At 37.7% G+C, this 144,179-nt stretch overlaps 6 protein-coding genes across 22 annotated transcripts in view; 3 read left to right on the top strand and 3 right to left on the bottom strand.

The window, feature by feature from the left end:
* Nucleotides 1-27,208, top strand: part of lrrc8aa (leucine rich repeat containing 8 VRAC subunit Aa) — a 27,832-nt gene extending 624 nt beyond the window's left edge. Inside the window, exons 2-8 of one of the 3 annotated variants that reach the window (XM_079586354.1) lie at nucleotides 2,076-2,227; nucleotides 9,932-10,631; nucleotides 12,548-13,156; nucleotides 15,928-16,260; nucleotides 17,246-17,416; nucleotides 18,508-18,813; nucleotides 25,640-27,208. In XM_079586354.1, coding sequence (XP_079442480.1) covers nucleotides 9,942-10,631; nucleotides 12,548-13,156; nucleotides 15,928-16,260; nucleotides 17,246-17,416; nucleotides 18,508-18,813; nucleotides 25,640-25,915 — 2,385 coding nt within the window. In that variant the 5' untranslated portion in view covers nucleotides 2,076-2,227; nucleotides 9,932-9,941 and the 3' untranslated portion in view covers nucleotides 25,916-27,208. Of the gene's footprint in view, nucleotides 1-2,075; nucleotides 2,228-6,683; nucleotides 6,751-9,931; nucleotides 10,632-12,547; nucleotides 13,157-15,927; nucleotides 16,261-17,245; nucleotides 17,417-18,507; nucleotides 18,814-25,639 lie in introns of all 3 variants that reach the window. The other 2 variants (XM_079586355.1, XM_079586353.1) reach the window with 2 other exon arrangements.
* A 5,650-nt stretch (nucleotides 27,209-32,858) lies between these two features.
* Nucleotides 32,859-38,283, top strand: phyhd1 (phytanoyl-CoA dioxygenase domain containing 1). The gene is made up of 11 exons (XM_079587199.1): nucleotides 32,859-33,008; nucleotides 34,157-34,315; nucleotides 34,584-34,659; nucleotides 34,731-34,778; nucleotides 34,883-34,938; nucleotides 35,258-35,320; nucleotides 35,418-35,439; nucleotides 35,517-35,645; nucleotides 35,769-35,885; nucleotides 37,844-37,970; nucleotides 38,053-38,283. The coding sequence occupies exons 1-11, from the start codon at nucleotides 32,976-32,978 to the stop codon at nucleotides 38,096-38,098; spliced, it is 876 nt and encodes a 291-aa protein (XP_079443325.1). The 5' UTR covers nucleotides 32,859-32,975; the 3' UTR covers nucleotides 38,099-38,283.
* A 2,821-nt stretch (nucleotides 38,284-41,104) lies between these two features.
* dolk (dolichol kinase) lies at nucleotides 41,105-45,976 on the bottom strand. The gene is made up of 2 exons (XM_079586158.1): nucleotides 45,842-45,976; nucleotides 41,105-43,836 (listed from the first exon to the last, which is right to left on the bottom strand). Exon 2 carries the CDS (start codon nucleotides 43,707-43,709, stop codon nucleotides 42,135-42,137), a length of 1,575 nt encoding a protein of 524 aa, XP_079442284.1. The 5' UTR covers nucleotides 43,710-43,836; nucleotides 45,842-45,976; the 3' UTR covers nucleotides 41,105-42,134.
* A 174-nt stretch (nucleotides 45,977-46,150) lies between these two features.
* On the top strand, nucleotides 46,151-70,437 carry nup188 (nucleoporin 188). The gene is made up of 44 exons (XM_079586352.1): nucleotides 46,151-46,204; nucleotides 47,017-47,071; nucleotides 47,302-47,375; nucleotides 48,016-48,100; nucleotides 48,333-48,413; nucleotides 48,503-48,547; nucleotides 49,124-49,216; nucleotides 49,307-49,426; nucleotides 49,523-49,734; nucleotides 49,816-49,930; nucleotides 50,549-50,749; nucleotides 51,239-51,328; nucleotides 51,431-51,496; nucleotides 52,134-52,253; nucleotides 52,835-52,961; nucleotides 53,070-53,243; nucleotides 53,340-53,466; nucleotides 53,547-53,634; nucleotides 53,721-53,797; nucleotides 53,903-54,017; nucleotides 54,561-54,681; nucleotides 54,773-54,839; nucleotides 54,932-55,057; nucleotides 55,860-55,993; nucleotides 56,114-56,220; nucleotides 56,471-56,677; nucleotides 56,766-56,935; nucleotides 58,339-58,408; nucleotides 58,826-58,893; nucleotides 59,082-59,277; nucleotides 59,386-59,463; nucleotides 59,869-59,954; nucleotides 60,493-60,638; nucleotides 61,189-61,358; nucleotides 62,365-62,565; nucleotides 62,908-63,000; nucleotides 63,102-63,254; nucleotides 63,810-63,947; nucleotides 66,536-66,610; nucleotides 67,600-67,806; nucleotides 68,021-68,152; nucleotides 68,234-68,286; nucleotides 68,376-68,505; nucleotides 69,253-70,437. The coding sequence occupies exons 1-44, from the start codon at nucleotides 46,179-46,181 to the stop codon at nucleotides 69,430-69,432; spliced, it is 5,199 nt and encodes a 1,732-aa protein (XP_079442478.1). The 5' UTR covers nucleotides 46,151-46,178; the 3' UTR covers nucleotides 69,433-70,437.
* Nucleotides 70,438-70,453: 16 nt separating this feature from the next.
* cdk5rap2 (CDK5 regulatory subunit associated protein 2) lies at nucleotides 70,454-111,241 on the bottom strand. Of its 11 annotated transcripts, none has more exons than XM_079586348.1 (50): nucleotides 110,988-111,241; nucleotides 107,551-107,609; nucleotides 106,433-106,482; nucleotides 104,328-104,438; nucleotides 102,890-102,966; nucleotides 101,969-102,086; nucleotides 101,698-101,879; nucleotides 101,462-101,603; nucleotides 101,288-101,341; nucleotides 98,209-98,343; nucleotides 97,872-97,991; nucleotides 97,614-97,706; nucleotides 97,245-97,463; nucleotides 96,913-97,083; nucleotides 96,707-96,817; nucleotides 96,352-96,489; nucleotides 95,844-96,023; nucleotides 95,547-95,741; nucleotides 95,237-95,428; nucleotides 94,948-95,080; nucleotides 94,653-94,792; nucleotides 94,450-94,566; nucleotides 94,084-94,230; nucleotides 93,869-93,981; nucleotides 93,640-93,779; nucleotides 90,895-91,026; nucleotides 90,664-90,773; nucleotides 90,456-90,578; nucleotides 89,868-89,933; nucleotides 89,546-89,721; nucleotides 89,027-89,465; nucleotides 87,027-88,617; nucleotides 86,033-86,137; nucleotides 84,749-85,145; nucleotides 83,333-83,553; nucleotides 82,732-82,792; nucleotides 81,460-81,650; nucleotides 78,971-79,255; nucleotides 77,819-77,944; nucleotides 77,601-77,717; nucleotides 76,808-76,934; nucleotides 74,611-74,732; nucleotides 74,340-74,540; nucleotides 74,063-74,122; nucleotides 73,348-73,538; nucleotides 73,124-73,255; nucleotides 72,092-72,230; nucleotides 71,950-71,996; nucleotides 71,135-71,180; nucleotides 70,454-70,873 (listed from the first exon to the last, which is right to left on the bottom strand). In XM_079586348.1, exons 1-50 carry the CDS (start codon nucleotides 111,038-111,040, stop codon nucleotides 70,758-70,760), a joined length of 8,511 nt encoding a protein of 2,836 aa, XP_079442474.1. In that variant the 5' UTR covers nucleotides 111,041-111,241; the 3' UTR covers nucleotides 70,454-70,757. The 11 variants fall into 11 exon arrangements, with proteins under 11 accessions (XP_079442474.1, XP_079442475.1, XP_079442468.1 ...); XM_079586349.1 differs by having other exon boundaries at nucleotides 77,601-77,714; XM_079586342.1 differs by lacking the exon at nucleotides 110,988-111,241 and adding an exon at nucleotides 109,805-109,937.
* A 6,056-nt stretch (nucleotides 111,242-117,297) lies between these two features.
* On the bottom strand, nucleotides 117,298-143,945 carry camsap1a (calmodulin regulated spectrin-associated protein 1a). Of its 5 annotated transcripts, none has more exons than XM_079585225.1 (19): nucleotides 143,574-143,909; nucleotides 141,474-141,631; nucleotides 135,415-135,677; nucleotides 132,635-132,796; nucleotides 132,109-132,189; nucleotides 131,595-131,654; nucleotides 129,988-130,129; nucleotides 129,237-129,376; nucleotides 128,848-128,944; nucleotides 128,568-128,643; nucleotides 127,480-127,565; nucleotides 127,277-127,361; nucleotides 122,210-124,154; nucleotides 121,324-121,460; nucleotides 121,060-121,247; nucleotides 120,881-120,980; nucleotides 120,285-120,400; nucleotides 120,032-120,150; nucleotides 117,298-118,537 (listed from the first exon to the last, which is right to left on the bottom strand). In XM_079585225.1, exons 2-19 carry the CDS (start codon nucleotides 141,628-141,630, stop codon nucleotides 118,247-118,249), a joined length of 4,245 nt encoding a protein of 1,414 aa, XP_079441351.1. In that variant the 5' UTR covers nucleotide 141,631; nucleotides 143,574-143,909; the 3' UTR covers nucleotides 117,298-118,246. The 5 variants fall into 5 exon arrangements, with proteins under 5 accessions (XP_079441351.1, XP_079441349.1, XP_079441348.1 ...); XM_079585223.1 differs by lacking the exon at nucleotides 131,595-131,654 and adding an exon at nucleotides 131,834-131,866 and having other exon boundaries at nucleotides 128,568-128,733; nucleotides 143,574-143,895; XM_079585222.1 differs by having other exon boundaries at nucleotides 128,568-128,733; nucleotides 143,574-143,893.
* Between the last annotated feature and the right edge of the window lie 234 nt (nucleotides 143,946-144,179).

Genomic DNA, 144,179 nt, shown 5'->3' with positions numbered 1-144,179 from the left:
TAAACTAAATAAATAAATAAATATATATTTTAAAATATATAAATAATACTAAATAAATAATTAAATTACTTATTAAAACAGAACAGTACCACAGTGAGTATAAATATGTAAAAATAATGTAATGTAACAGAAACTAAATGTTTTCAAAATAAAAGTACATGTATTTTCACAGTATAAATTGGATCTTTACACACACACACACACACATGTATATATAATGATCATGTTTGGGGTCCGTGCCATATAGCAGATTGGAGAAAACCCTGCCTTTAGATTACAGCCTATTGATTATACAGCCACTCAGGCCAATTAGGGCTAGAGATAAAAATACAAGTGTTTTTCTCCACTTACTGTAGTAGTAGAATGAGTTTGGGACACTCCTTGCTGGGTGTGTTGTGGGTTAGTGGTTAAAAATGTAGGCTAGTAACCTGTTGGCCACAGGTTTAAACCTCAGATAGGTGTACCGCCGTTGTGCAACAGAGGGTCTGTTCTTCACACAAAGCTGCCGTATCACTTCAGAAAACAGCACAGATGTATCATGGACTAGTTTCACATCATTTGCATTCATTATATTTAGTTTATTTTGCCCTAATAACATGGATGACGGTTAAATTCTGAGGCGAGAGATGTGTGTGTTTTGAACAAGTGCAGGCCTGATGTTTTTCCTCAACGTGTGTGAAGATGTCTTTGTTAGCTGGAGCCGGCCGAATGTGAGCGGGACACACCCGTAATTGACTGCCGTGAGGGGTGTAAAACCCAAAGCATGCATGTCTGTGGGACAACACACACACACCGCCACACACACACAAGACCTGTGACCACATAAACTCACCAAATGCCCTTTCCTAGCATCTGTGAAAGAGTCGAATGCATCCGAACAACAGAATGAATGCACAAATACAAACGGATGTCTGATTTGTTCGTTTGACGCTTAATTTGTGTATTCCAGTCCTTAAAATTATTAATTCACAAATCAGATTGATCCTGTTCTCGAGGTCTCAGTGACTGGCTATATCAATTTTATATTAATAAAATATGTTTTTATATATATAATATATATACACACACAATTTAATTTAAAATTATAACAAATATAAAAAAAATATAAAAAACATAAATGTATGTTTTCAAAACATGATCTGCATTTTCATGGGTTTAAATAAGATTTTTGTTATAAGAGACATTAAAAACAACTTTGTGCTTCAAAACCTTTCCTAAGAAAAAATAAATTAAATTGATTTTTGAAATTTTGCAACAGCTGAATTGTAATATTTTTGAGAAGCCAAACATGTCAACAAACATGTGTTTCTGAGTAACATGTAATATATTTAAGCCACAAAATAAACGTAATTCTGTAAAATAAGTATAATAAAACATTTTGAATGTTTTCCAGCACGTTTGATAATGACAATTAGCCAAAAACTCAAACATAGTTTACTTCTCACACACGTCGTCACGTCCGTCAAACACTTAGACTGGCTGTCGGATGAAATATTAGAACTAAAAACACGGCAAACTAACTTTGTAAGGAACCGAACAGACCATAATTTAGGTAATTGCTCACTGAAAATCTTCAAATCTGCCCTTGCTCTTCTTTGGCATGTTTGTGGGACAAATAGACATGGTTCTTCTAAAAATCACTCTTTTGATTCTGATCTTTTCGGTGAATTGGTTTCTTCCAGCTCTCAAAAACCACTCTAAATGATTAATTGGCAAACTAGATGAATCGGTTCCTGAGTTCTCACTGGCTCTGTAATGCCTTTTGCCCATAGACGTCCATTATTGTAAATGCATTCGTTTTGTTTTTACAAACTAAGAGATCAGTCCAAATTGTTATGTGGTAATTGCCACGTTCAAGCTTTTTATTTCACTTTCCATCGCTGAAAGTGTGGTTTTATACCAAAGTGCACGTTTAATTGCTTTGAGTGGTTAAAATAAAACTCTGTCATTAGTCTTTCCGGCATGGTAGTTTGAATTAGTGGCGAGAAATAGCAAGCATTTATTTCTGTATCATTAAGTGAAGCCGTAGGATTTCAACATGACACGTTAAAACCTCATTTCTCCCTGTGTGTCAGTGTGTTGTCCAGCTCTTCTGTTGACAGGACAGAGTGTGGTGATGGTTATGGAGATGATGCACTAGTCTGGTGTGTGTTTGGGTGATGTCCTTCTTTAATACCAGCCGTTAGCAGCAGATGGGGACAGTATGCCCTTGGGGAAACTAAACCGAGTGAGTTAAACAACAGACCCTTTGTGTATGTGTGTGTATGTGTGTGTGTGTGTTTGCGAGACGCACCTGGATTTCACGGGACTCAGGACATAATGTTGTGCGGAAGAAGAGTTTTTCACGTGTTCACTCACAGGCTTTGAAAGCATGTAATAAGGGGCAGCCGAGGCCTTATGGTTAGAGAGTCCGACTGGTAACCCGAAGGTTTTGCGGGTTCGATTTTCAATACCGGCAGGAATCGACTGAGGTGCCCTTGAGAAAGTCACCTAACACCAATTCGCTCCCCGGATGTCTCAGCAAAATGTGTGTGTTCACTTCGCACTACTCCTAATGTGTGTGCACTACTAAGTAGGGCTGTGCGATATTGAAGAAAAATGCGATATGCGATAACTCCTTAAATAATGCGATATTCAATATGCGATACGATAAAGTGTGTAAAATAAACTTAAATTATCATTAAAATATATTTAAAATTATATAACCTACATGTTTCACATTCTTTTTGACAAGAAAACATCCTTATAACTTCTGAAAGTGAACATCAGTGTTTTACTGTAGCATAACAAGTGTTATTTTAACATCAGTGTAAACCTCAGGGCTTCAGGTTATCCTACATTAGGTTTATTTAATAAAAGATACTGAATTATAAAATATATAAAAAAAACATTGCTTAGTTTTCACTGTATGAATTAAATATATCCTGATACTTATTAAAGCTAAAAAAAAACTTTGTCTTTTGTTCATGACCCCATTTATTGCAAGCTGTTGCGTTGCGATATTTCGATAAATTCGATATATTGCGCAGCCCTACTACTACTAAGTAACTTGGATGGGTTAAATGCAGAGGGTTTACCATATCCATACTTGGCCTTCACATGACACAAATAAGTTAAAGCAGGACAGGTCAGAGACAGTCATGAGGTATTGTCAATAATATGATGTCAATAATATGAAAGCATCAGAATAGTTGTAGAGAGCTCTGAGTATTGATGGTCTATAATGTGCTGTGCGTTTTTTTCTTCACATCCATTAATGTGAGAATAGAAATATGCAAATTGGACACAGCAAACCAACATTGGGAGAAAGCAAACAAACCTATTTCTAATTTCCAAATGCGATTATTGGTGGTGCATCAACTAAAAAAAATCTAACCAGCAACTAAAAAAAGTAATAGAGACAAACTTGAAAAAATAACACTCAACTTTTTAAGTTAAATCAACTAATTCGCTCCAGTTGAGCCAACTTAAAAACTGATCAGGTAGTCTTTTGAACTTCTTTGTCAAGGTAATTATAAAATGTTTAGCATTTAGCAATACAAGCAGATACAAACCTTGTTTTTCATCCCCATGTTTGATTTTCAAAGAGGCAAACATTTTGTTGTTGAACAATAAACAGTTCTTTTACATGTGACCCTTACCACAAAACTTATGGGTAATGTGTAACTCAAAAATTGATATGTACATCATCTGAAAGCTGAATAAATAAGCTTTCCACTGATGTATGGTTTGTTAGAATAGGACAATATTTGGCCGAGATCTGAAAATCTGGAATCTGAGGTGCAAACAAATCGAAACATTGAGAAAATCTCCTTTAAAGTTGTGCAATTATGTTCACGATTGTGCCGCATTCACTCACAAAATACATGTTTTATATATTTACGGTAGGAAATGTACAAAATATCTTCATGGAACATGATCTTTACTTAATATCCTCATGATTTTTGGCATAAAAGAAAAATCTATAATTTTGACCCATATAATGTATTGTTGGCTATTGCCACAGATATACCCGTGCGTCATGTGACTGGTTTTGTGATCCAGAGTCACATAAAGTGATTAAGATTTTCCATTAGAAAGTGTTTTTTGCAGTTCCACTAGAAGACAATCTGTCATATTCTGATCTAGATGACTCACAATGAAGGTTCATATCATATTGTATCAACCATATCTCGTCCTGTATTTATCGTAGCAACTCGGGAGAGCACAGACTGTAGTGCACATTAATCTAACGGTCTGTTATTATGACATAATGTTCAGATTCAGAGAAGAAGGAACAAACACAGAGAATACAGTTTCGCTCTTAGTAGCTTGTTCCAGCTTTCCTGCTGCTGTTGGGCTTTTCAGCGAGATGACATTGCTTACTAGAGGTTATGAGAGAAGTCAATACTGCTAACTTTGTGAAAGTATAACGTTTATTTACGTTATGAGGGAAAGAATTGAGGTGTTTTTGCTGTATGATGAAGTATCAGCCTCATTACTATGATGAGGAATGGGGTGTTTAGTGTGGATGCCAGAAGGCTGAGGAAAATGTCGCGTGTAATTACTTTCAAAGAAAGAGGCTTTTATCTCAAGCAAGCACACGATAAATGGGGAGTGTGTGTGTGTGTGTACACACTTGCATGGCATTGTCAAAGATTATTGTTTCATGGTCATGGACTAGTAGTGCTGGTCTAGACTGTGAGCCGGACGGAGATAAACACACTCACTTGGCCTTGTGTTAAAACAACACGTCTCCAATCTCTCCTAAAGGAAAGAAACACACACACACACACACACACACACATACACGGCATCTTCTGTCTACTTTCTGAAGGATATGAGGAAATTGTCTGTTTAAAAGACGCTTTTGAAATACTTGAAGTTTAATCAAGTTTGTTAAGAAGAAAGAGGTTGTGTATGTATGTGTGTGTGTGTGTGTGTGTGTACAAAGGTTTGTGTTTGTTAATTGTTAATAGACTTTCAGCTGAGACCCAATAGACACATATTTAGTTGTGCTTGTGCATTTTGTTTTTCAAAGTAATATTTCACCCAAAAATGTAATTCCCTCATTATTTACTAATTTGAATTGTGTTGTGTTGAACTCGTATAACTGATGGATGGGAAAACTAGCAGCAAATTACATTAGAAAAATTCTTAAATATAGTGCACAAAATAAATATAGTCTACTTTTACACTTCTGCCATTTTATGAGCTTGACAACCCCAGTAAGCTGTAACTTTCATTATTCAGGACAGAAGACTGGGAATAAAGATAATAACAGGGTCATTTGAGTCGGTAATATGGACAGAATTGTCATTTTGGGTGAATTATTTATTCCTCTAAGTTATTGTCTTTTATGTGATTTATTTCTGCAAATGAAGGATTTTGTCCTACAAGTGTTATATTCTTCTTCAGTGCATATTTTTTAGTGTGTCCGTCTTTTTCTACAGGACTGTAACAAGCAACTGTGGTGTGAATGCGTGTGAATGCGTGTGAATGGTTGGTTGTAGAGTGTAAGTATGTGTTTTTATCTCTGTGTGTGAATATTCAGTCAGTGTGTGTTTGGGAGATAAGGATGTTAATGTAAATAGGGTGATGTGAGTAGTTGCCAAGAAGGAATTGCTGTAGGGTTTTTAGTTTTAGCACGATTGTAGCATAATGCTAGGGTGGGTGCTTACAATGCTGTCATTGTTAATTAAGAGTAAAACTGCTAAAACAGTTTTTGTTCACTGAAAAACTTAAATGAATGTTGCCTTGACAAGTTAGACAAGAATTAATATGACTGAAACTAGAACTGAAATAAAATAAATGGAGCTAAACATATATATTATGTATATTTCATTTATTATACAGGAAAGGTTAAAAGTAACAATTTAGGTACAATTTAAACGGGCCTGACTGGTTTTTAAACTGGCCTGACGGGGTGAAACTGGTTTCCAGCAGGTTCCTGTATGTTGTATCCTATAGGCTATGTATGTATGTTTTATAAATGGCAAATTAATATATAAATAGCCTAGTATTTATATGTAAATGCCAAACGCATGTATCAAAATTAGGCTGCTAATCTTGAACAAAAACAAAAATAAAAACTTCATATAAAAATAAAAACCAATTCAAAATATTAATACTAATCGTATATAAATAATACTCAAATAACACTCAATGGGTATCGTTTTAATTTTAGTGATTCTTATCGAATCCCAGTTTTGATTTCAGTCAAACATGATTCTGTTGCTGCTGAACAACATGAACAAAAATCTGACAAACAACAAACTCTTATTAAACTAGACTAAATAATACAAATTTCAAACATTGTTAAAGACAAGTATATAGTCAGTAGTATACAATAAGAACAAATTAGCAATAGCACAAATAAATACAACCGAACAACTAAAGTTCAGAAAATGAAATCAAATGTAAAATAACACTGAATAATTTTAATAAGGATTAATCTATATTCTATTTATAAAAAGAAAACTATTCAGTCAAGATCAGTGAGTGATTTTCTTTTGTTCTTTGATTAATATTGAAGACACAGACGTCAGTAGGTTTATTAGACTACTGTCACTTTAAGAGCTGATCCACTAATGCGAAATAGTTACACACGTTTTCTTTCCCGCCAGTTCACGTTCACTTGAGACATAACTGTGTTTACGAGGATATTTTACATAACTCTGTGTGTATTTTTTTATCTATTCAAGAGCAAGAAGATGCGACAGAGAACTCAAGTCGTTATTCGTGCACTATATGAGCGGCAGAAAACAGCGCGTGAGTGACAAATTCATTTATCTTTTGTGCCAGAAACCGGAAACCATAAGTGGAATTTAAATTATTTTTTATAACAAGAAGTATTTTTGATTCCCAACCCTAACTCTTACAAGCCTAAGTCAAAAGCCTATAGTGACATTCTAGTCTATAAATGACTTGAGTTTATGAGAGTTTCCTGCTCTTTTAGTAAAGTAATAGCACACCTCTCGAGCTCTAGAAATGCAAATCTAACCAGGTTTTAGTTTGGCTCATAATAACCCTGAAAGGGGCCCTGCATAGAAGGGGGTGTTTTGTATAAAATTGGGTATATATTTGCGTTTCAGTAAATGCAGCCAAATGGCTTTGAGCAGTTTGAACTAAATTAGCAACATAATCTCATCTTTGGCCATGTTGTATATTCCCATTGAGGATGTTTAGAAACGGAGGTGCTCTAGGAACTTGGAGTCGTTTCAACCCAACGTGGAATTTTTACAAGGTCTCTCCGTGAACAATTGCTGGGGCCTTTTCTGCATTTTCACTCCAGCTCCTGAATGCCAAACGGAAAATTCCCAGCCTTTCCGAGCCTAAGTATAGATTGTCAATTTATACTGAGTCACTGATTCCAGACTCCTGATGTGCGCATGCATACGGCCCACACTGACGCTGGTTTGGTGTCTGTGGTCGTCTAAATGCTGGAATGATTGATTTTGGGAAGGGAAATTACCAGTTATCTGTCTGGATGCCTTATTAAAACGCTTTTTCTTTGTTCATCTCTTCACTTTTGTTCTCTATTCGCTGTCTCGCTTTTCCCCCCAGCTAATAAACGCTTTCTTTTTCTCCCGTCCCGTCCCTCCTCTTCCTCTCTCCTCCCCTTTTTAGTTTGATCTGTTACCCATACAAGGCTTTCGTATAACATGAAATGTAGTGCTTGAGTCATATACTATATGGTGTTTTGGCATTCTGGGGTATGTTATGAGTAAACTGTCCATTCGTCCTTTAATGTGAATCATAAATTTTTTAGCTTCCAATCATCTGGAGGTTTCGTAATCATATAGTCATGTGGTTGTGTCCTAATTCACATGCTTATGCACTAAAATTATGTATTTCTTTAGTGTTGTCAAAATATAGACACGGAGCGTCATGCCGTTTACAGGTAAACATTTAGCTACATTACAAGTCTCTTATTACTTTTATATACTGTAGTCATTATTATATATATACCGGTATATGCTTTTTTTAGGTTCATACACTACCGCTCAAAAGTTGGGGGTCACTAAGATTTTTATTTAAAAAAAAAGCATTTATTTAGCAAGGATGCAATAAATTATGGAAGCTTTTTTCCACCACAATTTTTTTTTCTCAGAATTGCGTGATATAAACTTGCAATTGCAAGTTATAAAGTCAGAATTGTAAGATAAAAACGCACAATTTTTCGCCCAGAATTGAAATGTAAAACTCGTAATTGTGAGATCTGGATTTATAAGGATTTATAAAATCCTGGGGGAAAAAAGTCAGAATTGTGAGAGAAAAATGTGCAATTATCTTTTTAATTGATTTATTCCGTGGCGAAAACGAACTTAAACTTAAAAAAAGACATTTATAATGTTACAAAAGATTTCTGTTCCAAATAAATGTTGTTGTTTTGAACTTTCTATTCAAAGAATCCTGAAACAATTAATCTCAGTAAACAAACAAAAAAATGAAACCGCATGTCTGTTTTCAACATTGATAATAATCAGAAATGTTTGTTGAGCAGAAAATCGGCATATTAGAATGATTTCTGAAGGATCATGTGACACAAGAATGATGCTGAAAATAAATAAATAACATTTCAGTATTACTGTTTTTACTGTATTTATAATTAAATAAATGCAGTATAATATAGACACAATTTAGAATTAAGGGTACTAAGCAATATTATTTGAAAAGGAATTTATATTTATGTATTTGACAGATACTTTTATCCAATTTGCATTGCATTCAAATTTCACATTGTCCTTTTTAACCAGTTCATACATATACAGTATTACATTCCCAGGGAAACAAACCCACGACCTTTCAGGAACGCTCAAAGCATAAATGGATCATGCAAACATCCACCAGAAATAGTATTTCATCATCAGGGTGATTTTTTTCATCCTGTGATTTGAAAGACACTTTTTGTTTGGACAATAGCAGACAGCAGCTGTTGTTAATTCTGAGCTGATGTTGTGTCAGTCCCCATGCAGAAACCTCTGGGCATAAATGCATGCGTCATATGCACCTGAAACTAATGCTAAAATTAGCTACAACTATGATTTTGTGTGCTTGTGTGCAAGTTTTTTTTATGTCCTGTGTAACTGTACTCCCACAAGCACGCACAGCACAAGATGTTTTGCTGACTCATTTCAGCCACTTCCTGCATCCAGGACATGAGCTCTGACCCACAGATACTGGAAGAAAAAGACAGAAGAATGAATTACAGGCTCGGAAAGTGAAACACTGTGTGTGTGAAGTGAAAGATGTGTATTTTCAGTTAACTTTAGTCTAGAGATGCACCGATTTTAGCCGATTCAGATTTATTTTTTTCTTGCCACTTTACAGCACACACACATATTTTTTATATATATTTTTTTTTAATGAAATCAATGGCCATATAGTTTTACCCAAACTGAATAATAAAAACAAGTTTAAATGGGTACATTTTCTATAAATATTTGAGTCTTCATTTTCTTTTCTGACTTGGCCTACTCCAGTTTTTGTTAAAACACACTAGACATGCATATTCTGTGCATTTTGGGTACTTTTTCTGTGAAATCATATTGATTTTGTCCATCAAAAGTGTGCTTTCACTTTAATTGAGTGTGAGCAGCGCAGCAAAAATAGACTCTGCGCCGAATCCCCGCTTCACTGCTGCTCACGCAACGCTCCTGCTTGACGCTCACGCGCTGGTCCTGCTCGCGGTGTGAATGCACTCATTGATTGACATGCATGCCGAAAAAAATATGTTTTTTTTTATTTTATTTTAGGAATGACCTTTTACAAAATGTTTTTTTTTTAATTGTAGAAATTACCTTTTACAAAAGGTTGAGAGTGATATGACCTTATTCAAAATACATACAGTATATATATATTTTTTTTTTAGGTAGAAATGACTCGGGCATTTGATTATTATTATTATTATTTGCCTACCATTTTCCCTCTGGTTCTCTCGTTTCCTCAGGTAAACTGTCATGATTCCCATCACTGAGCTGCGGTACTTTGCTGACACACAGCCGGCGTATCGAATTCTGAAACCATGGTGGGACGTGTTCACAGACTACATCTCCATCGTCATGCTGATGATCGCAGTGTTCGGTGGCACGCTGCAGGTCACGCAGGACAAGATGATTTGCCTGCCATGCAAATGGGTCGTCAACCAGTCCTGCGAACAGCTCAACGTTAGCTTGCCGCTCAACCCGGAGCCGAAGGGCATCCAGTACGACCTCGACCGGCACCAGTACAACTATGTGGACGCTGTGTGTTACGAGAACAAGCTCCACTGGTTCGCGAAGTACTTCCCGTATCTGGTGCTGCTGCACACCCTGATTTTTCTAGCATGTAGCAACTTTTGGTTTAAGTTTCCACGGACCAGTTCGAAGCTGGAACATTTCGTGTCCATTCTGTTGAAATGCTTCGACTCGCCGTGGACGACGCGCGCGCTGTCCGAGACGGTGGTGGAGGAGAGTGACCCAAAGCCGGCCGGGAAGATGAACGGCTCCACGGATAAGAAAGCCTCCAGCGTGAGTGACCAGGATGTGGAAGCAAGCGTCCCGATGCTGCAGAGGACCAAGTCCCGGATCGAGCAGGGCATCGTGGACCGTTCGGAGACGGGGGTCTTGGATAAGAAGGAAGGGGAGCAGGCCAAGGCGCTGTTTGAGAAGGTGTGTGCGTATGCTTTATTGAAGGGCTGGTCTCGAGGCACAAGCGGGATGTCTGGTTATCAAAGCTGTGTTCAAAAACCTAGTGGACTGCCTCTGTAGTCAGTAGCATTTTAAGGCATCATAGGCGCACTCCAGATGAGAAGGATGTTCCTTTATTCCTCCACAATACTTTCTTTTAGCCAAATTCGAAGGCAGCATTAGTGGAGAGGGCAATCCTAGAATTGCATTACAACAAATATTCTTAAATATAAATATATTTATGATTTAGATATATATACTCTGTTCATATAATAATAATAAAAATATATACTTCCAACCAATGCTAAAAAAATGATAATTTATTAATATGTATATTTAATAAAATATTTGTTTTTTTAACGTATTATGATACAAATAAATCAAATGAATGTATAAATATTTGTATTTATTTATTTATTTATTTATTATTTATATATTAGTATTTAATAAATATATTTATCATTTATAAATATATTTACTTCCTGTAGTAATATATAAAATATATTTATTTCATCCAATGATGAAAAGTATTGCTAAATATTAAGTTAATATTTAATACATTTGTAATTAAAAAATGTATACTTGCTTTGTAAACTAATAAATAAATAAAAACTTATTTTGTCCGGTGCTGAAAAGTATTGATCATATGATTAAATAAAAATAGTTATATATTAGTATTTAATAAATATATTTATAATTTAGAAATGTATATTTACTTCTATACTAATAAATAAAATATACTTATTTCACCCTATACTGAAAAGTATAAACATTACTAAATAAATGCATCAATTAAATGATATGAATTATACTTATTTCATATGCTAATAAACAAAATATACTTTTCATCCAATTCTAAAATGTATTGCTAAATATTATTAAATAAATTATGTATATAACACATAAATATATAATTTATACATGTATACTTCACACTAATAAATAAAATATACTTATTTCATCTAATGCTAAAAACATTTATTGCTGAATATATTTATTTTATCCAATGCTAAAAAATATTGCTAAATATTTAGTAAATATCTATTATAATTATATATTCAAAATGTAAACTTGCTCTCTAAATACTAATAAAGGAAGCAGACTTATTTAAACTTAGGCTGATAAATGTTATTATATATGTATTTATATTTATTATATTTTACCCAGTAATTATTTCCTGGGATTTTTTTAAATTTATGTCACATCAACTAGTAAATCCTTTATGTGGATCTATTTGAGTTAGAATGCCTTCTATGAAGCTGTCTGTGTAGGTAGTAGACCGCATGCTAGTTCACTAGGTTTTAGAACAGAGCCCAATTGACCCTTCGCAGGGAGTTTGATTGACAGGTGATCTGACCAATCATACTTCGCCATCCGCCATTTTATCCGACAAAGCAGTCAGGAGAGTTAGTAGATTTACATGGGAGGATTTGAACTTGAGAAGCGGAGTGTACTGACGCCTTTCCGTGGTTAAAACAACATTCCTTCTGATGTTCATTCATGTTTATTTGATGCTTTAAATGAATTAGAAGGAAGAGATGATCGGTTCACGAGCAGCTTTAACTGAGGCTCTACAGCGATCTGTCAGACACATTAAAGAGCCACAAAACTGTATTTATTGTTTAAATTTCTTTTAAAAAAATGACCAAATTTGAAAGGTGAGACTTTGTTTAATGTTTAATATCAAAAGTAACCGAAAAGTAAGCTGGTCTGTCTTGTCTGTCAGTGTGTTGTCAGTGTCCTCTCTGCTCCGCGATGTGTTTTTCACTGCGTGAGAACATGGTGTGTGTGAGAGCGGCGTAGCTTGTCGGACATAGCGACAGTAACTAAGGGGGGCGTGTCTTTGCGAACGGTCAATTATCATCCGAGTATATCATCCCATCCTTCTCTTTTTGCAGGTGAAGAAGTTTCGTATCCACGTTGAGGAGGGCGACATCGTTCACCGCCTTTACATACGGCAGGTAATCATCAAAGTCATCCAGTTCATCGTTATCTTCTGCTACACCATGTACTACGTACACTCCATCACGTTCAGCGTGACCTGTACCGTGGACATCGAGCGTCTGACGGGTTATCGCACATACCACTGCGCTCATCCTCTGGCCACACTGTTTAAGATCCTAGCCTGTTTCTACATCAGTCTGGTGGTGGTTTACGGCCTCATCTGCATGTACACGCTGTACTGGATAATCAGCCGCTCGCTAAAGCGTTATTCCTTCGAGTCCATCCGCGAGGAGAGCAGGTACAGCGACATCCCGGACGTGAAGAACGACTTCGCCTTCATGCTGCACATGATCGACCAGTACGACCCGCTGTACTCGAAGCGGTTCGCCGTGTTCCTGTCGGAGGTCAGCGAAAACAAACTGCGACAGCTGAACCTGAACAACGAGTGGACTCTGGAGAAACTCCGGCAGAGGATAACCAAGAACTCGCAGGAGAAACTAGAGCTGCACCTCTTCATGCTGAGCGGGATCCCGGACACCGTGTTCGACCTGGTAGAACTGGAGGTGTGTGGGTTTGCATCTAGGATTTTTTCAACTGGGGGGGGGCACAAGAGGGGCCACAATTAATACAGGCCAATGTTTATATGTAAAACTGTAGATATCTAAATCATTTAAAATTCGCATTCCGAAATTTTCGCACGTTAAAAAATAAATACGACCTCACGTTATGTCAATCACGCTTGCACACTGCCTCCGAAACTTTCGTCCGTCATAAAAAAAATCGAAACGGGTTCGATTTTCTGCGTTTTTCGCATCCGTAACACGCATTTTGAATGGTGCTTTGACAATTCAGAGCCACCGAATCACGAATACGAAAAAACGCATACGAAAATTTCGGACTCAGTGTGCAATGGCCTTAAGCTTTAAAATCAGCAATAAACAGTGATACCTTATTTTCTTTTAAAGCAACACTAAGAAAGATTTTTTTTTTTACCTTAAAATAATGTTTCCAAAATCGTTTCAGTGGTTCATCAAGTCGTAACAGGGTGAAAGGCACTTCTGCCTCCGCTTTGCGGTCCTTTATCTGCTATATTCACACTATGTAAGTTTGCCAGATTGGGTCGCGTTTCTGTAGTTCTAATGAGAAATAAGAAAACGACAAATTTGACTTGCTTTACGACAAGCGTAACAATAGTCATTACTTTGTTTTTCTTCGTTTCTGATGTCACAATACATCATACTTTCATAAAATCATGCATCATACTCTTCCTTGTCTGTGGACATCGTTCATTCAGTGCTGGATAAATGGCGAGCGTGCGTGCGACTCTAGGCTAAATTATTTTCGACAGCGGTAATGGACTATTCCGCTTCCAACCTGTAGGGCGACCGAAGAGGAAGAGTTCCTTGGTGTTGCTTTAATGGCATCCATTTATTCACTGCTGTAAATAAGTCTAATTCCATTTGTATTAACTTTTCACTTTTTTCAGAAGTGAAAAAATTGTAATAAATTAAATAATCCAATCTGTGAATATGAGTGCAACTCGCAAAAATAATAAAACTCTCAACATTAGGTTATATAAACTTTACACAAATCCTCACCTTATACATGGGCAAAAATAAATAAATAGAACAGCCTTACCTATTTATACAAATGCAGAAGTATATTATTCATATATTATTAGTATAACTTTATTAATTAAATACAATAATAATAACTTGTATCCACATCCTATTAAATTTGCATAGCAGCAGTTGCAGTAATTTGCATTAATGAATAGACCAAATCTAAATATGCCAAGGCTAATTAGCAATGTGCATATATGATTGTATAATATCATATTTCCATACTTGCTGTTAGATAGCTAGCTAACATTACTTCTTTAAAAGGGTACTTTTTATATTTTATTTACGTTTTATTACGTTACGTTATTTATTTTATTTATATTCATGTTTTTTTATTTGAGAATGTTTCTGGATGTCATGATGTTTTGTCACTAACTTCTGTGAAGTCTTGATAGAAAACACATATACATTAGGCCTACACACTACATTTAATTTGAGACTCACTTTGTTCACTTTGCTTGACAGAAAATTCAAGAAATCAGCCAGATTGTGCCACACGACAACATTGCAAAACTACAAGATATTTGAAGAAAAACGCATGTTTCAGACAGCAAGAAAACTCAACATCAAATATCTTCATAATCTCTGGATATTATGAGAAATTATCCATAAGAGACAGTTAGAGTATTCGTTCACAAGTCACAATCAAGTAATTTTCTTTATTTATTAGAAATCTTTAAATTCGTGTGCAGTCACGTGACTCAAGATCTCCACCTCTGATATTTACAGCTTGGAACGTGAGATAAACATAATACGATTTGCTTCTGGCTTGCAATATCACTTGTGTATCGGCCGGAAAAAAAAGAAAAGAAAAAATCACAACACAGGAAAACCCTGATTGTGTTATTATGTAGTCTATTAGCCTATCTACGCAGCTGGTTTGCAGGCTTGAATGAATGCGTGTATACATAAATGACCAGTTGCATATTCAACGGTTCAAGACGTTAGCAGCAGCAGAGGCGTTGAAGCTCTGATTAGCAGGTCATGAAAGGCGGTTGCGTAGACAGGGGAGGGGCCATGGGGGCACTGGCGCCTCCTGAACACTGATTGGCCCCCCAATGTGCCCTTCTACTTGTCTGTCACTCAAAAATTCAAATTATATCTTTCGGCTTGCATTATTTGAATAATGAACGAACCGGCTTTGGCGATGCATCTCAATAACAAGCATCTGTTTTCCAACTAAAAAAAGCACATGGTAAGTTGTGCTAAATTATATTCCTTTTTTTTAAATATAAATATTTTATATATAAATATAACCAATTTTTCTTAAATGTATACATGATTGTGTGTTTTTATATATATAAATAATTATACACAGTACACACACGTATATTATGTAAACACAAACTTTTATTTTGGATACGATTAATCTTTTGACAGCCCTAAAATAAATAAATACTAAAATAACTCTGGGCTAATTAACATATTCTAAACTGTTTTTATAAGATTCATATAATTTACAACTGGAATGAGAAAAAAATGTAGGGCGGGACTTGATTTTTAAAATAATAAGGTTTCTGGAATAATGTCCTCTATTCTATTGGTTAAAAAAGATGGTCCCGCCCCAATCGTACACCATTGGCCAATCAGCTTTTAGGACGCCTAATCAACTTTTATTTATTTAGTTTAGAGTTTATATAAAGTTGCCTTTGCATATTATGTTGGCATGGGAGAACGTATAAACGCATTAATTCTCTTTTTCATCCTTCCAGGTGCTGAAATTGGAGCTGATCCCTGACGTTACGATCCCGCCCATTATCGCACAGCTGTGTAACCTGAGGGAGATGTGGCTTTACCACACACCGGCTAAAATCGAGGCTCCCGCTCTGGCCTTCCTCCGCGAGCACCTCAAATCACTACACATAAAGTTCACAGACATTAAGGAGATCCCGCTGTGGATCTACAGCCTCAAGAACCTCAGCGAGCTCCATCTCACCGGAAACCTCAGCGCGGATAACAACCGATTCATCGTCATCGACGGCCTACGGGAGCTCAAGAGGCTCAAGGTCCTGCGGCTGAAGAGCAACCTCACTAAACTGCCTCAGGTGAGATGATGTAGATTACAGAAATTCATGAACACATTCATAAATGTCGTTCTTGCTGTGTGGAAGCATATGACAGAAACCACAGCAGAGCATGTGTGGTATCTGATGACGGTCATACCATGCTGATGAAAGATTCAAATTAAAATTGAGCATGTTCTTGGACTTGTTGTGCATGATTTATCAGTGTTCATTATTATAAAGACAAAAATATACTTTTTTTAAATCAAAATCTTTACCAAAAAAAAATAAAAAGAACATTTTTATATAAATATTTTAATTACAGTTCACATTATATATAATTTTAGATAGTAAAAAAAAAATAAAAAAAAATATATATATATGTGTGTGTGTGTGTGTGTATGTATGCATGTATGGAAGTTTATACAGAAATTATTTTATAAAAAAAAATTATTGAATCTTTTTGTAAAACATTTTGATGAATTATCATATTTTGCTTATATAATGTATAATCCAAAATAAATTGTGCGTGTGTATATACTCATATATATCTTTAAATATTTATATATATATATATATATATTTAAAGTAAAATGCTAAAATTCTATAATTAAAATTAATAAAATTATATTATTATATAATAGTTGTTTTTTTATCATTTATATAATAAATGTTTTTATATAGTTATAAAAATTATTATATATTATTAATATATATAAACTATATAGCATAGTTCCACTCCTGACTTTCCTTCAGAGATCATGCTTTCTAATATTCAATTAGCAACTATTGTGTTATGCTATTATTGTAGGTACTTTTTGTAAATATTCTGAACAAAATGTAAAAAAACAACAAATATATGTAATTTAATATATAAAGTGAAGATATAAGACCAGTAGGGAAATTCTAACAAATCTCAGACTGTTCTTTAGGTCTGGTTTTGTTTTTAATCTAACAACACGGAATTGCATTTTGCACTTTCATTTATGACAAAATGATGATTGGAGTGTGTCTTTCCCCCTGTCAGGTGGTGACAGACGTTGGCGTTCACTTGCAGAAGCTTTCCATCAATAACGAAGGGACCAAACTGATGGTTCTGAACAGTCTGAAGAAGATGGTGAACCTGACGGAGATGGAGCTGGTGCGCTGTGATCTGGAGAGGATCCCGCACTCCATATTCAGCCTGCACAATCTACAGGTAAACTAACTCCTCCGTCATGTAGTTTCACAAAACCTGTGCATATAATTATATACTACGGAACTAATGTATGCAAGTGAAATCAGAGTATCTTAAAGGGGACCTATTATGCTTTTTCTTTAGTGTGTGATGTCGCGGTTTGAGCATGGAAAAGCTCTGCAAAATTACAAAGCTCCTCCAGCGGGAGTTCTTCTCTATATCAGTGTCAGTAGCCGCGTTCCCATTACAGATTTGCGCAAAACGTTTGCGATTTTTTTTTTTTTTTTCTTCTTTTCTTTTTTTTTTCTTTTCTTTTTTTTTTCTAAATATCGATAAAAAAATATTAGTGTATTATAACTACTAGTGATAAGTCATTTAAAAAATCATGGCAACGGACGTTGGTAGGTTTATATATCACAGCCACCGCACTAGACATTATTATTATTAACGGAAGGAGACGCATGTGTGTTATACAAGCATTAATGGTAAGGTAACTGTGAGCGGCACATATGAGGAGTTTCTGGGTGTTTCTCCCTCATTTCTGACTCAAGCTCTTGATTGTGGCATTTCTTTGAGGTTTAGAATCCAGAATTCCTGTAATTCTTTTTTTTTCTTTTATGGCAAATGGACTCGCAATATTCCTCATTTAAATAATTCCTGCCCAAGGCATATGCAAAATAAATGGGCGGGGCCTGGTTGAGTTAGTAGTGTGTGGAAACTCGTAGTTATGGTAACGGGCGGGACATTTCCCAAACATGCTCGAAGTGCTTGACCAATCACAACACACTGCTCCAGCCGACCAATCAGAGCACATTGTGCTTTTCAGAAGGAGGGGCTTCATAGAGACAGGAACTAAACCGAGCGTTACTGACAGACTAGGAAGATACGAGCTGCAACAGTGACAAATATGAAAAAATAAGTTTTTTTTTTTTAACATTCAAGTATGAAATCTTATTCTAGTAGAGCCCAAAACCAAAATCAAGAGGTCATGCATAATATGGCCTGCTACATTATATAAATGTTGTACATTTCCTAAAGTTTGGCTGCTTACCACAGGAATTTCCCCTTGGGCTCACTGACTCTGATGTGCACATCATAACTTCTGTCTGTAGGAGATTGACCTGAAGGACAACAACTTGAAGACCATCGAGGAGATCATCAGCTTCCAGCATCTCCACAGACTGGTGTGCCTCAAACTCTGGTACAACCAAATCGCCTACATCCCCATCCAGATCGGCACCCTCACCAACCTGGAGCGACTCTATCTGAACCGCAACAAGATCGAGAAGATTCCCGCTCAGCTGTTCTTCTGCAGGAAGCTGCGATACCTGGACCTCAGCCACAACAACCTGACCAGCATCCCTCCAGACATCGGATTCCTACAGAACCTGCAGTACTTTGCGGTGACGGCGAACAGAGTGAGTAAATGTGCAGACTTGCATGTGCATGTCACCTCATGTTCCTGAGAGATTTCATCAGATGGTGTTATCTGAGTTTGAATATGTAAAACGGCAGAGAAACATGGACTCAAACTCAGATAACACCGTCTTGTATCCACCTTTCTCATACTCCCCGTCACGCAAAATATGGGAGTTACTTCTGTTAAACTGTAAACAATCAGCGAAAGGTTTATTTATTTATTTTATTTTATTTAATAGGGACACGTGTGAACAATAAACATGTACCACACTACCACATTTATAGCCAAGGCTAATTTGTCAGTCCCTAGAAGGGCTTTTCACATACATACAAAAAATACATTTACAGTAACATTGGCTCTATGAACGCAATAACATTTTTGCGTGATGATATTATTCTACACTATCTAAGTGTGAAAGCATTAACAAGTCACTACAACCGACCATGAATAGCCCCAAAAAGCGTGATTATTTCCTCAGCAATATTAAGGACGTGTTAATTATCACGGTAGTAATATATGTTTGTATTATGTAACATATGTTGCCTTAATCAAAAATGTTAATTACCTGGAACATTGAGTGATAATATTTCTAATTGGTTTCTGATTGGTTATCGATAATATAAGTGATTCCCGTCATTTTGACCGACCATAAATATTGTATTTACCTGCTTTAGAAACATTCCAGTAAACAGTGAAAATCGCGATTTATTAGGATGCACGATATATCGGCTGATATATGTTCATTTGTAATGTTATCGTTATCAGCCAAATAAGAAAATGTGTCCGATATATTAAAGACGATAAATAATGGATTATTTCCTTCATGGCTTTTGGTGAGAATTTAGTTTTTGTGATCAGGCTCTCAAAAATTATATTAAAATTTGGATTTAGATTTATCTGCCAATATATCGGTATCGGCCAAAATTGTCAAAAAAGAAGTGAAAAGGGCAGGCAAATTCATTTTAAAGCATCCATGTGAAAACAAACCCTGGAAAGAGACGTGAGGATTTGGGGAGAGAAACAAGATTCTCAGTGCATTCCAGTGAATCATTCTAGGGATATATTGGATTAAGGCGGGAGAGCAGAACACAATATGTTGTCCTTTTTCATATTGTTACAGTGGAATACAAAAAAGAAAAGAAAATAATCAGTAGGGGAAAAAAGGAGCGACTGAAAAGTATTTCCGCCACAGAATAACATTCTTTAAAAGATAATTGCGACTTTTTATCTCACAATTGCGAGTTTACATCTCGCAATTCTAAAATCTTTTCTTAAAATTGTGAGATATAATCCAATTCTACTGAAAGAAGACTTAACTTTTTTTCCTCAGAACTGCGAGTTTATATCTTACAATTCTTACTTTATAACGTGCAATTGCGACTTTATATCTCCCAATTGATCGTTCGGAAAGACTCGCCCCCCTTAGTTACTGTCGCTATGTCCGACAAGCTACGCCGCTCTCACACACACCATGTTCTCACGCAGTGAAAAATACATCGCGGAGCAGAGAGCACACTGACAACACACAGACCAGGTTACTTTTCGGTTACTTTTGATAATAAACGTATTAAACAAAGTCTCACCTTTCAAATTTGGTCGTTTTTTAAAAGAAATTTAAACAATAAGTACAGTTTTGTGGCTCCTTAATGTGTGGGTCAGATCGCTGTAGATCATCAGTTAAAGCTTCTCGTGATCCGATCATCTCTTCCTTCTAGTTCATGTATAGCATCAAATGAACATCAGAAGGAATGTTGTTTTAACCGCGGAAAGACGTCAGTACACTCCGCTTTTCAAGGTCAAATCCTCCCATGTTAATCTACTAACTCTCCTGACTGCTTTGTCCGACAAAATGGCGGATGGCGAAGTATGATTGGTCAGATCACCCGTCAATCAAGCTCCCTGCGAAGGGTCAATTGCGATTTACATCTCGCAATTCTGACTTTTTTTCTCGCAATTACGAGTTCATATCTCGCTATTCTGACATCTTTTCTCAGAATTGTGAGATATAAACTCACATTTGCGAGTTATAGTCCAATTCTACTGAAAAAAATACTTTTTTCCTCAGAATTGCGAAAATATCTCACAATTCTGATTTTATAACGTGCAATTGCGACTTTATATCATGGAATTCTGACTTTGTATCTCCCAATTGCGTGATATAAAGTCGCATGTGAGTAATGTGAGAGAAGAAAGTTAGAATTGTGAGATCAAGTCGCAATTACCTTTTTTTATTTTTTGTTCTGTGGCGGAAACAAGCTTCCATAGAAAATAGCTCTTAACATATATTACAGATATTCTTAATATAGCATGTCACAATTCTTCTTCTGATGGCTAAGGAAACTTAAGAGCTCATTCAGTCAAACTTTTTTATTTGACCTTTATTTAACCAGGATAATCTCACAGGAGTATCTCTTTCACAGGAAACTGACGGATAAGGATTATATACAGTGCAACCTTATAATTTGAAATTATTCGTTTCAGTCTTTTTGAGTGGAAGTTCAAGTTCCCGAAACTGGAATTGCCTCCAATAATTCAAAATGCAGTATGTTCGTCAGGAAATAACCTAATAACTAATATACCTAATTAATAAAATAACTAATATCCAAGGTGGATAACCAATTTTATTCAGCAAGGATGCAAGAAACTGATTAAAAGTGACAGTAAAGGCATTTAGAGTTTTACAAAAGATTCTATTTCAATTAAATTCTATTCTTTTCAGCAAAGCATCCTGGAAAAATATGTAGCATTTTAGAATTTCTGAAGGATCATGTGACACTGAAGACTGGAGTAATGATGCGGAAAACTCTGCTTTGATCACAGGAATAAATGATATAATATACTTGAATAGTACTTCAGTCCATGTTCCTCGTGTTATTGTGAAGGATTCCTCAGTCCAAGTCATTTTTAAAGAAAATTATTTTATATCTGTCACTAACTTGCTCACACCTGGCTGACGTCACCTAGGCAGCGTAGACTTATTGTCCATTAGCAAAACAGCGGTTTAGTCATTGCTTTAGGTTGCTGTTGTAGGTAACTAATCATTACAATAGTAAACACAGTAATTTCAGGCCAGTTAACGTTAATTAAATGAAAATGATGGCAATCATAGCAAATATCTTTGAGATTTGTAAAATAAAATAAGCGTGTCGGTGGCGTTTCATGACGGGAATCCACTCGCAGTGCCAGTGAGAATGTATCCGAGAGGCCACACCCTCCAAGTGCATGTTGCGCATACTTATCCGTCAAACGCCCATTAGACGGCGCCGTTGTTTTATTGAATCTGGATTCTTTGGATGCGAGTCAGATAATTCAAAGGAGGTAAACAGGGAATGTACAAACATAAAGTCCAGCAACATTATTATGCAGCAACACAAACCCTGCCTCTCTCTCTCATGTGTTTTGAGTTTGACGTGCACTTGTGGTTGTTTTTAGTAACGGGCGTATTTGAGAGTGTGTGTGGCATGTTTCTGAAAATAGCAGGTTTATGGGACCTCCTGTCAAGGAGTGTGAACACCAGGGTTATTATAGTAAACTAAAAAAAACATCTTGTTACTTAAAATAAAAAAACTAAATAGAAAAAAATAACTAAAAAATAATAATTAAAAAATAACTAAATGTATATATACACACACACACACACACATGTATGCTTGCATATATGTATGTGTGTGTGTGTGTGTGTGTGTATGTATGTATATATATATATATATATGTGTATATATATATACATGGATATATGTGTGTGTGTACTTCTAAAATATATAAAATAAAAATGTATAAAAACTATATAGACAAGACACTTTGGTCTATGACCTAATGGATAATATAAAAATTTAATTCAAAATATTAATTAAAACTACAATAGTATCTCAATAATACTAACACACACACACAAACTTACACACACACTTCCCGGTTTTTTCATTTGCTCATTATTATCTAAATGAGTTGTGTAATTTGTGTTATTTTCTGAGAATCAAGGTGGACCATAACTAGATGCATATGTTTGCTTTTTTTAGTGTGTGAGTGTGTGTGTGTGTGTGGGGGCCAAAATTAGCAGCTTACTCCGGAGATAATTGGTTTTCCTGTGTATAATGTTTTCAGGGTCTCCGCCCTGCCGAGCGAGTGGCTTTAAATGGGGCACGTTGTTTATTACAGATAGATTATATTACACAGCTCTCTGGAATTCTGGACTCTGATTGGTCAGTCGTGGCATTCTGCGGTCAATTATTGTAGCCTTTAACTGGATAACTGACTGTTTTGTTGGACAAATGATTCCCTGCATAGCTGTGCTGGTTTTGGGTTTCTCGTATCAATCCAGTCAGCTGGTCATTATCGCAAAATGAACTCTAACCAAGACACCAGATCACCTACTGTGACCTACTACAGTATCCGTTATGAACTGAACAAAACACCGATTGAATGGTAAATGAGACACAAAATAGCTAAAATCATATTTAGTCCTTTGACAAAAATAACCAAATGGCTTGTGGTTTGTTAGCTATTGAAAAGGCTGGAATAAATAAAATAAATGTGTGTAAATGATAACAGTTGACAATTAATCGATTCAAATGCAGCAAACCTGTTTTTTGTTTGTTTTTTTATTATTTAAAATCACGTTTTAAACCCAATTGCAATTTTTATAAGAAAAATGGGTAAACAAGATATTTTCCAGTGCAAATAGAAAAATGTAATGGGTGTAGTAATAACCTGATATTGAGAAAAAAAAAGTTCTTTAAAAACACTAATATTTTCTGTGATTTTAATAAATATTATTTACAATAAAGTGTTGGTAACACTTTACAATAAGGTTTAATTTGTTAACATTAGTTTATTAACTAACATGAACTAACAGTGAGCAATATATATCTTTATTTTACAACATTTATTCATCTTTGTTAATGTTAATTAATGAAAATGTATTTTAAAATTTGTATTAGTAAATGTAGACATTAATATTAAAGGGATAGTTCACCCTAAACTGAAAATCAAGGCATTGTTTACTCAAACTGGTGTTCTTATGCCGTTATTTATTTTTTGGACCTCAAAAGGAGAAAGGAGAATCGCTCGCACTCGTCCAGATGAATAGACTCAAAAGTATCATAGAAGGATCTCATGTGACACGTGTCGAATATTACGAGTGTTCTGGGGTTTATGAGAGGGTTGAAGTGTAAACTGAAGTTTAAAGGCACACTATGCAAGATTTGTACCTTAATATAACAGATTCGAAGTCATTTCAATGGTAAACAAACTCGTAATAGGGCGAATCATCCTGATAACAAAGCAGGGGGGGACATAAGTTTGAGAGGTGGCGCCCCGCCAAATCTCACGAGAATCACGACTTGCTTTACGGCACGACGTCACACACATCAACAACATATGAAGGAGCCTCTATGGAAGACACTAGCACGCATTTGAGACGTGAATCATGGCAGAGTTGATGAAGAAAGTGCGGTCGGAAGAGTCAAAGAAAAGAAAACGAGAGTGGTATTTACGACAATAACGTTAAAGTACTCCACAGTGACTCTAGGGGTCACTGTTTGACAAAAACGGAAACTGCATAGTATGCCTTTAATGTGTTATTTAAAGAAAGTCCTGACCTTGGCCGTTGATCTTCTGTGCTCGACTGCTGGTTAGTGATACTCTATCAGCGGCACAATTCACTCCGACTCACCCAGAGGAAAAGAAAAAAAAAAGTTATGAGAAATTAACATAAATGCGACATGAAATCCATCCCATGTACCTTCTACTCTGAAGTGAATATATCCGTTCACATTCTGACAAACTCAGACAAACTTCTGACTCTGTGAAGAAAGGTTTGTGAAGGGTATTTCATGTTGTGTTTTTGTTAATCTTGATTTCTCACAACTTGTGTGCTTTTTCTGGGCGAGTCGGGATGAACGGCAGCGCTAACAGAGTCACACGTACACACAGCTGTGCACAGAAGACCAGCGGCCAAAGCCAGGATTTTCATTAAAAAACACTTTTTTTTTTTTTTTTGCCAAACCCTATCGTATACCCTCAGAACACTTGGAATAAACGACACGTGTCGAATGAGATCGTTCTATGATTCTTTTGTTAAAGCTTGATGCTGGTCGCTATTCACTGCCATTATCTAGACAAGCACGAGCAGGACATTTTTCATTTTATTTCTCGTTTTGTGGTCCAAAAGAGAAAAAAGGGCATATGGCATTAGAACAACACCAGGGTGAGTAAATAATGACTTCATTTTTATTTTAGGGTGAACTATCTGTTTAAATAAGATTCAAATTTGTAGAAGTATTGTTCATGTTAAAGCTGAAGTCGGCAAGATTTTTTTTGATCATATTCACTAAAACCGACACTAAGCTCCGACAGAACAACATAAATCAGCCGGTTTTAGAAAAAACACACGTTTCTACCTCCACCAAGCTCCAAATCTACCGCTCCCAGTTCTTCTGGTCCAATCAGCGCAGGGCTGTGTGAGATCTGACTGTCAATAACAGTTTGTGCACACAGCACAGATCCCCTCCTTCCCCCTCGCGCACGTTACAATAATCACATGGACACGCCTGAAGTTCGCAGGTGTGTTGGATTGTACGAAGCGTGATGGCGGAGAGAAAAAGGACGAACTCGCGAACTCGATGGGAGGGTGCTCGTGATAGTGGGGGAGGGGCACGAGAATCTGCCAGACTTGCCGACTGCAGCTTTAACTAACAAATGAAACCTTATTGTAAAGTGTTACCGAAATGTTTACGTCTTATTTGCTTATTTCCACACTCATCAAAGAGAATCGCATAGCAGAGATTGTGTGTTAATCGTGTCTTTCCCCCCCCCCGATTCAGATCGAGACGTTGCCGCCCGAGTTGTTCCAGTGTAAGAAGCTGCGGACGCTGAATCTGGGAAATAACTGCCTTACGGTGTTGCCGTCGCGTTTCGGAGAGTTAACGGGCCTGACGCAGCTGGAGCTCCGCGGGAACCGGCTGGAGGGATTACCGGTGGAGCTCTCCGAATGTCGACTTCTCAAGCGCTCCGGCCTGATCGTGGAGGAAGATCTCTTCAACACTTTACCACCGGAGGTCAAGGAGCAGCTGTGGAGAGCCGATAAAGAACAAGCCTGAGTGAGACGGGTGAAAGAGAAGAAACTCTTAATGTGGTCATTCTGCTTTCCTTTCATTCTTTTAATGATTTTTAATTCATTTTATTTGGGCGGAAAAGCATTCGTTTCTCGTCCGTATGAAGGGAAGTTGTGGACAGGGTGCCATCTGTCCTTAGAAACACACACACTCTGATCCACTCATACACAAACATGCGTTTTGCGAGGTCAAGTCATGTTGTACTGCCCCCTACAGGCACGGAGGGGCATGCATATAGATGACAACAACACCGACATGGTGAACATGTGGGTGCGAGTGCCTGTTAAAGCAGTGGCTTTATGGGAATGCATAGATGTAACAAGCAATATGTGGTTTGTGCATTATTTACTTAGCGGCTGCATCCAATCAGGGAAGGGTCGACTGTTTATGAATGTGCCAGCTGAGTTATCAAATATGTAATTGTACATTTTAAACCTCTGCAAGCTAATACCCACAGAAATAAATGCCAAAAAGGTCATATACAAAAATCTACTACATACAGTTGTAATTAAAAAATTGCTAAAGGATTGTTGGCAAAATCTACAGACTTTCAGCAGTTTGCAATGAACAAAACAAGCTAAAGTAATTGAAATAGCAGAAGTTATTCAAAGTTGCATTTTCATTCCACTTGAACACATTTGTTGTGTTGTACTATTGTTTTGTTTGATTGCACACAGCTAAAAGTCTGTAAATTCTGCCAATAAACCTGATTTGCAATGGGGGTTGCAACTGTATATATGCTTTTAAAGACTTTTAAAGGTGAATATGATGCCACAAACTCTTTGAAAATGTCTTGCTAAAATCTTACACTCCACTACGCAAAGATATAGAAACTGCGAATGACAAACAAAACGATCTCGGACTGACTCGAGTTTGGATCAGGTGAGATGCACGTTGACTCGAAGGGAATGATGACGTCATAATGACTGTTGTTGTAGCAACGTTCCCACACTATCATGGCCTTAACTCTCTGAGCTGAATGCTGGAGGTCATCTCCAAGAAAAAGTGTACATTTTACGTTTGTAAGTTTTATAATTTTACAAAAAAAATATATGAGAAAGAACAAAAAGAAACAGAACAGAAAGACTCGTGCAAATTGTTCACATGTTTGCAAGTACAAAAAAATCCTATGCGTTAATGAATTGTTTTTATATGTACATGTTCATATGATTTTATTTTATGATTTTTATTTGAACTTTTCTTTTTGTTGGGAAGATTGCCTAATGTACACAGTATGGCGTTGAACAAAACCAAGTAAAAATTTCTGATATACATTCAAATGTGTTTTCATGTTTCTGAAGTCACACACACACACACACACACACGGGTCATTCTCAGGAAATTGTGCCGTCGGTGTCTGACAATTTTATTTGTCACTTTTTAAGCAGTTGCCAAAAAACAACAACAATAGTTTACTAAGACCTACATTATTAGTTTCTAACCCTAAACTGCGACATTATTTCACAAAATTTTGAATTCAATTTGTATAGATAATATTAGTTAGTATAGTTTAATTGTGTCCTATAATAAATCACAGATTATAATTGAAATTATATAATTTTTATGCTGTCAAATCGATTAATTGCATATAACATAGATGTTTGTGTGTGTATATATATATATATATATATATATATATATATATATATATATATATATTGAGTTAGAAGTAATTATAGGATAAAAGTAAACCTAATAAACACTGATGTGAGGTGAGAGAAACTGCTTTCTAAATCATGTGGTCAGAAAATGATCATCCATTCAAATCAGAATTTTTTTATTGTGGTTTTATTTTCTCTGCAAATAAAGAATGCACAAGCTTGTTTCCCCAGCGGAATAAAATTAATTAAAAAAGGTAACTTTTTACCTCACAATTCTGACTTTTTTTCTTGGTCGCGAGTTTATATCTCGGAATTCTGATTTAAAAAAAAACTTTTTCTGCAATTATAGAGCTTATATTTTGCATGTCTTTTAATGTCAAGGACTAGGGACTTTGGTTTACATCTAAACTAGGAATTGCAAGGAAAAAGTCAAATTTGCGAGTTTATTTTGCATACGGCTGTTTCTTGAAGCCAGCGATTATAGTTAATAAAGTTAAATATGGATATATTTTGTCTTACAAAATGTGCTTTTGGAGCTTCAAAAACTCTGGCGCCATTACAAAGCTGGGAAGAGCCAGGATATTATTTAATAAAACTACGATTGTGTTCGGCTGAAAGAAGAAAGCTTGAGGGTGAGGGGATAATTATGGGATCATTTTCATTTTTGGTGAATTATTCCTTTAAGATCCTTTTAGCATGTGAAGTCATCATGGCCACACGTGGCATTGTTCCCTGAGAATGAGCGACAGTCACAGACAGACACCTACACACACATTCTTAAATGCCACACCTCTCAACACACACACAAACACTGAACACAGGCTCTCTGTTTCTGTGAGTAGTAGAGGTGAGTAAAGTCGCCACATGAAAGCTCCCATTCATCCACTTCTCTCTCTTTCTGTCAGTGAAGTCACCGTCCAAATGGCAGCCAGTTCAAACAAAACATGAACTTTCTTAGGTTTGTATGCACTTGACACTTCCTCAAATGCTGACTGGAACGATCTGTAAGTCAATATTGCACAGCCATCACAAACTTGCAATGACAAGGTGGTGTTAATGGAGAACTGATACCCCATGAAGTGGAAAGCATTCTGTCTATCTCGATCAAACCTCTGCTAGAATTTAGTATTCGTCGGATATGAACAGCTGTCTACATTTTTCCATCTGATTTGAGATTAAACTGGTGTTTCTGTTAATTTTGCCTAAACTGCTAGGTTATCATCTCTACAAGCTTTCGCTTCCTCCAAATCTTCAGTGGTCAAGCAGACTCTACAAAAACAAGAGAGCTGAAAAATTAAAGGGAAACGATGGAAGTCACTTGGGTCTATCAACTGTTTGGTTATCCACATTCTTCAAAATATCTTCTTTTGTGTTCAGCAGAAGAAAGAAACTCAAACAGGTTTGGAACAACTTGAGGGTGAGTAAATGATGACAGCATTTTCATATTTGGGCGAATTAAGGAGAACCGTGTGTTGACAGTCTGTGTGAGGCTGGCGCCCCCTGCAGGTGAAGAGGTATAATGCACATGCAAAATTACGACTTTATTTCTATAAATGTGTAAATTTGACCCTACTACTTAATTTTCCCTCGGTCTAAAATACTGTCGTTATTCAGAAAAAAAATAAAAGTGCTAGATGGAAATATTATTAATGAATAATGACGGTAATTACTGTATAGGCCTACTGTATTTACTGGAATTTTAGTTATTTATGTATTCACTGCTTTTGTCATCCCTTTTAAATGGTTGTTGTATGGAAAAGAGCTGTATGAACTTTCATCAAAAGTATAGTGAATGGATTATGGATAGACATTTTATAATTGAGGGGAATATCACTTTAAATCAAAACATGCAAGGATTTAAAGGGACCGTTTACTCAAAAAATAAAACATATTTATCATTTACTCACCCTCATGTTATTACAAAAATGTGTGACCTGTAAGAGAAGATGTTTTTTTTAATGTGACCGTTCTTTTCCCACATACCATTGTTTTTCTCCCCCCAATTTTTATTTTATTAGGGCCCAAGCCTTGAAAAGGCGAAGGCCCTATTGTTTTCCTTCGGATTATTATTTATTATTATTATTATTATTCTTCTTCTTTATTATTATTATTTTACTACCTTTTGGGCACTTTTGGGGGCCTTAACGTGCTCAAAAACTCTTGAAACTTTGCACAAATGTCAGAACCTGCGGCCATTAGGGCCCGACTGAAGCTGGGACCCGGGCGTGGCAGGGGGGCTCGGCAGCGCCCCCTGGAATGGGATTCAAAAACATGTCCATATATCAAACACGCTTGCATGTAATAATATGAAACTCGGTACACATGTAGATCTCATCGGGCCGAACAACTTTCGTGCTCTAAGTTTTACGCCAGTCCAACAGGAAGTCGGCTATTATGGGCTGTATGGAAACGCATGTTCTGGCATTTGAAACACTTCTCCCAGAGAATTCATCCGATGACCACGAAACTCGGTGTGCATGAAGTCAAGACATGGAGGATGCTAAATTGCGGACGGATTTTTGATATCTCGAACGGTTTGGCCGTGGCGAGGACACGAATTTATGATTAAAAAAGGATGCATAAAGTGTGTTATAACTTAGTTATAGTTTTACCTACAGTTACAAAACTCAGCGTGTATATTGATATTATCAAGCCGAACAACTTTCTAATTTACAGTCATTAGCTCCGACCAACAGAAAGTCAGATATTGTGGTTTGAATGTGAATTGTGTCTCTCTCTGTCTCTGCTATTCTGTGTGTGTGTGTCTGTCTGTGTGGGGTGGGGAGGGGGGCTAGTTTAGTTTAACCCTTTCTCTGCTGTGTGCAAAATCTCGGGCACTTTTGGGGCCCTTAACGTGCTCGAAAACTCTTGAAATATTGCACACAGGTTAGAACCCGCGGCCGGGCTGAAGCTGGTACCCGGGCGTGGCAGGGGGGCTCGACAGCGCCCCCTGGAATGGGATTCAAACACTTGTCCGTATATCAAACACGCTTGCATGTAATAATATGAAACTCGGTACACATTTAGATCTCATCGGGCCGAACAACTTTCGTGCTCTAAGTTTTACGCCAGTCCAACAGGAAGTCGGCTATTGTGGGTGGTATGAAAATGCATGCCCCTGGAATTTGAAACACTCTTTCTAGAAAATTCATCCAATCGCAACCAAACTCGGTCAGCATGACGTCAAGACATTGAGGATACTAAATTGCTGACGGATTTTTGATATCTCGAACAGTTTGGCTGTGGCGAGAAAACGAAATTATGGCGAGAAAAAAGAAACACGATGTGTTATAACATCTTCATACAATAATTGATCTTGATGAAACTTCAGTAGCGTGTTTGTTGTAAGAGAGCGATCACATGGATGTAACTAATGTGAGTCAAAGTTATAGCGCCACCAACTGGCAGCAGGAAGTGTGTTACTTTTGACAACAGTGGGGGGGTTAGTTTTACCTACAGTCACAAAACTTGGTATGTATATTGTGCACATCGAGCCGGACAACTTTCTGATTTACAGTCATTAGCTCCGACCAACAGGAAGTCAGATATTTTGGTTTGAATGTGGTTTTGTCTCTCTCTGACAGAGTTCCCCCAGCCATTCTCTCTGTGTGTGTGTGTGTGTGTGTGTGTGTGTGTGTGTGTGTGTGTGTGTGTGTGTGTGTGTGTGTGTGTGTGTGTGTGTGTGTGTGTGTGTGTGTGTGTGTGTGTCTGTGTGTGTGTGGGGAGGGGAACAGAAAGACTATGAACAATTGTGCCATCTAGTGTTTTATACTATGTATAAATGTGTTTTTTATTTTAAACAAGTGTTTTAAAGTACACTAATTTCAATTAATGATATGCTGCATTTTTATGTATATTTAAACATTATCAAAGTTAGGATGTCATTTTTTTAGTTTCAAAAGTTATCTGTCTTTGTCTCCCTTTGGCCGTCATTACCCTCCCCTCACTCCCACAGTCTCACTTATTTCTTTCTGTATCAAATAATATTACCATAAACAAAAAGTTTGAGTTTCTTTTTCAATCAATGTATTATGTGTAACTTAAAAATAAGCAGATTAAACAGATATGTTTGAGGGCAAGACATGAAAACGATGAAATATAATATAGTATTAGTAAAAGAGTGCAGTATAGGGTTGGATGAATCAGATAAATAACATATTTTGTTAAAAAAACATTTGGTTAAATAAAATCGAGTGATACATAGGGCTATATTGCCCTCTCGACAGTCAAAGCGGGGTTACGTTATTGCCCGTCGTGCACAGGAACCCGAAAGGCAACGTGGTGGCGGCTTTATATATATATATATATATATATATATATATATATATATATATATATATATATATATATATATATATATATAAATAAATATAGCTGCAAGCAGCGATGGAGGGCCCAAGCCGGTGGCACCGCCACCCTGGTGCCTTTAGTTACACTAAAGGCACCGGGGTGGCGGTGCCACCGGCTTGGGCCCGTAATCGCTGCTTGCAGCTATATTTTATTTATTAATTTATTAAATGCAACAATAACAAGATGTATATTATTAACAACATTAGCTGCCAGAGAAAAAGTTACATACGTTTAAAGTGCTTTTAATTAAAACATAACATGTTTAGTGCTTTTTGTTTAGGTTTATGCATATTTAAAGTTTTTTATAAAATGTGAGAAATTTGGTTGGCAAACACGTATGTTACTAAGTAATTGCAATTATTTTCCCAGATACAGCCACAGAATTAAGAAAGTCGTTTAGGTGAAAGTAAATTACTTTTTTTTTTTTTACTATTCCTTTAAATACCAGCTGAAAACAATGCCTTAGTGTGGAAAGAAAATACTGGTAGGTTAATGTATTTCAGAAATGCAGTTTGCATAGTATTAGTTCATTAATATATACATAATATACATTAATATCTTATAATGCACTGAAAATAACTAAATCTGTCATATCATTCACTTCAGGGGTGAATCCTAGAAAAACGACCAGTAGGCCTAGTTAACATAATTATTTAACTGGCTAATGCACATAAATGATAAAGGGTTCTTTTGATAAAGAAAAGACTCGTTTGTGAAGTCTTCTTCAACACTGTGTCCAATTCATGTAATCGTGCACATAATGATCTGCCAAACAAATTGATTTCCATCCTCCACACACAGGACAGAATATGACCTGCTGTGTTCACCCTTTACCTGGAATTTGGAGGCATATGTTTACCTTTTAGGTTCACTTGAACCCTCAGTAACTCAAGTTATTCATGCACATTTGACTTTCTTGCAGTGCAGTGAAAGAGTTACTGTTCAAAATCCAATTATTGCATCACAATGGTTACAGTTTAATCGTATTTGACATGATGCAACCACGTGATTGCTTAGAGAGAGAGAGAGAGAGATTTGGATCATGAGACAGCCGTTTTTGCCCTCTTCTCAGACTGTCTGTCCCAGTCTTCAGCATGGATGTTTTGACACAACAAGACGTGCAAAAGGTAAGAAATTGCCTCTAAATTGTTATAACAACAATACGCCACATGTTTTCCTATTGTCCTTGTTGCATCAACGCACTTTTACGACTTTTCTAGCTATTAGATGACATCTTTATATATTAAATGTTTTTATAGATCAGCGCCTCGTGCATTCGTGCAAAAAAAATAAAAAATGCACAAAAGAAATAAAAATCTAGAGAAAGCACGTGTGGAATAATTAAAGTGGTGGTTACGTAATTCGCTATAAACAACAGGACTGGCAGTTAGACCGTTTATATACTGTCCATGAGTTAGACTCATGGGTTATGGAAAGAGGAGCGCGAAATGTGCGGGGCCTTAAGTGCTAATTTACATATTTTCTCTTACATTACATACATACTCTCAGTGTGTTGTTTTCAGTGTTAACGGCTGCGTATTATTAATACAGTTACAGTTTATTTATTATTATTGCCCTGAGCGTAGACGTATGTGTCACGTGACATCTGTTACTTTTCTCATTGCTGTTAAATATAGACCAATCACAGTCGTAGTTGTAAAGATCGATGAGACGGATTTCTATTTTGCGTGAATACTTGTAATTAACATATTTAAACGGTTTCACTTATTAGTGTCCAGATGATTTCAAAATCATCCTGAGATTTGAAGGGACTCGATGGAGACGTTGTTTCTTTTAATCGTCGTCTGTATTCATTTCCACCCAATACAACATTTTCAAGTTGGTGGATCTGCATATTGGCATTGACAGATATAACGTTACCTAAACACATTTAAAAGTAAGAATAAAAAATGAAAACAGAAGAAAAATCAACTGTATTTGCTCCCTAAGTCCACTTTGAATTGTTATTAGCTAGTACAAGAATGGTAATACCACAGTAATTTGAAATATAATACCATTATACAAAATGAATGTACTTGTATTCCATTGTATTTACATGGTACTAATACATTACCATAATACATGTACAAAAAATAACTTTTTGCTACTTTTTTTGTAATATCAGGAAGAGCAAATTATGTTTTTGTCCTAATTGGGTATATATAATTTGCATATCGTTTATAATATATCATATTTCAAATGACTTAGGCAATTATTTTAGGAAGGTGATGATATGTAGACAGAATAATGTTTCTGTGCTGTTTTCACTCTGTAGTACCAGGATGAGGGCTATCTGGTGCTGGACGGGCTTCTGTCCCCAGAGGAATGTGATGCTTTACGGGAACGGATGAGTGAGATTATTGACCGGATGGACGTCCCTGAACACTGCAGGATACAGTTCTCCACTGACCACGACGAGCAGCTGAAAACACAGGTAAACACCGTCGTCATCTCATCATCATTGCCTCATCATCATTACGCATTTACAGTAGTGTCATTATCAACGTTCTTCTACGCATTACTTTCCACATGCAACCAAATATTCCTGGGTAAAGATGCAGGTAAGACTACTGACTGCAGGTAAATGTAGTTGCCTGTATGTATTAGTTAAAAATGCTGTCATATGCTGGAAAAAAAAAGTCCCATGTAAATCCATGTACATTTAGAAGCGGTCAAATCAGTCATATTTTGTGTTTGTCCAGGGAAATGCAGACTATTTCATCACAAGTGGAGACAAGATCCGTTTCTTCTTTGAGAAAGGCGTGTTTGATGATAAAGGTTTGTTGTGCTTAGATGTAAATAAAATCTCCCAGAAAATTCATCCCATAATGAAACTGTTGTGTTTTCAGGAGAGTTCATTGTGCCAAGAGAACATTCCTTGAATAAAATCGGACATGGTGGGTATTTAAGAAAATGACACGCCATATTTAAGACATTCATATTTAAACGATGAAATTAAATAATTTGGCATTTATGTATTTGTGTTTTATCCTTCCTACAGCTCTCCACGCTTATGAGCCGCTGTTTAAAGCAGTCACCCACTCACCAAAAGTTCAAGTAATGACCAAACTCCCATATAAACTAATGTAAATTGTGGTCTTCATATAAAAGCACATTTGTTTTAATTGGAAGATTTATGAGACACTTTAGGGCCCAAAACCTCTTTTAAAGTATTAATAAATACTATAAAAGTATATAAATAAAACTGTTTAACCAAAAAAAAAACATGATCATGCCAAATATACTGCACTCTTTTCCTTATGCCAATTTTCAGACACTTCAGTCATAATAGTGTGTGTGTGTGTGTGTGTGTGTGTGTGTGTGTGTGTGTGTGTGTGTGTGTGTGTGTGTGTGTGTGTTTGCTTCTTATCTGCAGAACCTGAGTAAGAAACTCGGCTTGATAAATCCAGTTATTCTGCAGAGTATGTACATCTTTAAGGTAGAGTTAATATATGCTGGCTTATAAAATATGCTTACATTCATTGTAAGGGTAATATTTTCATTATTCGCCTCTTCTGTGTCTGTTCTGTCAACAGCAACCAGGGATTGGTGGAGAAGGTAAGACCCGCCTACATATTTAACCAATGAAAAAGCAATACAAAAACACTTTTTTGACCTCTGACCCTTGACTTCAGTGACACCTCACCAGGACGCCACCTTCCTTTACACGCAGCCTCTGGGAAGGGTGATTGGCATGTGGATCGCTCTGGAAGACGCTACGCTCGAGAACGGCTGTCTGTGGTTCATACCGGGATCGCACAGTGGTAATTTCAAACGCATTAAGCAGATTCGTGGCATTTTATGTCATTTGCGCATGCATGCTATTGAAGTGAAGCTTTGTTTTGCACGATTGTGTGTATTTAAAATGAGTTTCCTGTGCGTGAAAGATGGGATAAGCAGGCGAATGGTGCGGACACCTAAAGGCACGTTTCCTCTGACTGATTTCATTGGCCGAGAGAAGAATTATGACGACAATCTCTTCGTTCCCACTCCTGTTAAAAAAGGTGAGTTATTGAAACTGTTAATTCCATTGGAAATAAATTACAACACCATACAGTAAACATATACAATATATACACTACTGTTCAAGAGTTGTGTTAAAAAAACAAACATTATAAGTCTCTTCTGCTCACCAAGGCTTCCTTTATTTGATCAAAAATGCAGTAAAAACAATAATATTGTGAAATTTTACACTTTAAAACTTTGTCAAACTTGACAAAGCCTTGTCTGAAAGTTTGAAATTTGTATATGCTTCCTAGCATGTTTTATCATGTGTCTATCGTTGTTTTACATTTTGCTAACATGCTTGTTACAGATTTAAATACATTGTTAGCATGAATTAGCATTTTACTAGCATGCTTTAACACATTGCTAGCATGTGTTTTAGCATGTTGTTTGCATGATTTAACACGTTGCTAGCATGTTTTAGCACGTTTGCTATTCGCTAATTAATTAGCATATTGCAAGAATGTTTTAACATGGTGCTAGCATGTTTTAACATGCTGCTAACACATTTTTGAACATTGCTAACATGATTTAACATGTTAACATGGATTTAACACAAAGCTATTAGAAATTAGCATGTTGGTAGCATGTTGCTGACATGATTTAACACATTGCTAGTTTGAATTGGCACATTGCTAGCATGTTTTAACACATTGGTAGCATGTTTCTAGCATGATTAACATGTTAATGTTAATCATGTTAATAACATGATTAACCACTATTAATTATTAATCATGTTAATAATGTTAACATGTTTTGCATGTTTTAACACATTGCTAGCATTAATTAGCATGCTGTTAGAATGTTTTAGCACATTGCTAGCATGATTGAACACATTGTTAGAATGAATTAGCATGTTGCTAGCATGTTTTAACATGTTGTCCTAGGACAGTCATTAAGCTTTGCTAGTGATAGCTTAAAAACTATATAAGTCTTATTTTACAAAAATCTTCTTGGGACTTTTCGTAGTTTTGATCGTCCGTGTAATGAAAATCGTAAGTCGGATCAGTTAGTCTGACCCGAGTTGTTGCTTGAAAGCCCTTGGAGAAGATACGGTTTACATTTAGTCTCAGAAATACAACAATAAGTTCAGTATGTTGGTTTGTCAAGTCAACATAATAAGTGTTTTCTATTTAAATGTATGTTATAATGTATTTTATTCCTGTGATCAAAGCTGAATTTCCAGCATCATTACTCCAGTCTTCAGAGTCACATGATCCTTCAAAAATCATTCTAATTTGATGATTTGCTGCTCAAGAAACATTTCTGATTATAATCAATGTTGAAAACAGTTGTGCTGCTTCATATTTTTTGTGGAAACCGTGATACATTTTATTCAGGACTCTTTGATGAATAGAAAATTCGACTTATAAATGTCTTTACTGTGACTTCTGATCAATTGAATGTGTCCCTGCTGAATAGAGGCATTACATTAAAAATCCAACTTTTTGAACAATAGTGTATTAAAGGTAGGGTAGGTCAGAATTGTTTAAAAAAACTTTTATTTAAATTTGTTTAAACTGTCTTTATATACCAATACATAATTAAAATGCAAGTACTCTGAAATAGAGAGTATAAAAAACTGAGTGACTCTAGTGTATTTAATCTTCAATAAACACAGCTCATTAATTCCATTCACTCCCACCTAAAAACGGGTGCGCGACTGCGCGCACGTGGGCAGAGCCAGTAATAGCGGCGGTAGTCATGGCGACGGAGAGTGACAGTCGCGCAAGCCAATCACTTGTTTCGTCCCGGTAGGAATTAATGAGCTGTGTTTTTTGAAGATTAAATACACTATAGTCACTCAATTTTTATACTCTCTTTTTCAAAGTACTTACATTTTAATTATGTATTGGTATATAAAGACAGTTTAAGCCAATTTGAAAAAAAGTTCTTTAGACAATTCTTACCTACCCTACCTTTAAAGTAGTATATTAAAAATATTTTGGTACCGCAGGTGGAGCAGTTCTTATTCACGGGGAAGTGGTCCACCGCAGCGCTGCGAACACATCTGACGCCTCACGCCACGTTTACACTTTCCACATCATGGACTCTCAAAACACCGTTTGGAGTCCCGAGAACTGGTAAGCGCAGTGCATGCTGGGTAACGCAGGCTGTAGAGAGGCGAGTTCTAGTTCTCAGGGCTTTTGTGTTGTTCTCCCTCAGGCTGCAGCCGACAGAAGAGCTGCCCTTCCCGTCCCTCTACACCTGAGCAACACACACTACAGGCCTGATGACACGTGATGACGATATCAGGAGCTTTTTTAACGACAGGATAACAACAATAATATCCCTTTAAAGGTTCACTTTCAAAATACACATTTGCTGATAATTTACTCACCCCTATGTCATCCAAGATATCCATGTCTTTCTTTCTTCAGTCGAAAAGAAATTTAGGTTTTTGAAGAAAACTTTTTTTACACAGAATGGACTTCAATGGCAACCATCTATCCCAATGTTCAAAGAAGGTTCAAATGTCCGTCTCAATGCAGCTTCAAAGTCTCGACACGATCCCAGTCGAGAAATAAGAGTCTTATCTAGCGAAACGATTGGCCATAAAAAAAAATGTATATACTTTTTAACCACAAATGTTCATCTTGTGCTGGTCTGCGACACATTACGTCATCACGTTGGAAAGGTCACGTTCACGTTATCTATATAAGTTATTTGTCTGTGTACTCCGGTTCAAAAAGTAGGAAGAGCGAAAAACTCCATCTCATTTCCTCCTCCAACTTCAAAATAGTTTGTTTTAATTTATTTGTATTATTTTTTTCCGTGACCTTTCTAACGTGATGACGTAATGCGTGGCGCGTCGCAGACCAGTACAAGACAAACAATTGTGGTTAAAAAGTATATAAATGTTAAAAAAAAATGAGAAAATGGCTGATCGTTTCACTAGATAAGACCCTTATTTCTCGACTGGGATCGTGTCGAGACTTTGAAGCTGCATTGAGACGGACATGTGAACCTTCTTTGAACATTGGGATAGATGGCTGCCATTGAAGTCCATTCTGTGTAGAAAAATCCTGGAATGTTTTCCTCAAAAATGTTAATTTCTTTTTGACTGAAGAAAGAAAGACATGGGTATCTTGGATGACATCGGGGTGAGTAAATTATCAGCAAAATTTTTTTTTAAAAAAGTGAACTAATCCTGATATTTTGTAAATGGACCAAAAAATGTCTTTCTTACCATAAAATATGAATAATTTTGAATCATTCTGTATATTTTACCTACAGCCACGACAGTGTTAATAAAAGGCTAGTTTTTGTTAACCGAAGAGTCTATCATTTGTGATCTGAATTCACATTTTGTTATTTTAGTAAATGAGAAACATTTAACTTTATTAGAAATAAAGTTTATTTCCTTCTGTGTAGCCAACAAAATCAATACAATATAGAAAAGGTATGAATGTTTGATCATATCATGAATCATCTGGATTTTCAGCCCAAGAACACATGTCCAAACTGCAGTTCTCATGACAGAAAAATCTGGAAAAAAAAATCATATTTATAGTCATCATTGGTGATTAAAAAAAAAAGATGTTAACGATTTAAAACAACAAAAGTATAGTTTAAAAAAAGTTACTGTTTCATGCTGGGTCACTTTTGTTGTAAAACATATATAACCAGTCTTTTGAAGCAAAGTAATGAATTGAACCAAACAATTTTCTTCTGTAAATATACACAAACCATTAAAATGATCATGTACAAAATAACAATCTTTGTCAACTCCCAATGTCAAAAAGTAGTATGACCATAAAGTAACACATTTTATTACAATTTCCAGGTAGTTTAAAAACAAGTTTACACTTGAATGTCATGCAAATGTCCACAGATGCCGAGTGTCCGTTTGAAATGTCCCAGAATGCACTGCAAACTGATCAGGTGACTGATGCTTCAACCGCAGTTCCCATGACAACTGTCAACGTAACGCGCTCGACACAAAACGCCAATCACAACGTAAAAGGCCTCAGTCAAATATCATGAATAAATTAAGGTTTAAACATATATAATTTACAAAATGCTTGAATTATGCAATCTTTATCAGAGTAAAGACACAACAGCTGAATCGCATACATGCTTTTACAGGACAGTGATCTGTATATTAATATCTACTGCCTCCTACATGCAGACCGACCACTGATAGCACTGAACCATTTACAATACAAAACACTTTTTAAGGCGATAAAGCTGTGCTACCAGTCCTTCGTATTGCATTGGACATAAAGGCAGGTTTCCTATTCATAGCATCAAAATAATATTAGAGTATTTTCGTCCAGGGTTATACAATAATAGAAAAACAAGGGTGTTCTTCAATGGCTCAAGTGATGCATATATGCTCTGTAATAAAGGATAAATTACATTTTGATAAACGAGTGAATCTGATGAAAAGTAAAAAATGTGCCATTTCACACATAAAAAAAAAAAATCTATATCCAAACAAAGAAAATTATATTTGGCTCACATCAAATAAAGCCTATTTTAAGAACCATATATATATATAAATATGTATATATTTGTGTGTGTATATATATATTATCACTGTCAAATCGATTAATCGCATCAAATATAAATGTTTGTGTTAATATATGTGTTTGTATATATTTTACATATGTTGGTGTATATATACTGTATATATATACACTGTAAATATATATATATATGTATGTATATACAAACATATATTATATAAACAAGCTTTTGTGTTAGATACGATTAATCGATTTGACAGTCCTATTATATATATATATATATTTGACATAAAATAATGGCATAAGTAAATTTCCACAACTGCATCATGTAAATAAAAACTAATTCTAATTACTAAAAAGTATTTATTATATATTTTATTAAATATTATTGAAATTGTCTTGTATGTTTACAACATGGCAGTATTTGTTAAAGAAAAATTATACAAACAGATAATATTAATGAGAATTTAATGTTCGTAATTGTCAAGTAATGTCACGAAGATCATATGGTTCTAAAAATAGGCATATTTCATACTAAATATATTTTTACTTTTTGATTTTCAATTAAATTGCGTTTAATTTGCTTGTGTTGGAAAGCAGCTTTATAAAAATTAGAAAAATATAGTTTTCATGAGATTCACCAAAATAAAATAACCAAAATGTAGAAATTGTGCCCTTCGTTCAGTGTTGTTTATCAGCGAGTGCAGACGTTGTTAAAGGGCGTTACATTTTCCTTTTCTTTCTTTAATAATGTGCAACTCAATCCCTGTCATTTATACTTGAGTGGCACACGCAGGATTTGAGAGAATGAAATATTAACAGCGACTCAAGACATCAGAGCTTCCCATGAGCACGCAAAAATGAAACCTTCAAAACAACAAAATTATCGCATGTAAACCTTAAAAAATTAAAACACACAATTATTACTGTTATTTCTGCACAACTAGCAGCACCAAAATTAGTTTTCAAACCATGTTTAATATAGTTAACTAGTTTTGTTACTTGAAATAAAATAATGTAAAGTATAAAAAACATATTTTATGTCAGAGAGTTGCCAAATCTTCATGTACTACAATAACAAAACTAAGACTGAAACAAAATATTTATAAAATAAATATAAAATATTAATAAAAAAAAAACAAAATGAAAAATTTAAATGGAAGATATATAAAAAAGTGCAATTCCATTTGGTGCAACTAGTGGTACAAAAATTCACATTTTACCTTCAATTCACATTTTATTTTTGTGCCACTTTGTTTTAGTTTCAAGTTTTCTATTTAGTTTTATTATAATGCTATAGGTAATGGTTTATACTTGAACACATTTCAGTGTTTTTTTCTCACTGTACTAGGGTCATAAACACTCTAATGATCTTTTATTTTTGCTTTCAAAACTGGAATAATTCCATGTCAGACAATACTAGGGCTGTAGCGTACCATATGCATTAAATGCTGTTAAAGGGATAGTTCACCCATTTACTCACCCTCGTGTTGTTCCAAACCTGAATGAGTTTCTTTCTTCTTCTGAACACAAAGTAGATATTTTGAAGAATATCGGTAACTAGTTAGTTGACGGGAACCATTGACTTCCATAGTAGGAAATAAAAAATACTATGGAAGTCAATGGGGTCCAACAACTGTCCGGTTACCAACATTCCTTCAAGTATCTTTGTGTTCAGAAGAAGAAAGAAACACATACAGGTTTGGAACAACACGAGGGCGAGTAAATGATGACAAAACTATCCTGTGCGTTGGCACAATGTGAGTGTGTTTGCTCTCATAGCAGCAGAAGGATGTAGAGGTACAGAGGAAGCAACAGGTTGTCTATCTGTGACGTGTACGCCTCCAACATGGCCACCATGGTGATCGAGCCCACCACCCACGAGTAGCTGGCGTTCAGGTTTATACTGCTGTCGGCGATGAGGAAAACCACCACTGCGATGATCTGAGCGAACACCGAGGTCGCCGTGCCCTCGAAGGTCTTCTTAGTGCCAGGCCAGCGGATCTCGCCGACCGAGCTGCCGAAGATGGACGCCACGGTGTCGCCGACTCCCACCGCCAGCACGCCGGCGTAGGGCACCAGGCCGCCGGCGCCCCCGAGGCCTCCTTTAGGGGTGCAGGTCCCGGGTGAGAGCCAGATGGGAAGGGCGACGCCGACGAGAAGGTAGATGTGAGTGAGAATGAGCGGTCCTGAGTCTCTCTCGTCCAGGAATAAAGTGAGAAGGCATCTCAGCAGAGGCCCGAAAGGTCGGATGCGGAAATAACGGACGAATTCCAGGAACAAAAGCGCTGAAAGGCACGCGACCGCGGACAAATGAAGCAGAGGACGGTCTAGTGCGAGTCCGGGGGCGAAGGTTAACACGGTGAGGAGGTGGAAATACTTCCGCACGGTCGTGGACGCCTGGTGCTTCTTGCTGCCGCCCGAGCGATGGCTGTTTTGATGCATCACAACGGCAATAGCTAGAAGCAAAAGTGAAGCCCAGAATCCAATGAGCCAAAGGCGGGTGCTGCTCTCGGTGAGGAACTGCATCAGCCAGGTGATGGGGTGATGCTGCGTGAGCAGGGAGAGCCAAGGAACCAACAAGCCCAAGCCCAAAACGACAGTCATGGTGTGGAAGAAAAGCGACGCTGACCAGGTTTCCGATTCCATGAATACGAAGAGCACCGCGAAGAAGATTCCCAGCAGCACCAACCCTAACACGGCAACCGGGAGGAAATACGGAAGCGGGTCGGAGTTCGCGTTCCCGGACGAGACCAGAGAGCGCTTAATGAGCTGGTTGATAATGAAACTAATCCCGCCGAGGATGAGGAGGGCCTCGCCGGGAGTGAAGCAGCGTGGGAGCAGGTACAACAGGATCAAGCTCACGTACACGAAAATCAGCAACACCTCCAAGACTTCGATCACCTCGGACACTGTCAGCGTTTGCTTCACGGTGTACAGAATGGCGCTGCTGGCGATGCCGGCTATAACGCAGGTGTTTGTGGGCACCGGGCGCGTGATTCCCAGCGCGATGAGAGACAGGAACAGAGCCAACATCATGCCTATCACTGTAATGACCATGGCGAAGCGCTCCATGTAAACGTTTCCCACGATGACGCAGCGTCCCCTCAAAACGAGACCCATCAGAGGCATCACCATGCTGGCCGGTAGGACGCCACTGTTGGCCGACGGGCGAAACTGGAACACGGCGGCGCCGGTCCGAAGCAGGCGATCCCATTTGTGCTGAACATAGAAAGCCTGGACCGCCAGAGCGATGCAACACCAGGACAGCTGATTCCACACGGTCATGTGAACGGAGATCACCATAGCAAACACCACAGCGGATTCAACCAACACTGGATCCATCTCCATGATCGAGGAGCGCGTGACAAAGGTTTACAAGAATGAGGGACTTTAAATATGGTGGTCTGTCAGAAGCTTCCTGGTGCACACACAAACATCGTCCACTTCTCGGGCTCCTGCACACGCCAAATTAGACCTGGGTAAAAAAACAAAAACATCAAAATATAATTAGACACAAACCATAGAACTTTTTTTATTTTTATTTATTTAATAATATAATGTTTGCTCTCACTCTTAGCACATTTATCCACAGAAAAACCCTACATAATAAACTATAAACAAGATTTAATAAAATATTTGTCTCACTTTTAGCATTTCTCTCCACATAAAAAACAAAATAAAAAAGGTACTTTTTTTTGGACATGGTACCCGATTAATATGAATATATTTTTAAACATGCACTATCATGATTTTTTACATACATATCATAGTAATGTCAGTATTTTTTAAGTCATTTTGAAGTATGGAATATGGTAATCATTTAGTATAATATATGTCGGTAACACTTTACAATAAGGTTCATTAGTTAATGTAGCCTATTAACTAACATGAACTAACCATGAGCAATACATTACACTGTATTTGTTCATCTTTGTTAACGTTAGTTAATAGAAATACAGCTGTTCATTGTTTGTTAATGTTAGTTCACAGTGCATTAACTAATGTGCACAAGATTTTAATAAAGTATTAGTAAATGTTGAAATTAACATTAACAAAGATTAATAAATGCTGTATACGTGCAATTCATTATTAGTTCATGTTAACTAATGTAGTTAACTAATGTTAACTAGCGAACCTTATTGTAAAGTGTTACCCATATGTCAAAGTATTATGGTATTAACATCTGATACTTTCACTGAACTATGGTATTTCTTCTAAAGTCATTACTCAATATCATAAGTAAAAATCATGAAATAAATTATTTTACTGAATGTGATGAGAGATGTTCAATGTGATGGCACCTACCTAGACTAATTTTTTGGGCACAATAGAGATCAACCGATATTGATTTATTATAACCGATACCAATTATTTGCATGTTTGTGTGCCCGATAACCGATATATAGAAACAATATTTATTTATTGTTTTATTTCTGTTTTTGACAATTATAACAGCACTGAACTGAACAAACTATTTTATTTAGCACTTTTTAAATACTGTAATTTCTGAAATTTCACTCCCTCATTGCATACAAAACAAAACACACTCCTAAATCAATAAATAGAGTCTGAAAGAGTGCAAAAAATAAAATATAAATGGACATATTCAATCATGCATATGACGCCCAAAAATGCTGGATGGAAAGCTCACTCGTTTAAAGACACATTCGTACTGTCGAGAGTTTATATTCTCTCATTACGAAACTAAAGAAGGGTGGCAAATTTCTCAATGGCATTTGAACTCTAGACACTGTGAACTTTAGCACTGTTGAACGTCCAACAGCAGCTATTTCTAAACATGGTAAATTATGAAAAGACAGCATCACTTTGTCAGCCATAGTAAAACGATCTGGTTTTAATGGCTGGGTGCTCTGGCATTACAGTGATTAATAATATATGGATAATAGTGTATCATTCACTGTACTTTAATTTAAAATATAAGTGTTTAAAACGTTAGGGTTTTATAAGCACCGAGAAATAATGTATGAAAAACAACAATATAAATGAGATGTGTTATGAGTATTCAGTATTAAAAATAATGTAATAAAAGATAATTATAGAAATCTGTAAATAATATGTATTTTATAAGTACCAAGAATATAATATATTAGACCTTATATATTTTACCACATCTTTGTTCAATGCAATCTTGTCTGGGTGCTTATAAAATAAACTACATGCACATGAATCATATATCAGCAGAACATTAGCTTATTAATGCATGCATATTGTGCAATTGAATATGTTATACACATTTGAAGGAATTGTCAGTCTTAACATTCAATCCGAATACTAATACAACATCAATGCTGTTATTCTATACGGTTTTACAGTGTTTATTTACAGTTAGACAGGGTGTTGTTGGGCTCTACGGCAGAAATGACAGCTCATTCACTGCAACACCAGCTGTTCATTAATCACCCTGCTTAGTAAATAAACGCAGAAACATCCTTATACACCAAAACGACGCCTCATCTCACCTCTTTCTCTGTGATTGAACGCTTGCTTCTTGAACAAAAGATTGTATTCCTTATGTTTTACTGTGACTCGTGCTTTGTAAGATCAGCTGCTCACTGAATGACGGTGGGAGCGGCCATCAAACTGGGTCACGTGGTGTCAGAAGAATCATGTGACCAATGTCAAAACCAAAAAAAATCTTAGTTAAGTTTTTTAAGCAGATAACATTTTTTACTATATTTAATTTAAATGAATATATGTTTACATAAGTATTTTATGAATATACATGTATTTTAGGATTTAATCAAGTCATGTGATAGGGGAGTGCGCGTTAGAGTTGGTCACGTGATTCGGGTGAAGATGGCGGACTCGGAGATGTGTGTCAGGTAAAATGGAAGAAAGAGAAACTTACTAGTGTTGTTCTCAAAGAGCTAGAGCGAAAATTGTAGATGGAGAATGTGTCGATATTTTATATCTCGTATGTAGCCATAATATGCGTGGGAAATAGGACTTCGACGAGCTGTTTATTTGACATTTAACGGCAACACGAGTCGGTCGCGTGCGTTGGCTGGCAGACCCGCGCTACTGAAATTCAAATGTTAACTTGGACAGTTTATAACGGCTTTTATTAAACCCGGAACTTCTCAAACATTAAATAAAATAAAGATATTCATATTGATTATTTGTGAAAATTGTCCATTTGTTTTGACTGAGTCGGTTAGAGCACACTACAGTAGTTTGAAGTGATGAATGAGTTTCATCGCGTATGTTGTGTACAATCTTATACATCTATTATAGTCTAATCTATACACATATAGGAGGTTTATATATGGTGTGTATAACGTTATATTTTTTTATATAGGATAAAATGGAAAATTAACATTGATTTTTAAGAGCTGTCTCGAGTTTTGTGACAAGTTCTAATTCTTATAAAACAAATGTTCAGTTCTTAAAAACGTGCGACAAGTTACACGACTTGTCATGATTATTTAAATTTTAAACAAATGTTTTTTTTTTATGTAATTTTTTTTGTGAACTACCCATATATTTATATACTGTATGGACCTATTAACATCATAATGACACAATGGTAAAACGTTACATTATCAGTTCTGGATCTCTGTCATATTGCAAAGCATAAGCGGAAAAAAATAAGTTCTCCATCCAGTTTATTAACAATGGCACATGATTGATTTAGGAGCAGCCGAGAGTTATGGACTATCTTGCTGGGAAGATCTGCACTCCGAGAACCGGTTGGTACACAAACCAATTATTTCTGATGTTGTTCTATCATTTAATTACACAGATATTTCTTTAAAAACTTTGTATGTTCAATGATAGTTAATTATAGAGAATTCTGTGAGGATACGCTATTAATAATGCTGTTTTATTCTAAGAAGATCTGACGAGATATACTTGTATTTTATAGAGTTCCTGTCTCCATCATTTGTGAAATGTGATTGTTATTTGTATGATCTGACAGGGCCAAATCGAAGCTGAATTGAATCGTAACTGGGAGAGACTTCTGCAGGGTCTGTCCTTCTATAAACCATCCAGGTAACACACAATCCTAGAAATAAAAAACCTTAACAAAGATGAGATTGGCTTCATCCAGCTAGGAGGATACTATCTGATGATATATACTTGATGTTTCTACCTATTGAAAGTATCCATAGCTACATTTAGACACAATCAAATTATCAGTTTGTAATCAATTGGACTGTAAAGCCTTTGTGTAAATTGATATGATTGATCTCAATCTGAATGAAATGTCAATCATATTGGAAGGGGTGGTGTAGGCCTGAAATAATCAAATCAACAGGGGAAAAAAAGCATATATACTCTTAAATCTAACTTATCTCAATGAGAATAAAAAATATCTTGCTCACATGTGTTATTATTAGACATAAGATTTTGGATATGTCATTAAGACCAAAATGACAATTATACTCTTGGTCGCTCTGGTGACATTATTGCTTATTATTCTCTCAGTTTCTGAACGTGCCCCTGAAAGTTTGTTTAACAAATCATATTATGAACATGTAAACAAATATGTGAATCAGATTGCAAAATTTAGGGTTCATATAAACAGACCTTTCAGGAATCATTTGTTTAGATGAAAATTAGTGCATGTAAGCATGCCTCATGAAATTTGTACTCTTACTTTTGAAAGTAAGTCATAAAATGTTATGTGCAGCACGTTGGCCGCAGACAAGCTGAAAGCAGATAAAGTCACAGCACAAGCTCTCAAAGACTTTGGACTCGGGATCAGCAAACTCCTGGTAAGTGTCTGGGAACATTGGCTTTGTTTTAAATGCTAGTGAGCTGCCTTCTTAGGCCACAACATAAAATGCATATTTTTGGGTTATGATATGCATGTTTTTATGTGTCTGAAACCCCAATGATGTCTTACTAGGTTTTGAAATGCATTGCATTTGATTCATACATAATGACACTGTAAATCTGTCTGGATTGAGACTTCAGGAATGGATAAATGTGTGTTTATCATGTAAGGGTTTGGATGAACAGCAGAGTGTGCAGATTCTTCAATGTTATCTTCAGGAGGACTACAGGGGCACACGAAACACACTCAAGGTGAGCTCGGCCTCATATGGCACACGCATGTACATCTGATATAGTGAGAGCTTTTGAATAAATGGTTAATCCTCTTTTGTTCCCATTAGGCGGTGCTGCAAGATGAGAGACAAAGTCAAGCTCTGCTTCTGAAGGTTAGACCTCCTTATGTCTTTTCAGTTTTGTCTGTCAAATCACTTTGTATTTGAGTACTTGTTGAGACAAAATATGGATGCTTAAAATTACAAAATTACTACAAATGTGACCCTGGATGACAAAACCAGTCACATGGGTAATTTTTATGAAACTGAGATTAATATATCACCTGAAAGCTGAATTAAAGCTTTCCATTGATGTATGGTTTGTTATGAAAGGACAATATTTGGCCGAGATACAACTATTTGAAAATCTGGAATCTGAGGGTGCAAACAAAAAATCAAAACATTGAGAAAATCTCCTTTAAAGTTGTGCATTTATGTTCACGATTGTGCTGCATTCACTCACAAAAATAAATGTTATATATATTTACGGCAGGAAATTTACTAAATATCTTCATGGAACATGATCTTTACTTAATATCCTAATGATTTTTGGCATAAAAGAAAAATCTATAATTTTGACCCATACAATGTATTGTTGGCTATTGCCACAAATATAGCCGTGCGACATGTGACTGGTTTTGTGATCCAGGGTCACATATAGAAATGTGATGTTGTAATTGTGTTACACAGATAGCAGATTACTACTATGAAGAGAGACTGTGTGTCCTGCGCTGCGTTCTCCACCTCCTCACATACTTCCAGGATGAGAGACATCCATACAGGGTAAATAATAATAATAGTAGCAGAGATCAGCTGTTGTATCAGACAGTCAGAAGAAAACCAGATGAATTTAATTCCTCTTTCTCACTTTAGGCAGAGTACTCCAACTGTGTTAGTCAACTGGAGAAAGATCTGGTGTCCAACTACAGGAAGCAGTTTGAGTTGCTGTCCAAATTAGAAGCTCCAACATGGGAGACGCATGGAAACATGATGGTGAGAAGAAGATTGGTACTCTGATTATGTTACGAGCTGCATCACAATTAATTACTCCTATAGATTTTGACTCAGGATCTATTCATCTGTGTGTAGACGGAGAGGCAGGTGTCCCGCTGGTTTGTGCAGTGTCTAAAGGAGCAGGCCCTGTTGCTGGAGATCTTGTTCCTGTATTATGCATACTTCGAGATGCCGCCCAATGACCTTTCCACCTTCACACGGATGTTTAAGGAGCAAGGCTTTGGACTGCGGCAGACAAATCGACACCTTGTGGACAAGAGCATGGATGCGCTGGTTGAACGCATTGGGTCAGTCACCTGCTCCTTTTCCTCTCATACACTCGCTAACAGAGTTTTATAACATAATACTGACTGTCATCCTCCCAACAGGTATTTTAGCTCTTTGATTCTTGTGGAGGGGATGGATATCGACTTCCTGCATAAATGTGCTCTGGAGGACCGAACCGAACAGCATCAGTTTTATGACCAACAGGATGTTTGCAAGGTAATCCTGACCAGGGACAGTTCAGATACAGCAACTAATTGTGGTTGGTTTTTACAATATTAAACATGGTACTGAATGTACACTACTGTTCAAAAGTTTGAGGTGCATGTTCTTTTTAAAGATTTTTTTAATGCTTTTGAAAAGTCTCTTATGCTCACCAAGGCTGCATTTATTTAAATAAAAATACAGTAAAAAAAAGTCAGTCGTGTCACATGATCCTTCAGAAATCATTCTAATATGCTGAAATATTTCTTATTATTATCCATTTTAAATAGTTGTGCTGCTTAATATTTTTGTGGATACTGATACATTGTGTTTTTTCAGGATTCTTTGATGAGCAAAGTTCAAAAGAACAGCATTTATTTGAAATAGGAATATTTTGTAACATAATGGCTTTACTATATCTCTTTGATCAATTTAATGTCCTTGCTGAATAAAAGTCTTTAAAGAATCGTACTGACCCCAAACTTTTCAATGATTGTGAATATTAAGACCTTTTTTTTTTTATAAATGGATAATTGTAGCTTTCAAATCGTATTGAATCCGCAACATTGTTTTACCTAAAATCTAGAGATTTGCTTTAAAAAATAGTGATTACTGGCTGTTGTGTGTGTGCAGGAGATGGATCAGATGCTGTTGACTTTTGGTGACATCTCTCACCACGGTCCGGTTCTGTTGGCGTGGGTTCTGCTGCAACACACACTGCATCCAGAGGAAGTCAGCTCTGTGATCAGACGTCTAGGACACACTACGCTGCAGCTCGGAGTCTTTCAGTACCTCACCAACACGCTGCAGGCGCTCGGCAATGCTGGAAATAATGTAAGGACAGCTTTCTATCACTGTTACAGGAACCCTTGAATAACATAAGACCAGTGGTTCTCAACCTTTGCCATAAGCCCCCATATAGGCTGAGATATTTCTGGTAATTCTGTTATAATTGACAAAACTGCTCATTTTCAAACTTTTATTAACAGAAGCTTGGGGTATTGATATTAAATAATGATTAAATTAACCCTGATTATTTTCCAGAAGTTTCAAGAACTTCAATAAGAGCAATAGTTATTGAGTAGGAAGAAGAAATTTGGTTTCAGTATACCTTGATTTTGTGTTATTCAGCTTGATTTACCATTTTAATTTAGATAAATTTACATTTAAATGCTAGGAAGCTGTAGAACAACAACTTTTTTGGAGTGCACAATTTCTTATCTGTCTTATGTAATGGGAACAAATTGCTTAGCTAAAAAAAAAAAGTTTTCTCAGATGGTGACATTGACTTAAACATGCTGCCCATGGTCTCTCTCTTTCTAGTGTACAGCGAGCACTGCACGGATGTGTATTTACGGTCTCCTGTCTTTTGTCATCACCTCTTTTGAAGAAGACACACTCGGCAGCCAACAGGTGCAAAAATACACATTTACAGAGTTTTAACTAGTATTAGTTATTAAGTTATACATTCAACTTGGACTCATTAATTAATTGTGATGATTGTTCTGTCTGTAGCACCTGATCAATGCAGCATGTGAAGTTCTTGCTGCACCGAGTCTGGCTGAGCTTTTCTGGGAGTCGGTGAGCAAAACAGCTGATACACATTAAATACAACTCCACTATTTGTATATTCTCTTTCTTTACTGATGGTGCGTCCAAAATCTCCTACTGTCTGAGTAGCTACTGCTTTTGAATTTGAATTTGAATTTACTTCACGACCATTAAAAGAGGCATGAGGACTGCAGATGTGGACAAAAAACTGCAATAAGCAATAAACTGCAATGTCCATTAGGTAAGACGCCTTGACATTGCTACATGGAGACAGTGCCAAACCACGTGTAACCATATGTCCACAAGTCGTGTATTGACACGTTAAGACAAATGCCGTAAATAAAACCAGTTGAAAGTGATTTTTTTTGTATAGTGAAGTTTGTATAGTATGAATACATAGTATGGTAGTATGAATGAAAATCAGATGTACTACATCCGCCTTGTTTTTAATGTCACATGACCTACCAGCGTCAGTTCCGTGGCTTCACTGCCATTCATAAATTCTCTCCTGTAGACTCATGGGATAGTAACGTGTCCAATGAATGCGCCCTTTTGACTACTGGTTTTCAAATACTATGTTTTCGGACAGTATTCGATTTCGGGCGCAGAGTGTGTTTTCTGAGATGCCTGTGTGATTCGAAGTTTGACCTCTGGTTGTGCCCTACAGAAGCCGAACATGGGTCTGGGTGTGATTCTGGACAGTGCAGTGGGTGTGTTTCCATATAAGACTGGACCTTTACTACAGCTGCTCACTGCACTGCTGTCTGACAAATCTACAGCTAAGAAGGTACCAATAATTTGTAGAAATTGTAAAAATTCCCTGATGCATCTTTGTATGTGTATATAATCTGGCCACTTTAATTTTGTACCACAGTGATATAAAAATACAAAGAGAAGGAAAGTATATTTCTTTCTTCATTATCAACAACATGAAGTGCATTTAAAATTAAATTAGAGTTTCCCAAACTGTGGTTTGTGAATGAACTGCAGGGGGATCGTGAGATGATGAAAAGCTAACAATTAATCATAAAAATATAAATCATTTAAAAATAAAAACACACAAAAATATTTTTGCTTTTATTACGTGCATGTCATGTGATCATTAACCGACATCCGAGAACTATCAACATGCAAATATGATGTTAATTTTTATTTTTTTTATTTTTTTTTAACTTACAATCTATTTTAGGCTGACAAAAAGTAACTAATTTGATTGAGAATTTTTAAATGTAATATATTTTAATTAAAAACTGCTTAATATTTAGAATCTGATTATGTAATTAAGATTACTACCCTACCATCACTTTGTGTGTGTTTATAGATGTACATGCTTTACATTTCTTGGACGTTTCATGGTCTGTCTCTCAGGTGTACACCTTCTTAGATAAGATGTCATTCTACACTGAGGCCTATAAGCACAAGCCCAACGACGTGATCTCCAGAGAGGATGGCACTCTGTGGAGGAGACAGACTCACAAACTCCTCTACCCTCTGGGTCAGTGCTGAGCACAGGAAGTCATACACAATTTTGTCTGTTTCTGATTTATCTTTACTTGATTGCATCTTTGTATGAAAACATATTGTGTATTATCTTTATGTTCAGGTGTAGGGCAGACCAACCTGCGGATGCCTCAGGGATGTTTCGGACAGGTGTGTGAAGTAAAACAGCTGTCAGTGGGTGAACAGGGCGTCCTTGTGCGATGGGAATATTCCTACAGCTCATGGACTCTCTTCACATGTGAGATTGAGATGCTGCTGCATGTTGTCTCTACTGCAGGTACACACCCTCAACTCTTACATTGATTTAACTGTTGTTTTGTTGAAATTATTGACCTGTTTTCACCTGCTATCGACATCTGTCTGGTGTGAATAGATGTGCTGGCACACTGTGAGAGAGTAAAGCCTATCTTGGATCTGGTTCATAAGATCATCAGCACTGATTGGACGGTGTCTGACTGTCTGCTGCCTCTCACATCACGGATCTACATGCTTCTGCAGAGGTGAGATGCACACATAAACATGAAGACCAAACAGTGCATTAACAATGAAAATAACAGGATGTATTTGATTTTTCTGACAGGTTGACCTCTGTTATTAACCCTCCAGTAGATGTGATCACTTCTTGCGTCAACTGCCTTATCGCTCTGGCTGCTCGGCAGCCTGGGAAGGTAAATGTTTACTATTGTATGAAAGCAAAGTCAGTGTTATATAGAGTAATTAACTATAGACTAAACAACCTCTCTTTCTGATACAGGTTTGGTCCAGTCTGCATCACACCGGTTTTCTCCCATTCTCCTCCACTCCTCTGACTAACATGGCACAGACCATGAGGTGATACACAGACACATGCAGAGCCGATGAACATGGACAGCATCATATTCCCTTGTTGCAGTCAGAGAAACCTGAAGAATAACATGTTTGGGGTTTGTGTTTCAGTGCTGAGGGAATGAAGGCGGGTAATTATGGCAACCTGCTGGTGTTGATAGAACAGCCCAGAGGAGAGTACAGTGTGACCATTGCCTTTTTAAGACTGGTGACCACACTCGTCAAGGTAATGCATTTATCAATAATGTGAAAATGACCAAATATCAGCTGAACAAGTATCACTACAACACACAGTCTGTATTGTAGACGCACGCGTCACTGAGTTCATTTACACACAAGCAGCTCATAATCTGGTGTTATCAGTGTCTCAGAGTGGCTTGATTCACAGTAAATGCTGCATCACACCAACTTTATTCATACTCTAAGTCTGGGTCAGAAAATGTAATGTGCATTTATGAACTCAACATGCACCAACCATCTTCCCAAATTTTGTTCTTCTAAACCGGCTTTTGTTAACAAAAGAAGCTTTAAGGGCTACCTGCGTTTTCCAACTAAATAATGTCATGTTATTTAGTTTATAATAATAATAATCATCATCATAAAATGGTATATATTGGTTATTAAAAAATATTTTTTACCTGGATATTTTTTTCAATTTTCAAAACACAATCACCATTTTTCAGAAAAATTACAATAAGATATTTTTCCTCAAATCTTGAACCTCTACTTCAGTGGTGGATGTTAAGTTGGGATGTGTGTGTATTTTCAGGGTCAGTTGGGCAGTACTCAGAGCAGAGGACTCATCCCATGTGTGCTACTGGTTCTGAAGGAAATGCTGCCTACTTATCATAAATGGCGCTACAACACGTATGGTGTGCGAGAGACGATCGGTGAGTAACTTCTTTAAAAATCGCTCTTCAATTTCTCTAGATGTATTGGTATTTGCTTTACGGTCTGTGTCTTCACTGTCCTCTGTCTCAGGTTGTTTGATTTTAGAGCTGGTTCATGCTATTCTAAATCTGAGTCAGGAGGGGGAGTCAGAGGGCAGGTAAGAGGATAAAGATGATATGTTATCATCAGTTATTTCATTCAGTGGTATTATATTTTCTCACATGCTTGACATGTGTGTGACCTTTGCAGCGCCCCCAGTCTGCAGTCGTTGTGTATCTACAGTCTGGCCAACACAGAGGCGGGACAGGCGGTGGTCAACATCATGGGTGTGGGAGTGGACACAATCAACATGGTGCTAGCAGCACAGCCCAGCAGGTACACACTGATAGAGCTAGGGATGGACCGAAATGAAAATTCGGGGCTGAAACCCAAAATTCTGGATGCACTTGGTCGGAAACCAAAAATTACTTTTTTTTTTTTTTTTTTTTTTCTTATTTTAAATTAGTTTTTTATATATATGTTTTTTTTTAAAAATTAATTGTTTAGTTAAATTTTAATTTAATTCTGATCTTTTAATCTAATTCAAAAAATAAAATAAAATAAAGGCCAATAAAATAAAATAACCACACTTTTATTTCAAGTAACAAACAATTGGACAGAAAATAGCCCTATATTAATCTTCATTAAGTTCTATGCAGCAGAATTAGATTTTACAGATTTATTTTTTGACCTATTATCAAAATAAAGTAGTCCTACAAAGCTATTATTATCAGAGCATGTGAGCAGATAGCAGGGAGAGGATCAGTGAACAAGAGGGTAGCGTCATTTTCACACACACACACACACACACACACACACACACACACACACACACACACACAGAGGTTGTAGCGGAAACATTGAGCAGAACACGCTTCGAAGTTGTGAATCTTCGGTAGCAGAGCCGCTCAGTCACAAAACATGCTGAGCCAGAGTGAAACCTGATCGCTGAACACGGAGGGGTGGTGTGGAATATTTTCAACCTTTTTTTTTTTTTGGTCAAAATCTGAAAATGCCATTTTCAGCCAATATTTTTCAGCAGCCGAAATTTCAGTGCATCCCTAGATTGAGCCTTTAATATAGGTTCAGTCTCTACATCCTCTTTACATGAATCAGTGAGTTTGTGTCTTGTCTGCAGTGGTGGTTCTGAGGGACCTGGTCAAGTTCTGATCCAGACAGTGAAGTTGGCGTTCTCAGTCACCAACAATGTGATCAGACTCAAACCGCAGTCTGATACGGCCTCACCTCTGGAGCAAGCTCTAACACATCACGGTTAGCACACACACTTCAGTGCTTTGTCAGGGATTGCTCACAATAATAAATACTTGACCTTTTTCCTATATTGCTATGTTCCCAAAACCAGATTTTCATGCAACTATGTTTTTCTTACAGGTGGTCATGGTAATAACCTGATCGCGGTGTTGGCAAAGTATATTTACCACAAGCACGACCCAGCACTTCCTCGACTTGCTATACAGCTGCTGAAGAGACTTGCCACGGTAATGCTCTTGACTCCTCATTGTGGTCCTCATGTGGAAAACAGCTTCATAAAGGGACTAAATAATGTAGTTTTAATGAAAATTGTAATTTACAAAATTTAAACAATTCATAAATGTTGCCTTGCCAACTAACTGAAATAAGTTTGTTAATCTCATATTTATAGTAATTAAATTGCTATGATAATTGTATTATAGTGATCTTAATTTAATAACAATAGAGTCACCATGTGTTTGTGCTTTGGTTGTACAGGTGGCTCCCATGTCTGTGTACGCTTGCCTGGGCAGTGACGCCGCTGCCATCAGAGATGCGTTTTTGACCCGACTGCAGAGCAGAACTGAAGACATGCGTATTAAAGTCACAATACTTGAGTTCCTCACCGTGGCTGTGGAAACGCAACCCGGACTCATTGAGCTCTTCCTCAACCTGGAGGCCAAAGATGGCATCGACGGGGCAAAGGTCACATGGGGGATACAATTACTCATAGATTTAGTGAGAGATGCTGAATGAGTCAGAGCAGTGTGTGACTGTCTGGTTTTGTGTGTAGGAGTTTTCTCTGGGAGCGTGGAGTTGTTTGTCGGTGGTGTTGGAGTTGTTGGACTCTAAGCAGCAGGGGAAGTACTGGTGTCCTCCTCTCCTGCAGAGGGCGGCACTGGCCTTCCTCCACGCGCTCTGGCAGGACAGACGGGACAGCGCTCTCTCTGTGCTCAGGACCAAGTGAGTCTCTCACACATAACACAGTTGGGCAACCTTGTTGTCCATCTCAATTTTTAAGTAATTTTCCATAATTATTACAAATTATATAGTTTTCAAAAGTTTTGTTTTGTTTTTTGAAACTAGGAGTAATGATATATTTAATGAACCACTATTGATTTTGTGATTTGACAAGTTTAAAAAATCTGTATTTTCTTCAATTAACCCTCTGGAGACGAATTGGGCGGTACCGCCCAAAATGGCATACTTTTACAAATGTGCAATTATCTTCAAAACTATTAATGATAGAGAGGTGCGGTCTTTTTTGCCGTCTTCCTCAGATTCCGCTGAAAACCGTGATATCCCGTTTGTATTATATACACGCTTCGCTGTTGCGCAATACCGCTGCATAAAAAGGCCAATGAAATCGATGTTGTTAGGCAAACTCCACCAATGGAAAAATTGCCGCTGGGAGGATTTTTTTTTTTACCCAATCAGAGGAAGGTTACCATGACGTATTCTAGCCAATCAGAGGACTCTGTAGCCTTCAACATGTACAAACAAACAGCGTCATGTGGACGGAGAATGAGACAGATAGCGAACGGAGCGGAGTATTACAGAACGCACAGAGATCTATATAAGAGAGAGACAGAATAACTTAAATAGCATTATTCTTGTATTGTTTTAGCACTGTTATGATGGCAAGCAGTAAGATTTACGGCAGAACAAGCTCTGGAACAGTTAGTGGAAAGTAAATCTGCCAGGTTGTGTGTGTCTGTTCTTCAGAGCAAGCAGGTCTCATTTAGTTCTGAGCAGACCGCTTTTTCACGCCTGGGACTGTTTGTAAAAAACGTTCCTTATTTCATTGTTCTTAACACATTTGATTGAACAATTACAAATGGCTGTCAAGCAAAGGGTTTGACAAATATTTTTTTGGTTCAAAAACTGTTCACTATTGTTGTGTGAGGTGTGATTTTCAGTAATAAATGACAAAAATCTAATTTTCGGTTTTGAAATTCTCTCGATTATTGTACATTTTTCACACATACTTCCTTTATAAACACATTGCATGCATGCTTATGTTAGCTTAGGGTCTTCTGAATCCATAGATACCAAACACATGGTGTTCCATCTCCATTACATATGGTTTATAAGCCCAAATGTAAAAATAGAGAAAACGGACCAAAAAGGGCTTAGTCCCCAGAGGGTTAAAAGCAACAGTTACTGAGGGGAGAAATAGAAACATTATTTTAATATATTTCTTATTTTTAGCGTTTTAATGAATTTTGATTTGTGTTTTTTAGCATTTAGTTACATAATTTTAAGCATGTATGTCCACTTGCATTGGTCAAGGATAGCCAGCATCATTTGGTTTGGTTGGTCAAAATTTAGAATTAAACCAAGCATGTTATCATTTATCTTTACAGAGAAAAATTTTGGGAAAACCTCACAACTCCGTTATTTGGAAACTTGCCTCCCCCATCCGAGACCACGGAGGTATGTGTTTGCATAAATAGTTAATGGTAATAGCTTGAAGAAATTTGACTCCAGAATTGTGCTAATTCTGACAAACTCTGAGGACATTCATGGATGTTCTCATGAGGTAAAAACTGTTTTTTCACGTGTTAACGATTAGTTAACATGAACTTACAATAAAAATACTTCTAAAACATTTACTAATTAACTATGAATAACAAAGATGAATAAAATACGGTAACAAATGAATTGCTTATTGTTAGTTATACATTAACTTACAGTAACTAATTACTCAGTTTTCTTTCAAGTTTGCTGATAGTAGTAATAGTTTTATATGAAAACGGTATGGTGTGTCCTCATGAATAGTTGAGTTCTTGATAACTACAGTATTTTGTTTAGTATTTCTGATTGTTTCTTTGTGTTTATTTTTTTGTGTAGCCATGTGTTCTGGAGTCTTGTGCCTTTGTGATGAAGATAATCGCCCTTGAGATCTACTATGTTGTCAGGTATGATATACAAGCATGTACAAACAGAATTTGCAGTTTCATTCAAAAACAGCCAGCCAAAAAGCGGCTTTAAAATAATAAATAAAACAAGTGTTTAGACAGGACATGTTTCTGTTTGCAAACCCCAATACAGTTGCACACTTTCATGCTTCACATCAGTTGTCCATCTGTGTGTCTGTCTCTCTCAGTGGCGTGTTGGATCCATCGCTGAAAGCGGCTCTAGAGAGTTTCAGCAGTAAGCGCCGCTATGAGTTCTGGTCAGACTATGTGCGTGATCTGGTGTGTGTGGCGTGTGATGGTGAAGAGGAGGGTCTGCGCTCTCTGTCTGAGTCTCAGATGCTCATCTCTGCCTGGAGAACGCTTTTAATACTCTCCACCAGTCATGTGAGCAGCTACACTCAACTTCACATGCCTCACAATGTGAATGCAGTTATACTGCTGGTACTGTGTTTATCATAACCAATGTGTGTGTGTGTGTGTGTGTGTTTGTAGTCTGAGGTGATGCATCTGAAGGATGACACTCTCAGGCAGAAGCTTTTCATGGACGTTTTGGAAGGTACCAAAGCAGCAGTAAGTTCCCTTATACATACAAGCTCCCACTTCTAGCTATCTAAATAGGGACTTTAATGTTCTTAAATTAAGACAATTGTGATTATTAAAGATTAAGTCCTGACCTTACTGCTAAAAGAAAACGTAAGACCTTTTTTAAATGTATAGCTATGTCACAAACATACATGCTTGTAATGCATCAGTACAAAAACCTCAAACTCCCGTACATCATCATAGTACAGGGTTGTCCAAACTCCTGCTTTAGCTTTAACTTTCCTCAACACACCTGCCTGGAAGTTTCTAGTATACATAGTAAGACCTTGATTGGCTGGTTCAGGTGTTTCATTGGGGTTGGAGGTGAGCCAGTGGCCCTCCAGGAGCAGGATTGGTCACCCCTGGCATAGTGTGATCATCTCTCTCTTTCAGCTGCTGATGTCTCAGTCTGTGTTCTGTCTGCGTCTGGGATCCATGATGGTCACACTGCTCCTCATCCTCCTCAAACAGTGGAAAAGGTGTGTGTGTTTCTTCATGACTTGTGTAGTGTAAATGATTGGCTCACAGCCTCACGTTTAAAATGAATGGCAGCGTTTCTGCCAAGTTACTGAATAGATGTTGACGTGTAAATCAGGGTTTACCATAGTTAACTAAAATCCATTAAAAACATTTTTGTTACTTTAAATTAAATAACATTTTTAAAAAAAAACTTTTTTTATTTCAGCAGTTGTCAAAGCAACTTTTTTTATTTGACTTAACTTAAAACTGAAATAAATATGAATAAAACTATATATAGTCGTTAAAAAAACAGAACAATTACTAATACAAATGACAAAAATATAGTAAAATTAAAAGGTACAAAATAATAACAAAAAATATATAATAGGATATCAATGATACTCAAATAGCACTTGTGTAAATGTGTGCAGTTGTATGTTTTGTTAATATACTCATTGTTGTGGTGTCTTCATGTCTATATAATATTTAAAACCCTTTTATTTCAAAGGGCAGGAAAGTCCTGTTTTCCATGATAACTCATGATGTTGTTTTTGTCAGTGTGTTGGTGTCTGCTCCAGCTCTACTGACGCCCTTGTCTCTGATGATGGAGAGTGTTCTGCACGCTGAACAACAGCTCATGGACCGGACCAAAGCCAAACTCCTGTCAGCTCTCATCTTAGCTCTACATATACAAGGACTCAACGGTCAGTCTGTATGTTTGTTTGGAAAAAACAAGCTCTGTTCCAAAAACCAAGTCAGGGTTATTATCATAGACAGTAAAAAAAAAGGATAGATAACACATCTCCACTTCCTTCCACTGTAGAAAAAAATGAAGACAAAATATCCCAGAAACGTTATCGTTGCCGATGACAGAGTCCTGACCATAGTCCCGCAGATTCAATCGCAATCACAGCTGTCAATTATAGCATCAAATAAGTAACTAAAACCAAACTTATTGGAAAAATAATCACTTGAACATACATCATCATGATAAGAACTACCTAAAATGACACAAACCATCTTTAGGAAAAAATATTTAAAGTGTAATTGGATTTTTTAAGTTTGGAAACAAACAAAAAAAAACATAAAAATAAATAAAAACTATAATAGTATCTCAATGATGCTAAAATAACACTGAACCAATGAAGTCTAAATATAGTCTAGGTAGGCAGCTCACTGGGGTTTGGAACAGAGCCACCAACCGTGTGCATATTGTTTGTTTTGTTAACAATTGTTTAACAATAATTGATGCAGGAGGAGAGATTACCCAGCTTCCCCAGCTGCTATTGTGCATGTGTGAGATGGTTCAGGACGAAGCCCTGGCGTTGATTGACAGCACACGTCACATGATCCAGAGGGGTGACGTTCAGGAGGACAGCATGGAGACAGACAGCCCGCATTTCCAGAAAGATCAGCGAGACTCAGTGAGTGTGTTAAGTGTTGTGTTTCTATGTATAACGTGCACAAATATGCTATTGGCATTGTATCCCTCGATGCACGTCACTTGTCCTGATATCAGCAACAGTTTTAACATTTTTCTTAGACAAGAAATAGGATTAAACACACAGTGGCAGATACTTTGATACCTGAATGCCTCCTGCTGAATTAAAACACAAAAATTGTAATTAATTATATTTAATTAATTTTATTTCATTTTAGTATAATTATGTGACAATAATGTAGGACACTACTCAAGTGATTAGTGTATAGTGTATGCTGTTCACAGTTTTACAGGCAGTATATATATTGTGCTGTATGCTAGTCTACACCGTATGCAGGTATTCTATTAAGAGCAAGCGTGCCGCATAAGTCCGGGAAAGTGAAGCCAAAGTGTCTTGATCGCCCCCCGGTGACTGGTCCCAGTATAGGTCATAAACCCCGCCTCCCTATTAAGTCTAATGAATGCGATGGAAACTAAACAATCAAATTACACTTCAAATGAATTTTTTCCAAAGATGTTTTCTGTCATTTTAGGTCGATTTTTTTTCACGCTAATGTAAATGTAATTTTTTTTTTTTATAAGTTTGGTTTAGTTAGTTATTTGATGCTATGAAAACGGGAATTTGACGCTGTGATTGACAGCTTCTCTAAACGAAGTAGTCACCTAGGCACCAACTTTTTTGGTGATTTTCGGGAGGAGATTGGAGCTTCAGCTTTAATTTCTACATGTTCATTACGGTTTATTTCACACTGACATGAGTTGTTCTACAGTAAACTATACTAACGGTTTCTGCGAGAGTGAGGGCGGGACCTTGATGGCTTTACTCCCTGATCACTACTGCGCAGTCCCAAATCTGTGCAAGACGTCAGCGTCATATTAGGACTTTGATGGCTTCAGTTTTCACCAATGGAAGAGAATGAAGGGGCGTCATCCATCTTTTTTTTACAGTCTATGATTCAGAGCATAACCGGGATCTCTCTCTGTCTCAGGTGTGTGTGCTAGCTCTTCATCTCTCTAAAGAGTTGTGTCGTGCTGACGAGGATGGGGAGCAGTGGCTGCAGGTGGTCCGGAAGCTGCCGGTTCTGCCGTCGGTTCTGAGCGCTCTGGAACTCTCCCTGCGTTCCAAACAGAACCTTTACTTCACCGAGGCGGCGCTCCATCTGCTGCTCACACTCGCGAGGACACCGCAGGTACTCATCACACAGTTCAGCAGCTTTACAAACCACAGATGGATGCTTCTCCCCTTCACTAATGAGTGATGTCTGACTCGCTGATGAAGCTTGCTCTGAAAACATGGTTCAAATGAAGCATTAAAATAAACTAAAACTTATTTTAATTCATTACATTCTATTACATGAAACTTTGGTAAGGGTATAGCTGTGAGATGGGTGACATCAATTTGGGATCATAAACAAATTAAATGTGTATTTCACTCCCAAAATGTATTGTAAAAGGACTTCTGGGAACTTGATTTGCTAAAATGATTCTCTTGTGCTTGAAGTGTTTGTGATGATGTTCCTCCTGATCTGTAGGGGGCGGCAGCAGTGGCAGGTGCCGGAGTGATCCAGAGCATCTGTCTTCCTCTCCTCAGTGTGTATGAGGGTCCAGCTAATGGAGCCACTCAGGTACTGACTTACACTAAGACTTCAACCTGATTGTTCTGAAGAGGGTTAGAGGTTGTATAAAAGCCCTGCTCTCTCTCTCTCTCTCACTCTCTCTCTCTCAGGCGTTTGTGCGTAAGTCTCAGGACGCCCCCAGCTGGCCAGGTGTGTACAGATTGAGTTTGTCTCTGATGGAAAGTCTGCTGAAAACTCTCCGTTACAACTTCATTAATGAGGCGCTCGACTTTGTGGGCGTGCACCAGGAGCGCATCCTGCAGGTGTGTGAGATATCTGTCTGTCTGTCGGTCGTTTCATCCATCTCTCATTCTATATATCTATTGTTCTATAAATATTGTTCTAGCTCCCATTCTGTCTATGCTTCTTAATATCTCTTTCTATCTATTCTATATCTATTGCTTTGTATCTTTCTATCGATCTGTATATCTATCTTTCTTTAAATCTCTCATTTTATCTGTTTCTCGATCTATCTTTCTATCTACCGTCATTCTATCCATCTTATTGGTTTTTTTATCCATCAGTTCTGAAGTTTCTATCTATTGTTCTATCACTCTATATATGTAATGTTATTTTTTTATTTCCCATCCTCAATACTAATTCTCATATTTGTAAGACAGTAATTATCCTGTCTAGATTTCCCCCCTTCATTTTCTTACCAATTATGATATAGAAATACAACAAATGCTACCATGTGTTAATATTTTACAATTTAAATATTTTTTTTCTGCCCTATTCTGTCGTGACAACATAACTGCTCATTGAATGTTGATTAATAAGAGTGATGTGATTTCAGTTGTTCTCATGTGTTGTTGTAGTGTCTGAATGCGGTGAGGACGGTTCAGTCTCTGGCGTGTCTGGATGAGGCCGATCACACGGTGGGCTTCTTGCTCCAGCTCTCTAACTTCTGCAAGGAGTGGCAGTTCCACCTGCCGCAGCTGCTGAGAGACGTACAGGTACACACTCATCACTGCTGCTCACCACAGCTGGGCTTCCGGAGTCCATAAACACATATTCATTCAATCCAGTGTAACATTAAAATAAACATGGTGCTACACAATCAAAATCAAACTGAAATAGAAATATGTTATCACATCACAATTATCAAATCAAAGGCTGCAATTTAATTTAAGTATAGAGTCTGTTGCTCTGCGTGTGTGAAGAGTGACAGTTAATTTACACGCGCGTGTTCAACGCATTTAGGAATGCAATGTGTGCTAAGTTAATTTTATTTACATGCACATTTGCATAATTTCTAACGTTTTTGTGGACAAAAAGTTTACAGCATTTTGCTGATATTCTGCCAAAATAAAAGCTCGAAGACCTCATGTCAAAAGCTCAAGAATTTGAACGTTTGAAAGTGAATGAATTATTAATTAAATGAATAGAGCATCACAGTCCCGCCCACAGCCCGAGAGAGCTCTGGTGCCGGAAGTAAATTTCCCATTCACTTCTCCCATTGACTTTTGGAAAAATCCGTATCTAAAGAGTTTTAGAGCATGTCTGAGGATAACCAGCTATGGCTGAACTCATAAGCATACAACATATCATTTCGAGTAAAAAAACGAAGAGAAAATCCAAAAAAAGGCAAAGGTACAAGACTGTGTACATATTTTCATTTCCGAGCGAAGGAACTACTCATCCCATAAACCACCGCGCCTCACTGAAGTCGACTGAAGCCAACCGCGAAAGAGCCTTTTGAGTGAATTTTATATAGTAAATGTGTAGTTAATAGCAGTTATTTCAGTAATAATCGTGTAAATAAAAATAATAATATATTGTGTGCGTGTGTGAAAGCGGTTAACGATAGCGTTAGCAACATGGTGCAGGCGTGCAGCTCAGTCATCAACACACGTGTGTCCAGTCCGTGTGTAACGTTAGTTTGTGTGTTTATTTCAAAGCCTTTTATGACACAGGACACTCTGCTGACAGGACAGGTTGCGGTCCATGCTCATTTTCATGATGTTATAGTTCATCCTTAATTGTAATAACATTTAATGTATTTTCTTAATATCCACAACAAGTGAAAATTAAAAAGTGATGGTCAGCAAACCAGAAAGTGCACAGCGCCACCGGTCTGATGCTTGGACCGGTGCATGGTCTGCTCTTGGACCGTCATATTCAGTTTATTAACTTGCCATGAATTATTACACAAATGTTCAGTAAATGCATGAAGAGGTATGCCTAGGCTTAATATTGTTTTGAAAATGGCATCATAAAATGCTTGATATGACTCATACCATATGAAGGCTACAGTAGCCTATCTAAAGTGAACGATAAGTAAGGGATAATGTAAAGCTTGTTATAGCGAATACAACTCGCGAAAGGCTGATTATGAGCCCGAAGCGAAGCCTGAAGGTAGTTGTATTCGCTATAACAACCAACTCGCTATACATTATCCCGCTTATTACATGGCTACCTACCAAATAAATAAATAATTTGACACAAAATATTAATTTAAAAAGGAATGTATTGATTTAAAAACTATTTATATGGCTTCCGCTAAAGAAAACAGTCCGTTAAAGTCTCTACCAGAGAATGTAGACGGGCTCTGGTCTCTACTGTTAGAATCCTGCTTCCATGGCAACGCTCTGACCTTCGCGGGGTTTACACGACATCCACCAATCAGATGCATCACTGTGGGATTGTGGGATTGTTTAGGATTGTGGGTAATGAAGTACTTATCCAAGACATCGCGAATAAAAGGCATTTATCTCAAATCAAGGTTAGTGCCCCATGAACTTTTGGCGTTTATATGAGCATATACAATCGCTTAGTACAGCCGTTGCTGGTTTTAAGTCTACCATGTATGGTTACGTTTTTATGGCTTATACCCCAAATGTCTATGGAGAAATTGTATTGAATTTTTACTTCCGGCACCGGCTGTGGGCGGGACTGTGATGCTCTATTGTAACTTGTCGTGTTATTTGGTTCCTGTAAAGAGTGAAAGTGTGAACACCCTAAAAAGTAACTATTTGCAGTGTAGTCTTAGTAGTGTAGTAGAAATACGAGACGGTTTTTAATATGCCATGAAATATATGAAAAACATCACACTATTTTTTGGCCAGGCCATGCAGCCATGCACTGTATAAACCCCAAATTCAAAATTAAAATATTGTGAAAAGGTTTTCATAAGCTGTAAGCTTAATCTTATAATAAGCTTATAATCATCAAAATTATAACAAATAAAGGCTTGAAATATCTCACTTTTCATGTAATGAGTCTATATAATATATTAATTTCACCTTTTAAGTTGAATTACTTAAATAAATAAACTTTTGCACCATATTCAAATGTTTCAAGTTTCACCTGTAAATAGTTGAAGAAAAAAAAAATCAATGAAACACTCAAGAAAATAAGATATTTTATCGGTTTATTTGTGAACATTAGACATCAGAGTATCATGAACATGCAATTGTGTCATTAAATTATTGAAATATGAACTTAAAATAAATACTTAACTACCTGAGATTTTCTGTCCCAGGGCTTGGTTTGTGATCCCCTGGTGTACACGACAGTAATGATGTGTGTTTGTGTGTTTCAGGTGAATCTGTGCTATCTGTGTCAGACGTGCACGTACCTCCTTCACAGCAAGAAGATGCTGCACCATTACCTGCAGGTATGAGACGATGATCTTTCGGCGACGTCTACATTAATAATGTCTCCGTCTACTTTAGCGCTTTCCAAAAGTTTCCTCATAAAAGCTTACCGAGGTGATACAGACTTTTATTTAGCAAAATATCTCCCCATTCACTGATGGGTCCAGGTCGCACTCACTCACCATTATATGTGACCCTGGATCACAAAACCAGTCACATGACGCACGGGTCTGTGGCAATAGCCAACAATACATTGTATGGGTCAAAATTATAGATTTTTCTTTTATGACAAAAATCATTAGGATATTAAGTAAAGATTATGTTCCATGAAGATCCGTAAATATATAAAAAGATTCCGTAAATATATAAAACATTTATTTGTGTGAGTGAATGCAGCACAATCGTGAACATAAATGCACAACTTTAAAGGAGATTTTCGATGTTTCGATTTTTTTGCACCCTCAGATTCCAGATTTACAATAGTTGTATCTCGGCCAAATATTGTCCTATCCTAACAAACCATACATAAAGCTTATTTATTCAGCTTTCAGGTGATGCATAAATCTCAACTTCATAAAATTGCTCCATGTGACTCGTTTTGTGGTCCAGGGTCACATATGTTTGGTCTAAAACGCAACTGCTCTCATGCATTGCCGCAGGACAGCAAATGTGAGTCATCTTTGCAGGACTGTGATATGAAGAGTGTACATATTTTAGCAACAGTGTGAAAGTGAACGGCACATAACAGGCACAATACAGTATACACATAAATACCTATGGGTTCAATATGCGGCACATGCGTCATCGTTTTCAAATACTTCCGATTTCACATGTATCCACTTTAGCGAGTGTTTTCAAAAAGCTTAGCCGTCTGTGTGGACGGAAGGCCGAACCGGAGAGAAAAAGATGCGTTTTCAAACAAGAACGTATTAGTGTGGACTGTGGACAAGGCCTTAGTGTCTGTCTGTGCTGAATGCGTTTGCTTTAATATGTGTGTGTGTTTGCCCAGGTTAAGAATGGGGAGGGGCTTCCTCAGGGGCCACACCCCCAGCGCGCGGCTCAGCCCGCCTCTAAAGAGCCGATGGAGGGCGAGAGAGAAGAGGCGGAGTCTAAAGCACTGCAGGCGGTTCAGTGCAGCCTGTTAAAGATCCTCAGTAAAACACTGGCCACGTTACAGCACTTCACACCCGACTGCTGTCAGATATTACTGGACCAGGTACACACACACACACACACACACACACCACTCATTCAGAAATATCCATTTATATTGATGCATTTGGCAGACGCTTTTATCCAAAGCGACTTACATTATATTTCAAGGTACACATTTACATGATCAGTTCTTGCTTTCCCTGGGAATCGAACCCATGACCTTGGCGTTGCAAGCTTTCATTCATATTCATGCATATATTGTGTGTGTGTTTTAGTCTATGGACCTTGCGGAGTACAGGACTCTGTTTGTGTTGAGTTTCACCACTCCTGCGTTCGACTCTGATGTGGCTCCGTCGTTCGGCACTCTGATGGCCACTATTAATGTGGCGCTGAGCATGCTGGGAGAGGTAGTGCTGCACTTTCCCCTTCTCTTCTCTTGTAGATCGTCGTGTTATTTAAAGTGGTGATTTGGATTGTTTTCTGTTTAGATAGAGAAGAAGAAAGAGCCGGTGGTCTCCTCTGAGGACACACAAGCACTGAAGTAAGCAGTGAACACCTGTGAACACATGTCTGTCTGCTGTTGGTTCTTCAGTTGGCCAGTATCTCATCCTCTCTCGTCTCTGGTTCCAGGTCTTTGCTGATGTTCTCCATGGAGAACTGCTTCTACGTGTTGATCTCTCAGGCTGTCCGCTGTCTGAAGGATCCTTCGGTTTTGCCCAGAGACAAACAGAGACTCAAACAGGAGCTCAGCTCAGAGCTGGTGAGTTACTCGCACAATCACTTCATTCACACGGAGACATAAAATACATGACTTCATAATAATAATAGATTCAGTTTTGTGACATTTTCAATTATATTTTTCCATACAAATACCCTTTTATTTATTTGTTATGCTTATTTATTATTTAAATATATAAAAGTAAAATTAGTTTGACATCTGACCATTAAGATTTTTTTGTTTTGTGACGTTTTCAATTAATCATTCACATGCCTTTTTATTTATATTTTGCTTAATTACGTATTTATTTATACACATTTTGTGAGTTATTCTTATTACTGTAAGGAAAAACAGTCCAAACAGGATGATTATGGTTTTAAAGTTATGATCAGCATTAATTAAAGACCAATAACATTTTCACTAAAAGTGTCAGTGTAAAATAGTCCTAAAAATACAGTGGTCTTCAGTCTCTACTTGACAAACAAAACAAAATGTTCTTTTGATTTTGGGGTGAATTTTTCAAAACTTTTTTTTTACTATTCATTTGCTGTGAAAAAGAATCTTAAATAAACAGTTTTTTTTTTTTAAATATATACATTAGATTTATTTATATATATATATATGCATGCACACTCAATAGCCTATTAAAAAATATTTTTTTCTTGGACAGTTCTTAGAATAAATGAATCTTTCCTGAATGTGAACAATGCATTTCTACAGTGTTTTTAAACCCATTTGCCTGAGATATTTTTCCAGTCCATTCCATCTGGTCTCTTCCTGTTCTTCCAGAGTACACTGTTGTCCACATTATTCCGGTTTTTCCGCCGAGGTTCCCCTTCCTCCCCAGCGAGCGGGCTTCTTCCCTCTCCACAAACCAAACCCCCCGCACCAGGATCCAAGGGCACGCCGGAGGGCCAGGAGCCCTTCATCCAGCTGGTGCAAGCCTTCGTCCGGCACGTCCAGCGCTGATGCGCTCGCTGCCGCACACCGTCTGCTCTGATGAGAGCGCAGTACTTGAAAAAGCTGATTCAGAGATCTGGATCACAGTGTAAGGGAAACTCGACAATTATGAATCAGTTTCAGTGATTCTGGCTTCATCGTCCTATTGGTGCCAAAGGTCATTGCGTGACCTGGACTGCACACAGGGCCTTTTCTATTTAAAACCGTTATGTTTCTTTCCTCATGAACACACACACGTGGGCCTGACAGCAGCTTTGAAAACTGGCAAAATACATTTAAATGTTTTTTGTAGTTACATGTACAGTATATAATTTTGTCATAGCCGTTTGTATTAAACCTTTTTATTTCCCGGTTGCCATATATTTGTCTTATAACCATAATAAACTGTAATAGAGTAAAGATGAATATGGTCTGACTTTTTGCCTGAACACTAAACTCTTGTGCTGGACAATATTAGTATATAGTACATATATTAAGGTTATAGTAAGTACTGTAATATGTAGTAAGGTTTTATGCATGGGAATCTTAGATTATGTCACAAAAGTGTGGAAGTTATAATGTATGCATATACTAAAACAGTTCAAGATTAATAAATTAACAAGTGTATTTGTAAATAAATATAAACCTAATTAATAATATGGTAAAACTCATTGTAACATGATGCTAGAAATCTTGTTAGTCTTTATATTCATGTTTGATATCTAGTAGTTTGAATAGATTTTTTTTTATTTTTCAAATCATTACATTTTTGTAATGTATATTATTTAATATAATCCTGAGTGCACAGCAAATATGCAGTTGTTGTTTTTTTAATGAGAATGTGTTATAAAATATGTGAGAAAATGTTATAAAATATGCTTTTTATAGTTTCTACACTGGTTTGCCAGTGTGAATATGTAGCAAATGTAAAATTAAATTAAAGTTTTGTAACAGTTTGGTATTTGAAAGAAAATGTTATGAGAAGACTAGATTAAAAGCATATTCTCCCATTAAAAATCAAACCAGTTTACCATAAAAGCACCGAGTCTGCTGAGGGTTTTACACATTTACTTGTATCACAGTCTGCAACATTAATGTGCATGTACCATTTACATCACAGGATAGAGGCAGTGAACATGAGACTGCTTAAAACCATTCAAGGGAAACCGTATAAAACTAAAGTTCAAAATATTTACAGGAGAAAATCTTTTACAATATAAAAAAAACATTCCCTTTACATGAGTTAAATGCGTACTGTATAATGTGCAAATACTTCATCAGCGTACCTCAAAGAGAAAAATAAATTAAAAAGGCAAATGAAGAGGACATCGCTATGACATCAGCTGTGGGCGTGTCTAGCAGCTGCAGTGGGAGGAGCTTTCACTGCATGCTGAGCCTCTGCCTGAACGCTGCGGTGGACTGGCCACGCCCCTCGACTGCTGATTGGTCACTGGCCATTCAGTGGGATGTCCTACAGGAACACAAAGGTGAAAAGACTCAAGAGACCTATAGAGATGCCAAACAATCAATAAAGTCCATGCAGAGCATCACATGCCTGAAATAAAAAGACAAACTCCCCAGTCAGAACAGCAAAAAAAACCTTTTTATATGGGCTTTTAAACGACTGCAAGCTGCCACAAGAACAGAAGGAATCAGAGAGAGCATGCAGTGATCGTCATGCACAGAAACAAATGGCCTTCACAAGCCCTGCACAACCCTGCATTAAACTGACCTTCCACCTGCAGACCCTTCAGCCCAAAAACATTCAGAGAGTTGGACTGAAATACAGATGTGAAATAAAGCACAGCAGACAGAGCATTAATATCAGGAGGAAAGGAGAGAAGAGAAAGAAAAACCCTTAAAAAGAAATATAAATCCAGGATAATGTTCTTTACAGACATTCAAAGCAACGGAACAATTTGTTCAATTTTATTTTAGTGGTTCTTTTTATGTTTTTATGGGAAAGTAATAAAAAAAATAAAAAGAGCAGCATTTTTTTTTTGTCCAAAATATATATATTTTTGGAAAATAATAGTCTTTATTGGAGGCTATTTTTTTTAGCGTTTACTATATATGCCAATAAATTAATTCTGGCATTCAAAAACGAAATCAACAAAATCATACTTTGGGTCCAAAAATGTGTTTACAATCATTTTATTCTTTAATGTCACTCACGGACATTTGGTTTTGGGTCAGTATGATTTTTTTATGTTTTTGAAAACTTCTGCTCACCAAGGCTGCATTTATTTGATAAAAAATACAGATTTTTTTTTTTTTTATATTACAATTTAAAATACCGTAAGTGTTTTCTTTGTGAATATATAAATACAAAGCTGTATTTTCAGCATCATTACTCCAGTCTTCAGTGTCACATGATCCTTCAGAAATCATTATAATATGCGGATTTAATGCTCAAGAAACTTTTCTGATTATTATCAATGTTGAAAACAGTTGTGATGGTTAATTTTTGTAAAAAAAAAACATTTTGTCAGGATTCTTTGCTGAATAGAAAGTTTGGTTTATTGGGTGTTGGAAACACAAACGCACCTCCAGGTTTCCTCTGGCTCTCTTCAGCACGCCGTGAGTCAGAGACACTGCAGGAAACACAGGACACACATCAGCACATTATTCCTCTAGATGAGCGAGTGTTGTGTGTGTGTGTGTGTGTGTGTGTGTGTGTGTGTCTTACGCTGGTCGATGACGATGCGCTCCATGCCCTCTTTGAGCTGGTTGGTGGATCTCAGGCGTCTCACGGCTCCGGTCAGCATCCGCTCCTGCTGGGACAGGCGACTCTTCAGACGACTGATCTCACTCCTCAACAGATCGTCCTGATGACACACACACACACAGTTTTTACACTTCAGAGGATCAGTGTATTATAAGCTGCTGGGATTCTGATCAGCTTCATTTCATTGCATTTTTATTTACAATGCATTTCATTATTTCATCACTGATTTAATTATTTCAATCTAATTTTATTTGCTTTTTTTGTATCACAAGGCATCTTTTATTTCAAATAAATAAATACATATTCATAAATACATACCTTCATTTGTAAAAAAAAATTAAATAGACTATTTATGAAAAAAGAAGAACAGATATCTCACACACATTATTTAATGAATAATGAATACACTTCCCAATGATTTTATTTATTTAATATATTTAAACATGTCTATATTTTATTAAAAGCTGTATTTTATTTCAAATAAAAAAACATGAATGAATAAATAAATAAATAAATAGTAATTTTAATTAATTTTAATTCCATTTAATTTCACACCTTATTTATGGTCACATTTTATTTTTTTTATTTCAGGATAGGAGCACTTTACAAGGGATTTTATTATTTTATCCAAATAAATAAATAAAAATAAACTTGTTTATACAAAGTACACATGGTTGTGTGTTTTTATTTATTTTTATATTTGGTGGCCAGGTTTATTTTTTATTTAATAAATATTTTTTTAAAATAAGTTTAACAATTATTAACTTTTTAAGAGAATAGTATTTTATTACACACATAATTAAATAATGAAATGTTAATTCCTTTCATATTTTTATTTGACACTTATTTAATGATTGGATTTCATGATGTTTAATTTGGTCAGTTATCTTCCTTCATTACTCATCATATTTAATCTTCATTTGTGTGTGTGTGTGTGTGTGTGTGTGTGTGTGTGTGTGTGTGTGTGTGTGTGTGTGTGTGTGTGTGTGTTACCTGTTGAGTGTGTGTGCCGTCTCCCGAGGGCAGTGAGACTCTCCAGAGTAGTTTGAGGAGTCGGGCGGCCTCCTCCAGAACCTGCTGCATGGTGTCGACACCGCCAGAGAAGCTCTTCAGCGGATCCACAGCCTGACACACACCGCAGAGAACACATTCAGTGCTGAAACATGAGCACATGAGACTGTGTGTGTGTGTGTGTGTGTGTGTGTGTGTGTTCTCACCCTGCCGCAGTCATGTATCTGTGTGTCCAGATCTGCAGTGAGTCTCTTGGCTTCAGTGATCTGTTTGCGCAGGGCGTTATAGTCCTCGATCAGACCCAGAACGTGCCGGCCTCGTCGGTCCGCCCACAGCCGGTGTCCCGGGACCAGCCGGGACGGAGCATGGGAACCAGAGTCCGCTGAACTACCGCTGTCTAAACACAAAGACAACTTAATGACCAACATGTCAAAATAAACATTTCATTTTCAGGGTTTATGAGCGAATTAAAAAAATATATATATATATCTTGTGGTCACATTAAAAAAAAATCCAACTGAAGAGGAAAATCATGTTTATTTCTAAGACAATAAAGATTTTGTTACAATGTTTCTTAAAAACATTTAAGCATTAAAAATATTTTAATGATTTAATTAGATTCTCTTTAATGTAATATAGTATATTTACTTAATTAAAATAAAACCCTCTCTCTATACACACACACACACACACATACATACATATATGTGTAAAATACAATTATTTATTTTATTCATAATCAGGAAAATGGCACTAAAACAAAATACTACCATGAACCTAAACAGTCTTTATTTTCTTAAACAAAATATAACTTGTTATTTTGTTTATTTGATTTTAGGACATGCTCTTTAGATTCATCATTGCAATTAAAATCTGTTGATGAACTGATCAGCATCTTATTAAACACATAAAGATATGTACCGTGTGCAGCACTAGACACGTCTGTCTGTAAGTGAAGAACATCAGATTTACCAGCTTCATCTGAAAGAAAGAAAGACGTTTGTTTTCATGAATTTGCCTGTACCAGTAACAAACACTTAAAACACTTTGACGTGTTACAGTGGTTTTCCCAGGCGAAGGTTTGTTTAAACCACTGTAAGCCTCATCAGCATTTTTGCTTTATAAATAACACATTTCCTATAAAGACATCGCTTACACAACATGCGACTGAGTCTGATAATGGAGTTGGTGTGTGTACCGGTTTTATGCAGCAGGTAGTTGATGTTGATGGTTGATGTGTGGTCAGTGCGGGTCAGTAGCTGTTGTTCTAGTCTCTGTCTCAGTGTGGTGTTGGTCTGGATGCTTCTCTCCAGCTGAACACGCAGTTGTCTGATCTCACCCAGCAGCTCGCTCATATCCACTGCTGAACCGCCCTCAAAATCAGACCCACGGCCATCTCCTGCACACACACACACAGTTATGAGCTGTGTCTCAAACCTAGTGAGCATGTTCAGTGCATGTGAATGTACCTTTGTGAGTCTGTGTGGAGTTCTTCATGTGCTCGTGTACTTGTAGCTCCACACGCACAGTCTGCAAGAGCTGCTGTGTGTCACACAACTGCTGCCTCTGATGACTGTTCTCACACTGTAGCCTGAAACACACACACACACGCTCACATCAATGCGTGCACAAAATATGATGTCCTTTGACAACATTATAATATAAAATCAGAACAATTAAGTTGCATTAACAACTGACTCACTGAATCAGTCAGAATAATTACTGAACAACTGACTCACTGAATCAGAATAATTACTGAATTAACAACTGACTCACTGAATCAGTCAGAATAATTACTGAATTAACAACTGACTCACTGAATCAGTCAGAATAATTACTGAATTAACAACTGACTCACTGAATCAGTCAGAATAATTACTGAATTAACAACTGACTCACTGAATCAGTCAGAATAATTACTGAACAACTGACTCACTGAATCAGTCAGAATAATTACTGAACAACTGACTCACTGAATCAGAATAATTACTGAATTAACAACTGACTCACTGAATCAGTCAGAATAATTACTGAATTAACAACTGACTCACTGAATCAGTCAGAATAATTACCGAATTAACAACTGACTCACTGAATCAGTCAGAATAATTACCGCATTAACAACTGACTCACTGAATCAGAATAATTACTGAATTAACAACTGACTCACTGAATCAGTCAGAATAATTACCGAATTAACAACTGACTCACTGAATCAGTCAGAATAATTACCGAATTAACAACTGACTCACTGAATCAGAATAATTACTGAATTAACAACTGACTCACTGAATCAGTCAGAATAATTACCGAATTAACAACTGACTCACTGAATCAGTCAGAATAATTACCGAATTAACAACTGACTCACTGAATCAGTCAGAATAATTACTGAACAACTGACTCACTGAATCAGTCAGAATAATTACTGAACAACTGACTCACTGAATCAGTCAGAATAATTACTGAACAACTGACTCACTGAATCAGTCAGAATAATTACTGAACAACTGACTCACTGAATCAGTCAGAATAATTACTGAACAACTGACTCACTGAATCAGTCAGAATAATTACTGAACAACTGACTCACTGAATCAGTCAGAATAATTACTGAACAACTGACTCACTGAATCAGTCAGAATAATTACTGAACAACTGACTCACTGAATCAGTCAGAATAATTACTGAACAACTGACTCACTGAATCAGTCAGAATAATTACTGAATTAACAACTTACTCACCATTAAAAGCCATGTCCAAAGCACTTCAACATAAATCAAACATATACAGTACAGTAGGCTATACTGAACCAGAGTAACAGTCCTTTACTTTAAAAATACTTTTACACTCCGATGACCTTAACAAACAAAAAAATCTATTGTCTTACAAAGAAATAAAATGCCTATATGCAAAAAAGTAATTGGACAACAAATAAAAAATAAAAATGCATGTGCAGTAAAAAAACTAAATAGTCTACGAACAGACAATAATGACATGATTTTAATTAAACCATATTGTTTTTGTAAAATAATATGGAAAAAAAGCTAGTTATTATTAATAATGTATCAATGTTTGTTTTGTTTTTGAAAAAGGAAATAATGCATTATCCATCGGCTTTAATATATCGGCCTAATTAACTCAAACATTAAAAATGAACATATATTGGCCGATACCGATATGGTGGCAGATATATTGTCCATCCCTATTAACAACTGAATCACTCACTAAAAATCAAACTGGACTCAAAGCTGGCTTTTTAGCACCTGAAAAATGCTGTAAAAGGTTTGAAAGATTCAAAATGGTTTAAATATTAACTGGCTGTTCGTAGTGAAAGATACTCATTTGGGTGTAGGAAACATTTAAAATTACGGGACGACATAATGAGTGTGTGTGTGTGTGTGTGTGTGTGTGTGTGTGTGTGTGTGTGTGTGTGTAATATGAAACTCTCATTAGCCAATCACACATTTACCTCCTGGATTACAAATAATTGCAATAATTAAAACAACTCATTACACGGGCCCTCTGAGAATGACACATGATACAAACCAAACACATTACATGATACTGGATCTGTTTTCTGCGGATGATCTCTTTTATAGGAAAGACACCTAGCCATACGGGACATCTACAGGAACATGTGTGAATGTGTGTGTGTGTGTTACCTGTACAGGTTGTCCTGTAGTTGAGTTCTCTCTTGTTTTAGGGTTTCACACTCGTTTCTGCTCATTTCCAGTTTAGCAGTTCGACGGGCCAAAGTTTCCCTAAGGCGATCGTTCTCCTTCTGTTTGTCTGTTTAACACACACACACACACACACCTGTGACAACAGCTAAAAGATTACAGCAAGTAGTAGTTTTAACAGATTAGACGGGGTCTCTGCAGAGTTATAAAAATCTAATTTAAGACACTTTTAAGACCTGCACAAATGTGTGTCCATACAGAGCAAAAAAACAACCTCAAAATAAATCATGCATCTCAGATGATTTGACTTAAACAGGCACAGATGTACTGGTATTGGTTTGTGCTAATATATCAATACATCTAAATTAGAGGTCGATCGATTTTGAATTTTGCTGAAACTATATTAATGCGTTTAAAGAAAGGCAATAAAAAGACTATTATCTTATCTTAGTCTTTTCTTCCTATGAAGTTCTTCCCATTTGACTAATGGTTTGCAAACCACATTAGTTTACATTGAATTAAACACCAGAAATAGTTTGTGTTAATACCGATAGTAAACAGAATAAAATATTTTGTGCATAATGCAAGACTTTTAATTATAAACAAGCCTGAAATACACCAGGACTCTTGTGCAACTCGAAGTAGTAAAATGTATGCATTTCAAAATTAAAGTTATACCATACTAATTTTGTTATACCCTTTACAATATTTCAGACTTTTATGGCCTTAAATTTGATGAAACTTAGTTTAAGGCTTTTTCAGGAGCCTGTGTTACCTCGTGCTCCCTGGTTGAGCTGCTCTTTGAGTGTGTGGTTTTGGGTCAGGAGGAAGTGAAGTTCATTGCTGATGTGAGCCTGATCCTCAGAGCCAGCGATGAAGATATTAGTGGCTGCTGATCACACACACATACATATTAAGTGATTTGAAGATATTACGAGCGTTGCGAGCATCTTTAAACATGCAATTAATTTGTATGAGTTTGTGCGCGTTCACCTGAGTCTTTCTCAACTTCCTGTAACTTTCTTTCTAACTGTTCTCGGAGTCTTTCATTGGTTCTGATGGTCTCTTCAAGACGCTGACGCAAAGCTCGGATCTCCTGCAGGTGTTCTGCTAACAGATCTACAAGAGAGAGAGAAACAATGCAATAGGCCAATTCTGCATCCACTTATGAATTATAATGTAAAAGATTTCTGACCCTCAATAACATAAGCACATTGTAAGCATTCGATAATCCTAACCAAGAACATAACCCTGTAAAGAATGCCATATGAAAAAATAGTCAGTAAAATCTTTTTTCTTTTCTTTTTTTAAATCAAACCTTTTTTATTTATTTGTTTCAAATTTGAAACATCAGGCTTTTATGGCTCATATAGTCTAATATAGTGAGAACATGGAGCTCATACTCGAGGAGGGAAAAAACACCTCAATTTTATTCAGACACAAACTGAGTAAAAACATTAAATTTGGTGCAGATGTTATTTATATGTCCAAAAAATAAGATGAAATTCTAATAACTTGCATAAAATGCCAATAAATATCAGTTATCACTTTTTATCTCTCAATAAAATGTCTTGGGAAGATGATATTTGTATAGTTATAGTTTTATGATGAAAGCTCTGAAGTTTTTATTGTCGGGGGCCAAAACATATAATCCAATATATTACAATGATGATTGAGAGATGAGGCAATAAACCTCCCTCAAAAGCCTGATGATCATATTTGATTTTCACATGATTTTCTAATAAAACGTATTTTTATTATTTTCTAAATATTGTTGCTTCAGTCCAGTAAGTGTTCATCTTGAAATATTACTTACAATATAACACATATTTTTACATTTACTTTTTAAAAATCAGTAAAGATTTCACAGCAAAGAGACAAAGTCAAACATACTTATTAAATGCTAAAAATGTATGAAATAAATCAGATGACAGAAGGCATGTAGTAGATTGTGTACAAGGTTTTTCAGCTGTTTTTGATCATGTTAGAGGACTTAGAAATGTGCATATCAAATACGATACAGTAAAACATAAATAATGTTATACTAACTTATAATGCTTAGTTGTACAGTTATGTTTATTTTGGACCAATGAGAGCTCATTCTGGGCAGAGTTCTCCAGTGTGAGTAACCAGTGTGAGCTCTACCTGAGTTGATAGTCTTGCCCGCCGGCGTGATCTGCTGCTCCGGCTGTTTGTCTTCGGTCTCGTTCTGTGGGTTGTGCTCCAGGATGGAGCGTGTGAGGTCCAGTTCACTACGAAGTGTAGCGTTCAGCTCCTCGCTGCCTCTCAGCTGCTCCTGCAGACGCCCATTCTCCCACTGTAGCATTCGGACACTCCCCTCTCCAGCATCAGCCACGCCCCCTCCATCAGCCACACCCCCAGATACCACCCCCATATCTGTAAAAGCGTCGCCATTGGTTGCCTTCAGGCCTGCAAGAGACAACAACAAAAAAGTCATTTACAAATGCACACAAGAACAAACATGATCCATAAATTAATTTTAATACAAAAAAATTATTTAATTTATTTTAAAATGTAATTTAATCCTGTGATCAAAGCTGAATTTTCAGCATCATTACTCGTCTTCAGTGTCACATGATCCTTCAGAAATCATTCTAATATGATGATTTGCTCAAAAAACATTTTGATTATTAATGTTTATTGTCTTTTTAGTATTATTATTGTTGAAAACAGTTGGGCTGCTTCATATTTTCATGTTTTTGTGGAAACTGTGATAAAAAAAAAATCCAGAATTTTTTGATGAATAAAAAGTTCAAATGTTTTTAGTCACTTTTGTACATTTAATTGCTGAATAAAAGTATTAATTTCTGTCAAAAAACAAAACAAAAAACTTACCCAATCTTTTACTGAAACAAGTTCAAGTACTACAATTACTAATACTAAAATAAGAGCAAATTAAATCTTAATAGAAATATTTAAGAATAAAATAATGACAAAAGCGAAAACAAATAATTAAAATGAAAACTGAAAAAATAAAAAAGCAAACTGAAAATATGAATACATTCTATATTAGTATATGAATAATACTAAAATAACACTGTTTTAAACATCAAATTCTGTTACTTATCCCTAACCTATAATTCAAGACAACAAGGCATCAGCACCACTTATAAATGAAGAACAGGACAGTCAAGAAGAGAGTAACGCTTGGTTTTTACCTTCCTCTTTGGTGGCGTTTAGCACCTTCCTCCATCTGCTACGAGAGATGGCACTATGAGCCATCTTTTGTTCACTCATGTTCAAAGCTGAGCTACTGTTAACCTAGACCAGGTCTCACTATAACACCAGATCTCAGTATAATTGTAATCCAGTAGCAAGTTTAGCACAGCACTACCACAAATTAGGCTTTCACGAACATGTATACGGTCTGAATGACAATTAAGCTTAACTCAAATCGCCTCGAAAAACGTTAGCACTAAACAAACTGCAAAGACGGTGTAGTCCATCACGCGTTCACAGAGTATCTCTCTATCTATTATGTCCCAGTTGCAGGGAAACCTGAACCAGGCCGTTCTGAAGAGAGATCAGGAGTAACAAACTCCTTCTGTTTGCTAGTGTAATGCTATGAGAGTTAGTCCATCATCTTGTGCTGATGCCTTTACTAAAGAGCTACATTTATCTGTTTGCATGATACTAAACACTCAACACACAACACACATGCTCAGGGCTCTTAACAGCTCTCAGGAGGGCAGAGGAGAAAACAGTGCTTACTGAATAATGCATCTCTGAGGGCCTGCAATGGGACACCGGCTTCAGCTTCTGCCGTTTCACTTCATGACTCGAAATACTTAAGCTGACAGGATCGCAGATTAGGGCTGGGTGGGATATCGAATTTGTACGATACATTCATATATATTTTATAAACGATATAGGATGAGGGATGAGGCAACACCGTTTATATCGATATACAGTAGTTTGATATAGCGGATGACACAGAGTGAGCAGCTGCGCAGAAGATGCATAATCCAATTTGTCTCAAACAGGAAGTCTTATTTTAAGGCAGTCAAAGTAACTCGTAAGATATGGTTAACGTGTATAGTTTAATGCGGCTTGCCCTGTCAGACACCCAAACCCGGCGTGCATTAATATATATATTTTTTTTAAGAAAAAACAGACCCAATAAAATTTGAATTAAATTAATTTCGAACCCGACTGGACCCATTGACGTGTGCACCGCCTGTAGCCCAATCAGCAAATGTTGCTCCATTACTTTCATTTAATCATTTACTTATTTATTATTACTTTATATTATTGCCAGCCTGATGGATACAAGTTATTTCTGAGTTCGGCTTTCAATTGTGAGCAGTGGGTTGGAAAAATAAACGTGACAGCTCAATATAAGTTAAATCGATAGCCTAATAAATCATGGATTTGAAAAAGAAAAGCCCATAATGAAGCAAGTGCCGTCTTCTGATGGATCTCACATCTATAACATGGATTTCTGTGTGCGAGGATTACAAACGTTTGTTCCTTTTCTAAGTATGTTTCTCAAAAATGCAACGTGGAAGTACGTGATGAAGTGCTGAAATGCCAATTCTGATGTTAGTTGAGATACAATCAGGTGCATTTACAAACAAATGAAATGCCTGTATATCTAATCAGGTGAGTGTTACCTGTGTGAAGTCTGTTGGGGGTCTGCCTGCGCTGAGCAGGAGGGCTGTACTGGAAGGATGTGGTGCCATCATTGGACAGTCTGTCACTTATCTCGGAGTCTGAGCACTGATGCATTCTCTGAACTTGCATTCGCAGTTGATGTTGCAGAGCTTGAATGAGCCGGTCTTTCTCCCGTAGCTCTGCAGAGAGCCTGTCAGACACGCACATATAATTACAGACAGAACGAAACTGTCTAAAAAAGAAAAAGAGGGACACGACAAAACTACTCACTAATCAACACAACAATACCACACTTATTTAAGGAAATAAGGCTGTAAAAGAGTAAAGATTAATCCCAGATCCAATACTTTTATTTGCTACTATATATGCATTAACTTTGTAGTACATGAGCAAAAATTACCTTAAATTTAATTTCAGTTTTAGGTTCATTTAAAACCTGCTGTTGCAGCTACCAGTCCAAATAACACACTTAAAAAATAAAAATAAAAAATAAACACTACCCTTCAAAGGCTTAGGGTTTAATGTTTTTGAAAGAAGTCTCTTCTGCTCATCAAGGCTGCATTTATTTGATCAAAAAGACATATTGTAATATATTATTACAATTTAAAATAGCTGTTTTCTATGTGAATATATTTTAAGATGTAATTTATTCCTGTGATCAAAGCTGAATTTTCAGCATCATTACTCCAGTCTTCAGTGTCACATGATCCACAGATTAATCATAAACTTGCATACTATACAGTTTGAATGTTATATGAATTGGGATGAAGCCTTAATCTGGCTGTGAAGACCGCCACCCAAAGAGAAAATACAGAACAAAATCTTCAATTACTCCAAGAAAGGTTTCATTGCAGAGATCACACACACTGCACACGGGCCACAGCAGGCAGCACTCACAGGTCAATGTAATGCTGTGTACTAATGGCAAGATTCTGGTTCTGTCTGCACAAATAAACCATCTGTAGCTGCTGCTGTTCTCTGTCGCCCTCTAGCTGAGAGCGCAGGTACTGCAGCTCCTCCCACACACACTCACAATCACTGTCAGGAGGAAGCCAAAGACTACAGCATCAAACACAAGCTGGATTAATGGCTAATAGTAGCTACAGACTCAAGTGAAAACTACAGCATAAGCATACTAATACTGTTTTCATTTATCATCTATTACATAATACTTGTGTGTTTGCGCACACTTGGCAAATAAAGCTCATTTGTTATTTGTTAGATCACAGGGCATCGTTCTTAGCATATATAAAGCAGAAAGCGGTTCTCACCTGAGCTTCATTTCTGACTCCGCTCCCTCCTCATTATCCATACCAGGTCCTCCTGTAGAAACTAAAGGAAAACAGAAAACATATAAAAGTGTTTCAGTTTTAGTTCTTTTAGAAAAGTCAAGTTAGATGAAAATTAGAAATCCTGCTTTATATTTACATTTTCTTTTATTGCAAGTAGCAAAACTGTTTGTTCGTTTTTTTAATTAAAAAAAATCCCACACTACACCAGTCTGGAAAACTTGCATTTACAGGTGAAACTCGAAACATTAGAACATCGTGCAAAAGTTCATTTATTTCAGTAATTCAACTTAAGGTGAAACTAATATATTATATAGACTCTTACTGAAATAAATTAACTTTTGCGCCATATTCAAATTTTCTGTATTTAAAACACTCTCAGATACTGAAAGCACTTGTTGCCATTACTTATATTTGCTTGTATGTTTCAAATCTATATTTAGTCAGTTAATAATTCCTAACATACAATTGTTTTTATTATTAATTCAGTTATTTTAAAAAATAACTTTACATTTTTATTAAATTACTTATATAATGCAATGATCCCCAACCCTAGTTTCTCTGTGTGTTTGCTGACCCTTACCCTGCTCTAGTTTCTCCAGCAGGCTCAGACTGCGGTCCAGCTGCTCTCTGAGCTGGAGACCCTGATCAGACTGCATCTCACTGGGCTGGAATAACTCCTCTAGAGCCCCTCTGATCTGCAGCATCTGTTTACGCTGTTCCACACCCAAACCACGGGACACACGGATCTGTTCCCGCAGCTCACACAACTCCCGGGCCTGAGACTGGACCAGAGACTCAATTCTGCAGAGAGAGAGAGAGAGAGAGGATGACATTTAACAAATAGGTAACACTTTACAATAAGGTTTAATTTGTTAACTATATGAGTTAACATGACGTAAGGCCCTTGCACACCGAGTCCGAAATTCGCGTCCGAAATTTTCGCACGTTACAAAATAAATATGACGTCACGTTAAGTCAATCACGCTTACACACTGCCTCCGAAACTTTCGTCCATCATTAAAAAAAATTCGGATCAGGTCCGATTTTCTGCGTTTTTCGCATCAGTAGCGAGCATTTTGAATGGTGTTTTGACAATTGAGAGCCACCGAATAAATCGAATTTATTCATATATTATTAAAATCAAAAGTTGTATCTGTTCATATTATTTAATGGAACTGAGTTAACATGAACTAATAATTAATATTTGTATTAACTAATGTTAATAAAGATTAGAAAAAAAACACTGTAACAAAATGTATTTCTCATTGTTAAAGGCATTGTTCACCCAAATTTTTTTTATTCTGTCATCATTTACTCACTCTCATGTCGTTTTAACCTATAAAAAATATGAATGAAGATATTTTAAATGAAACCTAAGAGGTTTCTTTTCCTTTATTAAAGGTCCAGGTAACCATTGAAGATTCAAAAAGGTCATAAAGGCATCATAACATTAATTAATATGAATCAAGCAGTTTAAACCAAGTCTGGAGAGGAGATACAATTACTTTATATATTGAACAGATTTAATTTAACCTTTTATTTACATCTAAACAATGATCGACACACATTCCTGCACATATTGCAAACACAGAAGCTTGTACATGCCGTATGTGATCCGCTCTATGCATGTGTGTTTATATGTGCATAAAAACCTAAATTAAATCTGTTCATCACATAAAGCGATTGTATCTCTTCAGAAGACTTGGATTAAACTGCTTGATTCAAATAGATTTGAATCTTTATGACCTTTTTGGATCTTCTATGTTTTGGTTAATTAGACATTCAATGGAGGATTTGAAAATGTGTGTTTCAGAGACTAACCAAAGTCTTATGGGCTGGAACACCACAAGGTTGAGTAAATGATGACAATCTTCATTTTTTGAGCGAAATATCCCTTTAAAGTAAGTTAATGCATTAACTAATGGGGACATATTGTAAAGTGTTACCAATAAATAAATAAACCACAAGATGAAGAATAAATCCTGATGAAGGTTACCTGGACGGAGAGCCTGGTTGGCTGGCTCTGTTCAGGCTTCTCTCTTTCTCCAGCTCAGTGTTCAGTTGGGTGATTTGAGCCTTCATGATCTTCGTATCCTCATCTTCTTCACCTGCTGTGAGGTCAGAGGTCACACTCAGGAGCTCAGATGACAAAGACTTCTTCCGCAGCTGTCTCTGGAGGTGCTGGATGACTTTGTGTTGTCCTTCGATCTGTGACCGGAGCTGCTGGATGTGAATGGTGGGGTCGGCATGATAGTCGGAGGGTCGAGGGGAGCTCAGGCTAGGAGAGCTGGGGTACGAGGGGCTGGATGCGGTAATGTCTGGAGAAAATCGGTCCCGAGTGCCCGTGAGGACAGGAGACAGAGAAGGAACCAACCGCAAAACACCATCCACATCTGATAGAGACATCAAACACACAGAGGACAAAGAAAACACACACACACAAAGAAAAATAGACTTGCATTAATAAGAGCAATCTGAACTATGCTGGAAGGAGGCTGCAGTTCTCAGAGAAAGAAGCCATATATATTATTAAAACGGGGATAAGTAATGGTTTGGTCATGCGGAGGAAGACCTTCTGCAAATCATGTTAAAGAACACACACACATGCTGACAAACATATAACCAAGGTTTAAAGAAAAGTGCACCAAAAACTTTTTATTCTGTCATTGTTTACTCACCCTCGTGACATTTACCCGTAGAAAAAAACAGCACTCATTCTGCTAAATGCTTGTGTTGCACCGAGTACAGAAAGCCATGGTTTGGAACGATATTAGAAGTGAGTAAATAATGGGAAACACTTAAGGTCCCATTAGTTAATGCATTAACTAACAATGAGCAATATATCTGTTGCAGTTTTTTATTAATCTTTGTTAACTTTAGTAAAAATACAACTTACTTTGTAATTTCATGTTTTCTCAGGTCCATTAAATAAATATTTACAGATACATCTTTTGATTTTAATAATATATTAGTAAATGACTGAATGTTGAAATCAACATTAAGATTAATAAATGCTATAGAAGTATTGTTCATTGTTAGTTCATGTTAACTAATGCAGTTAACAAACAGAACCTTGTTTTAAAGTGTTAGCAAATAATGATAAACATTACCTCTTTATATCACCTCTAAACGTGAACACCATTGTTTATTATGAGCATGCAGTCAGTAACAGTTTGCAAACCGTGGATTATCAATAGTGATAAGAGATTCTGAAATTGCCTTTTCATGCAGAAACCCTGACATGCAGTCTTATTAAAACAAAGTGTGTTCCCCTGTCTACCTGTGCTACTGCCCTCCACCTCCGTCTCACTCCTTCCACTTGTTTCGTACCCGAGGTCCTGTGCCTCCACCTGCACCCCTTTATCATCCCGTTCACCAGGGGGCGCTAGAGCACACAGGCAGGGTTGAGAACAGCAGTCCCCGGACAGACAAACACGCAACATTTTCCTGTAGCATGCGTTAACCCTAAAATGCCTGCGGTATCATATTTGATATGCTAATTTCTAAGGCCTCTGCATTATCAAACTTTGCTTAACTGTTGAACACAATGTTCTGTCTTCTAATTGATAGTTTATACTTTTTAGCAAGTAAAAGGCCTTTTACTTGCTGAAAAGCCTTTTAGTATAGTTCTAAAAACCTTCAGGTCTTGTTTTTTTTGCTGTGAAATCTTTCACAATTTTTAACAAGTAAATGTAAGAATAACTTTTATTTTGTTAGGAATATTTCAAGATGAACACTTGCTGGACTGAAGCAACTACATTTCTCTTTTTTTTTTTTTTTTTTTTTTAGAAAAATCATGTTAAAATGTAAGTATCAAATATGATCTATCAGGCTTTTGAGGAACATTTATTTATTATCTCTCAATCATCATTGTATTGCATTGCATAATATGTTTTGCCCCATGCAATTAAAATTTCAGAGCTTTCATCATAAAAATATCATATCATCTTACTAAGAAGACATTTGGACATGATATGCATTTTAAGTAGTCTGTTAAACTATTAATAAAGATCTCATTGATTTACAATCCAAAATAACAGAATTTCATCTTACTTTTTGTCCATATAAATATCAGCAACTGTACAAATTGCATATGTTTGCTCAGTCTGGGCATCATGTTTGCTCAGAATGAGCTATATATTCTCACTATACTATATAAGTCATAAAAGCCTGATGTATCAAATTTGATATTCAACAAAAAAGCACATATGCAAAACGTTTTTTAAACAAGCTAGTTTCAGCATCTTTAATGTTAAACTGACTGTTTTTCTCACCTTTGTGCTGATCAGATTGTTTGTCCTTGTTAGAGCTGTGCAAAGCGATGATCGACTGAGCAATCGCCAGTTTCTCCTCTAATTTCCGGCATGCCCTCTGCCTCTCCTTTAGTTCCTTCTGCAAACCTTCGACATGGCCGTTCCTCTCCAGACTTTCATTTCCAGGTGCATCTCCACCTCCTAAACTTTTGCCACGCCCACTAAGCTCTTTCTCGAGTTTGGTCATTTTCTGAGCACGCTCAGTATGAATCTGAAGAAGCATCAAGAGGTTCTTATGAAGATTCTGGTGTGAAGAGACGGATTCCAGAACATTCTGTTGCTGTACTGATTTGGAGCTCTCTAGGTTCTGAATGGGCGTGCTCGTCTTTTGTTGGCGTTTCCCAGTGCAGGCTGGGTCATTCAGAGACTCTCTCTCCAGCAGAGCACGCTGAAGCCTCTCCAGCCATTGATGCAACTCTGAACCGGACAAGTTCTCCACATTAGACTGGTTCGGTTTCGAACAAACGTCTGCAAGAGACTGGACCGCGCCTTCAGCAGCTCTAATGCATTCACATAGACAGTCCGTCAACTGTTGCTTTTGCCATGAGGGAACCTTTCCTTCCTGCGATCCGGGAGTGTGATTCCCCTCCAGACTTGCAGGTGTGCTGTTGTGCATGGCAGCGATAGTTGCACTCAACTTTTTAACAGCTGCTTCTGAAGTCCAGAGCTTCTCCTGCAGCTCTGCATTCGACTTGCACTGCTGCAACAGTGACTCCTGCATTGTGTCCACTTGTCGTCGTAGGTCAGAATCAGGTCCGCGTGTCGGACCAACCTCTGGGATTTGAGGGACACTTGACCCGTCGTCACTATGCTGAGAAGTTCTGGCCTGTCGAATCAAGTCCTCCAGCCTCTCACAAAGAATCTTTGGATCTCCTTGCCCAGGGATTTGGTCTATTTGGCTGCTTGTTGTGTCTAGATTTCGGAGTGATTTGATGGCAGACTCCGCTGTGTTTAGGCAGTCCAAGAGCTGAGCATTGAGTCGGTCTTTCTCCTCAACAGCCTTCTGAAGTTCTGCACACTGACGCTGTACCGATACATCTCCTGTTTGACCGATTCCACACTCAGAGTCCAGACTGCAAGCAGTCAGGTACGCAATAGTGGACTCTGCTGCTTGCAGGGCTTCCAGGTATTCTCGGTTGAGCTTATCCTTCTCCTGTAGCTCCGCCTGTAGCTCGTCCCATTCCTGGACTTGTTGCCTCAGACGGGAGATTAGCTCCTCTTTCTCCTGGCATTCTTGATTCAGCAACTCTAACTGCGCCATAAGTTCAGATTCCAGATTCTGGTCTGCGTTCTGTCTGATGTTAGTTTTCTGTTTTGTTCCAGTGGTTGGACTCAGCCTAGCATCGCCATTATGGTCTAATTCGAGGTGTCCGTGCTGAGGTGAGCTCGAAGACATCTTGCTGTCAGTGCTGTAATCAGACTCCTCTGCACCAGTCAGGTCTTTGCTCCTGGGGCGAACGTGGTCTGAAATCGCCTCACTTAGATCCTCAGAACTCTGCCCAGAACTCCTACTGGGATTCACAGGTACTGGTAGCCGAGATTTTACATTCGCCTGAAACAAAGACAAAGAAGCAGTGAAATCAGGTTTGAATGCATCTCCACACTAGAAGCAATAAGAAATGGGAAGAAGGGGCGTACTTCATTAAGTACGCCACACTTTATCTATTGTGCCGTACTAGATAAAGCACAGGGCAGGTAATTTGAAGGTTGCTTTTTCCATCCCTGCAAGCAATGAGCCATCACTATTTTGTCTTTGACTTCCAGTTGCTCCAGTGGGCTTGTCCATATTCTGAGCACTCTCAGTATTGATTCAAAGCATCATAAATGGATTCTTATGAAGATTCATGCAGAATTGCTTCTTGCCGGTTTTGAACCTACAACCTTTTTGGTTACCAACCATTACACCACACATCCCCCCTTATTCCAGCAGCATAAGTGTAAGTTGTTTGATTGATACTCACTGAATGTCTGGCCACATGCTGCTTCTGATTCTTGTTGGGTTTGGTGCTTTGGCCCTGCCTTCTTTTTTCATCTTTCTCCTCCATTTCTTTCCTTTCTCTTTGTTTATTTTCTTTCTCCAGTGTGTTGGCACGTCTCTGAGAATCTTTACGGTCTGTTTGCTTCCTTTCCATGTTGCTGGCCATGCTGACCATAATCTCAGGGTAGAATTGACTTCCAGCATCAGAAGCAGAGTTTCGCTGCAGCTGCTCTTTTAGCATTCGAATAATCTTTCGGTGACCTCTGGCTTCTGAGCGAAGCACTTTCACAGTTTGGTGCAAGTCTCCATGGCTATCGCTTTCTCCAGAACTCTCTGCGCTTTCTTTGGACTCAGTGGCGTTTTCCTCCTTCAAAAGTCCACGAAGTTCAGACGCTTCTGAGCGGAGTTTGGCCACTTGCTCCCTAAAAGTTTTTTAAAGTTAAAGTTTTGATTTGATATAAAACCAAACTACTGTGTGAATACCTAGTTAGCCTGAACATACCTGAGTTGAGACACTGTCTCAGCCTCACAGTCTGTGAGAAGCGTTTGTAATTCTGCTGTTTCAGATTCGTCCCTGAGGAATCTGGACATGGGTGGTACTGCACCTTGCTCTCTCGGTGACTGCTGATTACTTTCACTGGAATCTTCTGGAGAACGATCTCCCTCATCACATCTCTCCTTAGAGATCAACAACACACGGGACAACGTTAAATACAAAAACAAGACCACTGTGAGGTTTCCAGATTTAGTGCTAAAGTAAAATTCTGAGCTGAAGTTCAAGATAACAGTAGATTAATACAAAACTGACTGATTCGGTCTCTTACCTTCATGTTTGGAGGCATCAGTTTTGCATCATCTTTAGCGGTAGTCGGCTGCTCTCTCTGTGTTTGCTACAGTAATGGGATGTTTGGTGACACATGACTTAACAACACAAAATGCCATAATGGAACAGAATATAAAGAAATCACACAGTAACGGTAGGATGGGTGGCTGCAGGTGATCATGGGTAAGAAAATAAGCCAGAAAGACAGAGAGAGGAGATAACAGGGGTTAGCGGGGATGGAAGAGAGAGACAAAAGAGAGACAGCGAGAGAGAGAGAGAGAAAAAGAGGAAAAAGAGAGAACTAGAGGGAGAAAAAACTACCGCAGACACATGCATAAACACTCATTCGGCAGACAAACACGTTACAGACACAAACTTCTATAGAAAGCCTAACCTACAGCTTACTAATGTTAGTAACTAGAAACTCATCTACAGACATGAGGTCAATCATCAACGGAACACGAAAGCACAAAATCAAAAGATTCCTGCTTTCATGATGGCATAAAAACAAATTTCTGATTTGCACAAACATATTCCAAATAACATTACGAAACAATTACCGGAAAATGCATTTCTAAGACTTTAATACCTTGGTAGGTGTTGAGAGGTTGATACGGTCTGGTTCTTTCTGAGAGTCTCTTGGATCGTTACCCTTGATGTCATTCTCCACCCTCTTCTGTAGTTCGGCATTTACTGCCTGGAGCTCTAAGACCTGAAAGTGAGCGTAAAATGTGAATTTAAATAATCATCTAACTTTGTTTGACAAAAATAGCACTTAGTGGTTAATAGGCACGCACCTTTATTCTGAGTTGTTCTACAGTCAAGTGCTGGAGCTCCTCCTCTGGCCCCTCCCCCACACATATACTCATATAGGACGTCTGCTCGCCAATCAAACTCAGCGTGTCCACTAAAATCATCAGATTAATTAGCATATAGCAAATAACGATGAGTTCTAAGGCATAATAATGAACTAACATAACTAATTTAATCAAGTAATAGGCTAATTATATAAATGGGTATATACGTACCAGAATCGTTGGCCTGTCCAACCCCTCCTCCTCGGTTCTGGATCTGCCCTAGTCGTGCTTGAAGAGAAGTGTTCCAGCGCTGAGCTTCCTCCAGTGCGTCACGCAAGCTCTCTAACTCTGAAGGGTTCGAACCTGCACACACGTATATACACATTTAGTCAGTGGCATTGCAAACACTATATATTTCGTGAAAACCTGCACACACGTATATACACATTCAGTTAGTGGCATTGCAAACACTATACAGATGAAACTCTAAAAATTGTAACATTGTGCGAAAAGTTAATTTATTTCACCGCATTGGGGCAGTAATTCATGCAAAAGGGGCCCAAACCAAGTACTTAGTACATATGCATGATTATACTTTTCAGAGGGCCGACATTTCTGTATTTAAAATCCTTTTTTTTTATTGATTTCATGTAATATTCTAATTCTAATCAAAATTATAACTTTTGCACAATATTCTAATTTTTATATCTAGTATATTTCGTGAAAACCTGCACACACGTATATACACATTCAGTTAGTGGCATTGCAAACACTATATATTTCATGAATGTATGTGCATCACCCTAATATTTACAATATCAAAAAACAACCACATGAACTTGGTCCTTTGTATTTTTTTTTTTGGCCTTTGTATTATTTATAGGACAGCTGAGAAAACAAAACAAGATATTATAAGGAGAATGGAAGTGTGCATAATCAGGATATGACAAACTGAATTTACGCCATAGCATATTATTTGCACTAATCATGGCTATGATATTCTCTGCATATTTATTTTATTTTTCAGGTACAGAAATAAAGAAATCAAATGTAAAATCTATTCTTCATTGTATAAATTAAATATACATTAATCCTTACTAAAGTTACAAAACTTTAGTCAAGAGTAGTGAGTTACTTTTTGTCTTTTGTCATTTGATTACCATTAAAACAGAAATTAGGCTGTTGTCATTTTTTGTTGCATGGATACTGTTACACAAGCGCTTTATTTCTCAACTGTTTGCGTTAAATCAAGACATAACAGACTATGTTCACAAGGATACTACCCAAGAGGGGGATTTTGATATCATTTTGTGTGAATTAGCAGAAGACATTAAAATGACATAAAAAACATTCAAAATGGCAAGCAGTCCTTGTTGTTGAGCCCTGCTGTATTTTGTATGCGTTTTATTTTGTTTAGCAAGTATTTAATTATTTAACCCAGACTGGATTATGCAACAGACATTATTCAACTCAGTGCCTTCACGCAGTTAATTAATAAACCATTGGTTTGGTATATCAGCCTTTTTCATGCTACTTTGCCGATAAATAGGTGCATCTTTACTTCCAAGCATACATATACTACATTGTGAGAAGTGAGCCACAGTGAGCCCTGGGTTGTGAGGAAATTAATCAGGTGCATTTGTTTCAATTTTGTGAGTGTGCGCAGAGAGATGACTGGGAAATAGAATAAAACGAATTCAATTTGGATCAAATTCAAAATTATGTAGTGTGAATGAACGAGATAATGGATAGTTCACCCAAAAATGAAAATTCTGTCATCATTTACTCACCCTCATGTTGTTCCAAACCAGTATGATTTTTTTTCTTCTGCTGAACACAAAAGATATTTTGAAAAATGTCAGTAACCAAACAGTTGATGGGCCCCATTGACTTCCATAGATTTTTTTCTTCAACTGTTTGGTTACTGACATTTTTCAAAATATTATTTTGTGTGGGTGAACTTTTGGGGTTTTGTGTAACCTATCCCTTTAAATGATCAAATAAAGATTTTTCCTGACACTAGATTTCCTGCAAAATCTAATACTGTAGGTGTATATTTTTTTAAATCCCCTGATTGTTAGAGAGGGCATAGCAATGGCAACTATCCCACAAGGCAGATGGACACAAGAGGATTATGGGTAAACAGAGGAGAAACACAGACCAGGGCATTCAGTGTTTTTTTTTCCAGCATTCAGTGTCATTCAACACTGTCTGATCCATTTCTCTTGTGCATTTATATGAAAACGAATGAACTTACAAGAATAAAGTGAGCATATGAGGATGTAATGACAGTTTTGAAGGTTAATGGATAGGAAAGTTTCTCATTAGTATTTGTATATATCTTGTATATGTTTATACAGATATACATGTATATAAATAAATAAACAGCCTGAATAAGTGAAGGCATATACATGTGTGCAGAGGCAGGGTGGGGTGAATTTAGTAGTGTTTTAGTGTTGATGAGCCACACAGACAGTTAAAACACTTTTATTAGAAAGAATAGTTTTTCTATAAATAAATAACAATCACAGATGAATGAATGAACAGAGCAACAAACACAGGAAAAACAGAAAACAGATGAAAAAAAGCACAGATGGCAGGAAAAAAGGTCCAAAAAACGACAAAGAAAGTTGACAAACAGAACAAACATACAAGCATATCAGAAGAAAGATAAATGCAAGCTTTTATATGAATAAAAAAGGACAGTTATGTGGAGACGGAATGATGTAGAATCTGGATGTGATGTTATTGTGTGCCCAGCTTTACACCAGAGGCAGGGCTGATATATAAAAGCCATCCAGAAAGTCAACAACCTGATGGCCAAAATAAAAAAGCATAGCCTTTGACTGGCTTTAGCCCTGCATCATTAATGCCTGGACAAACTAAAAGGTTCTGACTCTCAGTTTGTTATTTTGGGTGACTATATTTAAAGCATGAGATCTGATTGGTTGTCAGCACTCTCTGGCTGTACTGCACCTTCTCTCTGTTTGGCTCTCTGGATCTCTTTCTGTAGCTGATCTCTCAGCTCCGTGTTCATCTGGATGCCACTTTCTAGCTGCTGTCTGAGGAGTGAAACCGCTGTGAGCTCCAACTGCAGTGCCTGCAGCCTCTCAACACTGAAACAAGACAACATAAAACATCACTAAAATGCAGGTTTCAACATCACATTACAACATATACAACCTTTTAGGTGTCACACACACACCTGTCATGCTCTTTGACGGCTCTGATGAGGTCGGAGTAGAGATGTTGCTCAGCTTTCAGAGCTCGATTTAACTTCACCTGCTCAGTCAGCAAATCAGATAGAGATGCATCATCCTACAAAATCAGAAGGAAACCAAAATTAGAGATGCTAACGCATATCAGCTTAAGAAGTTGAATACCTGTTCACGCATGAAAAGTGTTTGTGTACTTTTGTACCTGTTGTTGGTGATCTCCTCCAATGATGGTTCTTTCTCTCTGAGGGAGGGAGGACATGCTGCATTCACTCTCACCCAGTTGGGAGGCTTGACCCCGGGTCAGAGGCAGTCGGCTGTCCCCTCGGTGAGACAAACTCTGGTGCAGCTCCTGCAGAGAACCACTCCACAAAATCAGATAGGAAAATGTACTGTAATATAACCTCATAGCTCATGGTAGGTAGGAAACAATTTCTCTATGGAAAAAATGAATGCGATTTTTTCTTCAGGAAACCTTCTATTGCATTCTAGGATATTCAATAGTTCTGATCTTTATCTTTAAGGCAGTGCGGGTATATTTTGTGTATATGCATGTGTAATTTACACTTACAGTAATGATTTCTTCTTTAGTTTTGAGCGTTGATGTTAGGGACTCAGTATTGGCTGTCTGTCCCTCTAATCTTGCCTTCAGTTCTGAGACTATGGACTGAAGCTCTGCTAGAGAAATCTGTCACAAACACACACAGTTACTCTAAAAGTTTCATACGTTGAAACACACAAATCCACACATTCATAAGACACAAAAAAAAAGACCTTGAGCTGGTTCTCTCTCTTCAGTGCTGCGTTAAGAGCTTCGGTTTTCTCTGTGAGCTCTTTCTTCAAAACTACCACTGATTTCTTACTGACTGTAGTAATGTTCAGCGTTTCCTCACTGTTTCGCCTGCTCAGCTCGGCTACAAACACACACACAAAGAATAGGTCTAGATATAATTTAAGTTAGGGATGAAGATACATTGCTGACAATTACTGGGTTATGTGCCAAATTTTCCACATCAGTGCACCTTTACTCTAAAACTGTTGTATTCTTACAGTACAAACACGCTCTCACCTTCTCTTTCCTCAAGTTTCTCCTGTAACACCTCAATGGTCTGTCTGAGCTCCAGCACCTGAGGGGGCGGCGCTTCACCCATCTTCATTTCCAACAGGAACCGATCTTTGTCCTGTCCACGTTCTAGCAACTTCTATAAAACCAACAGAACATCACCTGCCATTTTACATACGTTTACCGCCACAACATGAATATCTTATGACAGCGTTTGCACACTAGAGCGTTCGGACCAAGCAATCAATCTAAGTAAGCAGCCTTGCAATCAAAAGATTACAGGTCAAAGTCTCACATTGATGAGGGAGTCCTTCTCCGCCAACATTGTACGGAGTTCAGCGCTCTCTAGGTGTCCCTCCTGTGTCGCTGTGGCATTCAGTCTCTGTGCGTTTCTGAGCTGCATCTGCGCGTCTGCCAACTGCTTTCGCAGATCCTGCAACTCAGCTGCACTACCATTCAGAGCCTGTATGTGACGCTCCACACTCTCCTGCAAAGACAAAAACAGAAAGCTTAAGACATTTATTCCTGCCTACATGTAGAGTGACAGGAAATTGTGCTCATAAATGCATGTATCAAGCATAAGTGTAAGAGTACGTATGCAGTACCCTCATAAGCTGGTCTTTGCTGCTGATGGTGGCCAGCAGGTTTTCCACAGCGGTCTGGTTCTCAGTCACTAGTCTCTCTCTGTCCTTCACCGCCTCTGACAGCATTGCCTCTGTGAGTTTTAACCTTTGACTCATATGCTCTGCAAGGTCACGACCCTGATACTCTGACTGGCTCAGAACTCTATTGGCCATGTCCTGCAATATGAAAAAAAAAAAAAAAAAAAAACACTTTCACACCAACCAAACTCTGACTTAGGCCAGCATAAAAGAAAAACTCTAGTTTGAAAGTGTGTGTACCTCCATGTCTCTCGTTTTGTTGTCCAGTGCTTGTTTTAGGTGTTGTATAATGGCGTCCTTCTCTCTCAGAGCTCTTTGAAGATTTTCTTCAGTCTCATCTTTACACCTCTGAAGATTCTTCAGTGAGTTCAACAGCTGCTGCAGTTCGAGATCTCTCTCCTTTATGAGAGCATCAAAACTCTACACACACACACACACACACACACACACACACACACACACACACACACACACACACACACACACACACACACACACACACACACACACACACACACACACACACACACACACACACACACACACACACACACACACACACACACACACACACACACACACACACAAAAGAAATAAACCATTAGCATCTGATTCCACATTAGCCCAACACCCTATCAGATGTAAAGGAAAGTTAGGAAATCATATAAAAATCTTCAAAATTTACCGATGTAAATTCCCTTTTTTTTTCCACACACGCACGCGGACACACACACACACACACACTTACGTTAATGGTCTCCTCGTTGTGTGAGAGCAGGTTGTTGAGACGTTCCACGTCTCTCTCTTTCTCTCTCAAACTCAGCTGCAACAAATGAATCTCATTTTCTTTCTCCTCCATGGCTGCAAACTTATCATCCAATGCTTTCTGCACATAAAAAAAGAAAACAAACACACACAAAAATAACTCATGTTGAGTCTTGTGATCATAATGTGATATCTGGATTGACACTGGCAGAGAAACATTTCTGACATCAGAAACTGAAATCACTAACATATGACCACCCACCTTTCTCGTACTGTACTTTTAAGTACTTCTGTACTTCTATATAAACACAAAAAATAATAAATGAAGAGACACAAACCTCAAGTGCTTTCTCTTTCTCCTTTAGTCGTGTTCTCAGTTTAGCGACCATGGGATCACCTTCCTCCTGGGTTCTGTTCTTTTCCAAATCTCTAACCATGTTCATATAGTCCTGTTAATACAGTCTGGAGTGAATGAGGGCAATATCTCTGTGTGTGTGTGTGTGTGTGTGTGTGTGAGTGTGTGTGTGTGTGTGTGTGTGTGTACCTGCAGCTGCTGGTCTTTATGATTCAGGCTGGCTGTAAGTCGTTCTATAGTGTTCTGTAGTTTTAGTTCAGAAGAACGGTTCTGTTCTTGCTGTTCTAGACGCTGCTGTTCTAGAGTGTTCTCTCTGTCAGCCAGAGTGCCGTTTAGCTTCTTCAACTGGTTCTGAAGATCCTGTAGTTAACAAAAGACAGCAATTTTGTTTTTTTAATTATTATTAAAAGATTTTATTTTAGCATTAAAATTTCTAAATCATTTTAGCAAAATATTTCCAACCGTTTTCTTATAGTGTATAAACAATGTTTCCTGTTTCTGCATGTGTTTGTGTTACTCACGTTAGTAACCTTGTCTCCCTTCTTCTTCTGTTGCTGCAGTTGCTCCAGCTCTTGTTCCAGCTGCAGTCTGGCCTGCTGAAGGAGGGAGAGTTCTGAATCTCTGCTGCCGAGCACACGCTGCAGCCTCTGGGCTTCCAGCAGCGACGAGTGAGCCTCCGCCTGGAGCCGTGACAACTCAGCCTGCTGCTCCAGGAGAAGAGACTGCTGGTCTTCAGCCCCCTGCAACACACAGAAGAAAGAATGTAAAACACACACCCTTCACCCACTCCTATACGAGTAACTAAGTAGCATGACAGTAGCTCCAGCTGTCAATCAAACTGTTAATTGAGTCTTTACTCAAAAGTGCACCATAACACATGAGATACATGCCTGATATTTCTGTAATTTGGCTTTATGAAGGGCCTCTCGAGCCTTAGCCAGAGCCTGATCCTTCTCTTCAAGATCACCGGATAAATCTTCAATCTAAAAGAGAGCGAGAAAGAAAGCGAAATTTAGATAAAATAGCATTTTATAGAAGTTTTTGTTGTCAATTGTGATTTAAATAAAATTTTAAGGTAAAATTATGTTATTTTAAGATTGTTTTAAAATACAATATGGAATCTGTGTCAATTTTTGACTGAGTCGTACTTCTTTTTCCTTCTCTTTGAGAACTAGACTGAGGCCCTGGATGGTTTTGTCTCGTTTTAAAGAGTTCTTCTTCTCTGCAGCCAGCTCGATCTCTCTCTCCTGAAGCTCATCAGAAAGAGCCTGAAACACAGAAGGGAAGCCAATCAGACTAACACATATGTATCCTTTGCTGTTATTTTAATGACAATTTTCAGTTTAGAGGTAACTGAACTGGAGGTAACTCAGTTTTTATATTTCTGAAATGCCAGAAAATCATTTTTCATAGCTTTACCGGCCATGTTAAAACAGCTAATGTCAATTTTTGAGGCCTGTAGTTTGCAGAGAGGATTTCTTTTACCTTCTTTTCTCTCTCAGTTTCTTCTAGTGTGTGTTTGAGTGTCTGGCTGCTGCTCTTGGCCATGTTCAGATCTTCAATCAGCTGTCTGGTCTTCTGCTCCAATCTGCTCAGCTCATTCTGCCTTTCAACGAACACCTGTAACACACATAAAAGCACTTTTAATTTGAGACAAACAAAAATGAGGGTGTTAAGTATAGTAATAGAAGTCATTGCCCTTAATGTTCTAGGCATTTTTTTTTTGTCATACTCTGGCTGTGAGATTTTGATGACCCTCTGCTTACTCGAACAGTAGTGTATGAGGGGTGTACCTCCTGTTTGAGAGGTGTGTAATCATCATTAAATTCCTCCTCCATCTCTCTCAGACTTGTCTCCATCCTCGATTTCCATGACACATCCCTGTGGGCATTTCCACGTGTGTACTGTGGATGTTTCAGTACTGGAATCTTGCTTGCATTGCAGCGTGGGACGGGCCGCACTCCTTGCACACTCTTCAAGAGCTGAAGTATATCAAACAGCACCGTGGTCGTTTCTACGGTTCCGGGGGTTGAGTTTTTCAGTGGCTGTGTCCGTCTGAAGGGTGATGCACTGATGAGGGCATGGTCATGCTGCTCCAGGGCCACTGATTGGAGGGAAGCTGACCGTGATATCAGAGTGCTCTTCTTATGCACGACGTCCAGGTAGTCTCGACTAAGAGAACGAGGTCGGGCTCCCGGCCCACCAGTTGTTCTAGAACGTGTGTCGCTGCTCTGACAAGAACATGAATTTAATTTCGAACGGTGCGTGCGATCTGTTCCTATTCTACTAAGAGGCTCAAGGCTCACACTCCTCCTTAATTGACCTTTGAACTTTTCCTGTTGGCCATCACCGACCGTACCCACAGCAACAAGCCCTTGACTTCTTCCTGAAGTATCCTGTATGTTATCAGCCCGCGCTTGCCGCTGCTTTGGTTGAGGTCGCTGGATGCATTGCAGCTGTTTTGGACTATGTAAACTTGCTCCAGTCTGAACTTCCTGTTTGAGAGGTTTCTGTGATGTGTTTCCACCTAGTTTGGTTGGGTTATGTTGTCTGAATTTGTTCGTGATTTGCGTTTTCAGTCCATCTCTCTCCTTCTGTAGCCGCTGCAGCTGAGCAGCATGTGTTTCTTGCAGTTGTTCAATGGCGACATCGCATTGCACGACACGCTCGAGTAAGAACACGCATTTCCAGCAGAGAAACTCACTGTGACCGTCCCGTTGCAACTCCACACCCAACACATGAGAGAGGACCACTGCCAGCCTCAGACGGCCACATGCACTGAACAACCAGCGACACTGACCGCCCTGCACGCATACGCCGCATACACGGCATGGGTCACGCATGTTCACCAGACGAACACTAAAACTCTGATACCACTGACAAATAAACACACTTCAAAAACATGGCATCGCAAAGCTCTCTGATCTTTACACATGATATCGTTCCATACATCTTCCTCCGAGTCTTTCTGTCCATCTCGCTCTGCACTGAACTAACTGTGCTCTGCCCACACACCGATTTAAACCCTCTAATCCACACAAACACACACACACACAGGAAATCCTTTGGGTGATGTGCACAACGTCTGCTAACACACACACACACAGAGAGTAATCCTCTCAGCGGGTGTCTGATGAGAAGAGTTGTATTTGGGCCACTGATGCTCATGGCGTGCCTTGGGGATGCTACAGGTCACACTGGAACATGTTAGTAGAGGTGGTTTCGACCACCAAAATTTCAATGTTTTTTTCTTCCAAATGCTCTACAAAGGCATAATTTATGTCATTTAGAAATGCAGCTGTTTGCTGCAACTATTGTTGATTGTCATCAACAATAATATTCAAAAGAAATAATGCTGAGAAAGAGAGAAAAACCCCTCACTGCTCTTGTCTGGAAACTTTCAGATAGCCTCCTTAATGGCCTCTTAGATGCTGAAAGCACTCTTTGTTTATTGCTTAATGTGTTTTTTTGTTCCTTTTTATTACGTACAATTTTCTTGTATGTTTTAAAGCTATATTTAGTTGAAAATTCTTACCTTTAAATTTTTTATATTTTAGGACTTATAATTGCACAAGTAATTAAATAAAAAATGTACTAAAGCTTTAAAGCCGGTAAACTAATTAATACGAAAAAAATGGACTCCCAGAATCAGGATTGGAAAGTGAGGTGCCTAAAGATTCCCGGCCCTAAATGTTAGCATAAAACACAAGCATGAAACAGTATATTAGTATTTTTGATAATCTGAACAACAAACCCTAAGAATTCAACTTCGGTGCATAACTCGTGCTGTGCTTCAGACATGAATGACATCTTAAATTGTGCGGTTTGAGGAAAGGTTATTACTTTTCACCAATCAGACTTACAATGTTTACCTGGCAGGCAATAAAGGCAAAAAATCTCAAAGACTTGCATTGAAGGAGGGACCTGAGCCATATCTAGAGACTAGAAAATCACAAGGACTTGAGGTTGGAGTCTTCAGACTTGGGCCAGAACACTTAACAACCATCTAGCAATGTCTAAAGTGGCTAAAAATCACTCATAAACAACTTTACAGCAACACTTTGGCAACCACCTACAACACCCTAGCATCAAAACTGAAAAGTGAATTGTTTTTAATGTTTGATTTTTTCATTTGCAACAGACACAGACTGCTGCCAACCTGCTAATCCAGCTTAGCACATTGCCCTTCTACAGGGCTCCCACACTCTTTGACCTTTCCAGTCAGATTTAATTACAAGATCAGATTTTTAATAATAATTGTATAGAGATTTCACAGGGTGGATCTGGGACCAATCATTTAAAGAGGTAGATTTAAACTATTATGCTTATGAGTGCACAAATGTCTATAATAAATCCTAAAACATGAATGCTACTCAAAGGATGATTCAGCTTTCAATGGCCGCTTTCTCCCTTTACGACAACTTTGTTTCAAATAAGAAATAGCTAGTAACATGCCGCCCAATATTTCACACAGGCCAATATCATCATGCTGGCTTTCTTCCAAGCAAGTTTTACTCTATACACGCACTCATGAAGAGGAGCATTCTGGTAGTTGTCTGCTTACCTGTTTGTCTCTTTCTGCATTTTCTCTCCCATGGTCTAGTGCTTCTCTAAGGACCTGTAAAAACAAAAATACACAAAACATCATCACTCAAGTGATTGTGCATCTGCCTTAGAGATAGCATAAACATTGGTGTAAGAAAGCCAGTGTTGTGCTTTACAAAGCTAAGAGACTAACCTGTAGCTGACTATCTTTTTGGCCAATCAGGGAGTTGAGCTGTGTCATCTGCTCTCCTATTGGCTGGTGCGGGTCATTCTTCTGAAGCTCTCCAATCATTGCATCTTGATCTTTGAGTGTCACCTGCAGTTGCTCAATAACACTGAGGAAAACATATCAGGGATTTAAATAACTAAAAGTTAAACTTTGTTAATGAATAAATTGTCTTTTAGTACTTCAATTTCTTTCTTGATCACCTCTCCTTCTCCTGAAGGGCTTGCTGGAGCTCTCGGAGCCGTTCAGGGGTGGATCCTGAATCAGCTGAGGGCCCCGATTGGTTGGTGGCCTGTTGCTTTTTTTCCAATTCAATATTTTTCAGCTTCTCCTGTTCAGCAATGGTGGCCATGCTTTCCAGTTCCTCTTGGGCAGCTTGCAGAGACTGAAGAAAAAGAGAGAGCCAGGGCAATGACTAAAGATGAAGAACATATTCTCAACCATTTGCTATAAACATTGTGGGGTTTGTTTTACCTCCTCCAGCTCTTGAATCCGAGTGCTGAATGCTTCTCTGAGTGAGTCCATTTCTCTGCGCATCTTCTCTCTGCCATCATCAACAACACCTCGACTGGCTAAACTCTCTAGTGCTTTCCTACACACACAAACACATGCCATTATGATCTGTGTCTTACATCCAATGCCGTCTATATGTTCTCAAATGCAAATATTTGACCTGAAAGGCCAAATTAGATAACCAAGCGTTTCCAGTGCAATGTTATTTTCATCACTGACAGAAATGTTGTAGTTTATACATTTTTCAAATGTTAGGAAATTTGGGTCTGTTTATAGTTTGACATGTTTTAATCACTTTGCACATTATTGTAATTTGTTTTTATAGTAAATGCCATTTCAGTAAAATAAACTGAAATGAATATGACAAAATACTTATTTTTCTGTCCCACGTAAAGCAAAATAGTCACTTGGCAATTAAATTACAGCCAATCAGAACAATTTGATGTTTAATGGCTGTGTGGAATAGGATTTTGGGATTTTTGATCGATTTGAATATGGGCGGAGCTACACTTCACAAGCCATGCATCATGTAAGATTTTTTTTTACATTTTAAAGTTAAATTCATTAATCTGTTGAATTTTTTAAACAATAACAGTGCATTGATAAGCACCCAAAGCCTTATCGCGCTTATTGACCTTTTATGTTATTATGAGAAGTTTAAATATATTTTCCGGCCGCCACAGATCACAGAACACTGTAATCCGTCAAAAACTGGAACCAAGAGACATAATGTCTTATCACATGTCATGATTGGTTAGGACAGACAAGCGACAAGAAGAACAAAGAAGAAATAGGTTTTATTGCTTGACGCTGTATCATGTCACATCAAGTTAGGATGCATAATTAGTAAAAATAGGAAGTGAACATGTAAACAAGACTTACGATGCAGACACAAGTAGTTCCTGTTTCTCAGCCAGATCTCGTTTCATGGACTCCACCTCCACTTTCAGCTCAATGTTCTACACACACAGATATAAAAGTTACTTACAATTATACAATTATAACTACTTGCATCAATAGCCCCTTTCTCTCAGTTCTAGGAACTAGCCACTAGGGTGGTTGCCCGAGAACAATTTTTTCTATCTAGCCTATATATTCTATCTATAATACTTTATTAGATAGAACTGTTATACAAAGAAAGTAGAAAGTATATGAAAAAGTTTTAGCGTTTGGCATGTGGTTGATGCCCAATATTGCTAGCTGAGCAGAACATAATCATGTTAGGTTAGTTGCGTTGGATTTCCTCCTTGGCTTAGCGTAAAGGTTGAGAGATCCATCCATCACTGTTTTCCATATTCGTAGAGTTAGTTCGAGGAGTAAATATATAGGCTATTGAAGGGTCGGTCAAAATCCCTTGACTCTTCATTCTATATCCTTTTGAATGCTTACATTACTTTTATACAAATCAATAATCAAATATATATATATGCATTATCACATAATCATTTCTATATTCTTTTGTGCTTGTGAAATTATATTTTTTCTCTTGAGAGCAATGCCATTTCTCTGCCTTTCTTCCTGAGGAGCTATGTTTTGGCTAACTGATAATGCGAAGCTCAAGCACTCTTCGGCCTTGGCGATGTTATTTGGTGGTGTTCTGTGTGTGTGCGTTTGACTTTCTACGTAGGCATTTGGGACACAACGCTCAGCCTCATCGGCGCTCTCTTCTAACCTGCGAGGTCAACGCTGACCTAAATCTAAGGATTGGCGACAGCTATCCTAACTAATGGCGATAGGCATCCATATCTGCTCACATGTGTGGAATTGTTTATGGTTTTATGTTCTCTTAGCCAATCAGATGTATGATGATGCTATGCTTGCCCTTGCAAAATGGTATAATTGGTGTATGATTTTGTGTAAGGGAGAGTTGGCTTGCAACCTCCTCGTGAGACTTTGACGCTCGCTCTACTGATGAAACTGCAAACTATTCTTCAGTAAATTTTTATCTTTTTGATTGAACCTCACGACTCCTGGTCTTCTTTCATCATATCTGGTCTCGGGTCTTATAACTGTTACCCCCCTAACACTATAATCTCTGTGTGTGTGTGTGTGTTACACAGCTTTTTTTAAAATGGCGTGCTGGTGTTTCGCGTGTGTTCGGCCAATCAGCGTGCACTTATGTCACTAGTAGTTCCTATTGTGCTCAGTTAGACCCTACTCTGAAGGAGGAGTTCATTTAATTCCCCCAAAAGGCGTTTCTAGAACTAAAATCGTTCCCAGTTCCGATGCGAACACAACAAAAAGCGGGTACTTCCACCATTAGTTCTAGGAACAATGTCATATTTGTGCACGTGTGTTTGTGACAGTGTGCGTCAGTAACCGTTTTGTAAATGTCCTCTGTGGAGTCGTCACATTTCTGCTGCACGCGTTCTTCCAGAAAATAGATCCTGAGCTTCAAGTTAAAGTTTTCCTTTTTCAGAGCTGTGATTTGCTGCAAGGGAAACACAGAAATTAATCAAAATATTCATTATAATAATGAACAAGTGTGTCAGATCTTTTAAATGATCCAGTTCACAAAACCAGACTGAACAACAATGAAATTGAGAAAATCTCCATCAGAATTTTTATTCTGCCTGAACTATCCCTTCACACTGAACATTTCTGAATACTCAGTGCTTCCTCATTACAATACTCAGACTCATTCATGAATAAACATGAGCAGAGCTGTTCAAATAACTGAATTGCAGAAAAAGTGCGAGAAAGGGGAATGTGGAGGGAAGGGACGAGAGCTAAAAGAGAGTAATGAGTGTGTGTCAGTAATAAGGGTTGGCATGAGTGTGTGTGTGTGTAAGAGAGACTGCCAGGGCAGTGAACTGTGCGTTATTGTACTCCGAGCGTTTTTCACTTCAACATCTGGGGCAGAAATAGGGGGAAGGGAAAGAAAGAAATACAAATGGGGTCTGGAATAACCACAAACACCACAGTGATGGGCAGTTGTACCTTCTTCTGAAAGGTCTCTGTGTTTCTACAGCACACAAACACACTTTCTCTCTCTCAGAAAACACACACAGCCATAGGAATGCACAAAGATCTTTATCTCAGTACAAAGAAATAAACCCCTTTCCTTAAATGGACAGTAGGGCTGCACGATATGAGGAAAAGCTGCGATGTGCGATAACATGGTTTAATATTGCGATAACGATATGACTTGCGATAAATGTGATTGTTAACTATACTGTTCCCATGTCTTAGTGCTTTAATAGGTTCTTTGCGTGATAGGTCAAACGTTTATTACCTGCCTGGTTCAGAATACACGATTTAAGCGCGATTTTGGCACGATCCGTTTGACGTATGGGTGTCGTGGAGATTCGTAATAACGACAACGGGCGTCGGGACGCAAGATTCGATCGTTTCATCTCGTATAGTGTGTCATAGTGGGCGACAACTATACGTCGCGTCTGCGATGCTTCACGACAGAAAGACTATAGCATGTTTAATTCTTTAACGGTCCTCCACGACGGGTTGAATATGTGAATAAGATCGAGAGTGAGTGAGTGAGAGTGCAACAGTGAGTGTGTGTGTGCGCCAGTGAGCGTGTGTGCGGGAGTGAGTGATAAAGTGAGCGAGCGCGAGTGAGTGAGCGAGGGACAGTGAGTGTGTTTGTGTGTCTGTGCGTGCGAGTGAATGTGTGTGTGTGACGGCACGTGATGACTGGTCGTGTAGTCTGACATGTTTCTTGTCCACGACACGACAAGATTTTAGGAGTCAAAAACGTGTAATCTGAACCAGGCATTATTCATCGTGTCAGGCTGTCTGTTGCGATGTGTTCATCGCGGGAGTTCATATCGCGATGACGATGAAAATTCGATGTATCGTTCAGCCCTAATGGACAGGCAGACATTCTATACCAGAATATCATGATTGCCAAAGAAACCAAAATAGTTGCATGCGGACTTATTAAAATGAAGTTCAAAATCATCAAGAAGTAAGAAAGGCACTTGAACTGATAACAATGAGAATGTTTACACACAAATATTTCTCATTAAAACTCGTTTTAAGGGTTTAGATCCAAATCAATCAATAAAAAAATGGTTAAAATTTGATTTAGAAGTTTTCTGATTTTAATACCTCCAGTTGTGACGTCAAAACATAAACAGGCGTGCACATTGAGTAAGCTGAAAGAACACGAAACATGATAAACACAGATAAAAAAAACTCTAAATTTGTGTGGATTTGGTTTTGCTAAAACTACACAGTCCCAGATGTAAAGAAAAACTGCTGCTTATTAAAAATAATCATGTAAGAATAATGAATATAAGCACACTCAATGGAGGTTTCAAAACCTTGTGAGCTGCCTATCAATACATTTTGGCATCATAGACACACTTTCCTAAAAAGGCTGTCTAAATGTCTCTATTATAAAAAAAGAAAAAGCAAACATTCTGATTCAATTCAAGAAATGTTCAGGTTTGTTGTTGTACTTACGTTCTCGTAATCTTTCATGGTCAGAGCTTTGGATGGAGACATCCTCTGTTCTGGAAACAGAGGCGTTGCAAGATGACAAGACAAACAAACAAGCTTCTGTTCACTCCAGAAATCATCATTGTGTGTCTTATTTGTTATTTTCAGAGTATTTCAACCTTTGATGAAAATCTGATTATGACCATGTGGTTTGGACTTCAGAGAGAAATACAACAAGCGTGTGAGACCGTGTGTGTTTTCATAACAGATTTAAAGGTAAAAGGCTAGAGGGAGGAACAAAATATCTGCTGCTTTTCATCTCATTCTTTTACACAACAGTCTCTATAACTCAACACAACAGAGGATATAGTCCTAAATGTGCTAAATTGCAAGCTCCAAGACTGTTGCAGTCAGTCACTTCTTTAAGGAACAAGAGAAAATGAATCGGATTCAATATCGTGATGTATTCAATTGTGATATGATATCAATCGTGAGTTAGATGGCGATACCCTTATATTATAGGGATTATAGTGATGGGCAAAAAAATGTATTTATCGATTAAGCGATTTTTCAAATGTGGTCGATTCAAAATCGATTCTCAAAGGCCAAAAATAAATGTTTCCCATATGTATTTACGCAAAAGCAAGTATTAGTTTTCCTGCACTGTTCATAGGCATATGTAACAGCTAATGGTGTGAGATTTTATGTGTGTTAAATCTTAAACATAAACTGATCCTGTTTGATCAAGGCATGCGCTGTTCTGACTTGTACAATTTTCAGCATCAATTTTTCATCTTGCATCAAAATTCTGTCTAGTATTCATTGTATGTATTTGAAGTTGGGTTTTAACTTTTAATGTACCCAAGTGTACCTAAAATAAAAAGAGTTTAATATACAGGTTTGTGACTCTTAATTTCTTTTTATTAATTAACCACTTGTAAACTTATGTTCACCGTTTTTTAAAAATATAAATATAGGATTTGTATTAAATCTATATTCATTGAGTCGAATCAGGAATTGAAATCGAATTTAGAATCGAAATCGAATTTAGAGCTTGCGAATTGAAATCGAATTTAATTGGAACATCTGAATCGATACCCAGGCCTAACGGATTACATTAAAAGATATGAGGAAATGTCTACCTGTTATGTTGTCCATGCTGAAGTTGCTGCTGCTCAGAGACTCCGGCAGTCTGGAAATACTGCAAAATAAACACACACACACAACACAAAGAGACAAACATAAGTTACACATACACAGAGACACACTCCAACGGCAAAAGTAAAACAGCAAGAAGAAAAATACACTGAAATCACAACAAATCCCAAACCTGTCAGCATTCATCTAAGGAATAGGTGCAAATATCCAGCAGTTACACTGAATACTAAAGCGTCTAGTCTATTTTACTATCCAGCTCATGGAAACGCGCACAAATAGTGAAAGAATGGACAGTGCATAATGTCTGTGGAATGGATGCTATTCATAATCCAACCTCAAGGCTGGGAACAGGAGCAGAAATAATTTGAGTGTGCTATCATCATAACTTTAAAGTGCAGCGCTGGCTACAAGCGAGAGCGTGATGCAAGCAGGCTGTCTGAAACTAATGTGAATATACAGATCACAGCATCTGTGTGTGTGTGTGTGTGTGTGTGTGTGTGTGTGTGTGTGTGTGTGTGTGTGTGTGTGTGTGTGTGTGTGTGTGTGCTGTGGCTCTTGGCTTCCTAACAAAGTTCAATCCCCTTCACTCATCAGACAGTCGTTCAGACCTATGGCAAGCCCATTAGGACACTCGGCACACTGAACTTACATAAGACTGAGCAGCTGTCAAACAGAAGAGCCTCACAGGTCAAATCTGAAGCATTCTTCAATTTCTTCTGAAACATCCAATATCTCAACCAGACCAATGTACAGGCCTTTATTTGGGATTATTGAGATTATTGGCATATCTGGATTAACGCATGTACTGTTTGTCAGTTCCAAAATTTTACCAACAGTATTCTCAATGGATAATTTTGAGAATTTTGTGTAAAAATAACATTCTGAAAAAATTTATGTAAAAATAATCATATGTTTCATTATCTATTATTAAATTGGATTATATCATATAAATAAATCTATATTATATAAATGTGTGTAGATGTATGCTATGCAGAAATTAAACTGTCACGCAGAAAGTTCATATTAACTTCAGACCCATGCATGATTGTTTAAAAAAAAAAGAAAAAGAAAAAAAGTAACTACTAATAACAGTGTAGCACAGATTTTACCATGTTTAAGAAAATAGAGATTGACCAAAATTCATATTTTGACCTATCATAATGATAATGTTTATGTTGTTGGTGCCAGAAAACAGACAAACAATTTTTACTTCTTGAAACAATAATAGCTTAGGCTAATTGTTATACAAAATTTTAAAACAATAAATACCTACAGTACATATTATGATTTTTCAATAATTATAATAATAGACTTTCACATCAGATACTGAAGAATCAATTATCAGTCCATCTCTAGTTCAAAACCATTCAGCTGAATTTTCTCTCGAATCAGCAAAAAATTTGTAAAAAGTCAGCATCAGCCACTGACAAAACCCCGACACAACCCTCAAATGAAATGACCATTACATCCTATTTATGTGTACGTACCAGTAACAGAAACAAAACTGTAGCCTAAAAATGTATAACTTTCATAATATTCATATAGCATTCAAACATTAAATTACACATTCAAGTGAAAATTTGCTCAAACTGTGTATTATTGTCTATGATAAACTATGGCCCTGTTTAGCACCGACCCCAGAGAAACACACCTGATCCACAGCTGGTCTATGACATTGTCTATTATTTATTGCAACAGTATTTTGAGGATGAAGCCAAACGGATGCGCCGCTCCACAACACAACACATCACAGCCAAACCACTTCCTCTTCTCACGTTCTCCTGCACTGTTAGCATAGAGCTAGCCACAATACGACACAAACTATCATAAAACCACTTCATAGGTTTACATACGAGTCAGAGTTTCAGAAATATATATCTGAATCGGTTAAAAGCTCCGATCAGATGTCAGGGAATAAAGCAGCAGACTGATATCAGCTTTCATCTTGTGTTTCCCCCACAGGCTCACCAGCTGGTTTGTCAAAGTGACACTACAATGACACACACACACACACACACACACACAACCATCAGGACAACATAGACTGATCTCGAACTTGACAATCAAACCCAAGAGTCCTTCAACAACTCCTGACCCATTCAAGACCTCCTGAACTTGGCAAAGTCTGATCTCTGAATTTAAGCACCATAAGAGTGATCTAATACAAATCTACACATCTACAGCTCTAACTCTATACACAAGCAGCACAGGTGTAACAGTGTAATAATAACAACCTACCTACATCAGTCCTTCATGGTCACATGGCCACAGAAAAGTAAAAGACAGAGATCAGTGCGTCAGATAATAAACAGGAGCGCTTTTCCGCTATGTGTGTGTGTATATATTGCAGGAAGGAAGCAGTGTGTTTTCTACTTTGACAGCGCATGATCAACTCATTACTCTATCTCTCGCTCTCCTCATTTCTCAAAAACACAACTCATGCCACTTCAGAGACAGAAACTATATGCAATGCATTAATAGCATTCTGTGCATCATCAATAAAATCTTCTCATCTTGTTGCATTGCATTCAATGCATACGACTTTATTTAAAACAAGCACTTTTATTTAATGCATACTACAAACAATAATGCAGACAACTTATATTTAATGCATTGCACTTGCATTACAACAATATGATAATGATCCCTCCTGTCGAGGTTTGTTGATCACAGATTGTGCCCGTACAGACTGTCCAAGATATTTTTAACATTTGACTGTCCTGAACATAGTAAACAATGTCAAAAAACAGCCTCGTGTGCCCAGATGCTTTAGAGATCAAGTCCCTGCTATATTTAACTAAGAGGATCATGTGTTTTGTTTTTTAACACGGGGGCTATGAGACTCACTTAAACACCAGCCAAACTAAGACAAACAACATGGTAATACCACAAAAGCTGGATTCAGACTTTATCAGTCAAACGTTACTCACTTTAAATGCAAAATGTCAATGCAAAATAATAAACATTCATAAGTAAGTATACACATATTATTACCATAATAACTTATGAATTAAAACTGAACCAGACACGATCAGAAATAGCAGCTGTCAAGAATGCACATTAACTGTCAGAATGATAACAAAAGCATCAATGCATAATTTCTGAGAAAATACAGAATAAAAATTGTATTCACCAACTATATCAGCAGTTACATGAAGAACAGATATAAAATTAATGTATTTATGTCCTCGGAAACCAGTTTAATGTGCAGTAACGTTAATACATATTCATAACAAGCTCACAGTGGTTAACATTAGCTCATATCTTTGTCGAGGTGATTACCAGTAAACATTTGGAAATTCTAATGTAGAATGAACAGAAAACTATTGTTGTGCATAAATGAAATGTTTCCCTTCAAGCTAACATGCTAACGCTAGCTACCTGACAGACTGACAGAAATTAAAAAAATAAACCGCTTCACCTCAGATTGATGTCAAACGGGAGCGTTTGATCCTCTCCGACCACAGAATCCATTCTGTATCAAAATAACAGTGTCTTGTTTTATCTGTGAAAAGTATTTCTCTCAAAACATGACGTCCGTTGTGTTATTTTTGAACTATGAGCGGTAGATTATGGATGTAATTTCAAAGCAGACGTTGGAACCGCCATTTTAAAATCCGTGACATCACCATGCATGCGCGCTCGCTGAAAGTTTGGTTTACGACATTACGCTACGTCGACGGAGAGAGCTCATGAATATTAATTAGATTAACTCCTCAGATGATTGGACAGATTTGGTCGATTAGACCTCCTCTGCTTCACTGTTATTGGCTGTCAAGTAAATTGTAATATACCACCGAACTGTTACTGTGGTATTATACATGATTTGGAATAACCTTTAAATCATCCATCAATAAGACATTATTTGTTGAATTAATAAACTTTAAACTTGTATAGGACGGAGTGAGTTTATTATTGATCACATTCTAGTGAAGATTGAAAAAAATGATGTGAATATCAGCTTACAACTTTAAATCAAAGGAATAGCAGTACAGAGAACATTAGGGGCATTTAAAAATGTAATGTATGTGTTTCATCTTGTTTTGTATATATTTTTTATTAATAATGTGTCCATGCTAGCAAGTGCAAACGTAAAGGCAGAGATAGTAAAGTTTTTTTGTAAATAATAGACTATCTGCTGCCATCTACCGGTAGCAGACACTAAATACAGCTTCGACAGACAACGATCTTATTCAATATTCAATATATATAATTCAATTCTCACTTGCATGTACATTTAAGACATTTAGCTGACACTCTTAGAGAGGGGGTAAAATCTTTGCGTGGCAGGGGGAGCTGCCACTCGACCAGTCACGGAAATATGCGCCGGCCACTCGACCAGTCACGGATATATGCGCCGGCCACTCGATCAGATGCGCCTGCCACCCGAACTTACACAATATGTAAGGTTTTTTTTAACCAAATGCAGCAAGTTTCAGCCATGTCAGCCACTACCAGCCACACGATCTCTCACTGTTTACATCTTTCAGACACTCCTATTGATACACAAGAGCACACAGACAGTGCAATACAGATCTTATTTACCTAGCCTATTTCTCATATTATGTGATTTTTTTATTCGCTCTTTTTACCCATATATGGGAGTGCGCTCGTGGCTGTAAGCGTCGCCAGCCACTACCAGCCACACGATCTCTCACCGTTTACATCTTTCAGACTCTCCTATTGATACACGAGAGCACACAGACAGTGCAATACAGATATTATTTACCTATTTCTCATCTTATCTGATTTTTTATTCGCTCTTTTTACCCTTATGGGAGCGCGCTCGTGGCTGTAAGCGTCGCCAGCCACTACCAGCCACTACCAGCCACACGATCTCTCTCCGTTTACATCTTTCAGACTCTCCTATTGATACGCGAGAGCACACAGACAGTGCAATACAGATATTATTTACCTATTTCTCATTTTATCTGATTTTTTTATTCGCTCTTTTTACTCGTATATGGGAGCGCGCTCGTGGCTGTAAGCGTCGCCAGCCACTACCAGCCACACGATCTCTCACTGTTTACATCTTTCAGACTCTCCTATTGATACGCGAGAGCACACAGACAGTGCAATACAGATCTTATTTACCTATTTCTCATCTTATCTGATTTTTTTATTCGCTCTTTTTTATCCGTATAGGCTATGGGAGCGCGCTCGTGGCTGTAAGCGTCGCCAGCCACTACCAGCCACTACCAGCCACACGATCTCTCTCCGTTTACATCTTTCAGATTCTCCTATTGATACGCGACAGCACACAGACAGTGCAATACAGATATTATTTACCTATTTCTCATCTTATCTGATTTTTTTATTCGCTCTTAACTACCCGTGGAAACTACTCGGTTTTTAAACTTTGTTTATACTCTTTAGCACTTTGGGATTGTTTTTAACTATGAAAAGTGCTTTACAAATAAAATATATTATTATTATTATTAACCGTATGGGAGCGCGCTCGTGGCTATAGCGTCGCCAGCCACTGCAGCCACACGATCTCTCACGTTTACATCTTTCAGACACGCGAGAGCACACAGACAGTGCAATACAGATCTTCCAGATAATACAGATAATATGAGAAGCCTATTTCTTTTCGTTTTAAAATGTTTCGTTCAAAAGTAGGCTAGACATTTCTAGCTTGCATTGTGAGGAACATACAATGCAAGTGATCGCACAGAAACCATATGCCACGATTTTATAGGCTATTTTCTTATTCGCTTCTTATTTATTAAATCCAGCCAGGGAATTGTTTGATCAAACATTGATTAAAATTAATATACAATTTATACAAAACGAATTTTACTTTAAAAAGGGCTTTATACAAAACAAAACTTAATGGAGTGGTCAATCATTCTTCAGAATCTATCTGAGTATATCAGGCAGCTGCAACAGTGAGAGATAGTGGCTGGCGCGCCACAAGACGCGCTACATTACAGGTCAAAATAGCTAATAAAAATATAAGATAAGATGAGAAAAGGGTAAATACGAGCAGGATTGCACTGTCTGTGTGCTATCGTGTATCAATAGGAGAGTCTGAAAGATGTAAACAGTGAGAGATTGTGTGGCTGGTGGTAGTGGCTGGCGACGCTTACAGCCACGAGCGCGCTCCCATATATGGGTAAAAAGAGCGAATAAAAAAATCAGATAAAATGAGAAATAGGTAAATAATATCTGTATTGCACTGTCTGTGTGCTCTCGCGTATCAATAGGAGAGTCTGAAATATGTAAACGGAGAGAGATCGTGTGGCTGGTAGTGGCTGGTAGTGGCTGGCGACGCTTACAGCCACGAGCGCGCTCCCATAGCCTATACGGATAAAAAGAGCGAATAAAAAAATCAGATAAGATGAGAAATAGGTAAATAAGATCTGTATTGCACTGTCTGTGTGCTCTCGCATATCAATAGGAGAATCTGAAAGATGTAAACGGTGAGAGATCGTGTGGCTGGTAGTGGCTGGCGACGCTTACAGCCACGAGCGCGCTCCCATAGCCTATACGGATAAAAAGAGCGAATAAAAAAATCAGATAAGATGAGAAATAGGTAAATAAGATCTGTATTGCACTGTCTGTGTGCTCTCGCATATCAATAGGAGAGTCTGAAAGATGTAAACGGTGAGAGATCGTGTGGCTGGTAGTGGCTGGCGACGCTTACAGCCACGAGCGCGCTCCCATATACGAGTAAAAAGAGCGAATAAAAAAATCAGATAAAATGAGAAATAGGTAAATAATATCTGTATTGCACTGTCTGTGTGCTCTCGCGTATCAATAGGAGAATCTGAAAGATGTAAACGGTGAGAGATCGTGTGGCTGGTAGTGGCTGGCGACGCTTACAGCCACGAGCGCGCTCCCATAGCCTATACGGGTAAAAAGAGCGAATAAAAAAATCAGATAAGATGAGAAATAGGTAAATAAGATCTGTATTGCACTGTCTGTGTGCTCTCGCATATCAATAGGAGAGTCTGAAAGATGTAAACAGTGAGAGATCGTGTGGCTGGTAGTGGCTGGCGACGCTTACAGCCACGAGCGCGCTCCCATATACGAGTAAAAAGAGCGAATAAAAAAATCAGATAAAATGAGAAATAGGTAAATAATATCTGTATTGCACTGTCTGTGTGCTCTCGCGTATCAATAGGAGAGTCTGAAAGATGTAAACGGAGAGAGATCGTGTGGCTGGTAGTGGCTGGTAGTGGCTGGCGACGCTTACAGCCACGAGCGCACTCCCATAGCCTATACGGGTAAAAAGAGCGAATAAAAAATCAGATAAGATGAGAAATAGGTAAATAAGATCTGTATTGCACTGTCTGTGTGCTCTCGCATATCAATAGGAGAGTCTGAAAGATGTAAACGGTGAGAGATCGTGTGGCTGGTAGTGGCTGGCAACGCTTACAGCCACGAGCGCGCTCCCATATATGGGTAAAAAGAGCGAATAAAAAAATCACATAATATGAGAAATAGGCTAGGTAAATAAGATCTGTATTGCACTGTCTGTGTGCTCTTGTGTATCAATAGGAGTGTCTGAAAGATGTAAACAGTGAGAGATCGTGTGGCTGGTAGTGGCTGACATGGCTGAAACTTGCTGCATTTGGTTAAAAAAAACCTTACATATTGTGTAAGTTCGGGTGGCAGGCGCATCTGATCGAGTGGCCGGCGCATATATCCGTGACTGGTCGAGTGGCCGGCGCATATTTCCGTGACTGGTCGAGTGGCAGCTCCCCCTGCCACGCAAAGATTTTACCCCCTCTCTAAGAGTGTCAGCTAAATGTCTTAAATGTACATGCAAGTGAGAATTGAATTATATTCATGTTGTTCAAATGCTTCACGAATGAATCACCTCTTAATTTAAATTTTAAATAAAATATATATTTTATCTAAAGCGACTTACAAATAATAAGGAATACATTCATCAATATATTCATCTTAAGGAGGCAATAACATGTAGCCTATTTCTGGACGATGTTTGAAATTGATTGTTGACCTAATAATTATTCAATGTATACAAATATGTAATATTTATTTTATATTTATTATTTCAATACATAAACGCTTAAAAACATAAAAATAATGGTTCCAACAAAAGGTTTGTGCAGCGATCCCATGGAAGAACCATTATGGTTCACCAAAAAAACTTTCAATCGTACATTATTATACGAACATTTTTTTTTATACTGTGAAAAACATTTGTAATCCAAAAAAACTTTTTCCCACTAAAGTAATGTTCCATGGATGTTTAAAGTTTCGTCATGGTACCATCCTTTATTTTTGGTGAGGGATCCAAAAAGTCTGAGACCTATACACTAAAATGCTTCTATTTTGCGGCACTTTTTTCCCATACAAATTATTAACAGAAAATTGTCTGAAAAACAATCTGTGTAAAACATTTAATACAATTTTTTTTTTTTTTACTTTTAGTAGGCTACTTCTTCTTAGCATTTGTCAGCATCACTTGAGTTTGTGCAAAATGTGATAATGCATGTTTTGTCTTACATATTTCTTATTTTTTTCCCAGAATTCTTAAACGTTCAGTATTTCCGTGCGGAAATCGTTTGAGGTTCTTATATCATGACTTCAAACGGTAAACAATACAAGCCTTTTCTATGTTGCTCTGTAAAAATGATGCTTAGGTGCTCAGAGCAAGACGCAACTCGAGGCAATTGATGTACCAATGCAGATGGGGACCAGTTCAAACCCCAGCAACTGGATTTGTTCAGGGTAACTCTCCTGCCTGAAGAAACAAAGGGTCCGAGTACGGGCTGAAGGTTTGGCGACGCCGGTGTGATTGTCACCCAGGGAATGGCGAGCTGCCTCACCCTTCTCGGGACAGTGCTGAAGCGTTCTCATATGAAGCAAACCAAGCGGTGTTACTGCCGCTGCTTAATTCCCCAGGAGCCTCTGAAAGAAGTTCAGTGTTGTGGAACCACCGTCCTGCCTTTGTACGTTTTCAAACAGTTTAGCATTGCCAGAGGACGTTCCTTCTGTTCAACCGAAACCAACTCCTTACCGAGGAGAGATCCTCTGCACAGGGGAGTTTGCTCTTTTCACAGTTGACCTGAAGCCCCAACTGGCTGAGGTCTCTGTGCTCGCAAAACTGATCTCGGGACTGTGCTAGTATCAGCCAGTCATCAAGATACAGTAGTGTATCAGAGTTGTCCTAAGACAAGAACGGGTTTGTTCAAAATTCATGTACAACTTTGATGAAAGGTTTTGATCCACTTCAAATGTTGACTACTGTAGTTGAAAACGCAAACGCCGTGTTCTCTCGTGAAGATGCGGGGAGACAGGGACAGCCTGTGTCGAGAGGAGAATCGAGACATGAAAGTAGGCTACGCATCCCTCAGGTCGATTACTGCAAACCAATCTCAAAGTAGATTATAGCCTCTCTATAGCCTCTCTAGCTATTCGCGTCGGTCACCAACGTGACGTTGAGAGTGGCCGACTGAAAGGGAACTGAATTACAAAGTGAGGTAATCATTTTTGGTTTAGTTAGGTTTCATTTTGACAAGTGGCACTGGACAGATGCATCTTTTCTATTATGTTTTTGCAGGCTTCATTGACGAAATGCATAGCAAAAAAAAAAAAATCTTAAAAGTATCCACACAAAAAGACCAAAAATATGTAAAAAACAAAACAAAACAAAAAACTTTTTTTAAAGTGAATATTTAACAGGAAAGAAAAGAGTAGGATCTTTTTTATTTAGATTTTGGTCAGATTACTAAAATTACACCACACCCGAGATGTCATTTTGGTTGTATAATTTATTAAATTTCAGTGTTCTTCTTTAAAATAAATATATGGTAAATAATAATAATAAAAAAATTAAAGCAACGTTTTGTACAATCCAAACATAAACAACAGAAAGCCCTGCTCACAGGAGACCCTGGAGTGCATACATTCTTTACTGAACACACACACGCGCGCACACACACACACACACACACACACACACAATCAGTGGCAATGTGTTTCTATGACAATCTGGTTCCTCAGTGAAGAATTATGAAAGTACATTAATACTGTCAGCAGTTAGCATGAATACATGTCAGAAAAGAAAAAAGAAAAGATGAATACAGAACCATTTCATGATAAAACATTTTAAAACCATGAAAAGCTGAAGGTCAACATCTACGCACACACACACACACATCCCTTGTCACATGTTCATTGCATTGCACTGCTAAAGTAAGTGTCACGTATGAACAGCAGCATATGGAGAGGTATGAGAAACGCAAAACACCGGATGCGTTCGCACGCACATTCGTGTAACCATAGTACATAATTCATAATTCAAGTAGTGAGAGTGTTGTCTGTCGTTCCTGTGTAAATTAATACTACGGTAAAATCAAACAGAAAAGTGCCACATGCAGATTTCTGCCTAAAAAAAACAGCAACACTGAACGATGACATAATTCTAAAACACATTCATTAACTCTGTCAATCAAACATCAAGCTCCACCCACTCCACTTGTTCCTCAGCTCTGCTCATGTGATGTCACAGCGCAGTGGCCAAAAGGAGCTGGTGAGCCAATAGGAAAGCAGGAGTCTAGTCTGGAATTTGAGAAGCTTGTGGACCAATAGGATATTAGGAGGCCTGCTCATTTGCAAAACGACAGTTTATGAGACTGGAATATAACCCAGTAGCCAATCAGAAAGCAGCGGATCTATCCGATGAGCCAATGGAAAGGAGGGTCATTTTTTCTTGGAGGTGCTCGGCCGCTTGACCTGCCACAGGTGACCATGGATGGTGAGAGCGTCTACGCTGACCGAGACGGACTTGGCGGGAATGACGTTGAACTGCTTGCGGTCGGAGCTGTATTTGTAGAGTCTGTCGATCATTTTGCGGCTGATGGATCGCGGCCCGGTGCCTTTGAGCTTCACGATCTCCTCTGTTTCGGGGGAATACACGTACAGCGCCCGGAACTGGCATCCACCATCACGGAACAGGATTATCAGGTGGTTGGACTCACATCGCTCGATTTCCTGTGGATTAATGGCAGTGACTCGTTACATATTCAAACATATACAGCTGGATATAAAGATGCATAGAAATATAAAAACTATATAAATCAGTTTAGTGTGCAGCTGTTCAACAAATTGTAAAATGTTTTTTATCATGCAATACTGTCTTGATCTATCTATCTATCCATCCATCTATCCACCCATCCATCCACCTATTCATCCATATATCCATCTATCCACCCATCCATCCACCTATTCATCCATCTATCTATCTATTCATCCATATATCCATCCATCCATCCATCTATCTATCTATTCATCCATCTATCTATCTATTCATCCATCTATCTATCCACCCATCTATCCACCCATCCATCTATCTATCTATCCACCCATCCATCCATCTATCTATTTATCCATCTATTCATCCATCCACCTATTCATCCATCTATCTATCTATTCATCCATATATCCATCCATCCATCCATCTATTCATCCATCCATCTATCTATCTATTCATCCATCTATCTATCTATTCATCCATCTATCTATCCACCCATCTATCCACCCATCCATCTATCTATCTATCCACCCATCCATCCATCCATCCATCTATCTATCTATCTATTCATCCATCTATCTATCTATTCATCCATCTATCTATCCACCCATCTATCCACCCATCCATCTATCTATCTATCCACCCATCCATCCATCCATCCATCTATCTATTTATCCATCTATTCATCCATCTATCCACCCATCCATCCATCCATCCATCTATCTATTTATCCATCTATTCATCCATCTATCCATCCATCTATCCACCCATCCATCCATCCATCCATCTATCTATTTATCCATCTATTCATCCATCTATCCACCTATCTATCTGTTCATCAATCTATCTATTCATCCATATATCCATCCATCCATCCATCCATCCATTTATCCATCTATTCATCCATCTATCCACCTATCTATCTGTTCATCAATCTATCTATTCATCCATCTATCTATCTATTCATCCATCTATCCATCCATCCATCTATCCACCCATCCATCTATCTATCTGTTCATCCATCAATCTATCTATTCATCCATGCATCTATTCATCCATCCATCCACACATCCATCTATCTGTTCATCCATCTATCCACCCATCCATCTATCTATTCATCCATCCATCCACCCATCCATCTATCTGTTCATCCATCTATCCACCCATCCATCTATCTGTTCATCCATCCATCCATCCACCCATCCATCCATGCAAATAATATAGTACATAGTAATGGTTAAGTATATACTCTGCATACTGCATGCCAAGTATGTGAAACCGAATACTGTATAACAGTACAAAAATGCAGTAGTTCATAAGCATACAGAAAATTTGCATATTGTGCACAGTATTCAAACTATGAACTGCATAAATACCAAATATAATATGTAATAGTAAGAATAGCACTGTAGCAATGTGATTTAACAGCCTGCTGTCACAGTAACTGCACTCACCTCCAGAATGGCGTTCTTCTGCGCTTCATTGACTTTTCCCGCCAGACAGCAGTGAGCGATGGCATTCTGGATGATCGGTTTGTTGGACTTTGCACTAGGCTCCTTAAACAACCTGGGCCCTGAGGACAGAAAGGGGAAAAACCCAAACTGAGCTAATAATGCTGAAACATTTTGTTATCTTGGGTGAACAAAACAAATAACATAATAAAACTATAAATGCATTCAAGAAGAGATGTAAATGTGTGTATCTCACCATTGTATTCTGCTACAGACGTGATGGACGAGGCCGTTGAGCCGTTGTCCCAGTCTCGTTCCATGTTCCTGCTCGCATTTCGGGTCAATATAGGAAAAGATTCCACAGACTCCCCCCTACAACACACATCCGGGAATTATGATATTATGATCTGATGACTGGACTGAAAGCCAGTGAAAAGCTGTTGCTTCACATGCAAATACAATTATCACATGCAAAAAAACAACAATGATGCAATAAAATATAAAAAAACTTTTTTTAATTAAATATAAATTACAAAAGATTAAATTAAATTAACATTTATTAAAAATAAAAAACATAAATCAATTAAAAATATTTTAAATTTTTTAATGTATTGGAATTTATCACACACACACACAAGCACACGCACACGCACGCACACGCACACACACACGCACACACACACACACGCACACACACACGCACACACACGCACACACAGAAGTAGCTCTGAATCTAGTCAAAAACAGAGTATCAGTCAATTCAAAGTGTGATGTGAAGAAATGCAACATTTTTGCATAAAGTTATCGCTTTAAGTCCAGAGAAGTGGGCCGCACATATGTAATGCTCCTCACCTGTGTGAACTGGCCCCTCCTGACGCCACACTGTCACCTTCAGTAGCAGCAGAAGCCAATGAGAGAGAAGATCCAGAGGGAGCAGAACAGAGACTCACCGCTGGAGAGAGAACGAGTGGCGTTACAGACTCAGAATCAAATGCATGATGTATAGATGCATTAAAAGTACAGTTTCTTACGAGCCGAACAGGAAGATTCAGCTCGATGCAGGGATTTAGGGCGTGGCCTCCTGTTACGTGGGCGTGGTTTGGCGACGCCCTGCTCCTCCAGAAGCTCTTCCTGCTTCCTGCGCAGGTACTCCTGTTTGATCAGCTCCCTACGAGACTTTTCTTCCTCTTTACGCACGCGGTCTTCCTCAGCTTTTCGTCTGACACAAACACATAAATGACATCAAATACAGAAAAGCTCTGCTATTTACTCACTAGATGCAGCGTGACTGATACCTGGCTTCATCTCGTTTGAGCTCTGACTCCACCTCCAGCTGCTGCTTGCGTATCCGTGCCTCTTCGGCCTTGCGCTGCTGTTTAAGAAGGAACGCCGCCCTCTTCTTCGCCAGCTCGTCCTCTGCTTTCTGATCATCCTACATACAGGAAGGCAATGGTTTTCATACAAACAAACAAAAATACTAATCAGGCAAGTTTCATCTTTCTTTACAAGTTTCAAAATTTGTGAACAAAATTGTATATTTCTTAATAATAACTAACTAATAACTTTTTAGTAACACTTTATTTTAAGGTGACAGTTACACATCACTACATGTACTTCCTATAGTAATAATTATGTAAAGTAAATACAAGTACAAGTAACTAACCCAAAACCAAACCCTAACTGTAACTATAAAGTACATCTAGTTAATTAACTAGAGTAATTAATATTACTCAGTACTTATTTGAGTAAGTACAATGTAACCATGTCACCTTAAAATACATTTTTTAACCTAACTTTTTTTATTTTGATTGATCATTGGTGTCTTTTATCACGTTATTGTTGCTTTTAGTAGACTCTTATGGCGTATTGCTTTTATGAAATGGAAAAGTAACTTTTATGATTTAAATAAAAATGAAAATTTTACTTTAGCCAACTACCTATTTATTTTACAATGCAATATCATTTAAATAAATGTTAATGTGCAATCTAACAACAAGATCTAAATAACAGATTTAAAAATATATAAATAATAATAATAATAATCATTAATAATCCACAGTGTAGACAATGGTTCAATTGTCTTTTGTCGTGTTGCACTACTCATTTCCGGTGTAGACACGATGTATGGATAAATGTTTTGTTATTATTATCATCATTATTATTATGTAAACGCTCTGATACCTTGAAGAAGAAGCCCAGCCCGGACTTCTGTTCACCATCAGGTTCTGCGCTGCCTTCTGACGGGTTAGCCGGGTCAAATAGGTCCACTTCAATCAGCTGTTTCGTTCTGTTTTCCTCAGATGAAACTGGAACGGTCTCCTCTCTAGAGCCTCTGGACTCGCTCCGCTCCCGGGCCGGATCGTCAGGCGGCGCTTCTGCGGAGGGGAGTTCGGTTTGGGGAGGGTCGAGGATGTCTGAGTGTCTGTTTGCAGATTCCTGCAGTTTGAATGTAGTATTCCGAATAATTCCTTTCAAGCCACGCCCACCCTCTTCTTCATTCTCAGCCCGGGGGGTCCTGCCACCCGGCGTCGGAGTGCTTGCTTTTAGTGCTGGACGACTGTTAGTATCTTTGCTCAGTTTGAGGTCGCTAGGTTTGGCCCGAGGCGTACGACTCGAGCTGAGTCTGGGAGGACGCTTGGTCGCGGTGGAAAAAGATTCTGTGAACTGCACGGAGAGGCGCGACTTGGTCTCGTTCTGCTCCGGCGCCGGCGGTTGTTCGTTTAAGGTTGGCACTGTGCTTGGTTTGGTTTGCGGTTGTTCCTGCGGGGACTGGACGGTCTGTTTCATGAGCAAGTCCTGCTGGAGAGACATTTGCATCATTTGCTGCTGTATCGCTCCGATCGCTTCGTTCAGGAGCTCGATTGAACGGCTACATTCACTGAGATCTGGCTCTCCGCCCACATCGTCTGAAGCTCCGCCCCCTCCCAGGACACTCAAACGATTGTTCTTATCCTCTAATGGAGTTACTGACGTTTCTTTATGCTCAGGGCCCTTTCCTCGAGCTTTCAGAACCTCAACGCATGCATCGTCCTTCGCAAGCGGTTTCTCCTTAAACACAATTCCCGTTTTGAGTGGGTGTGGCAGTGTGTCGCTCCTCCCTTTTTTAACGACATGCAAGAATGCCGCCTTTCCCAGCTGTTGCCGTTGGCGTGCCGACAAGTTCTCCATCTTCCTTTTCTGCATCTCGATGGCACGCCGTTTTTCCTCCAACTGCATGCGAAGGTGTACAAGTTCGGAAGCGAAACCAGGACGGCCACCTGGTGTCCCCGGACTCTTGTCCGAAGGGAAGTGCATGCTTTCGGATCCATCGGGAGTGGTTGTCTGCGAGCTTCCTGTGCTGGGACAACCATCAGGAAACCCGACTCTATGCCTGCGGCGTTCTGCGAAACTCGTCATGCGGCCGGTCGATGTGCTGCTGGCCTGCGACAACACGCTGGGACAGGGACTTGCCCGACCGCTAGTACCTTCCTTATCGTCCCGTTCGTGCACGCAAACGTCCTCACGCAACTTCACGGACTCCTCTTCCTCTCCGAAGCCCATGCATTTCCTCCCAGCTTGCATCAGAAGCGCTTTGGAAAGCTCTTGTTCTGGAACCTCTACATCTTCATCTTCATCAAACTCAGAGTCTGAGGCGATGTCCTCCCAGGCTTCGAGCGGACTGTCCCGCACACACTCCACGTCGTCGTGCAGGAAGAAGCTTCCCGGGGATTGCGCTCGAGAGCTTTCTTGCTCTATGCTATTGATTGGAGTAAACGTCCGGTTGAGCACGCATTCTGTGGGCGTATGCGCCCCCCGGCGTCCCTGACCCCGTCCTTCGCCACTCTCCTCCCGTTTACTAATCCCCATTTTCTCCTTATTTGGTCGTAGAACTGCAGGTTGCAACGGTTCCAAGAAGAAACCATCTCTGGATGCAGCAGCGCCCTCGGGGCTAATGACAGCCAATAGCTCCTCCTCTTCCTCCTGGTTGTCATAGTTACGTGTCTGGGGGAGGGGCTGGCCATTGATGCGGTGTCGTGGAGTAATGGAGATGACGTTGGAGGCTAAACTGTCCTTGCTAATGGAACGAGCCAAGCTGATATTATCGCCACATATGCGTTCCCAATCCGTCTCCATTTGAGAGATGGGTCTGAGAAAAGAGATACAGATATATTTATTTGAACGGGTTAGTCATGTATTCCAGGACTGGGCAGTATCAATTGTGCAATGGTGGAAATGTGTCAACCTGTAGAGATTCTGCAAGTTCCAAATAAAAGGAAAAAATATTCAAATGAGATAAAGTAGCTGTCATTTGTAAAGTATTTAATTTACTGGATAAAAAAACAAAAACAAAAAAACAGGCATTAACACATTTTCATACATTTTCATAGAATTTCCAGCAAAAATAACAACATAGTGATATTTTAGGACCATTGTGACACTGCCACATTAGTTTAGGTATATGTCTTAAAATTCGTCAAGGAGTTTAAGTATTTAATTGAGTGCATATAGGTCTGTAGGTGTCATCTAATATCTGAGTGATATGTATATGTACTTATTTATATGTATTTTTTTTTTCATGTTTACTTCCACTGTGTGTAATGGTATATGAAGGGTGTTTGGTATTAGGCCACTGTTCGGCCGATACGTTTATCACCGCGCACCCAAACTTGTATATATAGGGGGGGCGGTCTGAAGGAAAAGGGGTGTGTGAAACCAAGGGGGTAATCCATCCGCCGGAAACTGAAGCCTCCGCGGGCGCCGCCATTGTAGCAGAACTTCACCTGCTGTTAGCATTCCATTGACTCCCATTCATTTTTGCGTCACTTTGACAGCGAATAACTTTACATCTGAGGCGTCCAAAGACTCCATTTGTCCATTATTTATTTCTAAAGAAACTCGACAATGTATAAAAGGCTCCATTACCTTGTACCTTACGTTATGGCCCCGTAGAAGCCGTTTTTGTAAAAATAGGCTAACGATTGCGTCATAACTCACGCGACTCTCTGTCGCACTGTAGAGAAATTACCGTATAGACCGGCGGAGAAGCTCGCAGGCAATCGGGGGAACGTGGAGGCATTAAGTCCGATAAAGTCAAGGGAGAAGCCCATAGAGAGTGATAAAGTTGATCCCGCTGCTAGCTCATGGACAGCTAATGCTCACGCTCTCCGTCTCTGCGAGATTCGGAAGGGAATGATTCAGATTTCTCTCCGCACAGCTACTAGAAGACTGACAGCTGTCAGACACGTTGCTCACGTGTTCAAGCTCAGTTTGAGTCTGCGCAGTTCGCCTGGCGATCAGGAAGTGAGTGCTTCAAATGGGCTTCACTTTTCTCCGTTGAAGTCTGTGGGGTCGCTGTGTCCATCTTATATACTGTCTATGTGTGAAACCAGAGGTAGTGGCGCCCGTACTCAGTGCTGCATGCTACTAGCATTTGAAAACTGTTTTCTCTTGTGTGGGAGAGAAAAAAGAAGACATTCCAACTGGGAAAACAGACTATGTGATCTTAACGCCGTTTGTAATGAGTGGAAGACGGGTGCGTTACCAAATTGAGGACGCGACAAAATAACCTTCCCAGGCGGCTGGCTGGACTGATTTCACCGGAGTTGGTGAGGCTGATTTGTTTTGTTTGTTTATTTTATGATGTGCGTGGTATAACTGCAAACCAACGATCGCGTACAGGTTTCTTTTCTTTTGTGGATTACTATTTTTGTTTGCTATGTTATGGGACAATTGACCGGCATCGGCCTTGGATTATTCACTCTCTCGTAGCCGTCATGATAAAGGACAGAATATCCGTCATTTAGTTTGGACTTTTAGGTGAATTTCGGGACTGAAAGAGAAAGGACATTGAACTATTGGGGGGTTGTGTGGGTCACTTGAATGTGTGAAAATATAAAGCTTTATTCTGTGAGCTGTAATGGTGTATTTGTTTGGTGAGTGTTTTCCTTTCATGCTAGTAGACCGAAAATACTGTTTGTCAAATGTTATAGTTGGTTATTGTTAATCTGGTCAATCTTTCAAAGAACCCCTTTGCATTTTAGATAACACAGCCTGAAGTAAAAAGGTTGATTGTTACACCATTACCATGCCACAAAATAACTCTTGCTATGATATACAGTGCTATGCATAAGTTTAGACACCCATGCTAAAGTTGCCTAAAAAGAGGAATAAAAAATCATCTTTTGGAAATTTATCTTAATGCCTTAATTTAAAAAATGAGGAAAACTCCAACCTTTAAGGACACCAATTTTCTTTGTGAATGAATAATGTATCTTAAAAAAATAAATGTTCTTCCTTAAAATACAGGGTGCATAAGTTTGGACACCCCTATGTTAAATTCCCATAGAGGCAGGCAGATTTTTATTTTTAGAGGCCAGTTACTTCATGGATCCAGGATACTCTGCATCCTGATAAAGTTCCCTTGGCCTTTGGAATTAAAATAGCCCCACATCATCACATAACCTTCACCACACCTAGAGATTGGCATGGTTTTATTTCAGTTAGCTTAAAAGCTGGTTTAATTTGCATTGAGATATGATCTTATGGAAAGTACCCCATGCCAATCTCTAGGTGTGGTGAAGGTTATGTGATGATGTGGGGCTATTTTAATTCCAAAGGCCAAGGGAACTTTATCAGGATGCATAGTATCCTGGATCCATGAAATAACTGGCCTTTAAAAATAAAAATCTGTCGGCCTCTATGGGAATTTAACACAGGGGTGTCCAAACTTATGCACCCTGTATTTTAAGGAAGAACATTTATTTTTTTACGATACATTATTCATTCACAAAGAAAATTGGTGTCCTTAAAGGTTGGAGTTTTCCTCATTTTTTAAATTAAGGCATTAAGATAAATTTCCAAAAGATGATTTTTTATTCCTCTTTTTAGGCAACTTTAGCATGGGTGTCTAAACTTATGCATAGCACTGTATTTTTGGTCAGATTGTCCACGCCTAATTAAATCTATATAAATGCCATTTAATGTGACATCAGTGTTATTTCTTTTTATGTGTACAGTACATTTTAATTTTAGTCTTAGTCATTTTATTATGTGCTTTTGCCATTTTATTTTATTTCTTTTCAGCTTTATTTTTTAATTCAGTTTTAGCTTCAGTAAATTTAGTGACTGCAAGGCAACATTTGATTATTTATTTATCATTATTTACATTTTATTTTATTTCAGCTTTATTTCAATTGAAGAAAACTATTTGAATAGTTTTAACTTCAGTTAACAATCCCAGTACTGTGTGACATTAGACTTAACCCGTACCTTTGTCTCCGTTCTGTCCAGGCAAGCTGTGAACCAAGCATGAGTCCATCCATACGGGACAACGAGTTTGACCTGTTCCTGAGCTCTGCTCACAGAATGACAGAGAAAAATTGTATCAATTAGAGAATTGAGAATCAATTTAATCAATCTCATCAATCTAAATGCAATATTATGCTAAAAGTTTAATTCGGGGATGTAGTTACCTGAACTCTCCTCCCCCTGAGAGGTCTTCTGCGGTCTCTGTCGTAACGGGAGGAGCGGGTGGGAGGGGGACGGGCTTCTATTTATTCTGAAACAAAATCAGCACCATTACAAGAAAAAAAGTTAAACGGCTAGTTGCAACAAGCCATATATGTGTGTACGTCTATCTAACTATCTATCTATGCTATTTAATTGTGATAAAAGAACAAAATGAGTTAAATATATGTAATTTTACACGATACTTACTCAATTCAATAAAAATAAAAATAATATTTAAAACACAAAACATACATTAGCCATTGACAAACCAGTCTGTAGATTTTGGGATCTAACACTAGAGATTGCTACGGCTATGTTCACACTTTCAGACCAAATTTGATTATTTGTGCATCCATTTGGAATCTGATCTAAAGTGATTGACTGTCCTCATTGTGTATCGCGACTGTTCAGATCCGATTTGTGTGTCCCATGCCGCTCTTTCGTGTTATATGTGAATATTTATAAAATAAAGTGCTCTTTGCCATCGCGGCTGTTTACCTGCAGCAAAAGCCGCTCTATCAGAGCTCACAAAACCATTCAGAGTCAGTACGGCGAGTACTATAGTATGCGTACATAGACATATCATCAATTATAGGACAGTTGCAGACTGCTAAGATGAGCTTCTCCATCTTGCATCGACACTGAAGAGCGACGGATCATATGCTACTTCAGACTTCACTTCTATTGGTTGTCTCTCCCAAAAGTCACTCTTCATTTGCATAAAGTTGAACATAGTGTAATATTCCATACAACAACAACGTCTGACAATTAAGTTTTACTTGGCATGAGAAAGTCACATAAACCACGACCTGAGCAGTCAGACTGAAACGGATTTTCAGAAATGCGATTTGAACAGGATTTCAATCGGATATGCACAAAAATCAGATTTGGACTGACAGTCTGAACAAGGCTTAACACTGTTAACCTGCTAGCTTGTTGTTTTAAATCACAACGCAATTGTGATATTGCATGGTTGTAATTTAATGCAATGAAGTGTATAAATACCTACTGCAATGTGCAACATATCGTTATGTACTTTTAATAGACTTACACAGACAAGGACTCCTCAGGGTGCAAGTAATACCGCATACAACCGTCAGGATTGGCCGCTGTCGCCAACGAGTCGGCTGAAGGAGACGGAGTTAAAAAGCTACGCTTAGTGGCATTGGATATGGGCACATGGGGACGGGAACTCTTTGGCTGAAGAGACGCTCTCACTGTCAGATTGTCAATCACAACACAGCATAATAATAAAGAGTGAATGAGGACGTCTTCAGATAGAAACTAAGTGTGCATCTGAAAGTATCAAGCTTGTAAGACTCGGTTCTTACCATCTTTAATCTCTTGTAGGTCTCGTGGCTTTACGAAGTCCGGCTTCACTACTTCAAACCACCAAAACAGCTCAGCAATGAAAACCATCACGTTATGCTGGAGGGACAAGAGCAAGCCACAGTCACGCAGGGAATCTGTTAGCTGTCAGTTAGCACACATAAGCTCTGGTCTATAACCTAGCGAGCTGTCTACTAAGTAAAGTCAATTAGATAAAAAAAAAAAAAAGCAAGCATGTTAGTTTAATAGCATACGTAGATTTGTATGCACTGTATTCTGGACTGTCTTGTGAAGGATGCATATGATGCTGTCTTAATTTGGCCTTTGGTTTCTTAGAAGGAAACCCTGTACAATACTTTTATAGTGCAGAATGATAGATTTAGGTACGGACCTTTAGCACCGGTGGGCCGTAGAGCAGGTCTTCAGTGTGCAGGTAAAAACACCTGTTCAGGTATTCGTTAGAAAACTCCCGCAGCAGATGGATGTTATACACACTATCCGACAGAGACGCCACTTCCTTCAGACATATGTCTAATGGAGAAAAACAACTTTGAAAATTAAAGAGCTTAACAACTTTTAAAAAAATATATGTATGCATAGTTTTTAAATCATTCTTGCATTAATTGTTGAGTTCAATTGAACACAGTTGGCTTTATATATTACGAATAGTGTTGAATATTTGAAAAACTGCTTTGGTTTCCTTTTTTGTAAGTTGCTTTGGATAAGTCTCTGCTAAATGCATACATGTAAATTAACAATTTACAAAAAATGATTGCACATTTGTGTGAGTGAGTGAGTGTGTGTGTGTGTGTGTGTATGTATAATAAATATATATGCAGAGAGAGGGAGAGATAGTAAGAGAGTAAGATTTGGGGTTAGTATAAATATCAAAGAATCCTGAAAAAAGTAGAAATGCCAATTTTAACTTCAAAACTACTTTAGAAATTATTTATAAAGATTTTTAAATCATTGTTGCATACATTTTTGAGTTGAATACAACAGTTGACGTAAGAATTTACAAAATTATTCTGCTCATTTGTGGCCGCGTGTGTGTGTGTGTGTGTGTGTGTGTGTGTGTGTGTGTGTGTGTGTGTGTGTGTGTGTGTGTGTGTGTGTGTGTGTGTGTGTGTGTGTGTGTGCACCATCTATCCGCATGTATTCGGGGCAGTAGAAGTGGACGACCGCTAGCAGTGCCGCCCCGTCACATATGTCCTTCATCAGGTCCTCCAGCACAGACAGGTGAGGGAAAGAACGACCGGACAGGTGTTCTCTGCGGTAACGTACCTGAGAGAGAGCAGGCAGGGACTTATAAAGCATCTAACACAGATCAGACACATGCACAGTCTCACACATACTAAATGACACGCTCACTTTCAACATGAAAGTTCACTCGAAAATGAAAATCCTGTCATTTATCTGACTCATGTCACTCAAAATATGCTTTTGTTCTTAGTTGTATCTTTCCCTTAAAATAAATGTGGATAGTAATTCGGTCTGCTGACCTCCAAAAAGGACACAACACAAAAGTAGTCTGTACAACTTAATAATAATTAAATTGCTTAATATTAAGGCATTACTACGCTCAAAGTCTTTGGATTCCGTGATAACTGTGAGGGGAACACACTGAAATAAAAATTTAATGTGTAAAAAAACAAAAAAATTTGCCTTCTGTCTTAGCTCTCAATTTTTTTTAAATCCTTACGATACACACACGACAGAATTTTCATTTCGAGTGGAACAAACATTTTAAAAAAGAAGAAGACTATTTTCATGCATTTTTTAAAAACTTTCCTAATGTGGAATGTGTTATGTGGCAAAGTGGCTTCTTCTGTGTCAAATAATTGTATATACAGTATATATATATATATATATATACAAAATATGTACTAATATAATATATATATAAAATTATTTATATATATATATATACACACACACACACAGTTTATATAGACCTTTTTCAATCAATCTAAAAATCCTGGGTTGGCATATTAGTATGTATATATATATATATATATATATACATATACATGCTTAAAAAAATAATGTATGTAAATAATCTACATAAGATCATAATTATTTTTGGTGTTTTTAGAGAGATAGAGGGAGAGGATCAGATTGGACCTGGAGCCAGGATCATAAAAGTAGTTTCTCCAAATTGTGTTTAAAAGTAATTTAATTCAGTAATTTCCACTTTCTCTTCTATAGTGAGGGTCTGAAGGTCTTTGCCTCTACATCACAGATCCAAACACTCTTCTGGACCTTTAATGTTGAGGTCAAACCTTCAGCAAACACAAAGTAAACCACAGAATGACATTTTGAATGATTGGACGTGTGGATGCATGAAAAGACAGATGGATGAATGGAAGAGTGAAGTATTGTATGCATGTTAAAGGTTTGCTACTCAATACGGGGTCCTGATAAATTATTGTCCAAAAGATTGGGATTGGTAAGACTTTATGTTTTTAAAAGAAGTCTCTTCTGCTCACCAAGACTGCATTTATCTAATCAAAAATACAGTGAAAACAGTAATATTGTCAATTACAATTTAAAATAACTGTTTTCTATTTTGACTATATTTAAAAAAGATATATTTATTCCTGTGATCAAATCTGTATTTTCAGCATCATTACTCCAGTCTTCAGTGTCACATGATCCTTCAGAAATCATTCTAATATGATGATTTGCTGCTCAAGAAACATTTCTGATTATTATCAATGTTGAAAACAGTTGAGAGCGAGTACTGTACCACACGAGAGAATTCCACTGGCTCCAGCATGCAATGGGCCAAAGCGTTCATGAGATCAGGCTGAGATAGACAGAGACAAGACAACGAACAACAGAGAAAGAGAGAGAGGTGGACAGAGAGATGAATGCATGAGATGCACAACACACACACACACGTTCCTCCTGCCAAACATACACACACTATCTAGTCATTTGCCCGGTGCATAACATTGCAGACACAGGGGGCGCTGTGGCACTTACAGGCACGAGCTTCCAGTACCATTTTGAGGGAGACTATCCGACAGGAAGGGGCGGGACAAGAGAGACAAACAGGAAGAGCATAAAGGTTAAAGGTCGAGCAGAGAAAGAGGTGTAGGGAGAAGAGAACGATCAGATTTAAAAGCAATCGAATCTGATCACTGAACAGGGTAAAACCGTTTAGTAAAATGCACAGAGTGATTCAGCCAATCAACGAGGACGGCTGCATGCTAACGGTCTACTATTGGATGGGTTACGAGACTCGTGATTGGTCAGACCTTCTGATGGCACGGCGAATCCATCAGCGGCTGTTTCATCTTGAGTTCCTTCTCCGAGAGCTCTCTCGTCTTCAAGATCACCTGCAACACAAACACAAACAGTTCAGTGTACTCGACTCTGTAACAAAGAGCAATACATTTGTTACAGTATTTATTCATCTTTGTTAATGTTAGTTAATATAAATAAAGCTGTTCATTGTTTGTTCATGTTAGTTCACAGTGCATTAACTCATGTTAACAAGATTTTAATAAAGTATTAGTAAATGTTGAAATTAACATTAACAAAGATGAATAAATGCTTTATAAGTGCAGTTCATTATTAGTTAATGTTAACTAATGAAGTTAACTAATGTTAACTAATGAACCTTATTGTAAAGTGTTACCGAAACACTATTAGACACCTTAAAGGTACAGTAGCAAAAATAGCCTGTTGAAGGGTGAGGGGACATGTTTTGGTTCAAGAAACCTTGACTAACCCTTATATGTGAACTGAAATGGCCAAGTTAAAGAAAAAACAAACACTGACCTTGTTGATCCAGAACAGCATGGCGTCCTCCATGTCGAAGGGAAGCTCTTTAGAGGCGCAGAAGGAGGAGAAGCGCTTGACGCTTGCCACCACTCTCTCTACAGCCATCATCTCCACAGTGTACGCCATCATCAGAGCGTCTATCAGCGGAATATGAGAACTCTACACACACACACACACACACACACACACACACACACAAAACAAATGTAACCGGACAGATGATTCTCTGTATAACTATAACTATATTCACAATAAAGCCACACTACACACTACATAACTGTGTACACTGCCCTAATATATTAAAAAGTAGCATGTGATCAGAAGGCAGAATGTAACAAATTCAAACAGTAGCATGCTGACTAATAATAATGACAAAACGCATAATGACATGACAAAAGCTCCTAAACTTCAAAAAAAAAAAAATATATAAGCTCATTCAAAATATTAACGAATACTATAAAAAGTATACAAATAACACTAAAATAACAATGCTGGGATTTGAACGGCTGATTTGAGATTTGATCAGAATAAATGTACATAAAGGAGTAAATAAAAAAGTTAATAAAAGGAGTAATCATATAAAAATGAATGTCATAATATATCAATACTGATTTATAGATTTATAGTAATTGATTATAACAGATAGTTTAATATATATTTAAAATATACATATTTTTAACAAAGAAACAATACAATATATATTAAAATATTTAACAATATATAGTTGCTTTTTTTACATTGATATCACATAAACTCACTTTGTTGCATTTTAAATCAGTGTTTTTATCTCACAAAGTAATATGGTTATTTTGCATTGAATAAAATTCTGTAAAAATATTGTAACTTTTGACAATCTGATCAAAATTAGAGTTAAAAAAGTCAATATCTGATATCCATCAATACTGTTATAAACAAACAAAAAATAATTCAAGAAAAAAAAGGCTGATTAGCGATATGTTGACGATTTACTGTGCATCACTAGATTATATTGCATTAATTAATTGCATTTATAATGATCTAAACGAGGAGTTAAAAATAGAATAACATTTGATGCGTACAGAAATTTGTGCACAGTATACATACGGCATACCGATGGAAAAGTGGAGAGAGTAGTTTACCATCCCAAACATACCGTGAGAAAGAGAGAGATGTTTACATAATCTCTCAACAAGATGGACGACTCAAAAGATTCAGCCATATAAGGAGAACATCAGTCCTGCTGTACTCAATCTCTGTTTCACACACACACACACACACACACACACCTGACAGAACACAGTCACGGCACAAGTGTTTGTCAGTGAACTGGCTGCAGTGCAGAAAGTTCACGGCCTCGGTTTAATGATGGGAAAAGAGTCTGAAGCTGCGTCCGAAATCACATACTTCCCTACCATTTACTAGACCAAAAAACAGTATGTGACAAAAGCCATACGTCCAAAATCACAGAACTAATAAAAGAGTGGGCAAAAAAGTACCTGGATGACCTACTTCTACCAGCAAGATATGGTGTGTGCATATGATATTATATAGAACATACTTTTTTTAGCAGCCCTGAAGCAATTACTCAAATTCAAAATAAGTAGCTACTCAAGAGAGCATGTGATTTCGGACGCAGCCTGTGTGTCTATGGTGGAGGGAGTTCATTCAGAAACACACTCTACACACACAAACATCAGAAAGGTTTTTGATTCCATTCAATCGAATGTGTTATTATACTCTGATAGCCGCTACTCAACATGCATTCTGTTCAATCTGACCGCACAAGAAGAAAGTCTGTGCTAATGTCCGCTACTCTTTAGCAATACTGAGAATGCTCAAGTACTTGTAATCATGTTGTGACACCCTTCGGAAGCAATGACATGTGAAATCTTTTAGGATTTGTGTTTACAGACTTGTGTACTTGAGTATTGCTGCCTTCGAATTTTCTTGGGAAGCAGTGTTTGTTAACTAAAACTTTTTCAGTCATTTGAAATGAGGCTAAAAAAATTCAATAAATAAATGCAAAACATCCCCGAAAATTTGAAATGTTGCCTTGGCAATTGACTGAAATAAATACATTTAAGCTGAAGTACTAACATTCCTAAAACTATACAAATAAAAAAGAAAGAAAACATTAAATAAAAATAAAATATGAAATAAGTTAAAATTATATGCAAATAAAATGACTAAACTTAATCTATATTCAAAATGAAAAAATATTTTCATATTTTTAAATTTTGTATATTTCTTTCTTTTTGTGCTTGTATAACAAATCGAAAAGCAACTGATGTGCTGCCATGTGGTGATGCTCATCTCGTGAATATAATCTTCTGAAAGTTAGTGATGGAAACTAAATGAAAGAGACTTTGTGTTTGGGTGAATGTTTGTCCATTAGAGAAACATTATGGATGTTTCTATTGACCTACAAACAAAACAAAAAAAACACACACACACACACACACACACACACACACACGTCTGGACACTCCATCACCCCAGCAGGTTGAGCAGATGGTCATACTGTGCCTCAGTTCTGTCCTCAAATACACCTCTCTAAATCACTCTCTCTCTCTCACACACACACACACAATATATATATATATATATAAAAATATAAAAAAATATATATTTGTTTAAAAATATCTATATTATAATATAATAAACATCAGCTTCGCTATGGGTAAAACTAATGGGATTTGTACTTCTGGGATTTGTGCCTCTTTAGAGACAGACGTTAACACAAGCCCCTAACACTTTGCTATCTTCAGGTAAGAGGAAGTCAAAGGTCACAATCACACCATCTTAATCGGGGTGGAGGAGAGGTCGTCGTGGGAAACCGGCGTGTCGTCTGGTTCTCTGACATATATCCCCCGGCGTGCGAGCGTTTGGATGACGGCCTGATGGGAAGTGAGCGCAGACGCTTGTTCTCCTTTCAGGAGGAGTCCGCAAACCCTACAGTAGAGCTCCGAGGACAGCAGCAGCGATAACACCGGCGGCTTTATGTGCTCGACGCAGTACTGATCCGTGTAGAACGGGTCTCGCAGGTCCGTCGGGATGTGCTCTGACACACACACACAAAGAGAAACACAGCATTATGACAACCTGTACACATGTATCAAATCAATATAAACCTGAAACAACAAAATATACTTTCATATAATGCTATAATTCATTCATTCATAATGTTATAATTATAAAAACAACATACTTGCAATAAAATACACATTACATGAAAATTGTAAAAAATAAAATAAAATAATAATTGTATTTTAGGCAACATTTTGGATGGATGGATGGATGGATAAAATATCTAAAATATAATATAAATTTGGGTAAGATGTGACCTTGCCATCTCTTTTCTAATCATCAATAAATTGTAAGAGAAGTGACAAATCTTTAGACAGATTATAAGAACTGTGGAAAGGCTGCAAGATAAAGATTTGAAGATGTCATGTCACACAGAAAACTAAAGTGTCCGACAGGAGATTTCGAGATTAGCCGCTCCTAGCGAACGTCAAGGCTAACATCTAGCTAGCCGACACAAGCAAATCACAAAAACTTCCACAGAAACGGTGTGTCTCAATGTGATTATACATTCACGGCTTCAGCGCTAGGCTAATTACAACTAACTGCTAGGTTAATGTGGCTAAACACAATGTTCATTTCATTTGTTCATGCGTTTGACCTTGTTTGCTTGATTTAGCCGTGAGAAGAGCGTGTGGTCAAGACGATAAGCGGCTTTAGTTAATGACGACAATCCTGCAGGTGGAAAACTGTCACTGTTGATTACCAGTCCAAAAAGCCACTTTTCCCTTTACATTTTCTGTTTCTCTCTTATAGATCTGCTTTTGTATTTTGTCCCCTTCACCAAGGGTCATTGTGAGGATCTGTTAAAGTAGGAGGTCAAAGGTCAACCAGTCAGATTAAAGCCTGAGGAACATTAACAACAGGGAACCAGCAAATAACCCCTGATGAGATCAGTGTGTGTGTGTGTGTGTGTTTTTACCAATCCTACATAGGAACACTGAAGGCCCGTTCACAACAAGAACGATAACTTTAATGATAAAAACATTGACAGCCAATCATAATCCATCCCGCTTTAAAGAGCTTGAGCAAATAAACAGAGTGATATAATCCTCTGGTGTGGACGCTAATATAGTTATCCTTCTTGGTGTGAACAGGTCTTAAGACTGCGTCCGGTGGGGTGTTTGATGGATGGGAATGTGTGAGATGTGTTTTGAGGGTGTGGAAAGAGACAGAGGAAAGGATCCGTTAGATATAAAGCTGGAAAATTGGACTTGCCACTTGAAATTTAAGTCCAGTCAGATTTATTTGCATAGCGCTTTTCACAATACGAATCCTTTCAAAGCAGCTTTCCAGAGAGTCATACTGTTTGCTTTGGTGTTTTACCATAGAGCAAGTTTTTGGGCTGGGCGATATATATAATAATATACAAGTGATCCTCTGGGTTTTAGTGTATTTATTGTGTGTTGTGTAGCACATATATTAGTGCAGCATTGATTTAGGCACACGTCTTGAGTGTTCAAAGGCAATTGAGAGATATTTGAATATTGAATATTTTTTATTATAATTAAATATTAAATAATAATTGAATATTTTTGTTCAAAGCAAGAGTAAGCGATTAATGAATTATATATAATATTTGTATAAATAAATGTAAATAAGATTGGATTTATCCAATCCAGTGCATGCTGGGAGAAAGTAATTAAGAAATTTAGATTTTAAATTTGAGTTTTTTTGCAAGCAAGAGTAAAAAATTATCAGAAAGCATTGGTCGGTTGTCTTAAGTGAAAACTAATTGGTTATCAGAGTCTGATGTGTTTAACATTTTCCAAATGTAATTACCGGTAAAAGTAATTTGAAATTCAAGCGACAGTGCTGAGAAATATGGGGATGGCCTTAAAGAGACTAAGGCATCATTTACACACCCTGGTGTTGTTCTAATGCCGTATGCCCTACTTTATAATTCTTTTTGAAAATTAAATATAAAATATATATTTTTTAAATAAAATGTCACAGAAAAGTATCATTAGAAACAACACCAGTGTGAGTAAATGATTTTTACTCATTTTCATTTTTTGGGTGAACTATCCCTTTAACAGAGGTAATAGTATAACGCAATGGCATTCCTTACTGTAATTGAATATTTATTATATTGTGAAAAACATTTTGTCATATCGTTGTCGACATCGCAGGACATTATAGCAAAAGTTAAAACATCAAGTTTGGCTGCATGACAAAGCGTCACTTTCTTTGTGACTTTCCTGTGCATTTTTACACTTCGCAATGCACCATTCCAGCGGAAATAAGTGAATTCAAACTGTTTGCACAGAGTAAACTCTCCTAATGTCTCACAAGACCGCTCAGATTACCATGGTAGCCTACTACTTTCTTTTAAGATACACACTCAACCATAAACACATTTCATCTCCTAAACTGGCTGTTTGCAACGTAGGCCTAGATAACCCTTGATATATGATTTTTAAATATAATACCATTTACATTTTTCTTGGAATATTTTTTAAATAATCCATAATTTAAAAATATTACTGCATTATGATCTATATACAGGTGAAACTCAATTTTTTTTATATCGTGCAAAAGTTGAAAGGTGAAACTAATATATATTATATAGAGGATTATGGCTTACAGCTTATGAAATAAGCTTATTCAAAATTAGAATATTGTGAAAATGTTTTCATAGCTGTAAGGCATAATCATCAAAATTATAACAAATAAAGGCTTGAAATATCTCACTTTGCATGTAATGAGTCTATATAATATATTAGTTTCACCTTTTAAGTTGAATTGCTGAAATAAATGAACTTTTGCACAATATTCACATTTTCTGAGTTTCACTTGTATACTACATAAATGACCATACAAAGAATTTTTTACTTTATAATATTTACATAATATTTCAAACAATTCTACACACATCACAGACCACTTCCCGTGTGTGTGTGTGTGTGTGTGTGTGTGTGTGTATGTGTGTAAAGGCGTGTGCACTACTTGTCATTAATAAATAAAGGCTGACAGATCAGAAGTGGGTCACACACACACACACTCGGAGGGTTTCCCTCACGATGACATCTGACCGCACCTTCCATGCTGGACAAAAAGCTTACGGGCAAAACTTCACATGAATCCGCAATATCACATCAAATTGTCTTTATCTTTGTTTTAGCTGAACAGGCAGGTTCAAGTTTCAGACCCGAAAGGACAATCAGTCAAATACTAGAACTCAACATTATTCTGAATGCATGCAGCAACTGAACATTTAGATTCAGATTAGTTTATTTAAAAAATGTATCAGCAGAGCAAAATGTAAAAGCTTTTTTGTGACAGTATGCACAGGATTTTAGACAATATAACTCATTTGGGTTCATTTAGATCCGGTTCCTTCATTCACACGTATGAGGCCAAAGAAATCTTACAGAGCAATATGGATCTATAACTATAAGCAATAATATTAACTAATATTGCATGAATTTGTTAGTGCTACTGACAGTTATTTGCAATGTAAAGTTTTAATATTGTGTGCACCTGCCCGGGGACTGCAGATGGAAAATAGCATTAGCTAACTCTAGTACAAAATATCTCTTCGTAAGATTAATGTATTTTGTACATTGTCCCTGACAAATAAACTAATTAAATTAAATTAAATTACTAAGCGTGTTGCAAAAGGAAATTATCAAAATGATCTATTTAATTATTTGTAATATTAAGTATATAATATCCATTTAATTGATATACAATATTATTACAAAACCAAACTCTAGGAATCCAAACTCTAGGAATCAAATATTGTTTAGGAATAACAATATTATTCCTAAATATTATTATATTATTTTACAAACTGCTGATCTACTGGGATTTTCACACACAAACTCTAGGGATTACAGAGAATGGTATGAAAAAGAGAAAATATGCAGTTCTGTGGGAGAAAATGCCTTGTTGACGCCAGAGGTCAGAGGAGAACGACCAGACCGGTTTGAGCTGATAGAAAGGCAACGGTAACTCACATAAACACGTGTCACAAGCGAGGCCTGAAGAAAGAAACACAATCTCTAAATGGACATTTCGATTTAATGATCTACAATAAGAATGTTTTTGTTCTGAAGAAATCACCAGATTTTACAAGACCTCCAGTTACTAACAAACAGAAATCCTTTAGCATCACTCAGGGTTATCAACACACACGTTCACACACCGGTGCTCTCCCACAAACACAGCTATTTCAGTCTGAAGGCTTTGTGATGTAACACTGACGGCGTTATTTCTGTCCCCCGATTAAACTCAAGACACCATCATCACCTTCCTCCTGCCTATCAAATCCAGTGTGTTTCATATGCACAAATGTTCATTAGGGCCCTATAATTTACTAAATTTGGAAAACTTCAAAATATAAATAAACATAAAAATGTAATGTCATGGAATTTTGCTGAATGAATCAAAAGTAAGGCTGTACAATTCATCAAATGGTCATGTGGACTAGAGTTTGTGAGTATTAAAGCACCAAAAAAAAGTGCATGTTCAGCGTGTCTCTGTGTTTGATCAACTGCACACATACTGAAGATTTACGAGACCTCCACACGTGATCCGCGAGGTGTTTTCTATATGTGGACATGTCATGAACACATGAACTTCATCTCCAGACAGAGCTGATCAAGGTCTGGACTCCATCGCAGCTTTCATTGGCCAAGGACCGCCCAAGAGGACAATTGACGCAACCAATCACAGTTCGTTTTGTTCCGCATCATGTTTAGGGGCGTGAAATTGTAAAGTCGATGTCCCTACATTAACAGACTAATGAAGTATTTATTCAGGTTTATTGCAACAATGGCACCGTGAACTTCACATACTTCTCAATATCCAGCTGATAAGCGCTCATTGTCACAGTTGCAAACATGATGGCTTTCTACTTCCATAAGGGGGTTTGGCATCATGACAGCGCGCAGTTAAGGAACGCGACACACACGTCTCCCAGAAATCCTGTAGATTTCAACCAATCAGATGGTAACTTCAAAACTCCTAAAGTGTTTCCCATTTTGTGTGCCATTTGCATCAGACATTCAGTCAACTGAGGCTAGAGCTGCTGTGAGAGTCATTATGAGAACTTCACAATTTAATTCGATAAAAACGATCATCATATCATAATAGACACAGAAACTCAAAGGTCTTCATGACAACCCATCATTATAAAAGTTTGAAGAAACTGTGACAGAAATACATTAATACTTCTCAAAGTAATATAATAATAATAATATTATTTTTTTAAAATGTTTTAAGTTATATGATTGTTCTTCCATTTTAATAGTAAATCATAAATACAGAAAAATTAAAACAGACAGAAAAAAATCTAGCAGGGCGCTATTACCGGTACTGTAAAAAAAAAACATGGAATTTGAAGGAAGAAAAACAACAACAGATTTCATGTCCTAAAAATTTAATTTTTGTGAGACCGTCCACTCCTTTCCCAACCTCTCTTCTGGTCACTGTGGACTCTGAGAACTGCTGACTAAGAAGCTACACACACACACACACACACACACACACACACACACACACACACACACACACACACACACACACACACACACACACACACACACACACACCTTCTGCCACATCTGAACTATTTTCGCCATGCCAGTCACTATCTCAGCCAGCATCCAAAGCAAGCAGTTTAATAGAAGTCACAGCCCAAACAAGAGTGTGCCCAGAATACAGTGTCCAGCACAAAGGCCTGTATTTCTATGGTTTTGGGAACCTATAAATATCACAATACCGTCAACTTTTGTAAGGAGCAGTTGCAGAAGAGAGATGCACCTACCTTCACCGTACGCTTTGGCGAACAACCAGCGGAGGTTCGCTTCTATCTTTGCTCGGGCCGAGTCGTACATTTCCAGCGGCACGATTTCAAGTCCTCCCTCAACCGAATCCGCTCTTCTGGGGCCGCCGTCCCCACCAGCGAGCGCACCTACATCCATCCTAAACACACAAGAGGCACTGAAAACATCCCAAACGAACAGCTCATACAACAACAACAAAAAGACAATGCATTCAAAGGAGTTATCCGCTGCTCTACTACGAAGCATGCGCAAAACGAATTACTTAATATTTTCTTCTATTCCTCAAAGTAATCATACGGCTTTAGATGATTTTGAAATATTCAGAGTGTCTGCACCACCAAAAAAAAAAAGTATTAAATAAATAAAATAGGCCTAGTTATTGTATTCGTTGTTTTTGACCCATAACCTTAATAAACAAGGTTGTTACACTAAAAGCTACAAGCGGAACTCATAATTTTCAAATATTGTTCAAGTAATAAAATAGGAACAAATAATAAAATTATGAGCAATAGCACAAACACAATAGAACAAACACACCAATAAAATAAACACTGCTTTTCGTGTTTTTAGGAAAGTCTAACAGTAATTTTCTTTGTCCTTTGTCGTTTAATTAATATTAAAACAAAGACAGCAGCAGGTTTATTAGGCCGCTGTCACTTTAAGAGCTGCACGGATCCAATATACTGTTACACACGTCTTATTTCTCAACTGTTTATAGATATAACAGACTGTGTATACTGTGTAAAAAAGGTGTATACTTTTAGGGGTACAACAGCTTGTCACAAGGGCAGTACCCTTAAAATGACATCTTTGTACCTTTTTTTACTCCTAAAAGGTGCATATTAGTACCTAAGAGTACAAATACGTACCTTAGGGTACTACTATGAACCTTTTTGTGGTAAGAAAAAAGGTGCAAAGATGTCATTTTAACGGTACTGCCACAAGCTGTTGTAGCCTTAAAGGTAACATTTTTACACCTTATTTTCTATACTCGGATACCCAAGGTTTTTTTAACGTAATTTTGTGTGAATATGTCCGTTCAAGCACAAGAAAAGTAAAAGAGAGCTCAATTCAAAATTTGCACGCCATCTGAGAGGTGTCTTTCTGTGTGCATATTATATATATATATATTTATATAATTAGGGCTGTAAACGATTAATCGCGATTAATCGAATCCAAAATAAAAGTTTGTGTTTACGTAATATATGTGTGTGTATTGTGTATAATTATTTTGTATATATAAATACACACACACGCATGTATATATTTGAGAAATATTTGCATTTATATACTGCATATATATTTTTATATGATTTATATAATATATATAGAACTATTTTATACATAAATAACACATTTTTCTTAAATATATACATGCATGTGTGTGTATTTTTATATACAAAATAATTATACACAATATATTATGTAAACACAAACTTTTATTTTGGATTTGATTAATCGCGATTAATCGATTACAGCGCTAATATATGTATATATATATTAGTACAATTTATTTATTTATTTAACATTAAATAATATTTCAATAGCTAGCTTGTACTAGACATTTATGTCAACAAGTACTGCTGCACATTTGACACATGCAATTTTGACTGTGATGTACCATGGTAAATACCATTACCATCACAGTTCTACCAGAGTACTAAGCACAGCCTTTATTGTATAAAGACAGTTTGCATTCATTGAAAAAGCAGCACACAGTGTAATACTGTGAGTGTTTAAACACCAAAACAGCAGAGGCCCAGACAGACGAACCAGCATCCTGATCCTGATCCTGATCCAGACCAAACAATGAATGAATTACAGAGGAACAATCACCTAACGTTACCAATAACCCAACCGGAGACCGCAGCACTGAGGAATGACTACTCACACGCGGTTAATTATGATCTATTCCTAAATACAATCCTCAGTGCGTGCTCAGCAAACGAGAGATTATGAATGAATGGAGCTGCTTTACTATCACTATCACAGACATATAATCTGACTGCACCTGTCAGCGGCCACAACCAGTGACACCAGAGACGCTCGAGCGCCCCGAACACCATCAGGGCGAAATTTACCTCGATCCCCGTGAAGAATCCACAATCCAGCTTTGAAGATGCGCGAATATTCCCGACGCTTTTCCCGAAGGATCTTCCAGGCGTCTGAACGTTCACCTCCCCGCCCAGCAGCGCGAGCGAGCGAGCGCGGCCTCCGCTACATGGCGCGCCGCGAGATATTCAGCAAGTATGACGTAAACGGACAGAACAACACGTTTTCAAAAATGTCCCAATTCAAAAATACATATTTGCTCGTGTCTCTTCTGCCACCCGGGCGCTCGTTCATTGTCTGGCTGCCGTTGTCATGGGAGACGCCGCGGCCCTTCGCTGTTATTGTCACTATGGACATATATATGCACGCTCATGAAAGGAGTCAAAGGACAGTGCGCATGCGCGCGTGCGTACAGGCGCGTCCTCAAATGATACAGGCCACATAATCAATGATGCCTGTTTAATACATTTGACCAAATTTCACATTTATAAATGCAAGATTACTAAAAAACAATGGCTGTACATAGACAGATTAAGAGAAACTCTACAAAGTATATATTTAATATCTGTATACCCGATTGTATTCTTATATTTTATGATTACTCCCTGGCAATTTTATTACTTTTTTTGTAGTAG

The sequence above is a fragment of the Phoxinus phoxinus genome, assembly GCF_949152265.1.
Source record: "Phoxinus phoxinus genome assembly, chromosome: 17".
Lineage (NCBI taxonomy): Eukaryota > Metazoa > Chordata > Actinopteri > Cypriniformes > Leuciscidae > Phoxinus > Phoxinus phoxinus.
Note: the sequence above shows the minus strand (reverse complement) of the source record. Positions and strands in the feature narration are given on the sequence as shown.

Coding starts and splice junctions, on each gene's coding strand:
- phyhd1 (XM_079587199.1), top strand. CDS start 32,976: ATGGATGTTTTGACACAACAAGACGTGCAAAAG. Junction 34,316..34,583: donor ACGAGCAGCTGAAAACACAG/GTAAACACCGTC, acceptor GTGTTTGTCCAG/GGAAATGCAGACTATTTCAT. Junction 34,660..34,730: donor AGGCGTGTTTGATGATAAAG/GTTTGTTGTGCT, acceptor TTGTGTTTTCAG/GAGAGTTCATTGTGCCAAGA.
- dolk (XM_079586158.1), bottom strand. CDS start 43,709: ATGGAGATGGATCCAGTGTTGGTTGAATCCGCTGTGGTGTTTGCTATG.
- nup188 (XM_079586352.1), top strand. CDS start 46,179: ATGGCGGACTCGGAGATGTGTGTCAG. Junction 48,414..48,502: donor GCACACGAAACACACTCAAG/GTGAGCTCGGCC, acceptor TGTTCCCATTAG/GCGGTGCTGCAAGATGAGAG. Junction 59,955..60,492: donor CTCCTCAAACAGTGGAAAAG/GTGTGTGTGTTT, acceptor TGTTTTTGTCAG/TGTGTTGGTGTCTGCTCCAG.
- cdk5rap2 (XM_079586341.1), bottom strand. CDS start 99,566: ATGCGTGACCCATGCCGTGTATGCGGCGTATGCGTGCAGGGCGGTCAG. Junction 93,982..94,083: donor GAGGAGATCACCAACAACAG/GTACAAAAGTAC, acceptor CTGATTTTGTAG/GATGATGCATCTCTATCTGA. Junction 91,027..93,639: donor GAGAGCCAAACAGAGAGAAG/GTGCAGTACAGC, acceptor ACGTGTGTGCAG/GTTCGAACCCTTCAGAGTTA.
- camsap1a (XM_079585222.1), bottom strand. CDS start 141,630: ATGGATGTAGGTGCGCTCGCTGGTGGGGACGGCGGCCCCAGAAGAGCG. Junction 132,797..135,414: donor CCTCCACCCCGATTAAGATG/GTGTGATTGTGA, acceptor GTGTGTGTGTAG/AGTTCTCATATTCCGCTGAT. Junction 132,190..132,634: donor TGCTGTTCTGGATCAACAAG/GTCAGTGTTTGT, acceptor TTTGTGTTGCAG/GTGATCTTGAAGACGAGAGA.